Here is a 105,540-nt window from a genome sequence, read left to right on the forward strand (position 1 = left end):
TATTACAGGCAGTTGGGAGTTGCCTGGTGTAGGGGCTGGGACTTGAACTTGGTTCCTTTCAGGGCCGGTGTGAGATTAACCACTCCGCGAGAACAAGCATTTCTATTAAGTTCGCAGCCCTCTACAGCTTCCCTTCAGTAAGGCATAGCCCTAAGATATTGCTGAATAACTGGCCTAAGGCTGGAAGAGAATCTCAGTTTGCCTAGTACAGCATGCCAGCGTCTCAGGGACCATACCAAACTACCTGTATCTGCTGGGTCACGGGAGGACCCTGATGGAAGGGCACGGGAGACAGTTGTTTTTATCCTAGTGTGAAAAGTGAAATTGAGGGAAAGAAGGAAGGACACCCTTGGCAGGATGACCCTGAGCCCAGAACAAGAAAGATGAGCTGTTAAATACCACAAGGAAGCCTTTGGCTCCACACAAGGAAGAATTTTGAACCTTAAGAATTGCCTGTTCTGAAGAGGGCATCATTTCCTCTTTCAGAAGCCAGAGTCCTGTCCCTGCCTGTGTAGAGGTGAAAGGGAGTTCCGCTGAGTTGGTGGCACAGGAAGTTGAGATACTTCTAGAGGAAGACGGTTGTGGTCCCTCTCAGGTGGGAGATGCAAGCCTCTGGGGTGTACATCTTGGAACCTCCAGTCAGTCGGACGTCGTCGTTAATCCAGAAGTTTTGTGTTTAATGCAGGGAGGCACAGTGTGGCGCTTTTGCAACAGGCCGGGTTTCACAACCCTGTTTTGTTGCCTATCAGCAAGCGGTTTTTTGTGTGGCAAAGAGGAAGGAGCAGCGCTAGGCAACGCCGGCAGGTCGCACAGGCTGCAGATGTCATCTCCTGAGGCGGTGTGCAGGAAGCCTGAGTCCTATGGACCCTAGAAACAACCCCGAGGGTTAACCAGGAGGGGAGTGGGGGAGTGGAGGGTGGTAGCGGGGGTGGGGGGGGGGGCGTGATTGCAGGTGGCCCAAGGATTTGGCACTTCTCCAGAGACCAAAACCTATCCCCTGGGGAGGGAAAAGGAGGGAGGGTCCAGCCCACACCGCCGGCCACATCAGAGCACCAAGAGAACACCAAGTCTTTATTACCGGAATTCCTATGAAACGGCTCCAAGGAAAAAACCACACACAAGAGGGAAAAAATAACAAAGTGACACACACAGACCTACAGCTTTCTCGTCGTGCGTGCGCCTGGCCCTGGAGCAGGGAAGGCCCAGACGCGTCTGGAGCACAGTCTAGCCGCCCGGGGCTCATGGTGGGCGGGGAGGCGTCCTTCTCTTCAGGGGTCACAGGACTGGCTGGGTGCCAGCACGGTCTCCCACCCCAACCCCGCCCTGCGTATGTTTCCAAACTTGGTCACTCTGTGTGCACCGCTCTCCCGAGCCCGGGGAAGCTCGACCGGCAGAAGTTGGGGCCATTGGAGTTTCCATTTCCTACCAGTCCCTAGCAGCCCCCGCCACCCAAGCATCGAATCCCGTTCTCAACCAGGTCCCCGCGCCTTCCCGGGCTTCCCAACTCTCTCTAAAGGTCAGCGAGTTCCCAGATCATAGAACGAGTGGTACACAATTGCGGCCTCCATGGCTGAGAATTCCTAGAAACACCAGTGTTCTTCGGGTCAGCTCTGGTTCTCCACCCGAGGCACCCAGCTAGTTCCTGTCCTAGGTGCTTCCCCACCCCCACCCCTGCCCCAGGCTGGTAGCCTCTGCAACGTGCACTTCAGCCTACACACACCTTCTCAGTTGGGGTCACCCTCCCTCCAGCACCTCCCTGCCTTACAAAACAGCAGGACCAGTCCAGCCCCTGAGGAGCCCCACTGTGATGTAAATCAAGAACCAGCTTTGATCTTCAGCCTAACGAAAGACCAAGCTTAGAGAGAGTCCTCCAGCTCCGGGGTCACCCTCCCCATCCCTGCTGGGTCAAGAGGAGGCTGCTGGAGGTGACAGCCAGCCCTTAATAAGAAGCAGCCCTGTGAGCTAGACCCCGGCAAGGCCACAGCGCCCAGAGTTCTGTGCAGGTATGGGCCAAGAGTCAGCAGTTCCATCCAAGGCTGAGATGTCGGAGACCTTTAGAAAGAAAGGCGGGGGTGGGGTGGGGATGGGTGGGATATAGGGATAGATCACACCCGTTGTGGCACACCAGAAGTGATGGGAAAGAAACAGGAAAGCCCTCTTTTCAGGCCCAAAGGGCCTCCGGATGGGTCATTTTGCCAGCTCTCTTAACTGCAACCTTGGCGCTTCCTGGGACCTTTCTTTCTTTTCTTTTCTTCTTTTCTTTTCCTTTTCCTCCTCCTCCTCCTCCTCCTCCTCCTCCTCCTCCTCCTCCTCCTCCTCCTCCTTCTCTTTTTAAATGTGTGGGGTGGTTCCTGAATTTCTGCTCATCCTCGACAGACGAGAGGAGCCAGACTACAAACCAGGTTTGTAAGGTTTGTCTCTAAGGCTCCAGGTCCCTCCTCCAATCACAAGCAACTCTGAAAGTTCTAAGTCCCGTGGAAAGGCGGAAAGTGGCAGTGGCTGGGCTGGACTGTGGCTGAAGAAGCCTGGGCGCTGGTACGCAAGCACCATCTGTCTCGGCTGCAGCTGGAGGGCACTGCTGTTTCCCCCTGGTTACCTCCACCCGGTCAGAGTGTCTCTGGCAAGGCGACGCTGCTGGCACCTGGGGAGTAGGGAAAATGTGTGACGTTTTCATCAAAGGAGCTCTCCGGTCTTTCCCTGCCACTGGTTCTTGGAGAATATGAGGCACCTCCTCCTTTCTCCAGCGGTTCTAGATCATCCTGGAACTCTGCTTAGGACCACACCCACTGCTCAATGGCAGATCCTTCTAGTTGGGGGCAGGGGCTACACTAAGGAAGAGGACCTAACGGGGCAGAAAGGTAATCGCAGGCTAGAGTTTGGCGGGCCTCAGACACTAGGCTGAGTTCCTAAGAGTTTTGCTCAGAAGACCATGAGAAAAGCCCGGGAGAAGTGGAGCCACAGCAATGTGCAGTGACGGGCTCAGCAGGTAGGGCAAGGAAGACACGTGGGATAAATCTGTCAAGACTGTGATGGGGAAAGCTAGAAGGCGGGAGAAAGCAGGGAGGCGAGAATGGCTTGCAGTGAACTGACGAGATGCACTGCAAAGACCACGGGGTGCAGTGGGGACCCAGCAGAGCTGGAAGAGCAGTTACTGAGGAAGAGGACAGTTGGGCACTTAGAGCAGGAAGGGGGAAGAGTGAAAAGGGTTAGGAGCAGAGCAATGAATAGGTAGAGGGCGAGGGACGAGCAACAGCCTCCTAGGAGGGAGGAAAAAGAACCAGGACTCTTGGAGTCATAGGCAAGCCAGGAAGAGTTCAGCCCAAACCTGGGCATTGCAGGTGTGGAAGGGAGCACCGGAATGCACCACAGGCCCTGGACCTGGCCGGTGACCTCCTCGGCTAGGTCCCTTTCTGGAGGCGGCCATTTTGCCTTAGATGCAGGATCTCGGGTTTTACAGTGGGGAGCTGAGAGGGAAAAAAGCTGGAGACACAGAAATGATGAGTAAGTTCTGAGATGGGATGACTTTGAGTAGTGCACCTTTCTCCTGGGGACCAGTGGGGTGCAAGAAGGGGTGAGAGTAGGGTGTTTCCTTAGCTCCCCTTACTTGGTTATCCCAGAAAAGTAGGAAGCTGGGGTGCAGGTGTGTGGGTGAGGAAAGCCCGGGGAAGCATGGAGAGCTGAAGAGAGGATGCCAGAAAGGGAGAGTGCGGTGCCCGCATCTGCTGCCCCTGCCCTCTGCCAGAACTATCATAAGAGGGGCTTCTGTCCCTCCATGGTTGGACATGGGGCCAGACCTGACAGGCAACAGCCTAGTAGATGCTGAGCACTGAGCACAGGACAGCAGCTGGGCAAACAAAGTAGGTGGGTGGGCGGGCAGCTCTTCATTGGGGGGTGGGGCACCTGAAGAGGGACAGGCATGCCTCGTTTCTGCAGGAGATGCTGGCATTGTCTGTGTACGTTCCCCACCTCAGGAGAGTACATGGAGAGACAGGAGGAAAGGCAGGCCAGCCCCGAGGCTCCAGGTAGAAGCAGCCATTCCAGGGGCTGTTTCCAGATCCCTGACCATCCAACCTAAGCAGGGCGCTGAACACAGGTCCGCGTGTGCATGACCACAGTGCTTCTTACACCACCCTCTTAATATTCACTGTGGGTCCCGGAACGTCTTTTCAACAGGGCTGCAAACTATTAAAGGTCAAAGATGATTTGGTTTTCCTGTTCAGGGCATCTGTGATGATGATGATGATGATGATTCAGGCAGGTGTGATTATTGTTTGTCAAATGAATAAATAAGCAAGTCTGTACTCCTGGCACTTGGGAAGTGGAGACAGAAGGATCTGAAGTTCAAAGTCAGCCTCATCTACATAGCCAATGCATTCAAAGGGTAGTAGGGTTACAAAAGATATGTATGTATGTATGTATGTATGAATTGGTTTGCAGGAGGAAACCATGTGCAAGTCACAAGAGAAGTAAGCCAGGATCACTATTCTGTCAGAGCCCAGCACCTCTAGATCCTTGGGAGGACACATAGTGGGTGGTGCCCCTTTGCCCAAACTGTCCCTGAGAGCTGTGACCCCAAGCCTTACCTCTTACTGTCCTTCTCTTAGGGCCTCTTCTACCTTAGGTACCTCCTGCCGCCTTCCCCGGAAGTCTTCATCTGAAAGGCAAAGGGAAGCTGCCTCATCTTCCACCCTGCAGAACCTCACTTGGGCCTGTCCCCAGATTGTTCCTGACACCCAGGTAGCAGTATGTGGGTGCGGTGAGAGAGGCAAAAGGCAAAAGGTGCTGTCTTGGCTCTACCACTGAACTAGGTCTTGGACAGGTCTTACCCTGCTTGAGTCTCAGTTTTCCCATCTATCAAATGGGATAGAGACGATGGACCATTCAGATGACCTCTAAGACCTTCTAGTCCTCGTATCTGGTGTCTCATGACCCTCCTCCCCCCCCCCTTCTAGATAGGATTTTTATGTGTAGCTGTGGTTATCCTGGAACTCTCTCCGTAGACCAGGCTGGCCTTGAACTCAGAGATTCACCTGCCCCTGCCTCCCGAATGCTGGGATTAAAGGCATGCACTATCTCCTGACTCTTTAAGAGCGTGGTGATGGGAGTTCATCCATGGGTGGTCTGGCGAGATCTTTTGACCCCTGTGGCCTTTGGGAGGGACTGGGTAAAAAGTTCAAGGCCCTCAGTCTGAAGCTTTTTTCCTTCCTTTCTTTTTCTTTTCTTTTCTTTTCTTTACATTGGTTCTTTGAGATAGGGCTTCTCTGTGTAGCCCTGGCTGTCCTGGAACACACTCCGTAGACCAGGCAGGCACTGAACTGTTGGAGAGCTGCCTGCCTCTGCCTCTCAAGTGCCGGGACTAAAGGTGTGAGCCACCACCACCTGGCTAGACTGGAGTTTTCTAACTTGTGGTTATCCGTGTATGAGGCTTGCCTGTCTGTACCCCATTCCCTAAAGAACATTCCCTAGGAACAGCACCTGGCTCGCTGGGCATCCCTTCAGGGACTACAGGAAGTGAGTGGCATTGTGTGCACCACATGGCAAGGGTTCACATTTCTGTGGGTTACCTGCCTGCCAACCCTTGACATGTCTCCCAGACTGAGTGCCCCTTGCTGAACATTAAAAACTAAGGACCTCCTCTCAAAGGGTCACCCATCACAAGTAAGTCAGAGCTGAAGGCTCCCCGCCCTGCCTCACCGTAAGCATGGCCTTCCACGTCATCCAGGAGGTTGGCTGTCGAAGCAGCAGCTCCCAGCCTGCCAGCCTGTTCAGGAAAGCTACCCCAGAGAGGAATGGGAACTGTCACAGCCCGTGCGGTCTGCCTGTGCTGTCCTGCCAATCCACCAGCCTCAAGAGGCTCCTACCATCCCTCCTGTCCCCAAACTGCCTAACACTGCCCCTTTCAGGCCCCACTCCCGAGATCCGCACCCAGCCAGACCCTAACCTCCTTAGTCTTCCCCCATCTTTAGGGACAGAGAGTGACATTCTCCCCGCTCCCCTTGGATACTCAGCTTTCACTGTCTTGGGCCCCAAGTTGGCTAAGCGCGAATGGGAGCTTGGATGAAGACAGGGAAACACCTTTTCTCTTGAAGAACCAAAAGTGAGAATGCAGGCTTCTAGAGACAGGACTGCCGGGCACCTGGGAACCAGTTCAACTAGCAAAATGAGGGAAAGGTTTGCTGCTTTCAAGGGGAGGACTACTGTTTTCCCCCAAAATGCAGATGGCTCAAGGTCAAAATCAAAGAAGTCACTGGAAGCATCGGAAGGACAATGTCCAGGGAGCTGATGATGGGGATGTCCTGGTTTGCAAAACAAGAAGCTACAGAGCCAGATCCCACTCCCCAGGAAGGTCCAGTTTCAGGGGGTCCAGCCGGGACATCCATCACCGTTCCTAGCGCCCACCACCCCATCCCGGTGCCAAGCAGAAGGATACGACTGAAGCTTCGGCAAGTGTCTCCTCTTTGACTTCCTCATTTTGGTCTTCTCAGAGAAAGCTCGCGCGAGTTCAAACAGCTTCCTACGCGTGGCTGGGGCAGAGAGACTTGTGAGCCCTTCATGCTCCAGACAGCCAGAGCGTCAGATGGCTTCCCGCCAGGTTTGGGGGCAGCCAGGGCAGCACCAGGCCCCTTGGGTGGGGACTGGGAAGAGGAAAGTGACAGGAACTGCAGACACCGTGCCACCTAAGGAGCAAGTGTGCCATCCCAGGTCGGCCTCCAGGGGCAGCACAGGCCACCACTAGCCAAGTATACAGCCTGACGCCAGTCCAAGATCCGGGTATTCCTTCCGGAGAGGCGAGAACCACAGATCTTGGCTTTCTTTCCCGCTGGCTGCCAAGGCCTTCCCGCCCCTCCCCAGCCACCTCCACAGTTGGTCCTAGGATTTCCGTGACTCATCGGAAATTTTTCCCTGAAATAAAACCTTGAAAGTGTCCCAGCCTCATTCCCACTGGTTATGGATCCGTGAGATCGGAAAGGGGATTATGATGAGAAGCAAACAGTGGGAAGAGGTCCCCTGTGCCCCCAAATGTCTCCCATTCCCACAGAAAGCAGACTCGGTCAGGCTCCTGTCTCAGCCAAGCTCTCACACCACAGAGAATGTGAACACTGACACACATTATTTTTTTGCAGACAGCTGGCTCAAGAGGATTTAAACTTAATTTGTCCCCAGACTCAGCTGCAGAATAAAGTAAGGCAGGAAGACCGAGGGAGTTAGCCTGTGATTAAAATGTCACCCAAGTTCGCCAAAAGTCAATAGCATTAAAAATCCTCAGGGGTGGGGGCTCCTTGCCTCTCATGAGGCCACAGGAACTGCCTCAAGAGAGCTGGGACAGGGAGGGGGCGGGAGCAGGACTCACATTTTCCCATGTGTTTCAACTTGTCCCTGAATAAGGCATCTTCTGACACAGTGGGGTTGGTGTCACTGGTTCCTGGAAGGAGGAGACACCTGCTGAGGGACCAGGCCCATTGGGTCTCTGAGGTCCCACTAAGAGAGAGAGAGAATGAGCAGCTGCCATGGCCCCCCGGGAAGCAGATGAGATGGTGCCCCTCCATGGTTGTTTAGGTCTGTCCTTTCATTACAGAGCAGTCTTCTTCCCTAGCCCCTGGAGTGTAAAGCAAGTTGCAAGAGTACTTCCTCTTCTGATCCAATGGGGGCAGTCTTAACTGCTGCGAGTGTGGGAAGGTGGCTGGCAGAAGGTTTTAACTTCTGTGAACAATCCCATATTCTCAAAGTCATGGTGGTAGTTTGAAATGAGCTGGGTGGGGAAGAGACACATCACGGAAATCTCTAGGGATTGCACACCAGGCTTCTGCACCCAGAGCAGGGCAGAACACAGTGTTAACCATTTGCCCGCCCATCTGTGCTGTGATGGCTCTCTGTGCATTCTAACTCTGGTGGAAGTGAAGCAGAAAGGACACAGAGCCAAGAATTCTGGGGAGATCTTGTCCTCCTAGGTTCAGCCCCTCCGTTATTATAACATCAGCCCCTCCCAGATGTTGAACAGGAACAGAGCAGGGCTCAGCCAAGAGTCAGAACCCAGTGAAGCTCCTGGAGGGAGCTTCTAACTCTCTCCTCACTGTCTGAATCTCTCTGCCGTTCATCTGCTGCCCTCCACCCTGTAAGTTGGCTCATCCTGAGTCACCTTGGCTGCTAGGTTCCCTTTGGGTCACCCTGATGTAGCTCAGCAGCCCCAGTGTCCCTCATTAATTTGGGATCAAGGACGAGAAGCTCTGTAAAACTCCCAGATGAACATCTGGTGGGGCCTAAGCTCCTGGCCTCTTGCTTATGAATCAGTTCTATGGGATTTTCTCTCTCTGAGCTGGGATTAGCAGGGTGCCTTACCCTTCTGCTCCTGCCTTCCCGGCTCAGCTCTAGGACGGAGGTTATGCTCCCAGAAAAATGGCTGAGACTTTTTGTATATGTACATGGGGTGAGGGCAGTAACTGGTCAGGGATCCAGGGTCCAGGGGTCAAGTACGAAAGCAGGGCCTCTGTTCCCACTCCCAACCTTAGCTCAGCTATAGTCTGTGCATCAAGCTGGACTGTCACTCACCCTAGAGGAAGCCATATGGTAGTCTGAAATGAGTTTGGGGTGGGGGTGGGGGGCATAAGGGCGGCAGTTATATTAGGGACTGTAAACTGGGCTTCTCTGGCCTTCCTGAGGCAGTTCTTGCTGAACCACCTAGAATTCAATGCTCAGAATTTATTTTCCTCACCTATGGCACGGCAGGTAGTCCTCAGTTACTTAAGTGAATGAATGAGCCCTTCCCAGACTAATTTCACCCTCTTCCTCTCCACACACTGGATACGGTCAACACGGGTGTCTTGCCTTTGCTGGTTTGCTATTAGGCAGTAAGCCTCATTGGGCTAAACCTCATCAGACTCGGAGGCCTTCCTATTCTCAGTTGCTACTAAGGGACATTACATGATTCAGTGTGTCCTCTGGTAGCTCAAGATCCGGAAATAGTTGGAAGGTCGACTAGCCTGTGGTGACCTACAGTTCCCAGGACAGAAGGACCTAGGGACACTCGCTGAAGGGGACATCTCACCCCACAGGAGGCCTCCCATCTGGTCTGTTGAGGGGCTTCAGATTCCACCCTTGGTCTGTTTCTTCATCCTACCCTTAAACTCTTAAAACTGAAAGTAAAGTTGGGGTGTGGGCCCACTGAGCCCACCAGGTTCTCTCTCAGGAAAGCAAGCTTACCTGGGACAGAGGAGGGAAGGGTGAAATCATTTCCGACAGCCACATTGCTGGATTTGGATTTCTGGGATTCATACTTCAATCGATCTGGAACAGGATATGGTTTCTATCAGAGAAGTGAGCTCCAGGGCACCCAGGGGCACACTGGAGGCTGCTGGAGGCTGAGCCCCCGAAGCACACATAAATTACACACACACACACACATACACACACACACACACACACACACAGTGTCTATCAGCTCTTGAAGAACTTGTGATAATAGAAACAACCGCCTAACAAGCATCAGCGATGTTGGGATGTCAGAACTAGCAGCTTCCCGAGAGTCCAAACCTATTTTATTCTATTGTTTTAGGGTTTTGAGATGGAGCCCAGGCTCTCTTGGAACTCCTGGTTCTCCTGCCTCAGCCTCCTTAATGCCGGGGTTGCAGGGCTGCCGCTGTGTGCCCAGCCAAGTCTCGTTTGTGCCACCTGTGTATCTGCTCCCTCCAGCCCAACACCCTGGCGGGACAATTTGCTCCATTCTCCCCAGACATTTCAGACTTCCTCCTTCCCTCCTCCCTCCTCCTTCTGTGACCTTTACAGGACCACCTCTGCAGCCCTGTTTCCAAACCCTACCTCAGAATAAAAGGCAGCCAGGCTGGGGATCAGGGTAACCCACCCGTAGATCATGCAAATACTCTCCTCCCATGTTGGCACCCATGGAGCCAGTCACCCTGCTCACAGGGCTCAAGATATGACACCTCCGCCTTGTGGCTAGAGGTTGGTGGGAATGCAGGGCAGCATTCCTTCCCGGCATCCAAGCCAAGGCTAATGCAGCGCAGAGGACTTCCTCTGAGTTCCCAGGTGCTCCCAAACCCCCATGGCTGAACCCTGGCGCTCCTGCATGGCCCAAGAAGGGCTACACTTATGCAAGTCAGAAAGCACCTAGCACTGTGGCCTCCAGCACAACCCCCTCCTGAGGCCTGAGACCACTGCCCACATCATTCTTTGGTGGTGAGGCTTGGTGCCCACCTCTCTCCAGCGCGAGGAGAAAGTCACGGTTGCGCTGCAGTTCCTTCATGAACTCCTCATTCTGCAGGAAGAGGGCGATCCTCTCGTCCTCCAGGTACTGCTTCCAGCGGCTGTCCTGGTCGCAGACACCGGGTCCTGGCACTGAAGGTGGGCCTCCCTCTCCACCCATAGGCTTGGAACCCCCAGGGTGACCCTGAGGAAGAGCGAGCATACAGATCACCTACTTAAAATCCATGCACACCTGTAGACACATGTGTGCTTTCCCAGACTCCTCCAGCCCCATCCTGTAGTCCCCTCCTCCCAATAGGCTCCAGTTATTGGTGCGAACTCACTGGAACAACTCAGAACTGTCTCCGCGGGGGGGGGGGGGGAAGGCAGGGAGGACATCAAAAGGACTCCCCCCCCCTCCAACCCAGGGCCACCTTGTTCCCTCTTCTGGGACCTAAATCATCTTGCGATGCAGTATGCCAAGAGTTCAACCACCTGTCCGTGGACTCCCAGTCCCACACTGTTCCCCTCCAGCAGGGACACCTTCCGGGAGCAGTTCTGGACCCCACCATTAGCTACCCCATTTTTCTCCCTCCAGCCTGAAGCTCTCTCAGACTGCCACCTTCCCTGGGCCACCAAACCCTAACCCTAACCATCGGGCCAGACGAGAAGCAAGGCCATGGGTTCATTTCTCTTTCCTTAGAAACTCTATTCAACAAAAGCGGCTCAGCCAGGGCTTGGAAACCAGGAAGCAAATTCGGCTGGCACTGAGTGTGTAGCGCAGATGAGACGCTCGACAGGCAGGCAGGCATGGAGGTCTGAGGGCGACCGGTTACCTGAATGCTGTCCATCTGCTGGGGCAGGATTCGGAGAAAGTCATCAGGAAGGTTGCCCAGCAGGGGTGGGTTCCAGTTCCTGTAGCGACTCTGGCTTGCAGGTTGTCCAGAGCCTAGGACATCAATCCTGGGGGATGGGAGGTGAGGAGAGCAAGGAGCAGTCAGGCCTTGAGCCACAGCTCTGCTGGCCTGTCACAGGTTCTCAGGTAGTCGGAGGTCTTACTCAGAGCGTCCCGTGCCCACGCTGCATTCAGGACAAAGGTATAGGTGCGTATTCTGCTGGACGAGGGAAACGGCATATCAACAAGGAAGGCAGCCAAGCCAGGAGCAGTGGGGACCTCTTTGTCTCCTCAGTTAGGTCTGCTTTCCTTAACTCCTCAGCCTTGGCCTTGGGCCGCTTCCCTGTCACTTGGTGCCTCTGGTGCAAATGTCAGTGTTGTGGATTTAGACACAGACTTTATGAATGTACCTACAGACTGGGGCGGGGGCCATATGCTTCTGTGCCTGTGTCCCTAACAGCTGGCACAATGCTGGACTATTAAGTAGCCGATATTTCCCCCAACTCCACCCAAGAGCAGACAAGTAGTTTGTCAATAGCCCATCCTGTCTTTGGTTTGTTGGGGAAGGGAACTCCCAAGATTCCTGGACAATTGAGCAGATCCGAGTTCCCATTCTGGCTCAACTACAGTCAGCAAAGGGTGGGGAACATTGGGAAGACCCCAATTCAGGCCCCTGGTGCTTCATTACCAAATCTAGACCCTGCTGACCTCCTTCCAAGGTACTGGGTGCCCTCCCACCCACCATGAGCTGTAGCTTGGACTCCTGGGAGGCCAGGGTTAGATTCTTGTTTCCAAGGGGTCTATGGGGCCTCTTCTCACGCAAGGTGTGCCTGTGCCAGGAGAGGAACAGGGCTTGGCTACTCTGATCCCCGGGCTCCATCTCTAAGCCCAGGACTGAAGGAAGCCTGGAGCTGGGCCAGGAGCTCCTAGCTCCTCAGCAGCCTGCTGCGTGGCAACCACAGGACACGTGTCCTGCTGAATCAGGGAAATGACACACGGAGAAGGCAGGCGGCTGGGGGTGGTGGGGGCCACGCTGGGCTCAGCCTGGCTTTGATTTGGCCTCCAGCTTCAGGAATCCCTCCGCCCCCTCACTGGTGGGGAGCCTTTCCGTCTGCTGCTAAGTTGTGGAAATAACTTCCTTTCCTTTTCTATTTTGGGCTGGTGGCCCGGTGGGTATGAGGGGAGGGCGGGGGCAGGAGCAGACGGATAACCAGCTGCTAAGTGCTAGGGGGAGCTCAGCTCGCAGCCTGAAGACACACAGGGATCCCCAGAGAGGAGCCCGCAGGGGAACCCAGGACACGCATTCCTAGGCCAGGTTTCCTTCTCTCCGCAATGCTCTGCCACTTAAGGCCCTGTCCCAAGTTCTGTTTTCTTCCCAGGGCCCATCTGTCAGTCTCAGAGACACCACTTCCAGCCACGATGGGAGAAGGCTTATCCAGGCTTCGTTTGGGGTGAACTGGACACCCCAACTCAGTCCACACCTGGAAGCTACCCAGGATGGCTGCAGAGGGAGTTCAAAGCCTGACCAAAACCCTCTAGCCATTGTTTCGGGGATGCCCACGGGGTAGGCGCTGACACAGGGAGATCGCCTTTTCTCCTGGGGTTTCCCTGGCTTCTGGGCAAGGGTCCTGGAGAAAGAACCCCGCTCAGCCTTCCCCAAGCCCTGGGATGAAGTCACCTTCAGCAGCAGGCGGATGGCCCGCCTAGGCAGCCCAGCCACTCTATTGTGGTTGGGAAGGAATGTCAGAAATGAACTTTGAGGCAAAACTTCCAAGGCTGCAATTTCAACACAAAAACAGCAGGCGGCCTGTGTAGAGGGGTCTCTCCTGGACTTCGGAGACTCAGGCAGATGAAGGGAAGGACTCAGTAGGGGAGGGGAAAGGAGACAGAGGCCAAGAAGATCTTTAGAGACTGAGCCTCTGGAGCCCCAAAACTAAAACTTCAAGTATAGGTTGGGGGTGGGAGGGTCCACATTTACCTGCAGGATGTTGGACCTGGCTGGGAAGGATTTCAGAAATGGGCCTTTCCAGAAGAGTTGATTTGTTTGTTTGGTTTGGGTTTTGTTGTTGTTTTTTTTTTTGTTTGTTTTTAATGTGTATTTAAGGCCATGCCTTGGATAGCAGATTTCTGGGCTCCCATGTGGTTCCCCTAAATTCTGATCTACAGGGGAGGGGCCCAGAGGACAAGCAACACACCACACACAGAGACAGACAGACACAAACATGCATGAATAAATAAATAAATGTAGTTGAAAGGATTTAAGTCCTTTGGACTCAATGCTATGGCCTGGATCTGCAATGTCCCCCACAGGTTTGTATGTTTGAACACCTGGCCTCCAGCTGGTGGCACAGCTTTGGGAAGTTATGGACTCTCCAGGTGGGATCTGGAGGGTGGAAGCAGGTCACTAGGGGCAGGCTTGGAAGGTTCCACCTGCCTCTGGCTCGGGGCCAGTCCTCTCTGCTTCCTGATACACGGTGATGTGAAGACCCACGCCCCTGCCTTCTTGCCAACAGGACTGCTCTACCACACCTTCCCTGCCATCCTGGGATAAAAGCCCTCTCAGACCAGGAGCTGAAGCAAATCTTGCCTCTCTCAGCTCCTCTCCTTCAAGCGTTTTGTCACAGCAACACAAAGGAAACACCGGACATCACAACAAAACCGAAGCCACAGGGAAGTCATTGACCCTGAGCTCAGTTCACTGCCATAGGTGTGGCCTCCAGGGCAGTCTCTCACCCAGGCACCTGACTCCCACCTCCCAGCCTGCATCCCCCCCCCCCAAGGTGATAGGTCCCTGCTGTGTCCTGTCCCTCACCAGATGGATGACCTCTGTCCTGCCCAGCTAACCTTCCAGCCTCTCAGCCCGCTAAGCTACAGCCTGATTCCTCAGCAGGGAACTGATGGCACAGTGATGAAGAACCTTGAGGTCACACCCCAGCTCTGAGCCTTGGATCAGCATCGTCATCTATGACATGGGGGACAGCAGTGCTCACCACATACGTCACCGGGTAAAGAGCCATGGCAGTCTCTGTCCTTTACAGGGCACGTGGCAAATGGCAGCTGTTCTTACTGGTTTCCAAGTTCCCCACTGCCACTGTTCTGGGGTTGCTAAGATACCTAGAATGGAGGGATCACTACAGCAGGTCCCTGTTGTATCATCCCCTCCCGCCCAGTCCGTCATGCTAAGAAACGGCAGCTTCCTGGACAAAGTGACCACACCTAGGCTCTAGCAGCCACCAAACCCAGGGCCCAGAAAAGCAAGCACCTCACCTACAGTGGACACTGCTGGCAGCTAGCTTCATTGTAAGCTTCCAAACCACAAGAGTCTCAAAGCTGAGACAAGTCTCTGGGGACCTTGCAGTCCACTCTCCTGCCCAGAAGAAGATGCATCTTCACATGGCTTAAAAACCTCTCAGCATCACTAGCCCAGGGGTGACTGATGGCTACTGGGGGTGCTGGGCTGGGAGGGATTCTGAGGTTCATCTTGCCTCAGCAAGAGACGGCACAATGATTAATTACTAATGTGTCCATGGGCCGGGGAAGGGAAGGGACAGTACGATATTTCATGAGCTCATCTCCCTACCCTGCCTCTCCCTTGATTACACATTCCAAGAAGCTGGAGGCTGAACCATATTTAATTAACTGTGTTCCATAGGCATAGGCTGCTACGCCAACTTTTTACATGGGATCCAAACTCGGGTCCCTGTGTTTACTCTGCAGGTACTTGACAGTCAGACAGACAGACAGCCATCTCCCTAGCCTTCCACTTGACTTTTAGGAGAGTTTCTCACTGTACCTGGAATCTACTGATTGGTTAAACCAGCGGGCCACCGAAATCCAGGGATCTGCCTATCCCTGCTGCTCCAGCTTTGGTGTTCCAGATGTGTGCTGTTGTGCCCTGCTTTTATGTGTAGAGGGCTAGGAATTCAAACCCAGGCCTCTACACTCAGGTAACAAGCACTTTGCCTACTGAGCCATTTCCCCAGCCCCACATTGCTGAAGTTTTGAAAGTTCTCCTTGGGGGCTGGAGAGATGGCTCAGAGGGTAAGAGCATTGCCTGCTCTTCCAAAGGTCCTGAGTTCAATTCCCAGCAACCACATGGTGGCTCACAACCATCTGTAATGGGGTCTGGTGCCCTCTTCTGGACTGCAGGCATACACACAGACAGAATATTGTATACATAATAAATAAATAATTATTTAAAAAAAAAAAAAAGAAAGTTCTCCTTGGTGTCTGGATAAGATGTACCTTGCCACGGTAGAAGTCTGCTGTGGGGGAAGCCACTTTCCCACCGTGTTTTATACAACCCCAACCCCTGTCTCCATCTCTGCCTGCTGTGCTCTGAGGTCAAATGGATTCTCACCGGGGAGGTGGAGTTGGAGGAGCCATCGGGTAAGGCCTGTCGAACACGTGCATGTGGTAAGCCGGTGGTGAGTACACAGGCGGGGGCTCTTCCTCCGAGCTATCCGGCTCCAAAGTCCTTTCCAAGATCTAAACCAGAGACAACAAGGAGATACATAGTAATAATTATTGACGATGATATTAATGATCCATCCTTGAAGCTCAATGGCATTCAGATGAGGCCAGGGACAGGCAAGTTTTGTGCATTGCTGCTGGAAGTTGTTTCTTCGCAATCCCAGCCTCATGAACTAACACTAACGTGTGGCTCCCATGGCCCCTCAGTTATTATACTTGGCAAAGAGGACAACACGCAGCCTCAGAGGATGGTTCATGGCAGCGGCAATGCTCAAGAGCAGCAAAATGAACACAGGGTGGAAGAAAGAGACAGTGAGGGTGGGGAGCTGGGGAATGCAGGCCTGTGGGAGAGGTTTATCGCGCTTGGTGCCCAGCGCGTGTGCTGAGACACCTCCCCGGGCTGCACCCTTGAGACCAGTGTCCTCTGGACAGCTGTACTATTATCCGGTGATGACATCATTCATATCTCCTCCTGTGTACTTCCGCATCTGTCATCTGAACCCTACCAGTCTAGCAAGTGAAATCCCATTTTACGGAGGAAGAAATTCAGGCCCAAGTGTGTCTTATTTGTTTGTGGTTGCCTGGGATTGAACCTGGAGCCTCACACACATGAGGCAATTGTTCCACCACTGAGCCACAGCTCAGCTCTCTTTACCTTGAATTTTCTTTCTTTCTTTCTTCCTTCCTTCCTTTCTTGGTTTTTTTTTGGGGGGGGGTTGGTTTTTTTGTTTTTGATTTTTGTTTTTTTGAGACAGGGTTTCTCTGTAGTTTTGGAGTCTATCCTGTACCTCTGTAGACCAGGCTGCCCCTGAACTTACAGAGATCTCCCTACCTCTGCCTCCCAAGTGCTGGGATTAAGCCACCACTACCCGGCTTTTACCTTGAATTTTGAAATAGGGGCTCACTAAGTTGCCCTGGCTGGCCTCAAACCTGTTTCCTTACTTCTCCTGGGGAGGTGTGAACCAGAGAGGATGCCAACGACAGGCCAAAGAAGTAATCCCACCCACGTCTAGGAGTTACTGAGAGGGAGGGACACCTCCCTCAACAACTGTATCACCTTCACAGAGTCCCTGATTCAGCAAACCTCTTGTGGACCCCAGCGTCTCTATCCAGCTGCAACTGGAGCAGAAATGCAGACAGCTGGTGCAGGAGGGCGTGGCTGAGAGCTCAGGTGCTGGTTTGCTAACGACCCTCCCTGCCTTCTGTGAGGTGACAGGCCCAAGCTTGCTGATGTGAGTTGCTCCAAGATGGTAACGGCACCATGTGGCCACAGAGGACAGCAGCCCTCAACGCTTCCGACCCTCCTGCCCCAGCCTGCTGAGGGGCTCAGATTACAGGCTCTGTGAAGCTAAGTCTGGTTAAGTGAAATGACAGAATCACTTGCTGGCTTTAGATAGGAATCTCCAACATGGACGGGGTCTCCACAGTCTCCACCTTCCCTCAGGCAGTCTGCACACCCTGCCTAGTTTCCCCACCGTCCCTCTAGACTCTTCTCTTTACCCAGGAGGCAGGAAGCAGGGCAGAGAAAGGTCCAGGGTAGGGGATGGCTGAGTTCCTAATATCCGGTGGATATGAAACTGCCCCCAGAGGCATCTGGGCAGAGCTCTGTCTCACGGCCACACACCTCACCCCACCCTGCCCTCGCAGCTCTGTTCCCACTTTCTCAGAGACCAAAGAACCTGAAAAGGACTCAGAGGCCCTAACTGACTCAGCCCCTGACTCCTCCAGCCCCATTTGAACTCTGAGTTTGTAGAAGCTGTGTCTCTGCTTCTGTCCATCCAGGCTCCACAGACACATTTGAGCCCTAGGCCAGCCGTGCCCAGCACAGGGAGGCTGGCAGGGATGCCCTGGTAGCAAGCGTGCACATGTCCCGGTAGTGTGTGTGCACATGCACTCAGAGCTCTGCACGCCAGCCTGACCCTAGGAGGCACCCGCCCTGGAATGCGGGCTCTTTCCTGTGAGGCGGAAAGTATTTAAACAGATGCTTCTGCAGAAAGAGAAGAATGAGGCCGCCTGGCTGGCCAGGCCACCACGCTCCTCACCCCACATTCCACCAGGAAGGAGAGAGACCCAGGGAAAGGGAATGGTGCAAAAAATGGGACCTGGTCCCTGTTGCCTAGTACAGGAGGTGCCAGCCAAGATCCTCGGGTGCCCAGAGGACTCGCCACCTCCCTCAGCCACACGCCCCCGTTTCCCACAGTTCTTGGCTCTGAGGGACAGGGTCCAGGCTAAACTTGGTCTGGTGGGAGGGAGAGGAGAGTTCTGTGGGTTTCCTCTGAACTGTGCCATGCGCCCAGACTCAAGGATGGCAGGGATGTGGGCAGGCCCTGTGTACTAGAGAGCAGCTTCCTGGAGCAGCAAACCTAGCTACCCTCAAGAGAGGATTGTGTCAACAGTGGGGAGGAGGCAGGTGGTGGGCAGGTCAGCTCCAGTGAGGAAGATCTGTAGTCCCAGAGAGGGAACCCCAGCATCCTCCTGCCCCCGCTCCATCTTCCCAACCACAAAGAGCTTGTTCTGGCTCTAAAGGTGTTGGAGGTTCTGTGGCCTCCTGGCCTAACTCACTGTGGGTGATGGATGCCTGCCAGGTGTTCCAGAGGCTGGTAGGGAAGCAGGGTCTGGGCCATTTATCTGACAGGAGCTGTTTCTCTGTGACAAGGATACCCCCTGGGCCAGCCCACCATCCATCAGCCTCTAGAGAGGGGGCTTTTTCCAGTCGGCAGTTATTGTCATTCTGACTGCGGCTCATAAATTTCCTGCAGCACTTTACGCTGGCTCGGGAGCTGCCTGCTGATGGACCCAGGCAGGGCTCCAAAGGTGGGGGCTGGGAGAGAGCCAAGGAGAGCCGAGAAGGGGTTCGACGGGGACAACAGACTGCTTGAGAACAGAAGTGCAGCACGGGAGGAATGCCTGGGACTGAAGAAGCCTTGCAGAGGCTTGCGATGCCACGGGCACTGTGGGCAAGGCAGGAAACGCCCCGCCTGCCAGACCTCCAGCACCAACAGGACCATAGAGAGTCAAAGCATGCAGGGAACTTCCAGCTCACACTGAAAGAATGCACCTACACGTGCACACATGCATACATACTCACACCGCCTTTCAACGAGCAGGGTCTGGATTTTCCAGTGCTCTTCCCGTTGACTAATCCAGACAGGTCAAAGGGGTGTAGGACAGAGGAAAAGGTGACAGAAAGCTGTGCTAAGACAGCATCAGTAGGGCTGGGGAGGTGGCTCGGTCAGTAAAGGGCCACACAAGCTTGGGGACTTGAGTTCAATATACAGCACCTGTGTAAGAAGCTGGGCTGGGGGCTCACACTAGTAATGCCAGTGCAGGGGATGCAGAGTAAAACAGTAATTCTCCCTGGAGCTTCCAGTCAGCCAGTCTTGCCTAATTAGAGAGAGACTCTGCCCCCCAAAAACAAGGGAGCTGGCTTCTGAGGATTAACATCCAAATCGATCTCTGGCTTACACGATTGTGCACACACACATACACTCACGTATACACACCCACTCATGTACACACACACGACGTCTCATTGCAAAACTTCCCCTTGTACCTGCTATCTGCCTGGGGAGAGCATACCACACTGACACAAAGCATTGTTACCCCTACAGCTTCTCTTCCATGGAGCGAGAACCCTAGCAACACTCACTAAGGAGGGAAGAGGGAAGTAGAAGGAGCAAGAAGGCCAGGTCCTGAAGTCGAATCTGGACCAGAGTTCTCATGGAAACAAAGGTGACGGTTCTCATCAAGTTTGAGAAACAGAAAAGATGTATTTCTGAAGCAGCTGAGATACCCAGCACAGTACGGGCTGTGGGAAGGGTGGGATTCAGCTGGGCCTGGTGAAGCACACTTGCGATTCCAGCTACTGGAGAAGAGGAGGCAGGAGGATGGAGAGTTCAAGGTCTGCCTGGGCTCCAGAGCAAGCACAAGACTCACCTGGATTGCACAGAGACAGCTTATGTAAAAAGAAGGCTGGGGAGCGGCTGGGAGATAGGGGGCTTGCACGGCATGTATGAGGTCCTGGGTTCAACCCTCAGGATGGGAAAGAACAGAGTGGAGCTTGTTCCTGTCTTCTGGTTCTTGTCTCATCCATGGCTCTTGTACTAACTGCATGCCTCACCCTTTGCCCCGAGAACTGCATGTCCTTTTAGGCTAGGGGTTAGCTGGACACTGAACTCCTGAATGAGGCCACAGAAAACCGGCTATCCCCAAGGGTGGGGTGGGCCTTGATTCACTGTGGCTGGATGTGCCCTCCACCCTGGGAACGGCTCCCTACTTATGCTGCGGATCTGAGGACGAGCTGACGAACCACCCCCAGCTCCCTGTCTGTAGTGATGCTCCCCCACTCTTCTGAGTGGAGAGTGTGGCCAGCCTTACTGATCACTCACCCTGTCTCTGTGACCTGGAGCCAGGTCACCTTTTCCTTGCTCTGGGTGTGAGTCTCTCCTCTGCTTCTGCTTCTCTCATTCTGGTCCAACTCCTATCTCCAATCCACACTAGCCTGGGAGCTCCAAAAACATTGTCTGATACTCTGCCATTCAAGAACCTTTCTTGAAAAATATACACCAGAGACTTCAGGCTTGGAACTGAGGGGTCAGGTGATGGAGTGGGGCCTACATACCTACATTTTTCTTGTTTTCTTTTTTTCTTTTTGTTTGTTTTATGAGGCAGAATTTCTCTGTGTAGCTTTAACTGTCCTGGAACTCACTCTGTAGACCAGGCTGGCCTCAAACTCACAGAAATCTGCCTGCCTCTGCCTCTGGGATTAAAGGCATGTGTCACCACCACCCAGCTTTTACCTACATTGTTTTTGTTCTTCAATACAAGGTTTCTCTGTATCTTTGGGGCTTGTCCTGGAACTAGCTCTTGTAGAGCAGGTTGGCCTTGAACTCACAGGGATCTGTACCTACATTTTAAACAAGCACCTTCCTTAGTTTGGGGTCTTGTCCTATCCCTTAGCATACCAATGAGTGGGTACTTCCTTGCTGGGTGTCTGTTAAACTACTGCATGGTTGCTACCCATAATATAGGTCACTGCCTGATCAAAAGTCTCAAGAGAGATAATTACCGGTTAGAAGCCAACTGCCCTACTGCCCCTCCCCAGGGTTGGGGGTTAACCCAGAGACGCTAAGAGAGACTGAACCACTATTGGCAGTGAATCATCTAACCGTGCCTCTACCTCTGGTGGGATGCTGTCCTCCGAGTCTGAGCTGTCCTCATAGGCGCTGCCACCACCCTCCAGGTTCATCTGCAACAGCTGGTCGATGGTGGCGTCCACCGCGCCGCTGTTGGCACGCAGCACGCACTCAATGATGTCGTAGTCCATGTTGGGGAACATCGTCTTGAAGTCGTCCATGGCCTGGTTGAACTCGAGGCGGCGCACCTGGCGGGCCGGCCGGCTGTTGTTGAGCTCTTGAGGAGCTGCGCTGCCATCCCCGGCCCCAGCTCCGGTCCCGGCCCCTGCCCCTGCCCCGGTCCCGGTCCCGCGAGCCCCGGTGGCTCCGCCACCGCCTCCGCCGCTGCCGCTGCTACTCCTGCGGAACAGGCTGGTCATCTTGTGGAGCCGCTGTGGGAGAATGTTTCTGACAAGCTAAGAAACCGCAGGCCGGGGGTCCCTCTGTCAGCCACTTGCTTGCTCCACAGGCTCAGAAGACTTACTCCTGTGCTTCCTACGTCCACAACGACGCCTGTCGGGAATGCACGGTCCAGGCTAGGGAACAGGGGCCGGGGTGGTGGCGGCATGCGGACCTTGGCCAGGCTGTGGCTGTACCGCAGATCATCCACATCCTCAAGTCATCCTGCCATAGGGGGCTGCAACTGTGCTGATGGCGTAACCTGAAAAGAGGGACAGAGTCAGAAGTAGAAGCAAACATACTTGAAGTCTTTGGTGGTGGGCTGTTAGGAAACGAGGCGCCACCTACCCAGCCTAGGGAGACCTGCTTCTCTCTGTTCTCTCTCTAGCTCTCATATCTAGCCTAGTTTGGGTGCTAGGAAAGAGCCCAGGTCTTTGTGCATACTAAGCATGCTAACAGGTAAATAAATAAGTCTATGAAAAAATATATATGTATTCTTTCCTATTCATTTCTTTGTTTTATTTTTAATTTTTGTTATTTTGAGATAGGGTCTCATCTAGCCCATATTGGCTTCAAACTTGACGTGTGGCTGAGGCTGGTCTTGAACTCTTACTCCCCCTGTCTCTCCTTTCACTATCCTGCCTCAGACTCCTGAGGGCTGGGATTACAGGGACATATGCCATCATATTCGGCTTCCCGAAACTGTCTTGAGGAACCCTATGTGTCTAGGTTTTCTCTATACTCCATCTCAAACCGAGTTCCCTGATGCAGTCAACCTAGCAGGCACCCAAGGTTAGCACGAGGGTATGCACAGACAGGTCTGAAAGTCAAGCATGCTTAGGAACTGCAGTCTACAACAGCACACCACCTAGCCCTCTCCACAGAGCACTGAGATGGTCAACAAGGTGATGTCACTGTTAGTGCAGGCAAAGGCGGGAGTACAGTGTCTGAAATCCCTTGGTAAGGGGCTGAGGATGCAGCTCGCGGGTGGAGTGCTTGCCTGGCATGCATAAAGCCCCTCAGTTCAGTCCCTGCCACTGAATACCTGGCCTGGTGGAGAATGTATGTAATCCCAGCACTTGGGAGGCACTGACCAGAGGATTGGGAGTTTTTGGTCAGCCTGAACTAGAGAACTCGTCTCCCAAAACCAAAACCTGCAGCCAGTGAGATGACTCAGTGGGTAAAAGGCTCGTCACCAAGCCTGGTGACCTCAGTTTAATCCCTGGGACCTCTGTGATAGAAGGAGACAATTGACTCCCACAAATTGTTCTCTGACCGACCCCCCCCCCACACACAAATCTGGCTCTGACTTTCTCCATCTTATCCCAAGATCAAGTCCAGCAGCTTGTAGGAAGGTCGCAAAGTCTCACTCTGCATCCCTGCTGACCTCAGGCTCATGATTCCACTGCCTCTGTTCCCCAGTACAGTGCTACCGCATGCAGCTCCTCTAAAGGTACTCTCGAGCTTGAGGAGCCAAATGCAAGCCTCTTCTCTGCTCTCCAGGATGGGAGCCAGGGCTTTGACCCGGATGGAGAAACTGTCACGTGAGCAAATCCTCATCATACTCAGAGAGTGGACACACACTGACTGTTATGAGGGAAAGACAGGATCAGAGGGGAGTAGGCAAGGTGCAGTAGCAGGGGCCACCCCACTTGGGATGGGAAGACCATCAGTGCCATTAATGTTACTACTTCAGGTCAGATCTCATACTCTGGAAGTGGCTTCAAGTACCTACCACACTGAGTTCCAAACACCTTGCACCCTCTCTTTCATCTTGTTCATAAGGATATGAACATTCTTAAGGAGCCCTATTCTGCTGCCTTCCTATTTCCAGAGAGGTGAATTAAGTACGATTTTTTTTAAAAAAATTAAATTATATTTGTTTTGTGGTGGGGGGTGCACACGTGTGCTATAGCACACATGCAGAGGTCCGAGGACCAACTTGTGGAATTAGTTAGCTTTCTCCTTCCATCCTGTGGGCCCTGAGCGCAAACTCAACTCAATCTTGTCTGTAAGTGCCTTCACCTGCTGAGCCATCTTGCTAGCTTTTTGTCTATTTGACTTTTGTTGTTATGGTTGTTGTTGGTTGGTTGGTTTTTTTTTTTTTTTTTTTTTTTTTGAGACAAGGTTTCTCTAGCTTTGGCTGTCCTGGCACTCACTCTGTAGACCAGGCTGGGCTTGAACTCATAGAGGTCTGCCTGCCTCTGCCTCCTAGTGCTGGGCACATGCCGCCATCACCCGGCTCCATTTGTTTTTAAAGACAGGGTCATGTATCCAGGCTAGCCTTGAACTTACTATGTAGTTAAGGATGGTCTCAAACTCCTGAGCCATGTCCCACTATGCCCAGCTAGGAGATGAATTCGGAAGTGAAAAATTACAGGCACGCAGGTTCTGAATAGCTAGCGGACACTGGAGTCCCTTTCTGCCCTGAGAGAACTTACTTAATGAGATCATGTGCCCACATCTTATGTAGGTATCTGATCCTTGTACATGCTATCATGCATGAACTTGTTTTACCATGTTCATAAATTCCACTATGCCATTACTTTTATTTACTTAATGGCACATTGTAGGCATCTTCCCACATCAGAACACACAGACCCACCTCATCATGTTACATGATTGAGCACTGGCTGGTCAACTGAGAGAACCATGATTTACCACCCCACTCTCTTTACTTCCTGGCTGCCCAGAAGAGCGAGTCATAGCCAGGGAGGCCAAAGCCATGACACAAGGAGAAAGAAGGATGGCCTCGGGTGTTCAGTCTGGGGATTTGGTTATGAGGATGGGCCCAAGACAATTGCCACATATGTGTGGCTTCCTGCTGCAACACCCAAGCCCCCCTCCTTTACTGCCCTCCCCTCCAATAGGAGGTCTGAGGCAGCTCGGTGGTTCCATTAGGAGTGCTCCACTCTGGGGACCTGCACTGAGGCCTCTAACCTCTGGGCCTCCAGGCCCCAGAAGCCAAGACTCTGATGTTGTTACACATAGGGTCAGAGGCTCTGGTTAAGGCCCTTGAGAGTATGGCCACCATCTCCCCGCCCTAATGTAATTCAGTTGAAAGATTAGAGGCCAGGCTTGTCACCCTGCCAAGGGCAACTCCATGAAGAAAGAAGCCAGGATCTGGTCCACAAAGAGAAAAGAAGAAAAAAGATGAGTTTACATCCATTCTATGAACTCCTTCTCACAGGTCCCATGGGTGCTGGGTCTCTGAGTGTTGAGACATCCTGTAAGGGGAATCAACTGTAGGCTCTCCTGTGGGAATGTCTGTCCCTTTTTCTGTGCAAAGAAGACAAACTGGCTCTCAGCCTGTGCCATAATGTGGTAGTCTGCTCTATGAGGCTGAAGTAGGGGTGCATGGCTACACTGGCCCATTGGGGGAGGGAAGCTATGAGGGTTCTCTCCCAGTCCCTGGCTATCAACCCAAGAATCCCTCCAGATCACTGAAGGATAAACGGATTCTCCTAGCACAGGCCAGCTCCTGAAGCCTAGGCAGCAAGAGACACCCTAGTTCAGGTGACCACCTAAAACTGTCCCCCCAACTGTACCCTCCAAATACAGTTGAAGAGTAGCTCAAGAACATGGAACGAGCAACAGAAAAGCCTAGATCTTTCCACCGAAGCAGCTCTGTGGGTTTGGAGAAAGTGGTTCAGAAATAGGAAGCCAGGGAAATAGGATCTGATAGACAGCCAAGACTCAGAGATGACTGGCAGTCAGGCTGTTAGGACTAGCACCACATAGGGTCTAGGTTTTCAGAGGATTGTCCTCTCTGCTTCTTGTTAAACTTAAGCCAGCCTGAGACAGGGCTGAGGTAGCAGCCTGGGGAAAGAACATCAGATCAGGCTGCCTTTTGTAGTAAACCCTGCTCAAATGAAAGCAGTTTAAAACTCACGGGTGTATGGAGGCACGCAGACCACCCCCGGGTCATGAACTTGTGAGGGGCACTTTTGTACGTCACCTTTGTCAAAGCCCCTTTTATCTTTATTACAATTCTCCAGTCCTACTCTTTTATAATTCTCCAATTCCTACCATTTTATAATGGCAGGAATGAGTTCAGAGAAGTCAAGTAACTTGCCCCAAACCACACAGCTAGTGGGTAGGAAGAAAAACCAGAATTAGCATCCCACCTCCAAAGAACTAAAATGCCAAGTAAGGCTTGCAGGGCTACGCGCCAAGGAGTCTGAGAAATGCAGCCACGTGTGCCCAGGCTTAGGACATTCCATCAAAGGAAACATGACCCAGACAGCACAGGGGAGGTCTTCTGGCACGGCCCCAGACCTGGCTAGGTGACCTTGGAGAGAGCAGGACGCCTCTGTGAACCCACTGCTAGTGTGGGCATGAAAACAGGAAGGTAAGTCCTGGTGAGCTTGTGGTGGAGGAAATGAATCAAACTCGCCAGGCCCGTTAGACCTCTCCCTGAGCGAATGGGTGTGGGTAACCTCAGGACCTGGAAGCAGAAACTCCGTACCTGTCCTCCCCCAGGACCCAGGGAGCCAGGCCCAAAGCAGCCTGCTGCCAACTACCAATTGAAGTGAGAGAAGCTTCAAGGCCTGAGTCACCTGGAGCCTGGCCCAGGGAGGGAGGCAGGCTGCCCCAGTGTGGCTTACCCAGTCTTGTCCAAGGTCAACTCAGACAGCCTCCTGCCTTAAGAAGGCCTGTTCCTGAAAGCTATGGCCTGCTCTGCGCTAGGGGGTTAGACAGTCTGAGGACCAGAGGGGCTGGGCTCACAGCCGACCCCAGGAAGGTCATGTGACTTGGGAAAAACAATTTCAGGTTCCTGAACCTCAGCTTCCTCGCTGGCAGAAGCAGTGTGTGCATGGAGGAATGCCGGGGTGGGACTTCTGAGGAAGTCCCTGCTGGGTCAGGCTGGGTGGTCTGGTCACAGACCTTGGGTACCCCATGCTATACTTGCTTCCTGAGTAAATCCTGTGGCTCTAAGTACCTTCAGCCAGCTGCATGCTGGCTTCTGCTCTTGAATTTCCTACAGACATTCCCTCCACTCCACACCTATACAACCTACTATGGCCTCCACCAGGTACCCACCAGCACCTCTGACAGAGTGTGTCCGTCCAACCCAGACTGTGTCTACGTGCCAACTCTGCCCAACCAGCCTCATGGGTGAGGTCAAAGCTTTGGGAACGTCTTTAAGAACATACCCCTTACAACCTCCATTCGATCTACAGCAATCCCTACCTTCCTTGCCTTTAAACTGTCCCTCGGGACATGGTTGCGTCTCATCCCTTGCCACCTCCCTGCCTCTCTGTGGACTGCATGTTAAGGTGGTATGGCTTTCCTTATCTGCAAAGTCCCTGGTGGCTAGTCCTCAGGCCATATCCCAGAGTTTCGCTATGGCCCAGCAGGCCCTTGTACTCCTGCCATCAAATGCGTATGTACGGAGCTCAGTTGGTGGGGCACTTGTTATGCAGAGGGCCCTGAGTTCGAACCACAGCACTGGGAAAAGCAGGTGTGGTGGTGGACACCTGCAATCCCAGCACTCAGGAAGGAAATGGAGGTGGGAGGAACAAAACTTCAAGGTCGCCCTCGTAGCAAGTTCAAAGCCTGCACGGGACCCAAGAGACCCTGTCTCAGGAAGGAAAAGAAATGTGCATGCATATGTCCACAGGTGCACACCCACAGGGAGACACATGTAGACACTGACCCAGACAGCTGCCTTGAGCAAGCCATGTGCTCACTGTCACTCCACCAGCAAGCCTACCCAGGGCCTCAGATTCTTAGTACCCACTGTGTTACCACCCCACAAAGCCCACAGCGCCTTTTCTCCCTTCCTTCTGGTCCCTGCAGCAGCATTATCAGGCGGCCAGCTCTGCAGACCACTCTGTCTTCCACAGCTCCTTGACCTTTGCCCTGCTTCATCATCCTCTGTCACAAACACCATATATGGTCCACTTGTCAGTGACCGTCTTCTCTACTAGACCAGAGCTCCCAAGGGTAGCTTTGCTGTATCTGGTGTGGAGTCCCCGGTGTCGCAGCGGCAGCAGCCGGCACGGTCAGCTAAGTGGGCAAGCAGAGAAGCCACCAGTGGAGGAACACGGTAACAAACAGTGGGCGTTTAAATCCCTTTCTCTTCGCTTTCTTATTCCCCATTGCAAACGACAAGGCCCAGAGGGAGGCTCTGTGACCCCATTTCCCAGACAGAGTGACTGAAGCTAAGGTGCTTCTTCCGTTCCTGTCCCCCAAGCTCTCTCTGCCCGTCTTCAGGGCCGTGTCTTTGGCACACAATTCTGATGGCTACACCCATGTCAGCTCCAGGGGTCAGGGGACAGTCCCACTCCCATGACTGATTTGATTTGCATTTTTCCCCAAGCAGGCACAGGGTCAGCCTAGAAATGTAGGGGTTAGAACTGGAGACCCCAGGAGGAGGAATGAGGCTGTGAAGCCAGCATTTTCTTCTGCCTCTCTGGGAAGGAAGGGAGGGATCACCCCAAATCAGTTCTGTCCCTACCTATCCCCACCTATTTCTGGCTCTGGCTGAGGACCCTGGAACATCTGGTCTACCCTTAAGGGGCTCCTTTCTTTCTCAGGAACTGAGTTCAGTCCAGTGACACCACCAGGCCAGGCCACTAGGTGGTGTCCCAGGGCCCAGGCCACAGCAGTCCAGGGAAAGGGCTAACCGCAGCTGCCCTCCCAGAACCTTGTTGCGCCCTGCCCCCACCCCGGGGCTGCCTGCAGGACAGCAGAGCCACCCGATAGCACAGGCATCTTAGAAATGAGGGGGGTAATGTGTGGCAGGCGAGACGCCAGCCACTTTCTATGCTCTGACCTCAGCGAACGGAATTAATCCACCCAGGCATCTTGTCCTCCAGTGCCCACCCGGACTAGGGACCCTGTGTGGTCAAGTGCTGTGGCAGAAACTCAAGGAGGAACCATCAAACCTGAAGGGTGACATCTGTGCTCTGCCCACCCGGGAGGGGAAGCAGGGCCCAGGCTGAGTGCATCAGCAAGACTCCAGGATACCAGGGCCAGAGGGGTCAGAATGAGGTCATGTGTAAACGTGGCTAAGTCCCGGGGAAACCTCAAGAGGGTGAGGCGGTGTGAACCGAGAAGCTGCTGGGCCCCCGGCAGCTGCATCCACATCCAATTGTCACCTCGGACACCGTGGGGGTGGGTGCAGGGCAGTCTGCCGAGTTCTAAGGCTTCTGAACTGAAGAGGCCCGAAAAGAGAGACGCGGGAGGTGGGCGAGCAAGAGGCAGAAGCTACCGGGGGTGTGTGAGCGTGCGCGGCCAAGCACCCTGGGGAGGAGGGGCAGCGCTGACAGAGCCGCCTTGTCCTCCGGCCCCTGCACAGGCTTGTTTTCTTCCCAAGCTATTAATGTCGCTGCAGCTTCAAAAGCCGGGTGACCTTTAAATGCCGAGCCTTCTGCTCCAGCCCAAGGCTCGGAAACGGCTTAATGGATGGATACTCGGCCCCAACGGTCACAGCTGCTGGGACGACAACAAAGCCTGCCTCATTCCCAGAGCCCCCAGTACTGCAGGGCAGCCACACCTGTGCCCATTCTTTAACCCTGGCACAGTAACCGGAGCAAGAGGCCAGGTTGGACACCGGAGGAAGAGGGAAACCCGTGAGGGTGGGGGTGGGGAGGGGGGAGCGACACTTGCCACGCCCTGCTGTGTGAGCAGGGTTGGCCCTTCATCTCTCTGTGTTAACTCATTTCTCTTTTGCCCCTTAAACATGAGGATTTTTGAAAGAGGGCTGGAGGGGGTGGGGGTGGGGAAGCGAGAGGGTGTGGTGGGTCCAGGAAAGATGGCTCAGCAGTTAAGCCTGCTTGCTGCTCTTGCAGAGGACCAGAGTTGAGTTCCCAGCACCCACTGGCTGGTTCACAAACGCTTGGAACTCCAGCTCCAAGAGATCCAAAATCCTGGCCTCTGTGGGCACCTGCACAAACATGGTATACATACAGGTACATGTGCACACACATATACACACAAAGAAAAATAAATATAAAGAAGGAATAAAAAGAAACAAAAAAAGGAACTCCGAAACTTGTTGCTACAAAGACACATTGTTTCCAGGCTATACAGTTAGCAGGGGTGAGGAGCTGGAGGCCCATACCTACAGGGCTACACAAGGCACAGCTCCTCTACATCCCCATATATTTAAGGGGCTCTGTAAGGCTAGGGCATTGGAAAGAGTTTTTGCTGTTGCTTTGTTTTGTTTTTAAACTCTTTAAACCATATGAAGAAGACGTGGAGGAGAATAAATGGGGGGAGGGAGAGCTTTTCCTTTCCCCTCATTCTTCCTTCTCCAGCGTCCACATTAGTAGCCAAATGGACATGCCGATGAGGCACCAGGGCCAAAGGTTCCAGAGGAGGTTAATGGCCCTCCCCCCACGGGAGGATCTGGCCCTAGATCCTCGGTCCTTAGGACACCATCCCTCATCTCAGTCCTGACACTTAGTTGCCATAAAAGGCGCCCTGAGGAGTCCTACTCTGCTTCCAACTGCGATAATTGCAGATGAAGATCCCCAGGCATTCATAACAATCCAGTTCCGGTGCTAAGCTCATGCGTGGCTCATACCTGGAATCCCAGGAGAAAGCTAGGAGTTCAAAGCCAGCATGTGCTACACTGGGAGAACTCAGTACCAAAACACAAAACAGAAGTGCCTGTGGGGGGTGAGGGGGGCAGGTGGATGCCTTTAATCCTGGCACCCAGAGACAGAGGCAGGAGGATCTCTGTGAGTTCAAGACCAGCCTGGTCTTCAATGTGAAACCTTATCCCAGAAATAAATAAGGAAATAAACAGGGCCGGTGAGGTAGCTCAGTGAGTAGTACAGGCACGCGCCACCACTCCTAATATCCTGAATCCTGTCCCAGGAATCCACACGTGAGAAGCAGACTGACTTCCACAGGTTGTCCTCTGACCTCCACGTGTGCTTTGGTGAGCTGAAGCACACACACAAACAGTAAAAATAAATTAAGTGTAATAAAAAAAATGTATTTTTAAAGTCAGCCATCAGAGTTCACAGCTGCAATCCCAACGGCTAAGGTTGAACCAGGCAGACCTCTGTGCATTCAAGGCCAACTTGGTCTACACAGTAAGTGACAGGCCAGCCAGGGCTACATAGTGAGAGTCTCATAGTGACAGTCTCAAAAACATGATAAGGGCAACACAGCCACAATGACTGCCTCCCGCTGCCTGAGCCTCTTTCCTCACCGGGCACCACGGCAAGGGCCTCATGTGTGTTAATGCCCTTCATGCTCTCGGCAGCCCTAGCAGTGTGTGTTCTCCTGCCCTCTCCAACGGTAGGGTTACAGAGAGTGTGAACACTTGTTCAAGGTCACACGGCTAAGTGGCCACGCTGAAATCTGAAGCCACGCTGTCCGATTTCAGATTCAACACAACATCCGTCAGGCTGGAGAGCAACTCTGTGTTCCCTGGCACAGACCACAGACCGGGCACACAGCAAGTACTCCGGAACTAGGGGTGGCATAGAATCCGAGGAGGCAAGCTAACCCTGGAGGAACTGAGGAGAGATAGATGGGGGTCTTCCAGCTCTGAAATAGTGCTCAGCTCCAGGAAGCAAGGGAGGAGGGGCCTGCCGTAAAGTTTCACCCAGAAGAACAAAAAGCCTGGAAAAAACGGTTTCCTTACAAAGCCCGTGTTCCCCATCCCACCAACGTTGTCAAGTTGCCCGAGTAACAGGCTGTTTAGTACCAAAACCTGGGCGGATTACAGAATATTTCCACAACAATTTTTCCTTCTATCAACAAACCCCACCAGCTCCGGCAAGAGTTCAACTTAGGGCTGGGGAGATGAAACCTCATTGGGTAGAGAGGGGCTGCTCCCCACTCCACCCAAGGAACTGGCAGGAACATGTATGTGTCTGGGATCAAATCAAACAGTCCAGATCCAGACCTGGAGAAGGGGCCACCAGGAGCTCAGGTGCAGGGCTAGGAAGCTGGGCCAGTGTCAGGACTGAGCTCACGCTGGCGTTGGTCCAACAGCTTGGACAGAGGGACCAGCTGCCCTCTAGGGTCCTCCCCTGCAGCTTTTCCCACTGGTGGAATCTGCAAGGTCTTTTAGACGAGCTTGGGAGTCTACACCGCAGCAGGGGCCGTCTCTACAGTCGGCTCGGCCCCCCGCAATTTAGCCTATGAATATGCCTGGAAAATCTAGGCCAAGTCACACGTAAGATCAGCTGGGGTGCTCAGCTCGGGATGGCAGAGGAAAGTCCAACTCAACCCCTGCCTCCCCTGGACACATTGATGCGCACTGTGCCCCTACCCACAGATTCGTGAATCCCACACCTTTATGGAGTGTTCCTATGCTTCAGTTTGTACCTATGCCCAATACGGACTGAAAGTCGAGTCTTGCAGTCATGGGACAACAGAGGACTGGAACTACTGAAAATGTCTTCCAGGAGGGTGATGGATGTGAGGGTCTGTCATCACCAGTCACAGAGACAGCATGAGATACTATTCAATCATAAGTAAAACAAGACATTTTGATAGGTCTCTTTTTGCTGAAGACTTAACGGCACAACAAAAGGCACCCACAAGTTTAGTCGGAACACTACAGTGTGTTGTGGGCGGGGTTGGGAAGGTGAATAGGTACACGTGTGTACTGAGAGGGACAGGGAGCTGTAGGGTTTTTTTTTATATACTTTCAAAATGTTTGTTTGCATTCATTTATTAGCTTGAAAATAAGCCAGCAGCCCAAAGAACATCAAAAGCCTAGATGCGCCCATAATTTTTCCGGTTTGCTATGTGTATGTACATTATCTACAAGGACCAGCAGCCATTTGTTTTCATGTTGTGTGTGAACCCAGGACCTCGGGCCCGACAGGCACATGCTCTGTCAGGGAGCCACAATCTTGGCCCCCTGAGTTGCTTTTTTGCTAGTTACGATACCAGCATCTATAATTACCCGCTGCAGACTTGCTAAGCACCTGCATTATCGCATCAAGTCACCCTGGTAACCATTACTCTACCCACCTTATAGACAAGGAAACTGAAGCTCAGAAAGGTTGACTGACTTACATTGGATCACACAGTGGCGGGCTAAGAATCTGAATCAGCGGTCTGGTCCCAAAGGCCATGTCTTGCTGTCTCTAACCTGCTACATAAACTGAAGATGACCTTAAATTTCTCATCACCCTGCCTTCCCCTCTTAAATGCTGGGGTTATAGGCATGTCCCACCACTCCCATTTTACACAGGGATGAATGAACTTAGGACTTCCTGCATGGTAGACAACACTGGAGCAACTGAGCCACCCCTATACTGTCTCTCTAATGAAAAGAAAACAATAGCGCCTGACGTGGTAGCTCACGCCTTTTATCCTGCACTCAGGAGGAAGAGGTAGGTGGATCAGTCTCTGAGCTGGAGGCCAACCTGGTCTACAGAGTGAGTTCCAGGACAGCCAGGGCTACACAGAGAAACCCTGTCTCAAAAGACGAAAGAAAAAAAAAAATCCAAGCAGCCTAGACTTTGTCTGTCCAGCTTTAAGAATGACAGGCTTGGGCTGGAGAGATGGCTCAGTGGTTAAGAGCATTGCCTGCTCTTCCAAAGGTCCTGAGTTCAATTCCCGGCAACCACATGGTGGCTCACAACCATCTGTAATGGGGTCTGGTGCCGTCTTCTGGCTTGCAGACATACACACAGGCAGAATCTTGTATACATAGTAAATAAATAAATAAATAAATATTTTTAAAAAAAAAAAAGAATGCCAGGCTTTAGACTCCCCACCAGTCTTATTTGCTGGGATTACTTGGGTAGACTTTCTTCTGGAACAGATTGAACATTCCCAGCACACATTTCCCTCTCTGCCCCAACCCTGGTTGGGGACCCACGTATTCCTAGCAGAGGACAGCAAGGGAAAAATGAAGGCCCAGTGGGCAATGAGGTGCACGGGTCCCCAACACTGAGGAAGCAGAACCTTGGCTTGAGGGCCTGGCATGGTTGGCAGCTACTGAGCTGAGCTGGAATAGGAGACCAGAGAACAGTCAGTAAGCATGTAACTCCAGCGTGGGTTCTGCAGCTGTCTGGGTGACTTGCATCTCTCAGCAATTCTGTAAAACAAGGAGGCCTACACCTCTCAGGTGGGCCTTCGGAGCGGGACTCCTGGTGGATTTGGTAGGCGTAGGGCTGACATAAGCCCTGCATACTCCAAAGCTATGCAGCAGGGACAGAGCCAGAGACAGCTTGTGATCTTGGGTCCAATCCAGCCCTGCAGTAGAACTGTGTGTAGCACAAAGGCCTCAGGCTGGTGGATCCTGCAGCCCCGCACAGGAGCTGAGCCCTTAGTCCCTCTGCCTAGAACTGGACCCCAGAGAAGTTTGTAAAGAGTGAATAACTGGAATAGTACCTCAGCCTGGGTGGCCCAGCCTTTCTGTCTAAGACAGGAGGTTGGCTCCCAGGGAGCCTGCCCTCTGATAGGGGGTGGGGGCAGGGGCAGGGGTTCAGGCTCCAAGAGGTAGCCCACAGGCTTCAGGGCACTTTCAGAAAGCACTGCCTAGGCAGCCCAGGAATGACAGGCCAGGCTGAGGAACTGAGGCTAAGAGAGGGGTGGCTGGCCAGTGGCTGAACTTCAAAGGAGCAGGCAGCAGCTGCAGCAGACACACACACACACACACACACACACACACTAGCCGGGACACTGTCAGAAATTTCACCCAGAGAGGCCCAGCACAGATGGCTGATGGGATTGTTAGAGCAAGCGTCTGCTCCGGCTCCTGTGCGCCCCTCCCCCACCCAGCCAACTTTCCTCCCTCCACAGTTCAGCGGTTGCAGGACCCCGGCTCCACAGTGAGGGGAACCCTGCATCCCTCCCCACCAGATAACCTCAGTCACCCCCCAACACACACATAACGCTGAAGTCCCTCTGGTCACAAAAGGAGTGGCAACCTCGTGGGATCACTTTTAGAAGGTACAAGTGGTTGAAGGCCAGAATGTACTAAGGTCCTTAGACTCCTGAGCCAGGGCTCCCCTGGACACACTCCGTCTCCCTCCAACACACAGCTCCTGGGCCCGTGTGTGCTAACAAGTTCTTGTTCATTGCCACATTCTCCAGTGCACTTAAGCCGAGTCCCATGCTTATTCCAGGCCAGCAGTCACAGACACCCTCTTCATTTTTTAAACCCTTCTCACCCAACCCAGTACGCAGTCTGCTTCTCTTCTCACCCAGCTCTGAAGCTGGTTTGAAATTATACCCCTTGGGTACCACTAGCTCTAGTACTCCCCCAATGCCACGCAAGGCTTTCCCTTCACAAGACTGATGGTGGGACCACCTGAGGACCCCAAATCCTCCCAGCACCCCCTCCCCCAGCCACCATCTGTGCCTGTCATGTTTATAGCATTGGTGGGGTCAGGCTGACCTGACTCGGGGTAGAACTGGCAGAACCAGGCAGTGGCATGCCCAGCCAGGCTCCACTTACAGCCTGCAAGCCCAGCTCCTGGCAGGGCTGTAGGGTAGGGCCTCGGGCCAGTTGGGCTTGTAGTTCCGTTTCTCAAAGTTAATAGTCAGGGAAGGGGTGGGCCCTCTGGTGGGCCCTCCCAGGAGTTCCTTAACCAAGGGTCTTGACCTCTTCAACTTCCAGAAAATAAAGAGCAAGGGTCCCTGTTTGATCAGAGGGCTGAAACCCCCTGGGATGCACGGATGGGGGTGGGGACTGAATCAGAGCCAGGGAAAGACACCATGTGCTAGGGACAGACAATAGTGATACCTCTGGGCCAGAAGAACCTGGATATTTTCATCACAGAACCAGAACCCCTTTCCCTCCGCTGGAGCAGTCAATAGCAGTCATTGGTCTTTAGCAGCAGTCTGCCCTCACCCACACTCAGCAATTACTCGTGTTCCAGAACCTGTCAGTGGATGCCTGCTTGGCAGACCTTCCTGACACATCCTGTCATCTGATGCTCGTGCCAATGGATCCAATAGATCATGACCTTGCACTTCAGTCTCGGCATTTCACAGGTAGGAACAGTGAGTCAGGTGGGCGCTACAAGTTGTCCAGAACGGGGCCACATCTAACCACAGTGAAGTCTCCTAACACTCTGGTCTCCTGCATTATGCTTTGAAGCCAGACATGGGGCTGGTGCTATTGTTCATTCGGTAGAGTACTTACCTAGCATGCATAGAACCCCAAGGCCCCAAGCTTAAGCTTCAGTATTTCATAAAACAGGCATGGTGATGCATACCTGTATTACTGACAAGTAAGTGGAAGCAGGAGGATTAAAAGTTCGAAACCATCCTTAGTTACATAGCAGTTCAAGGCCTGGCCGACATGAAACCTTGTCTCAAAACAGGCTAAATAACTAAATAACTACAGCTTGGCTCAGCCCTTCCTGCTATCACCTCCTGACTACATCTCTGGCTTCAGGGGATGCAGAGTGCTGTCCTACAGGCCTGGGAAGCAAAAAATTTGTATTCTAGTAGCATCAGCAGATAGTATGACATGCACTGTCATCAGGTGTCCCTAGAGGTTTGCTAAGAACACATTCTCCACCCTGCTATTAAATCAGAATTGCTGGGAGTATGTGCCCAGGGGACCTGCATTTCCACAAGCCCCAGGTCATTCTGATCCACAGTTATGTGGCACCACTGTCTTAAAGGGAGACGTAGTTTGGAGACACGGATGCTAATTTTAACTTCATCACTAAGTAGCCAAGTGGCATCAGGTAGGACCTCCTTTTGGACCTTGAGGTTAGTGTGAAAATGGACGGGGAAGACCATGTGAGCCTAAGAGCCCTTCTTCCATCCCTGTGCATCTCTGTGGGCCCTGGGAGCCCAGATGGCTCACATGTGTAGGAAGTGAGTGTGGAGGACTATTAGGTCAACATACATCGAGGGCTCATTACAAAGAGTTCCTGTCTGGTTGATTTAGGAAAATCTGCAGAAACAGCTTATCTCTGGCTCCAAGCCCTAAACAAATGGCTTTTGGATTATCCACACCCTCTCCCTCCTCCCCTGAACATCTATTTTCTTCATTCCAGCTCCAGCCCAGAGCCAACCAGGATTCTGTAAACACTGGGTCCGCACACCTGGGCTAAGTCAACAGTCATCAAACAAAAGCACTGCCAAATCGCTCCACAAGCCCAGACTTGTACAGGCTCTGTCTCTCATGGGAAGCAGCAGTCTAGGGTGTGTGGACAAGAGGCTCTCCTAGGTCAGGACAAAACCAGGGTGCTGAGAATACAAATAGGTTGCAAGATTATCCAGATATCACAGAGACCGTATGAGGAGCAGCCAGCAGCTCTTAGAACCTTCCAGAAGCAGCAAGCCATTTCTCAGTCCTTGAAACCTTTCATAATCATTAAAAATAGGATGTAGGAAGCCTGATGTGGTGGCCTGTGCCTTTAATCCCAGCACTCAGAAGGCAGAGGAAGACAGACCTCCGTGAGTTCAAGGTCAGCTTCACTTAATTGAAGCGTTCTAGGCCAGCCAAGGCTACAGAGTGAGCCCTTGTCTCAAACAAACAAAAACAGCAGCAAAACACCCACAGTGTAGAGGCTGGGAAGATGGCTCAGCTCTGCAAGAATGAGGCGTTGACTTTGATTCCCAGAGTCTAATTTTTGTAGCCAGGTGTAATGGCTCACACCTTTAATCCCAGCACCTGGGAGGTAGAGGCAGGCAGATCTCTAAGTTTGAGACCAGCCTGGTCTACACAGAAAGAGTTTCAGAACAGCCCGGGGATATACAGAGAAATCCTGTCTCAAAACAAACAAACAAAAAAAAAAAAAAACCTAAGAAAATCAACAAAAAGTCCAGTGTTGTGGCATGTGATTGTAATCCTCGTACTGGGCTAGGGTAGACTCTTGGGCTTGCTGACAGGCTAGGCTAGCATGGTTAGTGAGGTCCAGTTCAGTGGAAGACCTTGTCTCAAAACAAAAACAGATTGACACCTCACTTTGCCTGGCTTCCATGTAAATATGAACACACACACACACACATACACACACGAGAGAGAGAGTTAACACTGTATATTCAGCTGGTGATCAAACATTGCTTAGATGTCCAGTCTTCATAAATCCTTAACGGAGTAGCTGTGGGGATTACCAGAGCTGTGTGGCGAACAGAGGAAGGCTCTGAGTGTGTGAAGTTGTCAGTGGATGTGAGTTATTGACATGAGTCAGCCAAGGCAAAGACCAAAGCCTCAAACTCAAGGGAAACCGGCAAAGCCTCCCTGTCCCCTGAGGCTCAGAAGGATAAAGCTGTCCTCTGGTCCAAGTGGGGATGTTGATGAGAGTGTGTGCAAACAAATGTCTACCATAGCTTTCTTCCCCATGCCGCCTACTTAGGGCCTGAAGACTGCTCCACATAGAGACTGCTCCTAATGAGCTAATCTAAGCCTGCCTCCTTGATTCAGCTAGAAGCAACGACTCTGCTTCCCTCTTCATCTGGATGTAATAAACACACCGAGCTTCCAGGGTGCTGGGGCTTCTCCATCAGAAGAAGTTGACTGCGGGGCAGGCTTCAGACTTCCACTGCTTTCACCTGTGGTAAACCTGCGCAAACAAAATGACTAAAAGGGGAGGGGCTGCAAAGAAGGCATAGATGTTAAAGGCATAGGCTGCTCTTACAGAGGACCTGAGTTCAGTTCCCAGCACCTGCATCAGGTGGATCACATCAGCTGTAACTGCAACTGCAGGGGACCCAACACCTATGGCTTTAGGCACCTGAAATCCTATGCACAATACCCATACACATACGCATACGCCTGTGCACATGCCCATACACAGACACACACATACGCCTGTGCATGTTCCCATATGCAGACACACACATATGCCTGTGCACGCGCCCATACACAGACACACACATACGCCTGTGCACACGCCCATACACAGAACACACATACGCCTGTACACACACCCATACACAGACACATATATACGCCTGTGCACATGCCCATACACAGAACACACATATGCCTGTGCACACGCCCATACACAGACACATACATACGCCTGTGTACACGCCCATACACAGACACACACATATGCCTGTCCACATGTCCATACACAGACACACACATACGCCTGTGCACACGCCCATACACAGACACACACACATGCAATTAAAACAGCTAAAGGGAAGAACAAATGCGAAAGAAAATGAAATGGGAAGCAACTGAACTTCCACAGTGAGAAACATCTGTGGATTATACCAAGATCTGCTGAGCCTTGTCATTTAAGAAAGCCAAAGTAAATCGGGCAAGGTGGTGCACGCCTTTAATCCCAGCACTTGGGAGGCAAAGGCAGGAGGATCTCTGTGAGTTCGAGGCCAGCCTGGTCTGCAATGCTAGTTCAGGACAGCTAAGACTGTTACACAGAGAAACCTTGTCTCAGATAACCAAAAGAAAAAAAAAAAAAGAAAAAGAAAGAAAGAAAAAAAATCCAGAGTGAATCATTTGCACATGGGGAAACTGAGACACATAGTAATTCAACAGTTTGCCTAAGGTCTCACAGCCAGGGAGCAACCAGGTCAGGATTCTGCCCCAACTCTCACACATCTCCTTAAAATAATTAAAACTCTGTATCTCTGCCTGGGGCAAAGAGGGGGGACACTGGCCCAGGTGGGCTGGCCACATGCAGTAACCTGGCAACCGTGTCTCTCCAGCGCTCGTGGAGCAGGCGAGGAGAGACTGTGGACATTAAGTGTGTAGCTGCAGTGAGAGGGCAGGGAGCAGAGGCCGGGTGAGAATGGAGCGTCCCAGCGCTCGGAAGCAGGGCCTCCCTGCCCTGCCCTGGGCTCTCTACCTGTTACTATTGTAGTCACATTTCCACCCTGGCAGGGCAAGTCAGGCAAGGCAAGAGGAAGTGGCCACACTTGAAAATCATTAACGCGCAGGGCTAAGCTGAGGGCCTTTGTTCTTGAGCAAGGACTGTATAGCATTTTGCTTTCAGAAAGGAGGAGCTAGGAGGGTGTGGCAGGCTCAGAGTTGCACAACCAAAACACAGGTCCCCTGTGAAAGTTGGCACAGACAGGCCACCTTTAAAATACAGACAAGCCTGGCACGGTGGCATCCACTGCTAATCTCACCAGAAAGAGGCCAACTAAGGCCAGCCTGGGCTATATTGTGAAATCCCATTTCGAAAAGGCCAAGGGTAAGAACCGTAGCCGTGTGTAGAAAGCTTGTCTAGCACACACACTGTACACTGGCTCTGGTCCCCAGGACCAACAAAGTAAACAAAAAAAACAAAACGAGAAAGTGCAAGCAAGCTATGGTTCCTAGTCCGTACAAAGCAGATGCAGAGACAGAGCTAGTGTGTACAAATCAGGCCAACTCTAAAAATTTTTTAAACCAGAGAGGCTTCAGTAAATGGTAGCATCAGGGCTTCCATGACAGGGAGGTCAAGCCAGCATTAGAAGGCAGGGTCTTGAGCCAGCAGCGTGAAGGAGCAGGCATCTGAGAGTTGTAGGAGAGCCGCCCCCCCCCCCCCCCCCCCCCCCGCACACCGGGTCTGCGTCTGGTATCGCTAAAGAGAGCATTCCTCTTCCAAACATGCAGATGTCACATTCTATTTCCCTCCTGTTCTCAGATGAGAGGAAACACCCAGCAGAGACCTCACAGGCATCAGCAGCTCTGGAACTGCACACAGGGCTGTCACTGTTTCCCAGAGTCACGTCTGCATTGGGTGGACCCTGGTGAATGCCTGGGACACCCGTATCTGGAAGAAGCTGGCAGGAGGATCAGGAGTTCAAGGTATTCTCCACTACAAATCAAGTTCCAGGCTAACCTGGGCTACTTAACACTTTGACAAAGAGGAGAAAGAGGTGGAGAAAACAGTAAGAGGTCCCTGCCGCCAAGTCTGTCTGACAAACTGAATTCAATCCTTGAGAGCCACATGGTGAAAAGGAAACCAACTCCCAATGCCCAAAAGTTGTCCTCTTGACCACACATGTGCCAGGGCATATCCCTACCCCTGCTCCCCAAAGCCACTGAACACACAGCAAATAAATAAATATAATAATAATCACATCCTTTAAAAAAAACAAACAAAAAACAAAAACAAAAAGCAAGCAACAACATAAACCACAAAGTCACACGTGCATCTCGGCCACCAGCCCTGGTACGAAAGACATGAGGTGTCCTTAATCCTGAGGAGGGAGGAAGGGAGGGAAGGAATGTGGTTACCAGGGAGAAAAGTCAGTGAACAAGGGGGAAAAAATTCGTTCTTAAAATGCAATGCAAATATTAAAAAGACAGGCTTCACTGGGGCAAGGTGGTGCATGTTTGCGATCACAGCTACACAGCAAGTTCCAGGGCAGCCTGGATTACATGAAATCCTGTCTCAGACAGACTTTGAAACAGTCCCATGAACCCTTGAACCACAACAGCCCACAGGCCCTAGGGAATGACTACCCATTTCCCCACTCCCCACTCCACCCTGCAGGGTCCCCAGTGGGTGGAGCCTTCCCTCTGCATCTGCCTACCCCTCATCAGAGTTTAACTCTAGGGACCTGATGGAGAGAGACCCTTGCTTTGGCGAAGACAAAAATAAAAGGCTCTGTAGGGCGCTGCCTTCCTTTGAGGGTCATCTCCTCTCCCTCTCAGATACCACACCCCTCCTTTTAGCCACCCCCATCCTCCCACTCTGCTCCCTGGAATCTGCTGGGTGGCAGCAAAGAAGAACAATCCGTAGGCTTGTTTAGGGACACTATTCTCTGGGCACTCTGGACACCCAGCGTGAGCGGGCCACCCACCAGGTCCCAGTCACCCCCCCCCCCTCAAAGCGGCTGTGTTTGTAAAGGGCCTTCCGGGGCAGGAAGCAATAAACAGAGTCAAAGGGCCAAGACGCAGGGGCTGATTACTCCGTTTATGGGTTTTCCAGGCCTCTGTGTCCTCTCTCCCAGCAGCTGCCCGGGGCTCTGCAGAGAAAGGTACTGGCAAAAGACTGGCGGGGTCTTGGCTTCTCGGGTGGCCTTTTGCCAGGCCTAACTAGGTTTTCCTAAGCATGTGACTCTGTGCCTTAGGGGCCCCCTAAGCTACCATAGTGCATGCCCTTCTCCCAATACTACTAGAGCCTAGAGTGAGGATAAGTACAGCTTCATACACACTGTGCTTGTCTGCTCTCTCTCTCTCTCTCTCTCTCTCTCTCTCTCTCTCTCTCACACACACACACACACACACACACACACACCCCAGCCTGCAGCTCGCCTCCCCACTCAGTCTGAGTGGGCTGACCTGTCTGCCAACTTCCCAGGGCCAGGTGGGTGGCCCTCCTGCACAAGGGAACTCTTCTGCTTACTTGACCAATTAGGAGCTGCTGAGACCAGGGGAAGGTGGCTCTGGGATCCCTGCTTCCAGAGCCAGGCTCAACCAACCGACTGCATTCCCCACACAGATGGCAATCTGGCCGAGTATGTGTAAGCAGAGAGGGCATCAACTTCTTGTGTCTCAACGGCAGAAAGTAATAAATAACAAGGGTGCTGTCACATAAGGCCACCTTGATTTTTTTTTAAACTTTTATTTATCTAATTGTTTTGTTTTGTTTTTTGGGACAGGGTTTTTCTATACTAAAGACCTGGCTGTCCCAGAACTTGCTTTGTAGACCAGGTTGGCCTCAAACTCACAGAAATCTACCTGCCTCTGTATCCAGAGTGCTGGGATTAAAGGTGTGCTCCACGATTTTTTTAAAAAATTTTTTAATATAGATCCTCAAGTAGCCCAGGCTAGTTTCAAATTGGCTATGCAGCTGAAGGACCTAAACGCATCCTCCTCCTTCCATCAACTGAGAGCTGGGGTCAGAGGTGTGCGCCATCACACCAGGCTCCTTGCATTATTTCTGTAGTTGAAAGGGGTTTTAAAATATTAAATGCGGTATCAGTAGGAATATAAAATGGTTCTGGATGCTGAAAAAATTGGTTTAGCCTCAAAAAGTGGAAAACAGAATTCTCATGTGGTTCAGTCATTCTGCTCATGGATATCTATACAAAAGGCCTGAAACAGGGAATAAAAGAATCATTAAACCAGTATTGATACTACCATTGTTCATGACAGCCCACAGGTGGAAACAGCTCAAGTGTCCCTCAAACGAGTAAACAAAGGGTACTCACACACACATACACACACATACACACACACACACACACACATACACACACACATACACACACACACATACACACACACATACACACACATACACACACATACACACACATACACACACACATACACACACACATACACACACACATACACATACACACACACATACACACACACATACACATACACACATACACACACATACACACACATACACACACATACACACACACATACACACACACACATACACACACACATACACACACACATACACACACATACACACACACATACACACACACATACACACACACATACACACACACACATACACATACACACACATACACACACACACATACACATACACACATACACACACACATACACACACACACACATATATACACATACACACACATGCAATAGGACATTACTCAACTGAAGAGAGATTTTGATACATGCTATAAAATGGATGAATCTTGAAATATAATGTTAAATAAAATAAGACAGACCTGAAGGACAAATGGAATACGGTTTGTCTCCTATGAAATGCCTATAACAGGCAAAATCAGAGGTTTCTGGGTCTCAGGGCCTGGGACTTTCTAACGAGCACACGGAGCTCTTCGAATAACGATCTGGTTCTGGAATGGACAGTGGTAGGACTCCGCGACAGAGTAATGACTAAATGCCATGGAGCTGTGCCTTCGAAAATGGTTAATGGGCTGGGTGTGCGGCTCAGTGAGCAAGTGCTTGCCTAACATGCATGAGGCCCTGGGTTTGATCCCCAGCATGTGTGTGTCAGGATACACGCCTGCAATCTCACTACACGGGAACTGAAGCCTGGAGGATAAGAAGTTGCAGGTGATCCTCAGGGGCACTGCATGCTAGAGGCCAGCCTTGGCTATATGAGCCCTAACTCAGCACAGAAGAGACAAGGGGTCAGAGAGATGTCTTGGCGGATAAAGTCGCCCGTGGCCCAGCCTAACTATCTGAATTTGATCGTGGAATCCACATAAAGGAAGGAAAGAACTGACTCTTGCAAGCTGTTCTCTGACCTGCACATGCTTTCAGACACACACATGCACATACACACACACACACACACACAATAAATATAATTTAATTTTTAAAGTTAAAGAGTCAACGTTTCTATTGTGTATGTCTTACACACACAGCGAGGTGAACCCTACATACTCAGGTAGATTGAGATGATAATAAGTTTGAGAGGGCAGGGAACCAGGGCGGAAGGGGGCACTGCTTGGGCAATTCAGAAAGAGCAATCGGCACACAGGAAATCCTGGCTAACACAGAGGGGCTCTGTCCCCATCTGCACAGAGTAGCTGGGATACAATGGCACTCCTGTTGGTGAGGTCTCTTCACATGGCCTGCAGAGTCCCACATGCCACCAGGCCGGGGGAGGCAGAAGTGAAGGGATACTTCCTGGACATTTACGATTGTTGGGATGTGAGCCACTGGGAGACTTAACGTTTGTGTGCAGGAAAAGGAAGCCTGTATCTGAGAGCCTTGGGCAGAGGGACAATCTGACATGGGAAGGAAAGGACAACAGCCTGAGAGACATCGGGGAGTCCACCTGGATGCTGCGGCAGTGGCACAAACTACTCCTACTCAGAGGAAGGATGGCAGAATGTTGCCAGGCTCAGGCATGGGAAAGGGGGTTGCAAAATAAGAGGAAAGACCCATCTGGTGAATACAGACTCTCCCCACTGCTCGAGTGGCAGCCTGTGAAGCCCACTGTGGATTGGAAATATGTCACAAACACACTTCATACATCTACCTTCCAGACATCACAGCGCTGCACGCCTTGAATGAACTCAGATTAATTATGTTAGCCTGCGGCTGGCAAAGGAATCTGACACAGAGGCCGCTTTGTACTGAGTGTTGACGACCTCGTGAGATGTGGTGAAACTGAGGCACAGACCCGCTGTATGGGTACAATTTCACCCCATCTTGAACTTGAAAAGTCCACAGTGGAACCATAAGTGGGCTTGTCTGTACCCCAATGCACCTCCAGTCACCTGCCCCCCACCTCCTGTCTTGCTTTAAAACTTACACATCTAGGCCGGGTGGTGATGGTTTACGCCTTTAATCCCAGCATTTGGGAGGCAGAGGCAGATGGATCTCTGTGAGTGAGAGGCCAGCCTGGTCTACAAAGTGAGTTTCAGGGCAGCCAGAACTGTTAGACAAAGAAACCCTGTCTTATAAAACTAAAGTAAAACAAACAAACAAACAAAAATCTTACACATCGATAAAGCCTGAGGGTGAGCTGCCCTCTCACCTCTCGGTGTTGCTGCAAACTCCCAGCGGGGCTGAGCACTGCGATTGCTGGGCCTCACACAAGCACCCTGTTGCCAATCATGGACTGACACTGGTTCCTCTTTCCTAGAGGGGATGTGTGAGGTAGATGGGCTCGCCCATGGGATGCCACACTCTGAGGCTGGGACTGCCCAAGGAAGACTCGCTGGAACAGGGCTTCCTGCTTGCTTATCTCCACCACACAAGGACAAGGAAAGGTATGTGGTGGGAGGCGTTTGTGGTCGGTGGCAGCTCTGTCTGCTTCACTTGAGATAAGATTTCAACAGCCAACATTTTTTCCAGACAGGGTTTCTCTGTGTAACCCTGGGATTAAAGGCATGTGCCATCACAGCCCGGTTCTTTTTTTTAAAATGACTTATTTTTTTTTTATCGTTATGTGCATTGGTGTTTTACCTTCCTGAATGTCTGTGTGAGGGTGCTGGATCCCTGGAACTGGAGTGACAGACAGTTGTGAGCTGCATGTGGTTCCTGGGAATTGAACCTGGGTCCTCTGGAAGAGCAGCCAGTGCTCTTAACCACTGAGCCTTCCTCTAGCTCTCAACAGTGAACATTCATAAGGAGACACAGCATGGGGAGCATCCTGTCATTCTAGGCAGCATTTGTTCCTCTGTGTGTGTATGTGTTTGCGCGTGTACGCGTGCATATGTATATATGTGTGTGCAAGCACACATAAGAGGAGAGCAAGCAGTTCTGGAAGATTTCTGGCATAACCCTATGGCCTTCTAAGAAACTCACTTCTAGAATTTTTCTAGCCAAAAAGGTAGTAGTCACTGGTCACGTGTGGCAATAAACATTTCTATTTAAATTTAAATTTAATCTGATGAAACCTCAGTGCCCAACCCAGTTCTTTGTGTGTGTGTGTGTTATGCGCATGTGTGAACTGTGTGTGCTCACATGTGTGCACATGCCTGTGGTGGCCCATGATTGATATCAGGTCTTTTTCTTTGGCACTCTCCACATATTCCAGTAGGTTCTGTCACTTGAACACAGAGCTTGCTGGATCAATCTAGTCTACCAAGACAGATGTTTCATGTCTCTGCCTTCCAAGCTCTGGGATTTATATCCAGCATTTATGTGGGTGCTAGGGATCTGAACTCTGATTCTCACACTTGTGCTGACATCTTTGAGGTCAATGGCCACCGTGCTGAACGGTACATATGTTAGGGTTAGGACATTTCCATAGGGTGTTCTATCAGGCAGCCTTGTTCTAGAACCTAAAGGAAAACCCAACTCTCTGAATGAAGCCTTGATTTAATCTATCTACAAGTAATCTATCCCAATTATCAGGGCGGATACTGGTCTATGGTAGCTATTTCCAAAAGAGGAGCCTTCCTGTCCTCTGTGTCCTTTGGCCACTGGTGGCCCTAGCCTCATCCTGGCTCCTAGGAAACCCGACACCTAGGCAGAGGGAGGCAGAAGCCCAGAGGAAGTTTGAAATTTAGAAAAGGCCTTCCAGCTAGTCTTAGGTAGGTGGGGTGCTGGCGAAGGTGTCTTAGCACGGTCAAGACTCCCCCACTGTCCCTCTCCTGGGAGAGTCTGGGCACAGCCCTGCCTTCTCAGTGCAACAGAAAGGAAAGAGTCAGAGAAAATGGACAGTTGGAGCTGGCAGATGATGTGGCACACACACACACACACACGAACACACACAAGCTGCCCAAGGAACCCATGATCAAGAGAAGGAAATGAAGGCAAAGAAGTTTCAACAACACAGACCATAATTGGGTGTGTTGTCCTATATTTTGACCAGAGAAGGGGGGAGGGGTGTGGCAGCCATATACCCAAGGGGCCATCGTCACCTTCCAGTGGTGTCCATCCCAGACATCACTACCCTCATCTCACCAGTCTCCTTGAGAACTTCCCCGTCTGAGTCAGCACAGTCTTCTGGCATCAGCTTTTCTCACCACCTGGTCTCAGCTTAACCCTGAATGTCAACCCAACTGACCTATAAATCTGTGTTTTTCATGCTGGTAATAGACTGGGGAATGGGCAGATGAGGAAACAACACAGTAAACGTTAGCCCAAGGGATTATAAAGACCCTGTGAGCCTGGCTCTGCGCATGGATTTTGAGCAGGCTTCGTTTTCACGTTTTTTGTTTGTTTGTTTATTTGTTGTTTTTGCTTTTTTTTTGAGACAGGGTTTTTCTGCATAGCCCTGGCTGTCCTGGAACTCAATCTGTAGACCAGGCTGGCCTCAAACCCATAGAGCTCTGCCTGCTTCTGTCTCTCGAGTGCTGGGGCTAAAGGTCTATTACCACCACTGTCCCACTTAAAACCATTTTATTAATGTTTATTATGACAATGTACATATGTTATAGAACACACGTAGCAGTCAGAGAACAACTTCTCAAAGTCAGTTCTCTCCCACTCTGTGGGTTGGGGACTCAAACTCAGGTCGTCAGGCTTGGCGGCAACACTTTCCGATGTATTTCACCAGCCAATGAGCCAACTTGCCAGCCTTCAACCTTTCAAAAAATTAAATAGAGAAAACTGGGGAAAAAATAAGCCATAATGAATAAGACAAACACCTTGTAACTACCTATGTCAAGAAACATAACTGTATGAGCTGGAGAGATAGCTCAGTGGTTAAGAGCACTGGCTAATCTTCCATAGGACCCAAGTTCAGTTCCCAGCACCCACATGGTGGCTCACAACCATTTATAACTCCAGTCTGAAGGGATCCAGTGTCTTCTTCTAGCCTCTTTGGATAGTGTATGCATCTGGTACACAGGCACATAGATGAAGGCAAAGTACTCATATACAGAAAAAAATCTTAAAAAAGAAAAGAAACAAAACCACAGCTGCCCCCAAGCCCTCTCTCTGCAGCACGATGTGGCTCCCGACGTGCCTGCACTTACCACTCCAACGTGCACTCCAGGATGCAATTCCTTTTGTCTGTTCCTTTTCTTTGGGGGAGGGCATAGGGAGAGAACTATATTTTAGTCTTTCCATTGGTTGCCTTGCTTGTTTGTTTCTTTGCTTGCTTGCTTACTTGCTTGCTTGCTTGCTTGCTTGAGACAGGGTCATCTTTAGGCCGGGTTATCTCTGAACACAATAAGTAGTTAAGACTGACCTTGAACTCCTGATCCTCCTACCTCTGTCTTACAAGTGCTAGGATCACCACGTGGTGGGTGCCAACTTCATTGTTTGTCTGAAGTCCACTTTAATTTGCCGTTTCCCCTCCATCTCTTTTTACCCCTTTAATTTGTCTGCTGAGCATTGTCCCTACCCCTCCCCGAGCCTGAAGTTCCGGAGACCATCCTGGATTTGGTCCCCAGTACTACCACAAATAACTAGCCAAATAAAGTGGCAAATAAAGAAAGTAACACAGTAAATAACATTTAAAATGTGTCATATAGAAATTTCTTTCTTTCCAGAGAGCAAGCATTAGAGAACATGAGTTATGGCAGAAGCCTACAGAAAACACTCTGTGAAAATCTTCCTAGCTGTAGCCAAATAGTCCCCATCCTCAGTCCTCTACACACACACACACACACACACACACACACACCACCCTGACCTGAGACACAAGTGTGGTCACCCATCAACAAACACACACAGTTGTGGTCATACATCATGTAACCACAGTGAGGGTTAGCAGCTGGCTATGGGCTCCACTGTTCTCCAGCTAAGTCACCCTGCACTAGGGGACAGGATTTATGAGCAAACATTAAAGGAGAACAGATGTCTAGGCAAATGGGAACAGTGGCTGGGACAACACAGGCCTGGGTCTAACTAAAGAGAGGAAAGAAAACCACGACTCCTAATCAAAAGGCAGTAGATATGTAAGTAGACCTGGACCCAATTCTTCACACATCTGGGGCCTCAGGCCCTCAGGCCTTCTGCCCAGTGAGATTTTAAGCAGGCCGAGGAGATAAGATTCCAGGAGACAGTTGGGCTTCTCCTAGACCTTGGACAACTTTCACTTCTCATGACTGAGTTTCACTATCTGCTAATATTTCTTACTAGGGACAAAAAATAGTAAAATCAAAGTGTGGAGTAACAAGGATTCTCTTTGGTAGAAAAAAAACAAGGAAGAGATTAAAACATAAGCAACATCCCTTCGCGGACCGAGACAAGAAGAGGACAGGCGGGACGGCAGAGTCGGCCCGGTGGTTGTGAGCACATACTGTTCCTGCTGAGGACCCAGGCTTGGTTCCTGACACCCGCACAGTGACTCATAACCATGTGGAACTCCAGTTCCAGGGCATCCAGTGCCTACTGACCTCTGTGGGCACCAGACACACACACACACACAATGCACAGGCACGCACTCAGGAGCACACACACACAAGAAAATAAATAAGAAGAGCACAAGTTTGAGGCTTGCTTCGACTTAATCGTAATACTCTGTCTCAACGTAAAACAGAAGTGCAAGGCCACCTCTGGTCTACAGAGTGAGTTCTAGGACAGCCAGGGCTACACAGAGAAACCTGTTTTGAAAAAAATGGAAGAAGGAAGGAAGGAAGGAAGGAAGGAAGGAAGGAAAGAAGGAAGGAAAAGAGAAAAAAGAAGGGGCTAGAAAAATGACCCCAGTGGTTAAGAGCACTTGTTCTTTCAGAGACCCGGGTTAGATTCCCAGCACCCACATGGTGGCTCACAACTGTCTATAACTCCAGTTCCAGAAGATCCACGCCCTCTTCTGACCTCCACAAGCACCAGGCACACACATACTGTACAGACATACATGCAACATGCAAGCAAAACACTCATACAGATAAAAATAAATAAATCTGATCGGGTGGTGGAGGTACACACCTTTAATCTCAGCACTCGGGAGGCAGAGGCAGGTGGATCTCTGTGAGTTCGAGGCCAGTCTGGTCTACAAGAGCTAGTTCCAAGACAGGCTCCAAAGCTACAGAGAAACTCTGTCTTGAAAAACCACAAAATAAATAAATAAATAAATGACTCTAAAATAATAAAAAATAAAACATCTACAACAATAGCTAAGGTAGGGGCATCCTGATAAGTTCAAAATCAACCTCAGCTACATGGGAAGTTGTAGGCCAGCCTGGGCTACAGTCTGAGACCCTACCTCAAAACAAATAGACAAAAAAAGATAACAATGTCCAAAAACTCCAAGGGATTGGACAGGAAGCCCCATCAATATATTCAAGATAAAATCCTAACACACAACAGATCTCTCCCAACTAGAAAGGGAATCAGAATCTTCTACTACACCCATTCCCTGCCCTGAGGGTCGCAAGCAAGTCAAAGAACTTGGGGAGTATTCCAGGCAACACTTAGCTAAGAGACAGCAGCAGAGGGATGAGGCCCTACCTGGCCTTTCTAGGTGCCTGATGATGCCCCTAAACCCAAGGGACTTTACTCAGGAGAGGATGGGGGGAGGGGAGCAAGAGGTCTATGTGGCATAAAAGGCAGGAAATAAATCTACTCAAACTCCGATGGCGTAATTGAAAACGGACCATATGCCAGGCTCTTGGCAAGGTACATCTCACAGCCTTTATTTGATTTTCACAACAGCCCGATGAGGCAGCTACTGTTTCCCTTGTTTAACCAACAGGAAACTCAGACATGGGGAGGAGAGCCGCCGAGGAGGCAGCCCTCAAACACCGGGTGTGCTTGGCAAAGGCTGAGGAAAGATTTCCCGGTCTTTGAGGGAAGCCTGGAGGATTCTCACTCCTTATTAGCTCTCTTTCTAAAGAATAGAACGAAATAAAAAGGATTTCGGCTAGACTCCAGAAGAGATGTGAAAGGGCCGAGTTTACTTCCCAGGATAGACCTGGGAAAGCTGCTGCTTCAAGTGGCCATTCTTCAGGCAAAGGATGACTTGATCTCCCCCCGCCCCCCGAGTCAGAGTTTCTCTGTATAACAGCCCTGACTGTTCTGGAAACTCACTTTGTAGACCAGGTTAGCCTCGAATTCACTGAGATCCATCTACCTCTGACTCCCAAGTGCCGGGATTTTCAGGCATGCAACACCAGCGCGGAGGATGACTTGATTTTTACTACCTTCCCCACTTAGAGGTCTCTTCAGGCAACATGGCCCCACCTCCAATCTCAAGGGAGGCTTTTGAACAATGCAAAATCTGAGGTCACATGTATCCTTTGCTAAACTTAACAAGCAGATGGTCTGAGGTTAGATATTAAAATGAAGTCTTTTTAGAATAATAAGGCAGGGGTTTCCGAGGTTACTGGGACTGCATTAAAATTACTACTAAAACTGGACTACTACTAAAAGTGGACCCAACCATTGCACCTGTTGGATGGTGACATTCATCACAGGGACACAGCGAGGACAGGCAGGCAAGCAGCTCAAGCAGAAAGCTGGAAGCTCCCCCTCGGGAGCCCCTGCCTGCTGCCTGTCCCTGCCTGAAACACGGGGGGGGGGGGGGATCCTCGGGACACCAAGCAGACCCTGGCTACCCAGTAGCACTTGAGCCTTGGCCTGGAACAGAAGGTTCCCTGACAGGCTGTCATCAGCAGAGAAGACCGAACACTCTGGGTGGGCAGGGGTGAGGCAGAAGCTGTATTTTAACCAAGATGCTCCTCTGGAGGGACGGTCCCGTTTTGAGTATCACTAGTTTGAAGCAAACATAGAATTTACTGCTGTTCCTAGAACAGAAGACAAAAACTGCAGCTACCCAGATGTGGGTTTTCCTGAGGGCAAACGCAGCCCTGCTGTAGAAAGTCTTACTTTCTCCCCAGCTCTAAGCTTCTCCAAAGTCTTAGGAGCCAAGACCTAGAAAGGTCAAAGGCTTTGCCCTCGAGGTCACACCAACGAAGCAGAGTTGGTGCCAGCAAGCTGACCCCTACTCAGGAACCCACCCCAGGTGGCCAGCAGCTGCCTCTGAGAATAGGGAGAGCTTAGCGGGGCGAGAGCGTATTTATGAGTCACTACACACCCTACTGCAACCTGATGGCCTCACGAGGCTACGAGGCTGAAAGGAGACTGTCTGGACAGGCAGCAGCCACACTGAGGGGACGCTTGCTAGAAGACCGATCCCTGCCCCCCAGGCCACCACAAGACTCCCTGTCAGTCCCTGTGATGAGCCCACCGCCCCCTTTGATCCCAAAGAGGGAAGGAGGTGGGGAGCATTGATTCACCCAAAGCAAAAGCAACACAAAGGCTGCACCTGTTTCCATGGAGACGCGATTGACTAAGCAAAGGAACAAAACACAGAGCAAGAAACACAAGCCCGTCACCACCTTCCGGGCCAGCATGATCGATGTTGGCGGGCCAGCGCCCCGACAGGAAGGCAGCGGAAGGATGAAAGGTGACAGCAGATCCAGAAGCGCGCGGGGAGCCCTTTCAGTTGGCCCCCGAGGGCCCCCGGGCAAACAAACTGTCCGCCTGGCCCTGACTCCTGAGAAAAACCTGAACAGAAATCCCAAGTGAGAGATTCTTTGCTTCACAAAGGAATTCTTTGCTTGACAAAGGAATTCCTGGAAACAACGTGGCAGGGGTGGGAGGCTGAAGCTTTTTTTTCTGCCTCATTACTTACTTACTTCTGAGGAGCCGGGAAGGACTGAGGGAGCAACTTCCAGTAGCAAGCTTATAAGAAAAGAGGGCAAAATACCCAAGGGAAGGGTGCAGAAAGGGAGCCCAGGACTGCGCTCATCAAACACCTGCTTGGAGAGGCCCACGTGAGGACATGACAGAAAGGGCACCGGGAACAAAGAACGGGGAAGCAGCAGGTGTCTGAGGCCCATGAGGGATGCAGGGACACGAATTCTCAAAGCCATTAGAGAGGAAATGTGGGGAACAGTCTCATCTCCCCACAGACAAGGACACTAAGCTTGAAATTCCCTCAAAATGTGGAGGTCGGAAGATTAGCAAACAGCAGAGGTTCTAACCTAGTCATAGTAGTCCTTGGTTTGTTCTCTCTCTCTCTCTCTCTCTCTCTCTCTCTCTCTCTCTCTCTCTCTCTGTGTGTGTGTGTGTGTGTGTGTGTGTGTGTGTGTGTGTGTGTGTGTGTGTGAGATGCATGAGGAGGCCACAGGCCACTCTTCACCATACTTTCTGAACCTGGAACTGGTTGGAGTGGCTGACCAGCAAGCGCCAGGGATCCCCTTCTCCACCCAGCACTGGGTCCACAGGTGCACACTATGCCCAGCCGTCTATGTGGGTGCTGGGGATCTGAAGCCAGGTCCTCATGCTTGTGTGGCAAGCACTTTACCAACCAAGCCTCGTCCCTGCCCTTGGGCTTGTTTTTGGTGTCCGGCAGGTGAACATGCTAAGCACCCATTTCTCACACGTGGTCATGTTGGGAAGAAGACAAAGCTAGGTGCCAACCTGTCCTCGGAGATTTCCCCAGGACTCCAAAGAGCTGGGCATTTTCCTGTCTATAATCCCTACTGGGAACAAAAACTAAGGATAGCAGCAAAAGCATTCCCTGAGCATGCTGTGTGGGCCAGACGCGAAGGAACCACTGATTCCCTTGTCCTCTTCGCCATCCCACGAGGGAGCCATTATCCTCTCTCTTTATTAACAGGGAAACGGGCAGAGGGAGGAGAGAGATGTGTCACGCACCTGGCAAGAGGCGAAGCCCGTCCTCAAACACAGCGCTGCCCAGCTGCAGGGCCTGTGAACAATTACCTGCCCCACACCTGCCCCGCATCTGCCACATCAGCTCCATTCAAGAGACCAAGGACGAGCACAGGTGGAGGCGGAAGAGGGACTCAGAAGCCAGGATCTTTAGCCCTACCCATAAGGCACCTGTCCAAGTTGTTCCGTTCGGGGCTTTAGTTTGTCACTCTCTAACCTGGACACATCACTATAAGGTGAGGAGATTGTTAGGAATAATCTTAGGACGAGCCTCTATGATGCAAATAATTCCAATCAGACCAAATTAGACCAAATAGAAGATGCCCGGGTGAGCATGGGGGTGGGGGGAACCACACAAAACCTGAAGACCACGTGTTCCTATTTTGGGCAGCAGCCTAAATAGCCTGTGGGAGTGGTCCTGACCCTCCCTGGGGAGGGGGGCTTTCCCTGGGTGGAGTCCCAATCAAGGCAACTCCCAGAGGGAGGGGTCTTCCAAAGATAGATGCCGGGTATTAAAGAGATGAACATGTGATGCATGTCCAAGGTGTCAACCAGGCAGTGAGTAGAAGAGAGGAGAGAGTCCCAGGTCCCTCAGCAAACCTTCCCAGAGACTGCAGCTCAGGAATTGGCAGAGCCATTGATTACAGCGCAAACACCTAAGTGGCATCTCTGGCACCAAGAAGAGGAACCCATGGGGGGAACCTGGTGACTCCCAGGGATGCTCAGACATGCATGGCTTCTAGGGTACCGATTTCTACCTGTTGTCTTTCCTGCTGTGCACCATCTAAGCTTACAGCTTCTGTCCTCACAGCGCTCTTTCCCACCTCACCCCATCACCTGTCTAAAGAGACAGGCACAGAAGCCTGTCCTACAGGGCAGTCCCAGGGAGTCCTTAGAACTCAGGAGGTTGCTGGCTGTATTTCCTGTGTATCTTATCTAACCACCTTCTTATTTCGGTTACACTCGGGAAGCAAGGACTCTGACCCAAGGACATTTGACTAACAAAATCCCTTAATACAGACATTGAGGGACTGGGGAAACTGCTCAGTCAGTAAAAATGTTTGCCTTGTGAACATGATGACCCAAGTTCAATCAATTCTCTGAATATTCTCTCTCTCTTTCTCTCTCTCTCTCTCTCTCTCTCTCTCTCACACACACACACACACACACACACAGCCAGGTGATTGTAATCCCAGTGCTGAGACGCATCAAGATGGGTGAATCTCTGAGGCCAGTACTCAGACAGCCTAACCTGATCAGCAACAGTCCCAGGTCATAGTGAAAGATTCTGTCAAAAAAAAAAAAAAAAAAAAAAGTGGCCAGCACCAGCACCAGAGAATGACACCCAAGGTTAACCTTTGCCCTCCACATGCACTGATACATACACATACACAACAATTTATACTGAGTTAGACTTGCTCTGGCTGGCCTCACCATGAGATCCAGCCACTCTAGGGATCAGACCAAAATACGTCTTTTCTTCTCTTTCTTTTCTTTTTAAGACAAGGTTTCTCGGTAGTTTTGGTGCCTGTCCTGGAACTAGTTCTTGTAGACCAGGCTGGTCTCGAACTCACAGAGCTCCACATGCCTCTGCCTCCCTAGTGCTGGGATTAAAGGTGTGCGCCACCACCACCAGGCTCAAAATACATCTTAATTAAGAACCTGGCACATAGACAGGAGGTAGTGGCACACACTCTTAATCCCAGTACTTGGGAGGCAGAGGCAGGAGGATCCCTGAGTTCGAGGCCAGCCTGGTCTACAGAGTGAGTTCCAGGACAGCCAGGGCTACCCAGAGAAACCCTATCTCAAAAACAAAACAAACACAAAGAGAACATGGCATATAAGAAGTCCGCTTAAAGCTATGACACATTTTTAAATACGTGACAGATTCATGGGTTTTACAATTCATTTGACAGGCGTGGGACTGACCACACAGTTTGGAATCTGCCAATCTTCTCTGAAGGCATGCTGAAGGACGCTAGCTCCATGTAACAAACCCACTCTGTGTGGGCACAGCTGTCTGGAGAAGGCAGCTGCAAGCACCAGCCTTGGGCATGGGTATAAGCTTGCTTCCAGGCTTTTTAGTATGTGGATGTGGCTAACTCAACATCTCTGGACCTCAGTTTCCCCATAGGAGCATGAATCTTCCAATGATGACGATGGCAATGACCTTAAAGGAACAATGGAGGGTGTGCCGTTACAGACAGCCCCAAAGAGTAGCTAACCAGCAAGCATTTTCTGTTTAGCCTGCACCACTTTACATTATGTATCTCTAGACAATACTAATAACTAATATTTATTAAGCCAGTCACTAGACTAAGTGCTTCACAGACCTTGCTTGGTTTATTTTGTTTTCAAAGTGACTCACAAGGCAGGTGTCATTCTTACCCCCAGTTCAGAGGGACACAAAGCTCGCGAGGCTTGCGTAGCTCACTCAGCTAGCAACTAAGGGTCCGGGGGTCTGTTCGAGTCCACAGCCCAAACTGTCAAAACCCTCCCTACTCACACCACAGCCCCCAGACAGCAGCATGGGTATCTGAAGCAAAGCAGGGTCCCAGGACTAAATCCAAGTCTACTGGCCTTTAGCGGACTCTGAGGGCTGGAGACGCACTGCTAGGAAGCCAGCTGGTCAACAATCCCAGCTTTATCTTGCTGAAGGTAACATTAGAGTATTTGCTTTTCTCGATGTGCACACACAGTTGGCAACAACATCAAGGAGATGGTTAGGAATTATAACCTTAAAAGATCCAACAATAACACATCTAAAATGCAAAAAAAAAAAAAGGGGTTAGGAAGACCCCATTGACTGTTATCAATGGTTTCCTCAGAGGATTGGGATGGGATGGGGAAGAGGGTCAGAGGGGCTTATAGTTGTCTTTTTTTTTTTTTTTTTTTTTTTTTTTGGCAATAGGGTCTTACTGCATAGCCTAGGCTGCCTGCCCTAGAATTCACTATGAATTCACCAAGCTGACCTTGAGTTCAGAGAGCTCCATCTGCCTCTGCTACTCTACTGCTGGAATTAAGAGTATGTGCCACCACACCTAACATATTTGCATTTTAAATGAAAATTATATAGTTGTGTCTTGATGACAGGATTAAAAGGAAAGCATATTGTTTATTTATTTATTGCTTATTTTTTGAGATAGGGTCTCACTATGTAGCCCTGGTAGGCCTTGAACTTTTTTTTTTTTTTTTTGCAGAGGGGAGGGCTTTGGACTCTTAATCTTCCTGCCCTCACCTCTTGAGTTTTGGGATTATAACATGCTCCATGACCAACAGAAATCACAATTTTGTTGTTGTTTTTGAGACAGAGTCTCTCTACGAAGTTCTGGCTGTTCTGGAGCTTGCTGTGTAGATCACTCTGGCCTTGGACTCAGAGAGATCTGCCTGCCTCTGTCTCCTGAGTATTGGGATTAAGGGCATGCCACACCATGTCAGGCAGAAAACATGTTTTAACAATCCAAGTTCAGAATGGAGCATAGCAGCTGGAGGGATGGCTCAGCAGATAAGAGTTCCTCGCTGGCTGCTCCTCCAGGGGAACTAGGTTCTATTCCCAATGCCCACACAGCGACTCAGAACCATCTGTAACTCAGCCCTTTTCTGGCCTTCTAGGGCACCAGATACATACGTGTTACACAGACATACATGCTGGTAAAACACCCATACACATGAAAATAAAATAAAAGCTTATAGCACTACAAATTGGCTATATTTTTGCTCACCAAGGTCTTGAGAAAGGGAGGTAATTGTGCTCCAAGTCAGAAGCTCAGGATCCAAGGCCAAGTTCTGCCCCTAACTTGCTGTGGGGCTGTTTACTCTGTTAGAGAAGAGGAATTGTCTATGCCCCCTTTCAGCTCCACAGGGTAGTGCAGAGACCAATAATGTGGTAAGTTGCACACACCAACCCTTCAAACTACATACAATGTGCAATACAAGAGCCAAGTGTCCTCTTACAACAACGGGGGTGGGGGCCATGCCGAGAAAACAGTGACAGGCCTGCCTTTACAAGCCCCATTCTTTATACCTCACGGCTTTACGTGGAGGACAGACTAGGGTAACCGGGACTTAGATTCTGTGGGAGCACTAGGCAGATTCTCAACCCTCAAATGACATTAGAAATCAGATTAGGAGCCAGGCGGTGGTGGCTCAGACCTTTAATGCAAGCAGCGGGCAGAGGCAGGTGGACCTAAGGAAGGGCGAGTTTTCAGTGTTTGGTCCATTTCCTTCGTGTTCCACACCTGGCCTGTCTGCAGGCTCTCAGGTGCTCAGAGGTTCTGTTTTGGGGTTTGGCCACCATCTCTGACACTGCTCCCTAGCTACGACCAGCAGGTGACGCGATGCTGATGCCTGAGGTTTAGCTCCCTCTGGCTAATGCCTTGTTCCCTATTTCTCATCTTAGAACTCAGATTAGTGTAGTCTATCTTCTAGGGATGCTATGGTCTCAAATAAAGACAGGGAGAACTCAGTACCTTTGGAAGTGTGAAATGGGGACGACAGAAAAGAAAGCAGTTCTTTGTGTGTATGCAGTAGGCGCTTAATACAGCACCGCCACTCCCAAGACAGATGTCTACAGCAGTTCCCTGGCATGGGTACACGTTAGGATCACCTAGGAACATTTTACTAACACCCCCACCCTCCACCCCACACACCCCACACTCCTTTCTTTCCCTATTCCTCTTTGTAAAAGTCACATTATTTATTTTGCATGTGGTGATGGTGTCACGACCCATAAGTCGAGGTCATAGGACAGTCTACAGGAGGAGTTGGTTCTCTCTATCATGTGGATCCTTCAGGTTACATTTAAGTTGTCAGTGGGTGGCAGGTGCCTTTACCCATGAGCTACCTTGCCGACCCTGGCCTTGATGTCCTGACATCCCTGCCTCTACTTCCCAAGTGCTGGAATTAGAAGCGAGCACACCACATCTGATTTTTCCTCTCTTTAAGACCAATGCCAGACCTTAGCCTTTCTCAGGGGATGAGTGTGGGTCCTACGAAAGCAGTTCACTTCTGAAAGGCAATCTGGGTGATTATGATTTGTGCCCACGGCTGAGAACTGTGGTCCACATCAGCTTTCTCATTCGGAACAACTACCTGAATCTTCTCCGTGTCTTCCCCAGGATGCAGGTTCTGAGTCAGTATGTTGTTGGGAGTGAAGCCTGGGATTCAGCATCTCCAATTACTGCCAAGGTGGTGCTAATGCAGCTGGTCCACGGCCCCAGAAGACTAGTCCCCCGAACTGCAGGCAACGGGTAGAAGGCTAGAAAGCTTGTAGCATTTGCCTCCTCTGTAATCTTGCAGGCCAGCTGTGCCCAGCTAGGCAGGAAACATTACCTCCTAGAAGCAGTCAACTACATGACCTCAGATGGGGCCACAGAGAACCAAAGCTTGTCCCCAGATGACTCTGTCTTTGACTTCCTGTTGGCTTTTTGGCCACAAGTGTGGTCACAAAGCCATAGCAGCAAACAAGTAGTGGCTCTACTCTGTGTTCATAAAAAGTCTTCTTTCTCAAGATAGCAAGGGAGCATCAGAGGGAAGGGCCTTGGTTACTTCCACTCAGATGAGTGGGGTGGAAACCATGGTCTGGCTTGGCAGGACGTCCTGGCCACAAGAAGCTGGAGTGATGGTACTTCCTGCCAGCCAGAGCCCCTCCTGCTAGCCCAGCGCGAAAGCTGCCTGCCTGGAACTGGTCTGCTGAAGACACAGCTGAGAAGTCGCTCTGAACTAGGAGTAGCAGCACTCAGGAGGCAGAGGCAAGTGGCTCTCTGTGAGTTCGAGGCCAGCCTGGTCTACGACAGTGGGTTCCAGGTAGTCTGATACCTCTGTTTTCATATACACACGAGAAAACTGAGGCTCAAGTAGTAAGTAACAAGGGAACTTACACAGGACATAACCAAGATGAAATCTAACCATGTTCAGTTCCTCCTACACCAATATATTGCAACTCAAAACTTTAAATCTCTCCGTGACTGAGTTTATTGATTCACTGGAGCAGAGAATAAAAGGGAAAAGCATATAGAACTCAACAAATGGAAGGGACTTATTATCGTTATTATTAACATCATCGCCCTCGAGTACAATTAAGAGAAAAAGCAGGTATCTATTTGTTGAAGATCCTCACTCGGGGCAGTTTCCAGTAGCCCACTTCCTCTAGACCAGTGGTTCTCAACCTTCCTAATGCTGCAACCCTTTAATACAGTTCCTCATGTTGTGGTGACCCCCAACTATAAAATTATTCTCATTGCTACTTCATAACTGTAATTTTGCTAGTGTTATGAATTGTAAATATCAGCTATGTCACCCCTTTGGGGTCACGACCCACAGGTTAAGAAAGATGAGCAACACCTGGAGACCCCAGGGTGGCTACCAAAGCGTCTTTGGAAGAAGAGCCAAAGCGCCCAACAGCTCAAGGAAGGCTATGGAGCAAGGTAGAGCACCATGCACGTGGCACCCAGGCACTATGCCAGGCTCATGGCTGAAAATGAGGCAGGCTCAATAATGAGGTGATGGACCTCACAGCCACCCTGAACGTGGGTCCCATCACCCCATCCCTGAAGAAGCCACAAGAAGCTTCCACAGGCAAATGTGTGTCTAAGTTTATAGGCTACAGAGCTGAGAGCTGAAACCAGAAACTCCGGTCCCAGCCATGTACCTTAGCAGGACCCTCTTGCCTAGAACCTTGGCAAGAAGGGACTTTGACAAAGGGCTCGGTCCTACATTAATAATATACCCATAGAACCCAACTTTTACTCTGTGAAATTCTGAGGCTTAAAGTAAAGATGAGTTAGGAGCCAATCGTAAGCAATGGCCTAGTCATAGAATAAAAGATTTTACAGCCATTAGAATAGTGTTTTAAAAACTATTCCAGGGTCATCAAGATGGGTCAGTGGGTAAAGGCGCTTGCCACCAAACTTAATGACCTGAGTTTGATTCCTGGAGCCCACACAGTGGAAGGAGACAATCCACTACTACTGCCAATTTGTCCTCTGACTTCTGCAGTAACCCATGCCATGCATACACAGAAATAAATACATAGATAAATGTTTTAATATTTTAGCTATTCCATTTTGAATCTGCCTTTAATCTACATACGAACATTGATTGGGTTGGGAATGCAGCGTTTTCTGGCTTTTCTTTAACAAGCCTACTCACTACACAGGGCTAGGCAGCATCCTAACTATCCCAGCTAAGGCCTGCTGGAATACTGCCAACCTCCAGGCAGTTGTTCACAGCAGGGGGCTGGGCAGCAAGGGTCTGAAGCCTGTTGAGATACCCTCCCAAGGCACTGAAACGCTCCAGAGAACAACAGTGAGCTGTCCTTTTTCAAATGCTCTCAAAGAGTTTGGTGAAAGACTTGTTGCCCAGCAGTGCGATCATGTGCTTTGTCCCAAGCAGAGGCTGAAGGCCCTCCACTGCAATGGGATATAAAAGAGACAAATTCCACTATATGGGGCTTACAGATCTCTTGGGGACACATCTTTGTGAGTGAGAAAGGCAGGTCCCTAAGCCATCTGCAAATGTGAGGGAGAAACAAGCTCAGGAGACCAGGAAGTCCAACAGCTGTCTCCAGTGAGTCTAAATGTGGGGCCCGGGCCTCCTGAGGAAGGCCTGATGTTGCCAGTAAAGAGAATTGTGGGCCCCATGCTCTTGGGGGTCTGCATGCTAGCCTGTGGCTGCTCGGGAACAGTGGGAGGTCTACATGGAGCTAGGGGACTTGTGGTTCCTCCGGTTCCTCTGACTGCTCCGGCTTCATGTTTCCATTACAGGGTGAGGAGTCTGTGCCCGGGGCCAGGTTAGGAGTCTTTGGGTCATGGGGAGGCTAGAGAATTTCTTTCCTGAGATTTTAAAAGACCTGAGTGGCTGGTCTGGATAGTCTCTGGAGTGAGAAAAAGGTAATGCCCTTGTCCCTTAAAGCTGGGACAAAGATAAGTTCCTGCCAGCTAGCACACACCTACACTACCTAGAAAAGCAGAGGGAGGAGTAAGAAGACTGAACATTCAATACCAGGCTGGGTTACGCAGTGAGAATAACCTCTACGTTGAGGAAGAAGGAACAAATAAGACTAAGGATGTCCGACAAAGCATCAAGAAATCATGTTTCATATTTACCTAAAAGCATATGTAATACCTGTAAGTGTATGCTATATACATGCATACACGGCTTAACTGCAGTTATGCCGCCTGGGCTGACAATGCTCCTCCCAAGAGTCAACTACCTAACCAAAGCTCCAGTACCAGGCACGAGAAACCCCCAACTCAAGTTGTTAGTCAGGGTAATCCAAGCGACTCCCAAAACAATGAAGGCTATTGATATTGCCCTTGGTCACCTCTCAAAGGTTGAAGATAAGTCCCTAGGCTGAACACACCACACAGACACAGGATACAAGCTGGATCTACCCCGAAAGTCTCTTTTCTGTAGTCTACTTTCATAATACCAGAAGGTGCTAAGTGAGCGGCCAAGGTTAGGAGCCATCAGGAGTGTGATTATCCAGCTGTGATGCCGATGAACCACGGCAATGACCAGCATGTCAAGATAGCCCTAAACATGCAATAGTGGTGCTCATGTCTGTGCAGAAACCAACAGCTATCGAATCGGACTAAAGCCTCCTCACCAGGAGGGAAATCATGCCTGGTACTAGAAACCTAGCAACTACCCCAAGTTAATGAGGTCACGGATCTTAGAGGGGAACCTGTTACTGCTACTTTACTGGACCAGCAAAATTCCTAACTACACCCTACAACCTCCCTTATACCACAGGTAAGTGTAGCTGTCACCCTTCATCAAGGAAGTCTCTCTTTACAGCGAGGCCATTACAGAAAAACCACAACTGGTCACAATGCAGAGATCAACCGATCATGGGTATCCTAACCTAACGGATACACCAGCAACACTTGCTCCTGCACCTAAGGTTCAGGGAACATCGTGGAAGAGATGGTGAAAAGAGTTGAAGAGCCAGGACCAGGAAGTCTGCTGTGAGATTGCATCTCTTAAAATCAACAGCCAAGCGACATTGTTTAAGCCTCAACATGACTACCTAAATAAGACCCGAACAACATCAATACCAATATACATGCTAACTCAGATGAGGAAAGTTCCATAGGGCTCCATCCCTAGACAAAGAACTGCAGGCAGCTAATGACTGCAGAGAAAAGATAATTAGTCTCTTCCCAGAGATGAGCCCCCTGATTGGCTACCCAATACCAAGTGATCAGCACTAAAATCATATACACACAAGCAACACCAAACAGATTCAGCAGATTGTATATATGTGTGTGTGTGTGTGTGTGTGTGTATAACAACAATAATCAGAGGAAAAAAGAAGCCATTACTTTGAGAGGACTGGGCGTGCAGCATGAGAAAGGTCAGAGGGAAGAAAGAAAAGTGGGAAAGTAATGTAATTATACCTTAATTAACCCCCAAAAGAGAGCAAAAAAATGGTAATAAAAGTCAGTTCTCGACCAAGCGGTGGTGGTGTACGCCTTTAATCCCAGCACTCGGGAGGCAGAGACAAGTGGATCTCTGTGACTTCGAGGCCAGCCTGGTCTACAAGAGCTAGTTCCAGGACAGGCTCTAAAGCTACAGAGAAACCCTGTCTCAAAAAGCCGAAGGAAAAAAAAAAAAAAAAAAAAGTCAGTTCTCTAGAAGGTCCTTCCTGATGCCACCAAGGGTGTCCTATGGGATGGTTCTTTCCAGGACATGTTTAATGAGATCCTGAGAAAAACTGAACCGCCCACACTCACAAAGCCAAGGAGGCAGGCAAGAGAAAACACACTGGGCTTCAGCCTGTGCTGCATAGGAAGACCCTGCCTCAAGACCCATCCCCCGCCCGTCTCACACACACTGGCCTGGGAGGCAGAGCTGGAAGTCCCCTTTCCCAAACTCCTTTATCACTCCGATAAACACTGTGACCCCATCCCATCTGCCACATCAATACAGATCTGAGAAAAAATAGAGAGACTGCACTTTTAAAAACTACTAAATTATAAACAAACCAAAGGTGCTATTGCGGGGGTGTCATTACAAAATAGGGCTGCAGGGCGGTGGTGGCACACGCCTTTAGTCCCAGCACTTGGGAGGCAGAGGCAGAGAGATTTCTGAGTTTGGGGCCAGCCTGGTCTACAGAATGAATTCTAGGACAGCCAGGGCTACACTGAGAAACCTTGCCTTGAAAAAAAAAACAAATAAACAAACAAAGAAATAAAGTGGGGGCCTTCAGGACTATATACACATTAGAAGCTAAACCACATGGTTTCCCAAAGTACTTGGCACACAGCAGAAATAGAGCTGGCTGGGGCTGTGGGGAGTAAAGAAATGGGCCAAGAGGCTACTGTGCCCAGGGCCCCCAGGGTGGGGAAAGGCAGACACAAAACCAATGAGATCAGGGAAGAAGCAAGGAAGCCAGAATCCCACGTCCCTGGGAACGAGGCTGAGATGAAAAGAGGCACAGCTGGGAGAGACGAGCCGTGAGAACAGACCTACAGTTGTTCTTGGGACAGCCGGCCAGGATCCACCCAGTGCTGGCACTGCCACGTTGTGCCTTAATGTAATTAAGGATCCAGTGGGGGCCAATGTTTGGAATTCTTTTACTCTGGCCCATCTCGCAGCACAACGGAGAGGGTGCAGGGCTGGGAGAAGGGTGACAGTAGGTTTCCACAGCTCAGCTACAAGAGTCAGAAAGGCCTGGGCAGCAAGGGTTCAAGTCCATAGTCTGGGGCACCTGAGAGGTAATTCCACCTTTTGTGCACTGTTCCCTAAAGCTCCCTACAGTCTCGCCACTGTCCCGACCACAGTTAACACCCCACTCAGGACTGCGGAGAGCTGAGAGCCTGGGAGCAGAGGAACCAGAGTCCATTAAGGAGAGCAGCAGCTTCTCCTCGGGTGAGGCTTGCCTCCTCCTCACCCCTCTGTGTTGGGTATCTGGTCTTGGGGAAGCTCCAGAGGTAAGGATTTCCACATCCAGAGCAAAGAAACAACAGCAGTGGGCTAATTAGGCAAGAGCAGAGTGTCTAGAGGGCAGAGCTACCTGATCCCCCTCCCAGTTTCCCAGAGGTATGGCAAGGATGTTGCTTCCCCATCCATTCGAAGGAGAGCCTTAGAGGTTCACTACGGCCCATTGACTTGTGGCTCTGCACAGGTCGAACAAGTCCCTGCTACCACAGTGGACTTCCTTCAGAATTGGGAGTCATTCTGTAGCTAAATAGGAAGTCTTACAGAGCAAGCATTTTAATTTAATTTTATTTTTTATGTGTACGGGTATTTTGCCTGTATATGTGTCTGTATACCATATGTGTACCTGGTACCATGGAGGCCAGAAGAGGGTCCTGGATTCGCTGGAATGAGTTACAGACATTGTGAGCTACCATGTGTGTTCTGGGAATCGAATCCGGGTCCTCGGGGCAAGCAGCCAAGGCCAGAAGCTAATTGATGAGCTACCTCTCCAGCCGCAAGGAAGGCCAGCCTTATAAATGCGGGGACATGGAGCTTAGATAGCGAAGGTAACTATACCCAAGGTCACAAGCCAGCAAGGCACATTCAGCTGGGAATCTGCCCGCTATGACCTATAGAAAGTGTTTATTAACATGGGGAGAGAAGGAACAAGTAGAGAGGAAGGATGCAGACCCTAGCACCTGGCCCTTCACCCCACTGCCTCCCAAGAGCCCCTCGGATGCATACCAGATAGCAGGGACAAGAGTTGTGACGCTTATAACACTATGGAAAGGCTAGGGTGGTTTCTGTTAGTCTCCCATGAAATTGGATGCGCAGTTTAACCTATCCGTGTGTACACAGACTTTTCAGCATGTCGAGGGATAACCAGAGTTCTTTTTAGATTACCAGCAGAGGACCTGGAGATGTAGCCATGTGGTACAGTGCTTACAAAGCTTCCACACAGGTCTGAGTTCAACCCCCAGCCCTGTAAAATCACACAAAACAAGTAAAATAATGGTGCTGAAGTTACCAAAGGGGGCTGGGACCAGAAGCAACATCGAGAACCTAAGGGCCTGGGCTGGCAAGACAGCTCAGTGGTTAAAAGCACTCACTGCAGCTGGGCCTGGTGGCACATGCCTTCATTCCAAGACTGAGATAGGCAGACCCCTGAGTCCGGGGCCAGCCTGGTCTATAGAGTGAGTTCCAGGACAATCAGGGCACTCACTGCAACAGGCTTGGTTACCTGAATCTGACACCCAGATCCCATGGGGGAAGAAGAGAACAAACTCTTGAAAGTTGTCTTCAGACCCACCCACATGCACACACATACATGCACACACACAATAATAATAAATTAGTAAAAAAAAATTAAGAACCAAAAGGCCAATGAGGAAACACTCCAGATCTGACCTGAGTTAAATTCTCTACCTTTCCACCACGCCTCCTTGCTCAAGAATAACCAAGGAGGCAGACTGAAATTTTCCAGAAAGGGAGGGCATGCTGGCAGCTTGAAAGTCAGGGGCAACTAACTAGGCACTGAGAATCCAGCTTGCTTGGGAGGTAGGATCTAGGATACACTGTGGGTGGAGGAGAGCAGGGTTAACAGCTGGTCCTGTGGGCTAGAGGATTTCACACACCATGTTTATTACTTCATCCCACCACTTAAACATGTTCTAACATTGTCTGCACTCTGCGCTCTGGTTCTGCTTGGATCTTCACAGTGACAGTCATCACCAACAGCCCCAAACCATCAGAAAAGAACATTTGATGCCCAAGATTATTAAGTGTGAATCCTGTGTGCTCTTTTCTTTTAAACGATTCGCAAGCCTTTGAGAGCGGAGCATTGTTAGCACCAGTTCAGAGACGACAGAAGTGAAGTCAGACAGAGTTGCCCAGGAACACACAGCAATGTATGGCAGTGCCGGGATCCAACCCTAAATCCAAGTAAGAACCGAGAAGGAAGTGGGGGAGGATTAAACCCTTCTAGCAGGTTCACATTCCACAGCATCCGAGCACGCACCTCGCGGAACAGCGTACAGTTCAGTTTGGTTGCTGTCAGACTTGTACCGACTGGCATGCTCACAGGTCTCTGAACAAATGAATAGAGAAGAAACAAGCTGTCCTTCACCTGAGACAATCAGAGTATCCAGGTTTAAAAACATTCTACAAAGCAAGGAGCATAAAAAAAAAAATAATGCTCGAATAAGGCTTGGGTCCCTCAATCTCTTAGACTTGTGCAAATGAACCGTCTTCTTTTTTTTTTAAGATTTATTTATTTATTATGTATACAACATTCTGCCTCCATGTATGCCTGCATGCCAGAGGAGGGCGTCAGATCTCATTACAGATGGTTGTGAGTCACCATGTGGTTGCTGGGAATTGAACTCAGGACCTCTGGAAGAGCAGCCAGTGCTCTTAACCGCTGAGCCATCTCTCCAGCCCCATGAACTGTCTTCTTAAAATGCGGATGACTCCGATGTCCAAGCTGTGCCTGAGGCCCCATTTCTAACCAGGTGATGCCCACGTCAGTGCAGCTATCTGCACACCTGACTTCCAGCATCAAGGCTCTACCTGCAGCTGGACGGTGTGTGCACACCTTTCATCCCAGCACTCGGAGGCAGACAGACAGATCTGTGAGTTCAAAGCCAGCCTGGTCTACAGAGTTTCAGCACAGCCAGGGCTAACAGAGAAAGACACTATCTTGAAAAACCAAATCAAAAATCAAAAATAAATAAATAAATAGATAGATAAATAAATAAAATAAAAAAGCTTTCCCTGCACCTGTATCCTCTGGAGGCTGGAAACGCCAGCTGACAATGAGTGGCTGTGGTCACTCGCCCTGGCTCCCACAGAGCAGAAGGCCTTAGCACCGGGTGTGGCTCACAGGCGGTTCTTACAGAACACCTCCACCAACTCCAGGCTGAGCCCGAGACACCCAGGGACCCTTTCTTCCCCTAATGGCAGAAACCACAGTCTTTCTGTCCTAAGGGCTTGAAGGGAAACAAAGAAAAGTGGATACATTCATAGGAATGACTATCAGTGCGAGGCATACACTTACGGGTGGGACTGAGGAGCGGGGTGGGGCTCATGGGATTCCATGCCCACTTCCGAGGTTCCAGACTGCAGCTAAGTCTCAGAGCCAGGCCCATGAGAACAACTGCTCACACACCTTTTACTTAAGAAATGAAAAAAATAATTTTTTCACATTTCACATCTTCTATGAGACCTAAGAAATCTAATTAAGCGCTGGAAGCCTCGGAGGAAGGGGCGGTGCTGTGCTGAAAACAGGAGGGCAGAAATCACCTGTGACCATTCCTGTCACCGGGAAGCGCCGTAAGCAGCCAAATCATCCCAAACAGAATGCCCCCTTCCTCAGGTGTCCCTCCTGGCACCTGCTGGCGTCCCTGGAGATTCCTGACAGTAGATGCCTCTCTCAGAGCCAGCATCTGTCTCTCTTAACTCAGTCTACGGCACAAGAGCTGAACCTGATGGTGAAGGCTGTAATCTCAGCTACTTGGGAGGCTGAGGCAGCAGGGTGACAAGTTCAAAACCAGCCCGGGGCCAACTTAATGAGTGTTTGCTTCAAAACAAGAGGTTAAGAAACTGGGCTACGGGTGCCGATTGGTTTCAGAGTCCTTGCCTGCGTGTGAGAAGCCCTGCGTTCAACCTAGTTAACTCAGAGCAACAGAACAAAGGATTTATGGACTGGGAAACTGGCAGTTAGAGGGACTCCCATTCATTCAGAAGGTTCACACGCTTATTTAAAATACAGATGGGGCAACGGCAAGTGCCAGGCGGTGTCAAGCAGCTACACAACACCGATGGTAGATGAGGGGATAAATGACAGGAGGGTCACATAGCCGTTCACTCAGACAAGGTCACTGGAGCCAGAACAGTGAGTTTCTGGACAGTGACTCTCACAAAGGCATGGGCTTAGGGGAGATCAGCCAAAAGGAACCGTACCTTTGGTGACGATAGTGACTAACTAGGGCCCTGTCAACCACAGTCACAAAGGGTCAGGAAGGCCTGAGAGTGCAGACACACAGCGCAAACACAGTAGTGAGGGCTTAACGTTCTCAACTAAAAGTCTTCTCAAGAAGACACAAAGCCAGGTCCAGGGAGCACCAGGCTGGAATCCTCTGGATCTCAAGTGGCTCCCCTCTTCCCTTTGAGAAAGCAAATCCCATTGCCCCACCTCCAAACCCGTCTCTGTAGGCTGCCCCTACACGATGCCCCTCCCCCACTGTCCTCTCCACAAATTCTGCTTGAAACAGCTCCAGAAGGTCTGATCCAGTTGCCAAGCAGTCCTCAATCTTGGGCACCCTGTCGTAGGAGGCTGTCTTCTATCGTGGAAGACATTTAACAGCAACCCTAGCCTCTAGGCACCAGTTCCAATGTACCCTTTCTGCAAACTGGGACTGCCAAAAATGGCTTCAAACACTGACAGTGTTTCCTGAGAGGCAAAATTATTGGCCCCATTTGGTACCCACGGCACTAGAGGAATGGTCCTCAACCATGGGTGCATGTGAGAAATCCTTCACAGCCAGGCATGGTGGCTCATGCCTAAAATCCCAGCCTGGGGAGGCTGAGACAGGGGTATCGTTGCAAGTCAAGGCCTGCACAGGCTACAAAGCAAAACTCTGTCTCAAAAACACAAAACACTGGCCAGCAAGATGGCTGGAGGTGTGTGTGTGTGAAAATACTCGCTGCCGGGCCTGAAGACCTGAGTTAAGTTTCAGAACCCACCTGCTGGAAGGAGAGAACCAACTCCAAAGTTGTCTTCTGATTTCCATGTGTACTAGAGCCTGTGCGCGCGCGCACACACACACAATCTTTAAAAAAAAACAGCAAAAATCTTATCCGATATTCTAATGGGTAGAAAGCTAGATGGAGGGCTGCTGAAGGGAAGCCACTCTCTGATGGCTTAGGCTTCAACTGAACAATTCTCACAACCAGCAGGAAAGTCCACCACTCCCTTGTCCCCAGGGTTCTTCTAATGTGTTGTTAGTTTTTCCATCAGACCAAGTCACCTCTGATATAAGAATGACATCAGCATTTCCCCTCCCCACAAAGCTCTAGGTCAGTGGTTTTCAATCTATGGGTCATGACCTTTGGGGGTCACATATCAGATATCCTGCACATCAGACATTTGCATTACTATTCGTAACAGAAGCAAAATTACAGTTATGAAGTAGCAACAGGATCCCTACAACACGAGGAACTGAACTGAATTAAAGGGTCCTAGCCTTAGGATGACTGAGAATCACAGCTTTGGGCAGTAGTTCTTAGTTTATGCTCACCAAAATCGTTTGGAAAGTTCATGAGTGCCTTCCACCTTAACCCCAGCTGAGGAAGCCCCTTTATATGGCACCAGTTCACCCAATTGCAACACAACAAGCAAGAATCACCAAGGCAGAGGTGACAGAAGCAGTGGAGGAGCAGAATCTTGGTCCCAGTGTCTGGCCCCGAGTGAGACCCTTCATGCTTTCCTGAGTGGGTTGAACGGCCAGAGTCTCTATCAAGGCGTCTCATGTTCTGGGATCGCCACGCTCCGACCGGACCTGGAAGGCGGGCACGGGGTTCGTCAGTGGTGAGCTCTAGCAGGATGCCGCCTCCTCAGGCTGGCAGCGACTGGAGAACAAGCGACAGCCCCAGTCGTCATCTTTCTGAGCTCGCTTTCAGGGCAGCATCTGCCTACACCTTCCTCAAGGAACCCCTGGAGTCCCTGATGACCAGAGAGAGCGGCCGGCACAGCTGCCCCAGATATAGTGGAGTCTGCCTTCTGCCCCGCCCTTTACACACACCCCCGAGCTACCCCCGCCCACCAGGACAGGATAAGGAGGGCTGCTGAATCGAGGGGGAGTTATTAGATATGGACTTCGTCAGGGTGTTCTCATTCATTCACTCATTCACTCCAGGTATATTTTCTAAGGCCCCATACAACCTGTGTGGTATAGGACAGACATGACAGCCTTCCTGATTTTTTTTTAAACTTCCTAATTTTTATATATGAGGAGTGTAATGATAAAACATGAAAAGGGGGAGTTCTGGAACTGAGGCCCCCCCCTTAAAAGCCCACAAAGTCCTATGATCAACTGAATTGCACTAAATCCATTCACTAATACAAAATAATGCAGTCACCTTACATTTGGTGACTAGTTTAGGGTCTCTCTCTCTCTCTCTCTCTCTCTCTCTCTCTCTCTCTGTCTCTCTCTCTTTCTCCCTCTCCTTTCTTCTCCTCTCAATTTTCTCCAAACCTCTTGTAGCCTAAGTTTGTTTTACTCTCTAAGTAGCCAGTGATGATCTTGAGCTTCTGAGCCTCCTGCCTTTACCTCCCCAGCTCTGGCATAACATATATGCATGTTATACCATGCTGTGTTACATATCATGCTATGTTGAGACTCAAACCCAGGGCGTTGTGTATGCTAGGCACCCAGCCTACCAATAGAGCTACCGCCCCAGCTCCAGTGTTCTGAAACGTCACATATTTGATGCTCAACTCAGGATCTGCTTCAATGGCCCTGGCTAGCTTGATTAAATCAGTGTAGGGTTTTCCACACCAAGGTGCCCAGTGTGACAGCGACTTTCCTCCTTCCCCTCAACTGCACAGACAGCTGTTGCCTGGAAACCAGGCACACTCCTCTGCTCACTCTTCCTTCCTTTCTTCAGAAGCAGGGCTGGAAACTGTGGCCTCCAGGAAAAATGCCTGGGGCCAGAGCAAAGGGGGTAGGGGGCAGGGGTGTCATCTCCTCACAGGCTGGCCAGCTCTGTCCCCTCTGTCTTCCCTTTCCTCCCTGGGTCTGAAAGGCCCAGCAAACTAAAAGGCTCCCACAGCGAACAAGGACCCCTTTGAAAGCCTGTGTTTGCCTGGGGCTGCCTGTGGACAAGGGTTGCCATGGCCACTGTGCACCTTTGCCAGCCAAGCCCAGGCAGGCCCAGAAGAGCAGCCTGAGGTACCAGGCACCCCACCTCTAACCTCTTCTAGGGGCTCAAATATCTTCAAACACACCTGTCCAGGCCCCTATGGCCACTGGAAGTAGATTCTTGAGGCCCTTCTAAACCAGAGGTTCTCAATATCCCTAATGCTGTGATCCTTTAATACTGTCCCTCATGTGGTAGTGACCCCCAACCATAAAATTATTTTTGTTGCTACTTCATAACTACAGTTTTGCTATTGTTATGAGTCGTAATGTAAATATCTGATATGTAGGATATCTGATATAGGATCTCGGTGAAGGGGTCACGACCCACAGGTTAAGAATTTCTGCTCTAGACTGAAAACCTAACATTGGAAGGAATCAGCAGATGAGGCCCCTCTCTAAGGCACCCAGCAGAAACACGGGGTGGGGGGCGCTTGGAGCACCTTGCTGAGGAGCCTCTCGCCAGAACCATACCGCCTCAGGCACCGCCCTGCCTCCTAGGCTAGTGCCTGGCTGGGTTGCTAATGGAAATGACTTATTTATGTAATTCATTATCACTAGGGCCTGGATCCAAGAGAGATGGGTGGAGGCGAGGCCTCAGCTGTTGAGGGAGGAAAGGAGGGGCTGTCCTGGGCCTCAGTCTGAACCTGGCAGCTCAAGAGCTGTTGGAAACTGCAGGGACCCAAGGACAAAGGCAATGAGGAAAGGGGACAAGGCTGGACATTGTAAGCGCTGTGGGGTGAGCGTAGCGGGAGACTAGCTCTGTTCCTGGAGAAGGCAACAGGAGTTTTGCCTTTAAACTGCTAAGTGGTCCAAAGGGCTTCTTCTTCTTCTTTAAAAATGAACAAACACAGCAAAACTCAGCAGCTTCAAGACAGAAAGTTCTCGTGTCCAATAGGAGCCCCAAGCTCAAGGTAGCATCCCTCATACACCCAACCCAGGACGGAAGAGAAGAGCCTAGAAACTTACAGAATCCTGTGGAGTTGTCCCTAAGGCCCATCGTGTGTGCCCCAGGAGAGTAGCAGGGAAGCAGATGGGGAGTGGAAGAGCAGGCGGCTAGAGCTGGCTCCTGACTGGGCAGGGGTTCCACCCTGGATGACAGGCCTGAGTGAAAGGAAGACCTCCATCCACAGCCTCTAAGAGACCCAGGCTGCCTCCGTCAGTCTCTCCACTCCGCTGTTCCTTCCCCAGCTCCCACCCTCTCAAGGGTTCTCCCCTCTGCTTCCCCTCAAACAGACCGCCACACTAATTTCCACTCAAAGGCTCTGAGTGTACTACCACTACACCTGGCTACAGGCCCTGGAATTGGTCCTGGTCTTCCTCCACCGCCCCCCTCCCTTCCTCTCTCTGCTCTATTTCCCTGTCTGTCTCCAGGATATCTGATATCAGGCTGGGACTCCCCATATAGAGGAGGATGTATGACCCTGAACTTCTAATCCTCTTGCTCCCACCTCCCCGGTGATGGGATTACAACTGTGTGGGCTTTCCTTGGTGCTGGGCGGGAGGGGCTCAGACTCTAACTTGGGCATGTTAGACAAGCACTCTCCTAGGCAAGCTACACCCCCAGCCCCGTGGCCTTGGTGGCCTTGGTTTCTAATAATACTGTTAATGTTTCGCCGAGCACCCATTTCCTGTGATCTCACAATACCCCTGTGAGGAGGGGAGGAAGCAGTGGTGCTTAGGAAATCTGCTCAGGTCACATGGCCGGCGAGTGAAGAACAAGGGTCCAAACACAGCTGTCCAGTTCAGATTTCACCCTCTTGCTGTACAAATACTCACACGCAGAGCAGAGCAAAGCAAGCCTCGGAGGGGTGAGATGCTTTGCTTCTTAGGTGCACAGCCAACTGGGGTAGTGTAGGGACAGGGACCAAAGTGCTAAATCCGGACCAGCATCTTCTCCCCGTCACGGCATCTCAACCACAGAAGCAGCTGTGTTTATGTAAGGGGAGAGATGCACATTTGCTTTCTGTTTTACAAGGTTATGATCTAGTGGCCTATAAACCTGGCTTACCTCCAGCGATGGCCTGGGCTGGCCCAAGCTACGCCATCCCCCCACCCCCATCCTGTTCCATGACCTTCCAACAAACAGTTCCCATGCCTTAACCAAGACTTCCCAGTTCTATCTTACAGCATTATTAACCTACCCATTACATTAGGGTAATGTAATCTCCCAAGATTCCCAGCAAGGTCCCACCACCCCACCATCCCGGTTCACAGTTAAGTGGTCCCTCTCGGTTCTCAGAGCTGTCTTCCAGAAATTATCCAACCCGCCAGATCCAAACTGGTCCAAGGAAGTAAGTCTGGCATGGTTCTCATGTCCGTTCCCAGCTTATGTCCCCACTGTGAGGATGCCTCCAACTCCATTCATAAAGGAAAAGCCTCAGTGATATGGGGGTGCCATAGGACCATGTTCACAAGCCACAGCTGATTGGACCAGCAGAAGGCTGACCCACATAAATCAATTAGATTCTTTCTCCCCCATCCCAGGAATTTATTTGATTCAACGATCAGATACTATCTGCTCTCTGGGTGCTAGAAAGAGGGTGGGTATATCTGAGAACCAGGAGCCTGTGGTGGCAAATGCACATTCACACAAGCAGGGGCATCCAGCAGGCGTGCCAGGCAGCGGCACCTGGGAGGACAGCTGTGCTTCCTGCTCTCAACTTCTCAGTGGTCCCATGACTTCAGAGAACCCTGTTCCTTGCACTCAGTGGAGTCTGAACCAAGATAGACTGATCTTACTATCCCGCCCCCCACACAGATAAGACAAGGCATTGGTAAATAACTGTCACAAGACCACTATGTCACTATGCAGTTGTTAAAAGCCCTCCCGTGGGACTCCCCTTCCGTGCTATCTCCCACCTCCTTCCTGGGCCTAGGTAGCAGGTCCTTTGTCTAAGGAAAACCACAGTGACTGGGCAAGCACCTCAGCCAGAGGCACACTGAGAGACTACACCCAGTGATGGGAATATAAAAGTCTGTCCTTTGGAAGCTGAAGACAGCCCTTTGTCCTTCTCCCTTTCCAGCTTCCCATGCCACCTGACCAACTCTAGCCAGTGAAATGAGAACAGAAGTAACAGGCCAGGTGTGGTGGTACATGCCTCTATCCCAGCACTTCAGAGACTGAAGCAGGAGGGCCAGGGGTTCCAGAGCAGTCTGGGACCCCTAGCAGGGCCATGCCTCAATAACACAACAAGGTCCGAGATAGCTTAGTGAGTAAAAATGTTATAGCATGCTCACACACAAACTAACACAATGAATACATATTTTTTTTAAAATACCCGGGGCTGGACAGTGGTGGTGGACGCCTTTAATCCCAGCAGTCAGGAGGTAGAGGAAGGTGGATCTCTGATATGGAGACCAGCCTGGTCTACATAGCAAGTTCCAGGAGAGGCAGGATACACAGCAGACAGACCCTATTTCAAAAAAGCAAAAACAAAAATCCACACCTCAACTGTGTCAAGCCGCTGGATGTCAGGGTTTGGTTATCCCTGTGATGTGGTCTGAGGCATGAAGCACTGGCCTGAGCCCTCCGGCACATGGTATGTATAACATCAGTTGTATAATACACATTTGTCTAACAAGTATTGGCACACCAATACCAGGCACCGCACTGGCATAGCCACAATAGCTAATAATAAAGCGAACACATACAACAGCTATCCAGAAGGTCCCCCACATCTGATGACCCACAGGCCCTGCTTGGGGCTCAAAGAAACAGCTTTCCAGGTGCAAAAGCCAACCTCCCACCCATTCCTGGCTGCAGGGAGCCTCAGACAAGCTAGAGGCAGAGTGTCCCAGCGAGAAACTCTGAAGCATGGCAGCCAAGCAACAGTTCACACTGGGCTTTCACACCCTGGGCTCCACCTACTTCCCTTTGTCAGTCCAGGGCCATGGCCACAGACCACAGCACCTCGCTTGTACCCCAAGCACAGAAGGAAAGGGGAAAGCACCAGGGAGGATGCATCTGAGAGAGAGCGGGTGGCTACAGGAAATGGAAGCAGCAAGATGTAGCTTATCTGTCTCCACCCTCCTCCGCATAGAAGTAGCTTCCTCCGAAATCCTCTCCTGGCTTCATACGAAGTGGAAAAGTCGCCAGCATCTGAGCTTGTCTCCCCCATCCCAGCTGGCCGAGCACTGACCATGGCCACCGTCACTCTCTCAGGTGTCTGGCTCTCGGTGTTTTTTGTCATGTCAAAGGCAGGTTGAGAAGAAAGACACTTAGGCAGAGTGGTCACAGGCTGTTCACAGCACGAAGTGCCCAGGCAGAGAGGCACAGAGTGTTGGAATCCAGCCCACCGTCGGCTTACCAAGCTGCAGACCCTGAGGAAAGACACCTTCTTCCTAACTGACCCAAAGGTATCTGCCAGGGCTTGGTGATGAGTCCAAGGGAATTCACTGTATGAACACTCTGTGTATGTTTGACACATATCATAATAAAAGTTTCAACCGAGGGGCAAGGGTGTAGCTCAGAGGGTAGCATGCTCTCACGGCACACTCAAGTCCTGGGTTCAATCCCCACTAGTGCATAAACCAGGCTAGTAGTACAAGCCTGAATCCCAAAGATTCCTGACAGACACTGTTAGAAGTTCAGTGCCATCCTGGGCTATATAATGAGTTTGAGGTCAGCCTGGGTCACCTAAGATCCTGTCTCAAAAAGTCAAATAAATCCAAAACCAGGCATGGTGGTACACATCTTCAATCTCAGCACTCGGGAGGCAGAGAGGCAGGTGGATCTCTGTGGGTTGACTTGGAGGCCAGCCTGGTCTAACACAGCAAGTTCTAGGGTGACCAGAGCTATAGAGAGAGACCTTGTCTCAGAAAGAAAGAAAGGAAGGAAGGAGGGAGAGAAGAAGGGAGGGAGGGAAGGAGGGAGGGAAGGAGGAAGGAAGGAAGGAACAAAAGAACAAATAAACACATAATTAAACTAAAAACTCAAACAAATAAAATTCCACCCAGAAAGTAGGTGGGATGCTGGACAAGTCACTGCCTCTTTGCCTCAGTTCCCACATCCAAAGGACATCAATCCCTGGCCATAGGTAGACATAAGAACTACGCTAAACTGTATAAGTAGAAATGTCTGAGCAGAGGTCTCCACAGCAGCTACTGCTGCTGGTTTTGGACAGGAAGGAAGCAGAGGCAAATGGAACACAGAGACACTGTCAAGAGAAGCAAGCGCTTTGGGAAATGTGCGACCAGAAGCAAAAGGAACTTTGTCTGCAAATGGAACCACCCTGCTGATGCTCCTAAACATCTGGGAGTTCTCACATACCCTTCACTCTACTCCTGAGCACCCTTCATAGTCCCTGTGGGATGTCAGCTGCAGTCTGAGGTAAGGTCATAGGTATTTCCATAGATAGGAAAAGAGTGGCTCAGAACAGGATGTGCCCCCACCCCAGGCTCCCACAGCCAGATTACAGGCTGGGCAGGACACACACGAAAGGCTGGCAGCTGGTGTCTGAAAGAGAACAACATGTCTCCAGGACAGCCCAGGGAACCGGGCACTAGTACAGAAGGGGTTTGCTGCCTTCGGAGGCAAGAGATAAGGGTCATTCATATCCCAGAAGGTCAAAACTATTTTTCCATTGTCTAGCTTTAGGGAGTGATTTTTTTTTTTTTTTTTTTTTTTTTTTTTTTTTTTTTTTTTTAGTACCGAGGATTGAACCTTGCGCTTTCCTTACAAGCATAATTTATGGGATGAATTTGTAAGCTAATATCTTCAAAATGACCATTACTATGGTGACGTTCACTGATCCTGTGTGTGTGTGTGTGTGTGTGTGTGTGTATGTGGAGGCCAGAAGACAACCTTGGGTACTGTTCCTCAGGGGATGTCTATTTTTGTTGTTGTTTTCAAGACAAGGTTTCTCTGTGTAACAGTCCTAGCTGTCCTGGAACTCACTCTGTAGACCAGGCTGGCCTTGAATTTACAGAGAGCAGCCTGCCTCTACCTCTGAGTGCTGGGATTAAAGGCGTTTGCCACCACTGCTCCCTGCTTACTCTTCCCCTCCTAAGACAGGGTCCCTCACTGATCTGGAACTTACCAAGCAGTGGAGGCTGGCAAGCCCTGGGGATCCTCCAGTCTCTACCTGCCTAGGTCTGAGATTAATAAATACTTGCCACCATGCTTGGCTTGTTTTCTTTCTGAGCCAGGTTCTTACTACATAGCCAGGATGATTTGAAACTCAGAGAGATCTGTCTGTCCCGGCTTCCCACGCGTTGGGATACATGTGCCATCATTCCTGACTATGTTTTGCTCTTGTTTCATCTTACTTTATGTGTGTGAATATTCTGGCTCCATGCATATCCCTGTAGCACATGTGTGCCTGCTGCCTTGGAAGTTAGAAGAAGGCACCGGACCTCCTAGAACCTGAGTCATGGATGGTTGTGAGAGCCATCGTATGGATGCTGGGTACTGAACACAAGTCCTTTGCAAGAGTAGCAAACCCTCTTAACTGATGAGCCATCTCTGCAGCCCTTATTTTGATTTTTGAGCCCTAAATCTTTTATTTGTGGATTCTGGGGATCAAACCCAAATCCTCTGGATGAATCATCTTCCCTACCCTAGTTCTTAACTTTTAATCACACTCTATCTCTTTCTCTCTAAGGCTTTAGGGTCTCAGGACTCCATCAGAACGTATAGGGCCAAGAATGGTAGCAACAGGAAGCTGAGAGCCCTTCCAAAGCCTCCGGAGGGACTTCCTCCTGGGCAGGAGCCATCAAGGCCTAGACATCTGTCCAGGGTCAGGCAGACACAGTTTCTGACTTCAGCCAAAGGCCATGGCACAGGAACTCTTTCTTTTCCAGCACAAAACCTAACGGGATGATTCATTCCCTTATTAAATCAACTCAGAAGAAAAGGGAAGTCATTTACGTCCCCGGTCCTCCATCCACTGGACACAGGCTGTTCCATGACTCAGCACCTAAGGGCACTGACCATCCCTGATTCACCTTTCCTTCCTTGTCTCAAGAATCCTCTGTTCCTGACAGTTTGCTCAACCCTGACAGCCACGCAGCTGGGCTGACTCTGTTTAAAGACGGGTTTCCAAAAACAGAGCCATGGAAGGGGGAGAGGGAGGCATGTGGCTCTTAAACCTACAGGGGTGCAATCCCTCTTCTCAGAGAGTAAAAAGGCACCTCTATCCAAAAATGGCCCTTCTCTGTCCTTGCAGAATTGCCTCAGCTCTGTCCCAAACTTAGAAACAGCTGTTTCCCCAGAATGCCGCAGCAACAGCCTCCCCAGGCCTCCCAGCACCTCGGGCTGAACACTTAATCTGCTGCAAGGTTCAGTTTATCCCTCCCTCAACTCAAGGAAGAATCTGAGCACTGTTCCATGACCAAGTACCCTGGTGAGTCATGTACTGACCCAGTGGCTGCTTTTTGAGTTCAAGTCCCACCTCCTTGACTACCTAGGGTGATGACCTTCTGTGCCTCAGTTTTCCTCTTCTGTAAACTGGAAACAATCTAATCTGCGGGGGCTGGAGATATGGCTCAACAGGTAACAGTGCCTGCCACACAGGCCTGAAAACAGGAGTTGGCTGGCCTCGAATTCATAGAGATCGGTCTGCCTCTGCCTCCTGAGTGCTAGGATTAAAGGCACAGAGCGCCAACACTGCTTGGCAGAACTGATGTTTTAAAAAGCCAGAAAGATGCCTTAAATCAGTAATCTTACATTCTGAGACCCTACCTCAAAACAAAATAACAAAAAGTCACCAAGGTGAAAGGCGAGAAACACTGGAAAAGTTGTCCTCTGACGAGCTGGAGAGATGGCTCAGAGGTTAAGAGCACTGACTGCTCTTCCAGAGGTCTTGAGTTCAATTCCCAGCAACCACATGGTGGCTCACAACCATCTGTAATGAGATCTGGTGCCTTCTTCTGGCCTGTAGGCATACATGCAGACAGAACACTGTATACATAATAAATAAGTTAAAAAAAAAGTTGTCCTCTGACCTCCACATTCATGCCAGGATACATGTGCATACGTGCGCACATGTGCACACACAAAATGAATCTTTAATAATAATAACACGCTCTCTCCTTTCTTACATGCTTTCTTAGCATGTAAGAGTCTAAGCAGTAAGACTCTTACATGCTTAGAAAGCTTCCTGGCATCCAATAAACATATAACAAATATGACTGCTATCATTGAACCATCATGATAGGTGTTAGGAATTGTTAAGTCTACTTCTATTTGATAGATATGTTCTACAAAAATTTGCTGTTGTGGAGAAAATAATACATTAGACCGGAGTCTAGCGGCATGGACCTTATAATAGAGCTATTCATGAGAAGAAAGAAGACTTCAAGTTCAAGGCCTGCATGGGCTACGGAGTGAACTGAAGGCTGGCCTTCATGCTTTAGTGAGATCTAGACTCAGAATAGAAAGTATAAGGATGGCTGGAAACAAGGCTCAGTAGTAGGGCACTATCAAGGGCAAAGCCCAAGTTCATAGGAGCTAAGTATGGTGGCTCATGTCTATAATCCCAGCATGTAGATCAGGCTGGGCTCAAACTCAGAGATCCACTTGCTTGTCCCTCCCAAGTGCTGGGACTAAAGCCCTTCCACCAGGCCTGGCAAAATCCTGTCTCCAAACAAAACAAAAGAAAAAAGAAAGACAGGAAGGAGAGGAAAAGTACAAAATTAAAAAGTGAAGTGACCCAGTGAGAACGGCAATGTCCTTACACAGCAGAGCTCCAACAGGATAATAGTGTGCACACTCAAAACTCTCTTGTTTTAACACGCTCCTTCCTGGTGGGGAAACCCGAGCTATCCCAGGGATCAACATTAAAAGCCAGTTTTCACTCTTGTCCCAGAAAGGCAGTGAGCATCTCAAAGGAGTGATGTGGCACTTGCCAAACAAAATTAATTTCTGTTCTTTTTCACATTCCAGGAGAAACACTCCAATCACCCTTTGGGAGGGAGTGCCACCTACCAATATGTGACAAAGATGACTCAAGGCTAGGGACCATACCAGCTTTCACTACATTTCAGACTCCCTTGGGAGGTTCCTAGGCTGTCAGCAATTTTACAAAAGGTCAGTGCAAGTCACTTGGGAAGTGTTTGAGTAGGACCTGGTCTCTCACAAATGCACGCCTGCCAAATATTTCCAAACACATCTGCACACTGTCTTCACCCTTGGTGCAAAGCAAGCAAGCAAGCGACAGGGACATTTCCCCGACGCTCCAAGTCCTGCCTTGCCACTCCTGCTGCTGGCACTGCCAGTTTGAGAAGAACTCAATGACGACATCTCCACACAGCATGAACTTCCCAGCAGAGGCAAGGAATCCGGTGAATCCTCTAAATGCCAGTCAATGGCGTGTGTGTGAAACAAAATGATCTAAACACAAGCACGTCCTAATGACCCAGGTCCGACCATATCTAGCAAAGCGTTGAAGCCAGGTCTTGCAGCTCAGTTGTCAACACAGCTCTGCCATACACTTTTCTTGTACTTCAAGGCTGAGTCGGCTCACAGTCAGTTGCTGGGACGGGAGTCATTTTCTTCAGTGGTGCAGCCACTGCTCAGCTGCCCACGCTCTGGTAAACCCCACCCCCACACACATACACACAACCAAACTCTTGCTAGCAAACCCGGTTAAATTCAGTGAGTCAATAAAACCAAAAGAGATGAAAGTAGGAGGAGCTTTGTTGGTAAGAAGAGGCTCAGAGTATGGGGGGAGAAGGGGAACAAGAGAGTGGGTATAAATATGATCTAAATATATTCTATGTATGGATGAAATTGCTGACAAATAAATCTTTTGTTGTTTTGTTTTTCAAGACAGGGTTTCTCTGTGTGATGCTGGCTGTCCTGGAACTCGCTCTGTAGACCAGGCTGGCCTCAAACTCAGAGATTCATCTGTCTCTGCCTCCCCAATGCTGGAATTAATGGCATGAAGCATCACACCCGATTGATGAATAAATTAAAAACAATTTTTTTTTCTCCAGAGAAATTGGATTTGGTCCCCAGCACCCACATCAGGCAGCTTACAAAGCAGGCTGAGATGAAAAGAGCCAGAACTAATAACAGTTGAGTACTGGAGACCTGGCTACTACTAAGCAGCTAGGTGACTTTACAAAATAAATCAACAACAATAATAGCAGTGTTTATGAAGAACATCCACTGTAGTAAACACCAGGTTAAGGATTTAGCAGGTATTTGATTCCCAATAACAATCATTAAGAATATTATTATGGGGGTTAGTAAGAAACTTACTAGTAAGAAAAATCCCCAGAAATCCACAAGGATGACCCCAGCTAAGACCCTAAGCAATAGAGAGAGTGCCTGAACTGGCCTTGTCCTGTAGTCAGACGGATGATTATCTTAAATATCACCATAGAACCCTTGTCTAACAACAGATAGAAGCAGAGACAGAGACCCACATCGGAGCACTGGACTGAACTCCCAAGGTCCAGTTGAAGAGCATATGGAGGGAGAGTATGAGCAAGGAAGACAAGACCATGAGGGGTTCACCCACTGAGACAATGTGCCTGAACTAATGGCAGTTCACCAACCCCAACTGGACTGGGAATGAACAAACATGGATCAAACTGGTCCCTCTGAATGTGGTTGGCAGTGGGGCAGACTGAGGGGGCAATGACAATGGCACTGGGATTTGTCTCTACTGCATGTACTGGCTTTTTGGGATCCTATTCTCTTTGGAAGTATACCTTGCTCAACCTGGATATAGTGGGGAGGGCCTCGGACTTTCCACAGGGCAGGGTGCCTTGCCCTTTCTTAAGATTGGAGGGGGTGAGGGGAGGGTGTGTGGAGTGAGTAGGAGGGAAGTGGGAGGAGGGGAGGAAGTGGGAATTTGGATTGATATTTTTTTAAGTAATAAAATAAAATAATAATAATTTATAAAAGAATATTATTATGGGGTCTGGAGAGATGGCTCAGCGGTTAAGAACACTGACTGCTCTCCCAGCACCCACATGACAGCCCACAACTATCTGTAACTGAAGTTCCAGGGCACCTGACACCCATGGCAAACACCAAAGCACATTTAAAGAAGAAGAAAAAAGGAATACTATTACTCTCAGCTGGCCACTGGTAGCACACACCTTTAATCCTACCCAGCATTTTGGAGGCAGAGGCAAGTGGATCTCTGAGTTCGAGGCCAGCCTGGTCTACATACCACATGCAAGTCTGGTGTCCATAGAGCCCAGAAGAGGGTGTCAGATCCCCTCTGACTGTTATAGAGTTATAGAACTGTTATAGAGTTAGAGATGGTTGTGAACCACCATGTGGGTGCTGGGAATTGGACAAGAGTCCTCTGGAAGACCAGATAGTGCTCTTAACCACTGAGCCATCTCTCCAGACCCAACCACCACTGAAAGGAGGAACCCAAGGCTTCATGCATGCGACCAACACACTCAGTTAACTGAGTTATACCAAGGGGTCTTAACCACTATCATTCAACTTGTCAATGCACGTAATGGCCTGGGATCACAGTTTCTCTAGGAGCAGACGGTAATCTTCAGTATCCTCTCTGCCTTTAAAGTTTGGGTTTCTCATTTGGAAATAAAATCAACATTAGATAGTTTACCTTTAATCCCAGCACTTGGGAGGCAGAGGCAGGCAGATCTGTAAACTCAAGGCCAGCCTGGTCTACAAAGAGAATTCCAGAACAGCCAAGGCTACACACACACACACACACACACACACACACACACACACACACACACACACACACACACAAAACAAAACAAAAAAAAACCTTATCTCAAAAGACCAAAAAAGAAAGAAAGGAAGGAAGGAAGGAGGGAAGAAAGAAAGAAAGAAAGAAAGGAAGGAAGGAAGGAAGGAAGGAAGGAAGGAAGGAAGAAAGAAAGAAAGAAAGGGAAAAGGAAAACGAACACATGTCTTTGAAAAATCAAATGAATCAAATGCAGCTGGGTCGTGGAGGCACATACCTTTAATCCCAGTACAGGAGACACAGGCAGGCGGATCTGAGTTTGAAGCCAACCTGGTCTCCTCCAGAGCAAGTTTCAGGACAGCCAGGGCTACATAGAAAGAAATCCTGTCTCGAAGGTAAGAAAAAAAAAAAAAGAAAAAAGAAAAATCGAATGCAGGATGTTATAAGTTGCTAAGAGGGACAAGAATCTCTATGTATGCCTCACCCAGAGGGAGTCGGAAGAAACCTCTGACTTCCTAGGGTAATGATGTGCTGTGAAGCGGCCTGGCTGGCCCCAAACTGTCTTGGGAAAATTGACAGCTTAAGGTCTCTGAGGCTTGCCAGCCTGCAAAGGTCTGCAAATCTGCAACAATTAGTTGTTCAACATGCCTTTGCCATTTTTTTAAAAGTCAGTCAAACGAAAGAAAATGTTACCATAGGTTAGTTACATTTGTTCTTGCCAGGAGCTCACTATACAGCCCAGACAGGCTTCAAATTTATCAGGCTCCTGAGTGCTGAGGGATTACAGGTTTGCACTATGTCCCAGGAAGGGGTGACCCCCCCCTTTTTCTCATCTTAGAGAAATGGATGGGTTAGGAGCATGATCTCTCTCTCTCTCTCTCTCTCTCTCTCTCTCTCTCTCTCTCTCTCTCTCAATCTCTCCCTCCCTCTCTCAGTTTAGAGAAATGGATGGGTTAGGAGCCTATACTGTTCTTCCAGATGACAGTTCCAGAGAAGTCAACCACTTTTCTCCTCCAAGAAACTTTCACACATGCGATGCACATACATACACTCAGGCACACACACACACACACACACACACACACACACACACACACACACTAAATCTTTAAAAAAATATTTTTTAAAAAACATGTACAGGGGCTGAAGGCCCTAGGCTTGGTTCCCAGCACCTACACAGCATATGGTGGCTCACAAGTGACCAGAACTCTAGCTGAGAGGATCGGATGCCCTCTTATGACCTCCAAGGGCACATGCACATGTGGCGCACATACATGCATGCAGGCTAATACTCATACACATAAAAGAAATGAACCTAAGAGAACTGTGTGTGGTGGAGGGTGATACATGTCACATGTGTGCCCTTGAGGCCAGAAGAATGAGTCAGATTCCCCTGGAGCTACTGATAGAGGTGGCTCTGAGCCACCTGACATAGTGTTGGGAATCAGGTTCTCTGGAAGAACAGCACTCTTCGCTGCTGATCCATCTCTGCAGGCCCGAAGGGGCTTGTCTTAAGGATGCCAGCACACAATGGATGCATTTGACCTTGTAGCATGCTTAGCTTACTTTCCCCATCTGCTTGTAGATTTCACTCAGGTAATCTGTGGGTGAGACTTCCCTTGGCCTACGTCTATGACTGTCCTCTCTTATAACGCACCGTGGGGTTCTGACCTGCACATGTATCTTCATCTGCTGCCTCCACCCCCACATCACTGCCCCCAGTCAAGCCTCCAGTCACTCAACTGCTGCTTTCTAACGCCACCTCAGATTCGCCTCTCTTCCCTGCTCAGCCCAGGAATCCCCTGCCCACCTACCTTGTCACTTGTGTACACAGACAACAGTGGAACTCCCGCCCAGCTGGCTCCTCCCTTGACTCTCAGCAGCACCCGGCCCCTGGTACAGCCTGGAACTGAAACCAATCTCAGACCCGAACAAAGTGAAATCATTTCCTGAGCTTGGCCGCCCGACGCAACCACAGAGCATCTTCGCCCGAGCAAAGCTCCAAATCCCAGCTTTGGAAAAAGCAAAGCTCTTAACTGCTGAGCCATCTCTCCAGCCCTGTTTTTTTAAAAAAAAAATTTACTTAAATTGTGTGTGTGCATGTACGTGCTCGTGTGTATTCACAAGTATAGGTGTTTATGGAGGCCAGAGGCATCAGATCTTCCCAGAGCTGTAGTTAGGGGTGGTTATAAGCTGCCCAACATGGTTGCAAAAGCAGTAAGCACTCTTAACAGTCAAGCCATACCCCCATCCCATTTTTTCTTTTGAGCAGAATCTCACTATATCCTCCAGGCAGTTCTCAAACTCAAGGTTTTCTGAGTGCTGGGATTACAGGCATGCACCACCATGTATGCCTGAGATAAACTATGGCTGTCCTGGCACTCACTGTGCAGACCAGGCTGGCCTCGAACTCACAGAGATCCGCTTGCCTCTGCCTCTCAAGTGCTAGGATTAAAGGCGTGTGCCACCAATGCCCGGCTAATTTATTCTTAATTGAGTACCTCTTGAGAGCAAGCCTGTTTTCTTCTGAGACTTCTGTAGCCATCTTGATAAAGTGTTGAGATTGTCATAACACATTTTCCCTAAATGTTGAAGTCTTATATTTGGAGTAGGGAGCAGGAAAAAAAACATAATAAATGAACATGTCGGTGCTTGACCATCTTTAGAAGAACTATGTAATTTGAGAAAACTCCCTAGATGTACTTTGCTAACCTTGCTCTTGCTCTTCAGCCTATCATGATCCTTTTTCTGTCAGTGGGAGGGATCATGAAATGATTGTCCTGTAGGCCTAGCAAGTAAGTGGTCAAAGTGAACTAACTTGGATTATCTACTGCTTGCTCATTCTTTCTGCAGTGTTTCCCGGGAGCCCCTATGTCTGCCCGGAGCTCACACAGGAGCTGATGCCGATAACCCAGGAACTCCAAGGGCAACCGTCTTCTGAAGAGACCTGATGCTCTCTGCAGCCAGTATCTGACAAATGCGGGTTTCCTGCCACTTTTCCCAAGGCTTTGGGTCACTCCTGCAGAGCATCTCTGCAGCAGGGACCCAGGACATGAGTTCCAGGTGCTGAGCAGGTAGGATTGATGTCTTGGCTCTAAATTCATGGACAGGCTACCTTCTGCCACTCAGCACTCTTCAGTGATTCCACAGTACAAGGAGAGGTTAAGCCAGATGGGAGCAGCCTTCCATCTTAAAAATCCCGGCTTTCATGCTTCTGTCACTGAGCCAGGCATGGACCTCTCGGGGCCGCCACTTCGGCTTCCTGTCTGCAGATAGAACTTCTTAAACCACAAAGACAAATGAATCTTTTTCCCATTTCCAAAGCCTTTTGGGTCGGGGGGGGGGGGCATTCACCTCTGCTCCAATGTGTCTCTTTTCTTGCTTCTTACAGCCTATCTGGAACATCCTCCCTGTATCCTCCTCAGGGCCTCCCTCTGCAGTTTAAATGTATTCACCTATGGTCCTCTGTCCAGTGAACAGCTGTGTTCTGAGCAGCAAAACTTGCAAGACTTCTACCTCTTTAGTGTGCTCGCTGAAGGTATTACAAGACGTGGCTACTGCTAATGTATTAAAACTCACAAAAACCTGGCTGGAGAGATGGTTCAGTGGTTAACACACTGGTTGCTCTTCCAGAGGACCTAGGATTGGTTCCCAGCACTTACATGGTGGCTAACAACCATCTGTAACTCCAGTTCCAAGGAGTATAAGACCCTCTTTTGGACTCTGTGAGCAGGCAAGAATGTGGTGTATCAACATACACGCAAGCAAAAGAACCATACACATAAAGCAATAAAAATAAATAACCAAAAACACACATGCAAAAAAGCAACCAGACATGGTGACATATGTCTATAATCCCAACACTTTGAGGGCAAAGAAGAAGCAGAGGCAAAAGGATTACCATGAGTCTGAGGCCCAGCCTAGGCTACAGAGTGAGTTCCAGGCCAACTTGGTCTACAAAGTGAGACCATGTCTCAGAAAAACAAAATTGAAATTTAGCATGGTAGGTCATGTCTATATTCCCAGCACATGGGAGGCTGAAGTAGGAAGACTGTTAAGACTTCAAGGCCTGTCTAGGTCAATATAGCAAGTTTCAGGTCAGCTTGGGCTAGAAAAGGGCAGTCTCAAAAATAACAACAACCACACACAAAACTCAAAGACAAAAGCAAGCCCAATGCATCCAGTAAGCAGCCCCACTGCAGGGTTCCTGCCTCACCCTGGCAAAGATGTCACAAGATCCTCAAACCCTAACCCTTTTCACATGCCCACAGGCCAGTCACAGGGCTATGCTAACCCACAGAATAGGAACACACTGTCTGTAGGGACCAGATCAAGTGCCTGGAAGACAGATGTCACCTTCAGCCTCACTCCACTCAAATCCCCTCCCCCAAGAAGGCCTGTCAGCTCAAGCATGTCTTTCGACCGGCAATTACCCCTTCTTCAGGGTTTCATAGTTTCGTTTCACAGGGCAAGGGCTTCACATTCTACCCCTGAGCTACACCCCTGATCCCAGTGTTTCATCATGTCACAGCCCTGGCCAGGGTGACCGGAATGCTAGACTAATATGTTCATCTTATTATCAGATACTAGACTACGGGCCTCTTGAGGGCAGGGCCAGGCCTTGGTGAGGCCTCAGCAGACTGTCTGGCTAGCAGTTCTTAACAGACTACCAGACCCATTCCAGTGACACTGGGCACTGCATTGGCAGACCCTGACTACAGCCTCTATACCCCCACCTAACCAACTAAACAGGGAGCTACTGAGGATGTCTCCAAGGGTGTGAGCCTGCAACCAGGCTCCCTCAGCCCACTTCTAGCTCTTCCGCTTTGAGATAAATGATCTCGGGCGTGTTATTAAGCCTCTTGCTACCTCTTAGGTCTATTTCCTCATCTGAAAAATGAATGTCAGCTCGGAGGGCCTCGTGAGGAAATAAGGACCCCTAACTACTGAGCCACCTTTCCAGTCTGAGAATTAAGAACGCACACAACGGGGTGAAGAAATAACACAGTAGTAAGAGCAATCGTTGCTCATGTAAAGGGCCTGACTTCCGTTCCCAGCATCCATATGGTAGCTCACAACTACACATAACTACACATGTGTTCCAGGGAAATATATACAGGGGGTTTAAACACTCATACGTATAAAATAAATGACTCTTTTTTTAAAAAAAAAATCTTTTTTAAAAAAGAACACATCCCATCAAGCAGAGACAGGTAGATATCAAAGTTTGAGGCCAGCCTCATCTACAAAGCAAGTTCTAGGCCAGGCAGGGCTAAACAGTGAAACCCTGTCTCAAACAAACAAACAAAAACAAAACACATCTGAGTTGACTTCTTGGAGGAGTGAGAGGTTATGTTTTTACTCACGCATGTGTGTGTGTGTGTGTGTGTGTGTGTGTGTGTGTGTGCATGTGTGTAAAAGCAAGAGTTTTTACCCTCCATATCATATCTCTAGCTCCCATGCCTCTGCCTTCACAGGAAGCCTTTTGCTGTTGCCTTCCACACCATTCCACTCTCCACTGCCCACCCTGCCACACCCTCACTAGGTGCCTTGTCCCTCTGGACAACCACTAACATTAAAAGACAAGTCATTCAGCCGTACCACTGCCCACAGCCCACAGGGCAAACTCTAAGAGAACAGGTTAGAGCTGGTTCCACAGCAAAGCGACTAATACTGAGCCCTTTCGCCTGTTCTCTATCACCCTGACATTTCAGCAACTCCATTCCTCCACCATTGTCCCTTCCCTGCAACGCCTCATCTGTCGCAGCCTCTACAGTTTTAACCAAAGATTCTTTCCTTAGTAACAAGTATCAGAACTGCGGAGCCCACATTGAGAAATAATAGCAACAGTTTCTATGAAAGGAACCTGGCGCATATGTGAGACCTCCTCCGACGCCTTCTAAGAATGAGACACTGAAGCGTTTACAAGGCTTCGGAGGAAGATCCCAGAGCCTCCTGGGGATGCCTAAATAAGTGCTGGGGATCCGGTAAACTCTGGTGCTAGCGGCGGAGCTCAGTGGTACAGTGTCGGCAAAGTCCTGGATTCAAATTCCAGTACCACAAAACCAACCAACCGCAAAGACGCTTTGGGGGAAGTGGGCATAAAAATGGCTTGACTGCTTCCTGAAGCTCAGGTTAAACTCTGGTATCTGACCCGGTGTCGGGGGCGGGGGCGGCGGGGGCAGTGGCATACACCGCCTTTAATCCCAGCGGCTAGCCTGGTCTACAGAGAGAGTTCTAGGATGGGCTCCAAAGCTACACAGAGAAACCCTATCTTGAAAAAAACAAATGAATGAATGAATGACTAAATAAATAAATAAATTCCACTGGTATCCAACCAAGAACTCCCTAAAGACCTTTGACACAGTAGAAAAGTGGTGGCTGTGTTTCTTAAGAAGGGAGTTATGAAGCCGGGTGATGGTGACACACACACGCCTCTAATCCCAGCATTCGGGAGGCAGAGGTAGGTGGATCTCTGTGAGTTTGAGGCCAGCCTGGTCTACGAGAGCTAGTTCCAGGACAGGCTCAAATAAAAAAAAAGGGGGGGGGAGTGGTTATGTTCCCAAGCAATTACTCCATCTACTGTTTGTGAATGGTTTTATTTTATTTTTTTAATCTTTTTTTTTTTTTTTGAGACAGGGTCTAACCTAGCCCAGGCTGGGTTTTAAACTCTCTACCTAGCCAACGATGACCTTCTGATCCCTTTGCCTCCACCTCCTCAGGCCTTGGACGACAGGCGTATGCCACTGTGTCCAGTTTAGGGGCGGGGGACTGAATCTTGGGCGTTGTGCAAACAAGACGAGTGCTCGAGTCATCCACGAACTGAGCTACAACCCATCTCATGGCTTCTTGTGAAGATGAGAACTTTAGCTACTTTCTTAGGAAGGAATCTATTACATTGTTTCGGCACATGAGAGGTATTTCTGGGAGGCTGGAAGCAAAGAGGATCGGACAGCAGAGCGGCCAGTGCAGCTAAAATCTTGAGTTCACCAACATATGGAAGCCAGAGCTTTAGCCAAAAGATAAATCCTGGCCACAAGGGCAGGTGAACCCTGCCACAAGAGCCTTGCATGCCACCAAGACAGCTTCCAACTCCCATATCAGGGACTGCTAGACCTTGGGCTCCAGACTCAACGGTTATTTGTCACATGGGCAGGAGCCAGCAAGCCACAAGCACCACCTGCTCCAGCTCACCTGGCGTGGTCAGAGGTGAGCCTCGTGCCCAGGGCTCTAGGAAATTCTCTGCTGCTCTGTTGCTTAGTAACAGAGCAGAGTGACTTTGGGGAACTCTGAAGGAAAAAACAGATGTAAGAGGTGCTGCATGCCAAACACTTTCCTCACTGGGTTGTATGGAGTGGGGCGGGGTGCAGGCTAGGTCTGTGGAAACAGAACTTCTTATCACACTAAGAACAATCTGAAGACCCTTGCTGCTGGAAAACAAATTTTTTTCTATGCAATGTTACTGTATTTATTGCTTATGAGTGGTTTTAAAGACAATGCTAGTGGCATCATTAAAAGGACATTCCATCGCTCTGGTTCATCAGAGGTGGCGTGAGCCTATGAAAAATTTCTCAGTACTGAGGCAGATAAGTCTGACACGGAAGACCCCTGGACTCACCCAGATCCCAAGTAGGTATAGATGAACAGGCACCTGCACACCACCCAGCACCCTGGCACCCAGGAAGTCATGGAGAAGAAAAGCAGGGCTGCCCTCTTTGGGGCAGCATAGGAGATGAGCCCCAGTGACCTGTCTGGTCTCCACTTGCATTCTGAAGTCCACGATATGGAAGGCCCTGCAGATACCCAAATTGTTTTCTTGGGCAAACGTGCTCCAAGACTTCCCCAGAAGGATCTTGCACACTGAACACTCTCCATACATAAGGCTCTTCAACCTCATGTCCCTAAAGTAAACAGGGGTCCCCAAAAGATTCGCCTCCTACACCCACCCACATTTGTTGTTTGTTTTCCTCTGATTCAATAGCCCTGGTGCCCCAACACGGTGCCTAGGGTCTCCACACCTCACAGACAGCAAACTCTGTCATGGAAGAAAGGCCACCTCAATTGCCTCTGTCCTCTAGCAAACTGGAGGGATCTGGGACCTGGGCCAGAGCTTCCAGGTCTCCATGGCCACAAGTTCAAAGCGGCATGAGAAAGGACCTCATAAGAGTTCTGCTTTGGGCGTCCTGGGATTATTTACTAACTAGCCACAAAGAAGGAATCTGTTCCAAAATGCCGGGAGTAGACCACAAACTCTAGCCTAATTCCAAGGGGATATATTAGCCCTCTGGCAGTGCATAAGGATGCGCCAGCACCTGGGCCTGTTTGGGAAGTGCAGTTAGGGTATAGCTTTCACCAGATCCCCAAGAGGCCCTTGGTCTAACTGGTTTCCCCCCTCTCTCACCCCCACTGCTGTCTCACCATCCCTGAGCTATGCCCCCCCACCCCCCCCCCCCGTCTCTGTTTCCTTGTCCCCTTTTCTTTCCAGCAGCAGCAGACAGCAGACAGGGGATTTCCAACCCAAACCTATTGGATGCAACAACCTCTAGCGGCCCAAGCCCAGGCACAAAGGTGCTACCTTCCATTTAAAAGGAAGTCCCCACTTCACACTTGATCCAGCAGGGCCCACACTTCACAATGAAATGATATCCTCCTTCAAGCAGCCTGGTTAATTTCATCAGCCGATAAAGAAGGGGGTGAGGGGAAAGAACGCTTTCTCCTGGGCCAGATAAGCAAGATAAGCAAGAGAAAAAGTGTGTATCCCCGTCTATCCCGGGTTTCAAGCTGCCGGAGGAACAGGTGGAGATCAGGACACATGATCTTCTACCCCAACATCATCCCTAGGGTGCCTCATCACTATACTGCAATTATCCCCTCAGCCTCCATTCTCACAATAAACAAACAAATAAGGGAAATCTAAAATCTCTCTCCCTTAAAACACCCTCCCCTGGAATTTCATAGTAGTATAAATTACTTGGAGCTAAAACTTTATTTTTAAGGGGAAAAGATAGACAAGCCCGTGCTGGGGTGCAAGGCAATTACTCAAGGAGAAAACCGAGGAATAAAGGCAAGCCCCGGCCCCCTGGAGCTCAGAGCCCCAGGCACTTAGAGTCCGAGGGGCGGGGGAGCAGGGGCGGGGACAGTGCATTCTGAACTTTCCCCAGCCGGGTCGCGGAGAGATGCAGCTCCCAGGGGACCGGGTGGGACCTAAAAAGGCTGAGCCGCTCGGTGACCACGGCGGGAGCAGGAAGCCAGCCTCCCCTCCCCCTAAAAGGAGTTCAGCTCCCAGCCCGGGCCCCCGCCTCGCCATCGCCATTCAGCCTGCACCCCCAGCCGGGGCGAAGCTGGGAGGGTGTCCACACAAAGCGGGGAACCGGGGAGCGGAGACCCGGGAGAAGCAGGCTCCCCAGGCCTTGAGTCCCTTCCCCGCGGCACCGGCCGGTGACCACCCCTCCGATTGTGGCCCGGGTGCCGCACACCCCCTGCGCCCAGGGCCCGAGGACGAGGCGGGCAGCTGGGAAGAGAGGGCTACCCGGATCTGCCGCGGAGGCGCGGGCTCCCGGGAAGCCGTGGCCACGGCGCGAGGACTCAAACTCGCGACGGCTCGGCCCTGGCGGCCGCGCCTCGGCGATGCTCCCGGGGAAGGTGGGGCCGCCGGGCCGGGGTGGAGCGCGGCGCCCACGAGCTCGCGGTAGGGGCGGCGAGAGCGAATCGGGGTCTTACCGAGCACCGCACTCGCGTCCGCTCCCGCGGGCCGCTGGGGCCGGGCGGCGGGGGAGGGGCGCGGTCCCTCGGTGGCGGCGGTGGCGGCGGCTGCGGGCCCGGCTCAGTGGCGCGGCGGCGCGGCTGGGCGCCGGGAGGCGGAGAAAGCGAGGCGAGGCCGGCTTCCTAGCGGCGGGCTGCGAGAAATGCAGCTGTCCCTGCGCGGCTGCCGGCGAGGCCACAAGTGGGGCCGCGCGGGGAGGAGCGGGGCTGCGCGCGCCCGGGGCCCAGGCTGCGGCACCCCCAGACCCTCTCCCCAGATCGGGAAGCAGAAGTAGGGATCAGGAGGCCAACGCGGTTACGGGGGGTGTGGGGAAAAGGCATCTGGGGAGCATTAGGTCAAGCTCCTGCGTGTATTCCCGCACCATCTGCTCTGACCGCTCCGCTAGAGGACCAAGGAGACTAAATGGGGAGTCTCGGATCTTCCCTTTATGGCCGGGTGTGGCTATGCCAACTTGAGGAGCACCGTAAGAGTTGTTTGGGTTAGGAGACCTGAGATTTGGGAGATCTGGGAACGAGGGAGACCTAAACTCAAGGCTGGCCTGAGAGGTTACAGACACATACCAGGAGCCCCGAGTGAGGGTGGTAGAAAGCGCAGGAACCTCTGGGGCCTTGGGACAGCAGGAGTGTGGGGAAGTGGCGGCTCTGTGGAGTTAAAGCTCAAGCAAGAAAGTAAAATCTAATATCGAGACCAGAGGAGATGGTCGAGTCGGGGGAGGGAAATCAAAGGCATGGCCCGGCCCATTCACCTAGCCGTCACCACCCACCTATCATTTTTACCCAACATCCCCCGTCACTTGAGGGGCTTCTGAGTCTGGACAAGGGCTTCCATTAACTGTTTAATAAATGGTCGATCAGCTTTGGTTGTTTTTCCACGTGGTTTGGCTTTGTGCACTAATTTAGAGATGAAAAGAGGGGACCCAGGGAATGACTACCAAGTCCTGCTTTGAAGTGGAGCTACTTAGGGGGAAATCTAAAGAGTTGATAAAGGTCAAATCATTAAGATCTTGGCCTGCAACACCTTTTGGAGAATTAAACTCTGCTACTGGAAAAGCTTGCCCATTTGTGTGTGGAGAGCCCTGGAAACAGCCCCGTTCCTCCTCTGAAGGCTTGCAATCAGCAAGCTTCGCTGAGAAGGCTCGACGTGCTCACCCACAGAAACATCTGATGGTAAAAACCACAAACCAAGGCCCCAGTTGCGAATGTGTTTCCATCATTTGCATGTCAAGGGTAATTTCTTCAGCGAGGTGAAATCGGAGGATACCCTGAGAGAAATCTCACCTCTGAGAATCTTTTTGTTCCTCTGCTCATGCCCCTTCACCTGATTTTAGGGAACCCTCAAACTCAAAATCACGAGCTGGTTCCTAGACCCCAGGTTACAGATTCTGAATCTCAAGTGCTCTGCTGACTCTCGGTTGTGGCCGAGAGCTCAGGACTTATCCTCTTGACCCATAAAGTCTGATGATGCCTTTGAGTATGTCACCTTATACTACAGTGTTAAGTTCAGCTGTCACTTTTCTGCTTACTGGCACAATCTTCCTCTAATTTGTCTTGGTCGGTTTGACATTTCAGGAGTTGGGGCATGGGGGAGCTCCCAGTCTGGAGATTTTCCTGTTTTGCACATGCCTTGAATGGCTCATAAAATGTTTGAGCGTCTTTTCATTAAAGTTGTTAACAAAGCCAGTTGTTGTGATGGACAGTCCTCCTTGAAGCACCCTGTCTGTGGGCTTTTACTAATGTCTTCTTCTTTTGGAGTCCTGGAAGCTTTTTCTCAGCAGCTCCCCTCCCCCACTTCTGCTTCTCATACCCCAGAGCAACCTCACTCACCCTCACCCGTACCACTAGAGTACCTAGAGGCCCAAGCCAGGTCTCTCCCCTACAACCCAGCCCCTCAAATCTGCTGTCTGCCTAGAGTCCCCTGTAGCAGGTCCTTTGGACACTTCATAGAGCCTAGCAGCCCCTCAAAGCCACGCCTCCCTCATCTGAATACCACCCCCTGCACAGAGGTTAACCATCCCAGCCCCTACCCACTTTTTCCTGGGCATTCTGTTGGTTTCCAGCCATAGTTCATTCTGCCTTCCCTTTCTCCGGGTCCTTCCTTCTCACAGCTGCTGCTCCCCACCCCCACCCCCGCTCAGGCCCCTGTGCTCTGCTCTTCTCAGCTGGAGGGAGAGACCCCTTTTGCTTTCCACCACTCCCCTTCCCTCGCTTCAAGCCTACCAACCCTGCGAGATGCCCCCCCTTTCAAACCAATCATGTCCCAATCCTGTGCTGCCCACAAGTCTCTGCCCTGTTAGTGCCTCCCATTCACAGCGGACTTCCTCTAGATCGGAAACACACATCTCTTTCCTTTTTTTCCAGCCTCATTCTGGCTTTGGTTTCCTGTGGTCTGGCCTTCTTTCCCAGTCATCCCAGGAGCTTCACTCAGTGGGAGGCCCTGGCAGGCACCTGGTTGTCTAAACCCATGAACCTCCTGCTCACCCCTCTTCTTGGCTCTGAGGCAGCCCCAGATGCTATTCAGGCTTCTCTGAGATCACTCCCGCCCAATGGATTCCCAGTTTCACAAGATTTTCCCACGTACCCCCACATTTCTCCAGCAGCCTTCTCTAGCACTCCTTTCCTTCCCGCTCTGCTCTTCCGACAAACTCTGTTCCCCAGGATGTGCTCACAGAGGTGAAGAGCAGAACTTCACCAGCCCTCAGGGTTTCTTTGACAGGCAACATGACTTTAGGCCAGGCGCTTAATGCTTTCTGTGCCTCATTTTCTTTCCTTGTATTAACTAAGGTCTACTTCATTTTATTTTATTGTATGTATTTGGGTGTTTTACCTGCATGTTTGTCTGTGCACCACATGTGTGCCTAAAGAGAGCATCAGATACCCTGGAACTGGAGTTAGAGATGGTTGTGGGCCACCATGTGGGCACTGGGAAGCAAACCCAGGTCCTCTGGAAGAACAACCAGTTCCCTTAACCACAGAGCCATCTCTCCAGCCCCTCTCATTTACTTCAAAGGACTGTGGCGAGGATGCAATCAGCCCACGCATTCTGAAGTACACAGAACAGCTCTTGGCATGCTACCTGTTCAGTAACTGCTAGTGTTGGTATAAGTACATTCCTTCGTCTGCTCTCAAGAGGACTTGGTGTGCTGGCTAGTTTTATGTCAACTTGATACAGCTAGAGTTATCAAAGAGGAGGGAGCCTTAGTTGAGAAAATGTCTTCTTAGTATCGGCCTGTAAGCAAGACTATAGAACATTTTCTAAACTGGTGGTTTGTGTGGGAGGACCATCCCTGGGCGTCCTGGATTCTAAAAGCAGGCTAAGCAAGCCTTGAAGAGCAAGTCAAAAAGCATGTACAGGAATGCATGCATGTATGCATGTGCGTACACACACACACACACACTATGGCCTCTTCATCAGCTCCTGCCTCCAGGTTCTTGCCCTGTTTGAGTTTCTGCCCTGACTTCTACAGTGTGGAAGTGTCAGCCAAATCAACCCTTTCCTCCCCAAGTTGCTTTCGGTTATGGTGGTTCATCACAGCAACAGTAACCCTGACTAAGACGCTGGGTAAATGACCTGCCTGTCTCTGCACCTCTCTCTTCTTGAGTCTACTGTATAGAATACACAGCTGCTATTGGACAGACTGTACCATGGTCACTTACTTCCCTTTCAAATATAGCCAGCATCCCTCCATTTTCTTTTGCTGAAGTTTCTGTCCTGGATAAAGACACATTTCATTCACTGGGCTATGAATTCACAGGCAACCCCAAAAGTAATCTCAGGGCTTTTCACTTTCTGAATTTATTTGGAATACCCTTGCTCTGCCCTGATTCAGACTTTGCCACCAGGGCTCTGCCCATCAACCATCCTCCCCAGTGCTAGCAACGGCTGTTCTTTTTTTTTTTTTAATTTTATGATTTATTTATCTTTTTTTATTTTATGTGCATTGATGTGAAGGTGTCAGGTCCCCTGGAACCGGATTTTCAGACAGTTGTGAGCTGCCATGTGGGTGCTGGGAATTGAACCTGGGTCCTCTGGAAGAGCAGTCAGTGCTCTTAACCCCTGTTCTGAAGCTAGATTTGGCAGTGTTCCCTGTTGAAAGCGGTAGGTAACTCCCCATCCCTCTGTTCCAGTTCAGATCTGGAATGTTATCCAAAAACCTCTGTATGAAAACCTTGGTCCCTAGTGTTAGCATATTTAGGAGGTGGAGCATGGTGAGGTCTTCCCATGACCTTAAAGATACCTTAAAGGTACCTAGCCCCTCCCTCTTCCCTTTCACCCCCATCCAAAGGATGAGCAGTTTTGCCCTACTCATGCCCCTGCCATGATGTGTTGCCTTTTCATGGGCCCTAAAGCAATGGGGCACATTGACCATGGACTGTGTGTTAGTCAGGGCTTGGTGCAGGACAATTGTATTCTGTCAATTATGTTTTAAATAAATGTTGATTAGTCAGTAGCCAGGCAGGAAGTATAGGCGGGCAACAAGACAGGAAGTAGAGGCAGAGCAATGAGAACAGATGTATTCTGGGAAGAAGGAAGCTTCCTCCGCAGTCCTGCCCAGACACATAAGGAAGATAGACAAGAATAATGGGTTAATATAAGTTATAAGAGTTAATAAGAAGCCTGAGCTAATGGGCCAATCAGTTTATAACTTATGTAGACCTCTCTGTATGATTTTCTTTGGGATTTACTGGCTGTGGGAACTGGGCAGGACAGAAACCCCAACAAGCAGGCCCTCATGTTACAAGGGCTCTCTAGAGCAAGATTTCTTAAACTCTTGACCCCTTTTGCTCGAGAAATTTTTTACATGACTCTAAGTATGTAGTTATATAAAATAGTTACACAAATCAAATGTTTACTGTTAATAACTAATAAAATATTTTTAAAATGATTTTTGGTATGCACATAATTTTTACCATTTGTTAAAGGTGAAAGCAAATTTGCATACTAATGAGATCTATGTGTTTGATTGTCTTTACATAAAAAATTAAATCTTAGCTGAATATTTGACATTGCAGGATGTAGAACATCTTCAATGGCTTTCAGATTTGGTATATTGATTTTATAATCATCAATGCTGAGAATATCACTCCAGATAAATACATAGTACAACTTGGTAAGGTATGTTTAGGACCATTTCAAAAACTGCTAGAATCTGTTCTAATCCCAAGCCAAAATTCACTTAACAATCTTTTGAGACAGGGTCTCAACTATGTACCCCTGGGTGTCCCAAAATCACTATGTAGATAAGGCTGACCTCAAACTCATAGAAATCCATCTACTTCTGCCTCACGGGTGCTGGAATTAAGGGCCTGTGCCACTATTCCTGGCTTCATTTAATACTCTTTATGAAAGTCAAGTCACCAACACAAACAGCAATTTTAAAAATCAAACACTAACAAATACAATAATTTGATCCATGCTGGGGAATGGCTATGGGGAAATATTAAAATTCCTTGTTTTCTATAATTAAGTTGTTTTGTTGCTGGGCAGTGGTTGCAAATGCCTTTAATCCCAGCACGCAGGAGACAGAGCCCAGAGCTCTGTGAATTCAAGTCTAGCCTGGTTCACAAAGTGAGTTCTAGGACAGTCAGAGCTACACACAGAGAAATCCTGTCTTAAAACATTCTCCCCTAAAAAAACTGTTTTGTTTCTATAAAAGCAGAAAGCTTTGCAAATACATTAAAAATACTGCCATTCATAACATATAATAGGCTAGAATTTGAGCCAGGGTGTTTCTGTCATTGTTACCTGAATTTTTTTTTTTATGATGTGATGGCATATGTAGTGTAAAATGTGTGTGTTGTATGTTCAGAACCAAATCCACAGTGAAGTCATGGATGCAACATGGATGTATGCTGCCAGAAAAAAATCTCAGGTTCATTAAGTGTTTGATTTCAATTTAATTTGGGGTCATTTTGCATTCAGAAGCTTTTTACTCTTACCAAAAGACTTTGTAGCCCTCACATTCAGTTAAGTAACCCAATCTGGGGCTGTGACCTACAGTGTAAGAAATAGGCTCTAGAGGAACAGGATCAATAGAATATGTATATGTATTACTATATATTACGTAACATATCATAAAAGGGGATTTATGAGCTAGACATGTTGGTGCATGAGTTTAAACCCAGTCCTTGGGATGCAGATGGATCTTGGGGTGTGAGACCAACCCTCTCTACATAGTGAGTTCCAGGACTGCTAGGGCTACACAGAGAAACGCTGTCTTTTTTTTAATATTTATTTATTACGTATACAATATTCTGTCTGTGTGTATGTCTACAGGGTAGAAGAGGGCACCAGACCCCATTACAGATGGTTGTGAGCCACCATGTGGTTGCTGGGAATTGAACTCAGGACCTTTGGAAGAGCAGGCAATGCTCTTAACCTTTGAGCCATCTCTCCAACCCGAGAAACGCTGTCTTGAAAAACCAAAAATAAAAATAAAATAATTTTCAGAAAGGAGGGTGTATCAGGTTAGTTTACATAATAGCAATTGGATAGTTCAAAAATGGTCACATGCAAACTGGAGAAGTCGAGAACCCAGTAGCGCTGAAAGACCTGAGGCTGGTGTCTGAGCTCGGCAACAGCAACAGACACACCTGCTCAGAAAGACGGAAAAGCTAGCGTGCATTCTTTCCTCTCATTCACTTTTGAGCTGCACGGGTCTTTCCCTCCAAGTCACTGTCCTATATATGTTCGTCCTCTCAGAAAGCATCCTTGAGAGATACACATGTGTCGATGTCCCTCGACCCAAAACCACCATCACTGACTGAAACCTGGTAAACCGAGTCAAAGGTAACCTTCCCTTTGTAAGGTGATTGTGTTAGGTATTTGTTCCGAGAACAGAAGGCTGACTCCTCCACAGAGAAGCTCTTTGCAGGTGTCTTTCCATTGTTCCCCTTCCTGTCCTCCTCCCACCCACCAGCCTGTGCTGGAACCAACTCCCGAGGCTTGCTGCTCCCTAGAACAGCAGGGTGGCGGTGGGGGCAATGATGGGAGCCTTTTCCTAGACTCTGCCCATGCTAAGCTCAGGCCACTGGGGTATGTTTCATTCTGCACTGTAAGGATGAGGCTGATGGAGAGTTGTTGCCCGACAGCAGGGCTCCAAGGGAAGACAGTATGCTTCACCTGTCGGCTTTCTCTAGCTCAGGGCTAAAGTCGAGACACTGACAGTGCACAAGAGCAAGCAGCTGTGGCTTCGGAAGTGACCGTGTTGTCCCCACCCCCAGGAGACCCATTAACAAAGCCTGTGGTAGGTCAGAAGGGGAGGTAACCACTTGGCCATCTGGGTAATTCCATGTCCTTCTACAGTTGGAAGAAACTAAAGGAGACACGTCAAGCCCCGGTGACATCACTTGATTTGAATCAAAGAAGCAGTATCTAAAAAAGGCGAGGACAGTGAGGGGGTATGCCTTTCAGGAAATAATAACTAAGTGGATAACTGGAAGGGTGCTAATCTCATGTCTAAAAAGTACTGTAAGAGCTTCATCACCTCCCCACACGTGACACATGCCTCCCTGGTTGTCCGTGAACCCAGCTAGACAGCCTAGATCCTGAAAAGCCCAGCAGCAGTGTAGTTAGTTTCTGCAGAGTTCCTAAAAGGTAGGGGACGTGTGTCCATCACTCCCTCTGTCCCTCTCGGACCACCGGCCTGGCTAGTCCCCAAGAGAGAGTAACTGTTCACCTAAGAACAGTTCTGTTCTGTTTTGTTGTTTTGAAGACAGGGTTTCTTTGTGTAGCTCTGGCTGTCCTGGAACTCATTATATAGACCAGGCTGGCTTAGAGCTCACAGAGATCCTCCTGCCTCTGCCTCTGAGCACTGAAATCGAAGTTGTGTGTTATCATTTCCAATTTTTTTTGTTTGTTTTTTGAGTCAGATCTCCCTATGTAGCATTGATTGGTTTTGAACTCACAGAATCTGATTGCCTCTGCTTTCTGAGTGCTGGGATTAAAGTCACCTGACACCATGCCTGGCTCAGGAATAATTTCTTTTTCTTTTTAAGACAGAGTTTCTCTGTAGCTTTGGCACCTGTCCTGGAACTTGCTTTGTAAACAAGGTTGGCTTCCAAATAACAGAAATCTGCCTGTCTCCGCCTCCTGAGCGCTGGGATTAAAGGTGTGCGCTACCACCGCCCAGCAGGAATAACTTCTTAATGGGTGCATGAGGCATAGCTAGCTTTGGAGGTTTTCTCCTAAGATTTAGTTAGTTAGTTAGTTAGTTAGTTAGTTAGTTAGTTAGTTAGTTAGTTTTGTGTTCCTGTGAGAGAATATGTCACATGGGAATAGGCGTCCTCAGAGGACAGAAGGGGTCCCTTGTGGCTGATTACAAAAGGTTATAAGCTGCCAAAAGCCACCCAATGTGGGATCCAGAAACTGAATTCCGGTTCTATGGAACAGAAGTAAGTGCTCTTAACCACTAAGCCATCTTTCCAGTCCCAAAACATGCCTGACAAAAACCTTGTGCTTTTGTATTGATTGGCAACAAAGCTAACCCCTGGGTTCTGCCCCCCCTTACACACAGGCTGTCCAGTTAGTTCTCTGCAAAGCCTGGGGGTGGAGATTAGTAATGCATGAGGAAGCCCATGTAACCATTAAAACTGGTCTCAGAGTGTGCTTAATGTCTAGAACATTCTGATCTAATATTTTGAGAGAAAAATGCACAAAAGACTCACTGCAAGATGACCCCATTCATTTTCTTCTAGTTAGCTCTGACACAGCAGAGAAGACTAGCAACTCACGGGCCTCCTGCCTCAGCCTCCCGAGTGCTGGGGTTACAGGTCATGTCACCACACATGTTTTTAACACACATTTAACTTTTCTTTTCTTCTCCCCTCTCCCGCTCGCGCCCCTATGGAGTCTCTCCACGAAGCTCTAGCTATTCTAGAATTGCTATGCAGACCAGGTTCACCTCCAACTCACAGAAATCCACCTGCCTCTACCTCTTGGGTGGTGGGATTAAAAGTGTGCACCACCATGTCTGACCTTGAACATACAGGTTGTTGTTGTTTTGTTTTTTGTTTTTTCTTTCTTTCTTTTTTTCTCCAAGTCAGGGTTTCTCTATAGCTTTGGAGTCTGTCCTGGAACTAGCTCTTGTAGACCACACTGGCCTTGAACTCACAGAGATCTGCCTGCCTCTGCCTCCCAGCCTCCCAAGTGCTAGAATTAAAGGCGTGTATCATCAGAGCCCAGCTTTTGTTTTTGTTTGTTTGTTTGGTTTGGTTTTTTTTTTTTGGTTGTTGTTCTTTTGGTTTTGTTGTTGTTGTTGTTGTTTTGTGACAGGGTTTCTCTGTAGCTTTGGAGTCTGTCTTGGAGCTAGCTCTTGTAGACCAGGCTAGCCTCGAGCTCACAGAGATCCATCTGCCTCTGCCTCCCAAGTGCTGAGATTAAAAGCGTGCACCACCACTGCCCGGCGTGATATATTTTTTTAAGGCAGAGTTTCTCTGTGTAACAGTCCTGACTATCCTGGAACTTGCTTTGTAGACCAGACTAGCCTCGAACTCACAGAGATCTGCCTGCCTCTGCCTCCAAGAGTCAGAATTAAAGATATGTACCACCGCTGCCTGTCAAACATACAGTTTTAATAAATCATTAGTATAATATTAGAGGCAGGTGAGGAGACCTCAGACAACAACAAAAACCAAGTCATCACTATTAAAAGAAAGGAGAAGAAACCTAAATAAAATTTTCTCTATAATTGTATTTTTATTCTTCAAGACAAGGTCTCATGTAGCCTAGACTGGCATCAAACTTAATATGTAGTCAAGGATAATATTGAACTTCTATATTTTTATTTTAAATTAATGATTTATTTATTTAGTTAGCTTTTGGTTTTTGTGGGGTTTGTGTGTGTGTGTGTGTGTGTGGTTTTTCGAGACAGTTTCTCTATAGCTTTGGAACCTGTCCTGGAACTAGCTCTTGTAGACCAGGCTGGCCTTGAACTCTCAGAGATCCTCCTGCCTCTGCCTCCTGAGTGCTGGGATTAAAGGTGTGCGCCACTGCTGCTCAGCTAGTTTGGTTTTTTCAAGACAGTTTTTCTGTGTATAGCCCTGGCTGTCCTGTAACTTATTGTATAGACCATGGTATAGACCACTGTATAGACCATGGTCTCGAACTCACAGAGTTTACTAACTCTGCTTCCCAAGTGCTGGGATTAAAGGCGTGCGCCACCACTGCCCAGCAATTTATTTATTTTTATTGAATATGCATTTGTTCTTTTGCCTGCATGAATGTCTGTGTGAGGGTGTTAGAGCCCCTGGAACTGGAGCTAACGACGGCTGTGAGCTGTGCTGTGGGTGCTGGGATTCAACCCGGGCCCTCTGAAAGAACAGCCAGTGCTCTTAACTCCAGAGCCATCTCTTCAGCCCCAGCCTTGAACTTTCAATATTCCTGCTTCAGCATCCTCAGTGTAGGACTTATAGGTAAGCCCCATCACACCAGACCCTTATTCATGCTTGCCAGGCACTGTCCCAAATAAGCCACACCTCTAGGCCCCCCTATAATTATGTTTTAACATAGGATGTGTCAACTCGGTTCGTGCCCACTTTTGTTCTCCTCTCATTTGCCCACCCTGAGACCCCACGCAGCACTCGTCGCTGACATTGTCACTAACTGTAAGGGGAAGGCAGATGTGAAGTAGCTGGTAACTAATGCCACAAAGTGTATGCCACTTGATGACACGTGGCACGCATATCTGTGGGGGGCACAGGAAGGAAGTGGGTAGCTATGCTGGGGGAGGTCCAATGAGGGCTCCTTAGAAGCTTTAACATACAGCTGAGCCTTGGGAGACCAAAAAAAGGACTAAGTAGGCCTGAGAATATTTCCATCCCATGCATGACGCGAGTAAAGGCGTAGAGGCGAGTGACTGGGGAACCTCTGATTACAAGCGAGCCTGCATTCTGGTTAGATGACACGTGGGGTGGACGGCATGTGTCGGGGGTGGTGAAAGCTGGTGAACATCAAGGTCGATCTGGAAACGTTCAGAGAGCGTGACAGGGAATGGCCTCGAACATGGAACCAAGGATTGACTGTAGATCTGGTGTGGATGAGGCATTTCTTTTGAAGAAGAGGAAGAATTTAAAATTAACAGGAATTGGCCAGGTCGTGGTGGCGCAGGCCTTTAGTCGCAGCACTTGGGAGGCAGGGAGGCAGGAGGATCTCTGCGTTTGAGGTCAGTCTGGTCTACAGAGCGAGTTCCAGGACAGCCAGGGTTACACAGAGAAACCCTGTCTTGAACAAATAATATATATATGTATATATATATAATGTATATATTTGCTACAAATAATTCACAGATTCAAGAGGAAAGCTTGCGGGTCCTCTAGGTGGGGAGGCTCTGCCTGGCTTGTACATCCTGAGCCTCCCATACTCCCCCAGGATATTAGTGGCAAAGCGTTGGTAGGCCAAGGTCCAGGTGAATCTTTGCTGTACCGCCTCCTTGCTGAATGACGCAACCTCGTTTTATTTCTTTTTCATTTAAATATTTTTTAAGGATTTATTTATATTTCATGTGTGTTGACATTTTCCCTGCAAGCAGGTCTGTACCTGGAACTGGAGTTACAGACAGTTGTGAGCTGCCATGTAGGTGCTGGGAACTGAACCCAGGTCCTCTGGAAGAGTAGTCAGTGCTCTTAACCACTGAATCGTCTCTCCAGGCCTGACTCTGTTTTCATAATCTCTAAAATGGCAAAGAGGATACCTCTGTCTCAATAACTTGGAAATAGGAATTGCGAGGGATAAGCTTTTGGTTTCTTTTCTAAGGGCTTTTAAATGTCATTTATTTATTGTGTGTGTGCATATATGTGTTTGTATGACTGAGTACCTGCATGCATGTGTGTCATGATGTCTATGTGGAGGTCAGAGGCCAATTTTAGCCATCTTGCTGGTCCTGATGTTTCTTGAACATTTACAGTGTATCTGGCTCCATTTTAAGCACTTAGGCATATGTAAATTAATCTCCTGGGTGGGCTGGGGGTGCGAGGGGGGGGAAGATACAGTCTGTAAAGACTGTATCTCAGTCTTTACAGGGAACTGAGATACAGGGAGATCAAATCCATCATCTGAAATCCTAGAGCAAAGTAGACTTGTACCCGACTCCAGAATCCAGCACTCCGCCGCACCTCTGCTGATAACAACAGCAACGTGAAGAGCAAGCACACAAAGCTTTTGTGCTGGCTGCCACACAGGTAACTCGCTGTTCGATGACCCGGAAGTAGGTGCCACCAACGTTGTCAACCACAGATGCCTGTTTTGCTTATTGTCATTCTTACTCTGAGGAAGAAAAGTCAAGGTGCTCCTTGGCTATACATAGCAAATTTGAGGCCAGCCTGAGGTACATGAGAACATGTCTCAGAAAAAAGGAAAGAGAGGGGGTGGGGAGGGAGGGAGGGAGGGAGGGAGGGAGGGAGGGAGGGAGGGAGGGAGGAAGGGAGGGAGAAGACTGAGGAGAGTGGAGTGGGTGAATGAACATCCCTGAGTGAGACTTGGCGAGCAGCTGCTGCAGGTACTGTGTCATTCTGGGGAAGGAGCCTTCCTTCGCAGAGGGAAACAGATGTCTCCCATTCTCTCTTCCTGGCCCTTCCTCACTGGTCCTTGAGCACGAGTGGGAGTGGAAAAAATGTCTTGTTCTTTTGTGGAAGAGCCTCACTTAGGTTGTCCAACATCGCTCCAAAGCAGTAGTTGCTTGAGTGACGGCTTTGAGGGAGGGCTCACTCATCAGGCAGTTCTTAAAAGAAACCAAACCAGGGTCAGGAATAAAGGTAACTCTGCCAGTGACAGGAGAATTCCTGGGAGTTTGAGGCCAGTCTGGACGACACAGTGGGGGTCAGCTCAGGCTGTATGGTGAGACCCTGGAGATGGGGGAAGGTAGGAGAGAAGCGAGAGAAGGAGAGAGAAACCCTCTCCTTCCTGAGTCAGAGCTAAGTCTCTTGGAACAGGAGAAACCTGAAAAGATGGCAGAACTGGGGTCCTGGGGTCCTCAGCAGCCCCCACATTCAGCCTGCAGGGCTTGCTCCTTTTGCTCCACGGCACAGTTCAAGTCTGTTGGCTTGAAGGGATGTGTCACATTACTGGTGACAATCAGTATGGAGGAGTTGACCTCCCACCTGAGGCTGCTTCCCAGGGCTCTGAGCTGAGCCTGGAAGGAGGAGGAGGAGCACTGATTCATTATGTGTGGATCCTGGATGAGTGTTTTCTTCTAATTGCTTCCACCTCCCGAGTGATGGGATCACAGACAGACGCACCACCACAATAGGGCTCTTCCTCGCTCTCTCATGCAGAGATGCCTTGCTCATTATGGTAAAGACTGAATCAAACCAATGT

The 105,540-nt window shown here is 50.0% G+C and overlaps 1 protein-coding gene across 1 annotated transcript; it reads right to left on the reverse strand.

The window, feature by feature from the left end:
- Positions 1 to 1,052: 1,052 nt before the first annotated feature.
- Cuedc1 (CUE domain containing 1) lies at positions 1,053 to 92,338 on the reverse strand. Its single transcript, XM_085695639.2, has 11 exons — positions 92,190 to 92,338; positions 20,745 to 21,400; positions 15,453 to 15,580; positions 11,034 to 11,160; positions 10,210 to 10,402; positions 9,199 to 9,282; positions 7,352 to 7,423; positions 6,431 to 6,524; positions 5,695 to 5,753; positions 4,584 to 4,654; positions 1,053 to 2,641 (listed from the first exon to the last, which is right to left on the reverse strand). The coding sequence occupies exons 2-10, from the start codon at positions 21,117 to 21,119 to the stop codon at positions 4,587 to 4,589; spliced, it is 1,200 nt and encodes a 399-aa protein (XP_085551765.2). The 5' UTR covers positions 21,120 to 21,400; positions 92,190 to 92,338; the 3' UTR covers positions 1,053 to 2,641; positions 4,584 to 4,586.
- Positions 92,339 to 105,540: the final 13,202 nt, after the last annotated feature.

This window comes from Myodes glareolus, chromosome 9, assembly GCF_982192425.1.
Source record: "Myodes glareolus chromosome 9, mMyoGla1.1, whole genome shotgun sequence".
NCBI lineage: Eukaryota > Metazoa > Chordata > Mammalia > Rodentia > Cricetidae > Myodes > Myodes glareolus.

Bases quoted from the DNA above. Each gene is read 5' to 3' on its own strand.
- Cuedc1 (XM_085695639.2), bottom strand. From the start codon at position 21,119: ATGACCAGCCTGTTCCGCAGGAGTAGCAGCGGCAGCGGCGGAGGCGGT. The intron at 15,581-20,744 runs GTAGAGGCACGG...TCTCTGGTTTAG, and splicing joins AGGACAGCATCCCACCAGAG to ATCTTGGAAAGGACTTTGGA. The intron at 9,283-10,209 runs GTGGGCACCAAG...ATCCTGTTCCAG, and splicing joins TCTCCTCGCGCTGGAGAGAG to ATCGATTGAAGTATGAATCC.